Genomic DNA, 144179 nt, shown 5'->3' with positions numbered 1-144179 from the left:
TATCCTAGTTAAATTGATCATACTGGTTTTTTGGTGGATGGCTTGACTTTTGAAACTTTGGGGCTGGGAAAAGTTCAGAAGGATAACTTTTTAAACAAAAGTCAAGCTTACCTGACTGACTGGGTAGTAGAAATTTTCACCAGACCGGAAACAACTTGTATAAAACCGATTCCTTATCTTGTACTGGATGCACGAATTGCATGGCAGAAAATGTATTGCACATGTCAGAACAATGTTTAGGGAAAAGCTAGTGACTGAACATCAGATTTCCTAAGGACAGTTAGGTCAAAAGTAATCTAAGTATCACTGGATCACGGCTGAATTAACAGATATCCCTCCATAGTACTAGAATGCATAGCCTACTGTTTGCAGTGTTTAAAACAAGTTGAATTTACTCTTGGTCAAAATTATATGGAAGTCCATATAATTACAATAGAGGTGATTTCGTTCACCAGGAACACTAAATGACATAAAATGTAATTACTACACCCAGGCTACATTACATGCAGCATATGCCTTCTATTTGATATGCGTAAAAGAAAATTGGTCTCCAAAGTGCCAAATTTAAACGCGAACAAGGCATGATGATTTCACTGTAGAAGGCTCTTGTACAGGCCAGTGCAGTATGAATAATATCTCAAGAAGTTCTGCAACCAGGTATGACTCTTATGTCCTCTCTTGGGTCTAGGTTTCTACCTCTTCTCTTGTATGTCATGTCCAGATACGTTATGGATACTCTCTGGGTGATACACAAGCTCTCTTTTGCAATTCTTGGTGTTGGGACTTCTGAAAACAGACATCACTTGATTAGGGTATATTCAGGCTGGGGAAACTAGTGTGTGCCAAATGCTGACTAGGCTTTTCAGAACATTCTTAGGCCAAATGTTAACCACAGTTGTTTATCCAATAATAACATGAAAAAAGACGTGTACTCACATGCCTTGCAAAATGAAGTTGTGGGTTGAATTTGGGACCCAAGGCAACAGGTTTTTCCACCCTTGTTATATTTCAAATTTAGTTGGGATTTTTGTATCAAGCATATATTTTAGCAGATGGAAATTAGAAGTCTAAATTCCACTTTTGATGTAAGTTCAATGGTTATGTACCTTAGATGGGTACTCTCTGAATTTGCCATAGACATAGGCGATCAGATTCTAGTGTGCAAATGTAAATGAAGCTTTGTTTCCATATTTATATATTTGCTTATTTGAAGCTATAAAAATATGAAAAGGCTAAATGGAAGCTCGTTTGTTCCTAGAAGCCAGTCCTGACCAGAAAGACAGGATTTAAGTTACTGTATGGCCCTATATTCACTAGATAGTACTCATTTTAAGAGGACTTTGAGAAAACATTGTTTGTATTTGTTTTTCTTCTAACCTTGTTTTTTGTCAGTTTGATTTTCTTTTTTATTTTTATTGTCTGCAAGGCAGACTCTGTGTTGCTCAATATGCATGAAATGGCATGGAACAAAGACACCAGAAATTACAGTGAAGAACAAACCATTACATTTGCTTGCAATGCAAAAAAAATACAGCCCCTAAAAAAAAAAGTCAAAGTTTGTAAGTTGGGATTTACTTTGCATGTTACTGATCAAGAATAAGTCAGTGGGACTTGCTTGCCTGGCATATATGAAAAAAAGTAAAATAAAACAAAATAAAATCTCTAGGGCACAAAATATGTGATATAGCCACTATAGCTGAAACACACTATGGAATGAAAAGGGATTGCAGATTATGAATAATTTTAAAATTTGCTGACACCTAATTATTTGCTGCAATCAGTCTTCCATTGCATGAGTTAAGGGGATTGCACATACCAGTGTGAATGTTCTGCTGATAAGGTCATAAAGACTTGGGCTGTTTTCCTCTGGAGGGTTTGATGGGGGCTGAGCAGTTTTTAGGATTCCTCACCCCGTGCAAAGTGCTAATGGGAAACTGAAGGGTGTGAGCATCTCCCCAAAGCAAAAAAGAAAAATTCAGTCTTTCTTGGCAATGCTCCAAGATGGTCTCCTTTCAAATTAATCTGTGCCATTCTTCAGTTTCATTAGGAATTAGGGACTTGCAGATTCCTGTCGACATTAATACCTCGAAGGGATAAATAACCTCTCCATAAAAACCAGAAGAAATTACTGCAACAGAAATATTTAAGGCCAGACTCTGCACTTAGTTACTCTTTGGTAAGGTTATTACAGGTTAGTGCTGATAAATAATATGTGGAAAATGGCTCATCTTGGTTAAATAATGCTGGCCTGATTTTCAGTGCTGTGGAGTGATTTTCAGCTGTGGGCATTTAATACTGCTGCAAAGGAATGTCCCAGTTCTCCATAGTATCCTTTCATTCAGAGCTGTATTTTTTTTCATAAACTATAACATACACTTTTGCTTCCAAATTCTCTTTCCCTTTGAAGTTTGTTATATGGAAAAAAAATAAAGCTGCTTAATGAAATTTTTATTATGTCAGTGCACTTTGCATGGTGAATTTGGGACTGAAAGACAAATCTGATTTGTCACTGCAGCAATCAGGTGTAAAGGGAGTACATTGCTGTGCCTTTGATCCCAGATCGTCAGCAGTCTCAAAGTGGCATGGCTGATCTTGCCTATATAAAGACAGTTTTGATTTGAGGACTTGGATTCCAGAATTAAACACACTGCCACGCATGCAGTGAAATTACAGCAATGACAATACCTGGATGTTGAAAAAGAGGAAAGGTAATAGGTCTAAAGGATAAAGTGTGGGGGTTTGGTGGGGTTCTGATTTTTTTTTTTTTTTTTTTAAATGAGGGAACTATTTAAAGCCTGAGTTTTTGCACAGTGTTTTAAAGTGATGATTCAATAAGCCTTTAGTAATATAGATGCCAAATTGAAAAGAAAACCAGCCAGAATAGATAGAAGAAAACTGAAGCTGATGGATTTTCTTTGGATTGAAGTAGGGTTTTCTCTTTAAATCTAGAGGTGGTGTCAAGTTGTTATGAGATTTGCAGTGGAATGTGGAAACAATTTAAATTTGCAATTATTTGACATCATTCATTAAATCATAGAATCATAATTCCTAGGCTTGAAAGGGAAGGGATGAGGTCATCTAGTCTATCTCCCTCTCCTTATGGATATCTCTGTCAAGCCACCTCTAACCATGCAGGGTCCACAAACCTCCCCGTAATCAGTTCTTCACTACGGTGATGATTAGAAAAAAAAATCCTGATGGTAAACTTGAATTTTTCTTGCTGCAACTTCAGCAGGTTATTCTTGCCAAGCTCACTGTGAGCATGGAGAACAGATTCTTCCCTTCTCTGCAACAGTTTTTTGTATCTTCTCTTCTCATCCCAAGCCGTTAATCTTTTTTCATAAGGCAGTGGTTTCCAGACGTTTCATCATTCTCACTGCTTTTCTCTGGACCATCTCCAAGGAGACCATATCTCCAAGTGCAGCAGTCAAACTTTAAACACAGTATTCCAGATGGGGCCTTAATGTACGTTGAATCTTTTGGAGGCTAACCTCCTGTTCAAACTGGAGGCTTCGTCTCCTGAAATGGCAAGACACCACTATCTCAGCCTGTGAGCTGCTGAAGCCTCTGCTCTGCTTTTGCAGGACTGCTACGTAGCAACACGCTGCCTTGCCTGTATTTGTGGAGCTGGTTATTTCTGCCTCAGTTCAGGACCTGAAAGTGTCTTCAGGGTTTATACAAACACTTTCCAGGATGCGTTACAGGTCCCTGAGGTCGGATGCTCGTTTCACAGGTAGCATGATTCCCAAAGCCACAGAGATTTGGAAATTGCTTTTTGAAACATGCTCATCAAAAATGTTGGTGAGAGGCAGAAAGGAGGCAATGACAAAAAAGTGTAACAACACAGAATTGTGGTTTTGCCTTTATTCAGCTGAAATGTCAAAAATCCTCCCTGAAACATTTCTCAGGTCTAACAGTAGCTCCTTGTCCCTGGTGATTTTTCACATATACCTCAGCACAAGGTGTAGACATAGCATTGCATCTTACTCTGAGCATGCTTAAGTGGAATGTTTACTATAACGTAACATAGGAAACAATATTAGTGCTACAATAAGGCAACATGAGCAGTAGTTTGGCTTGTATGAGCAACCATTGCAAGAATCTTCTGCCAACCCAGCTTTCATTAGGTTAATGGGAAATGAGATGCCTTGGGAACTCCCTAAGAGGCACAAATGACCTGGGGCTTTCTGTGAGCACAAAGTCAGAAAACCAGGTTGATTGCTACATAGCCAAGAGATATGATTTTCCCTTCTTCGGACTGATTTACAATCATCTTATCATATCCACTTACATTATATAGACTAAGATAATTTTATATTACTGTTTAAGATAATGGAAAGGAGGCCCAATGCTGACCTTGCAGCTGTGTTCATGTGATTATCCTTATCTGTAGATATTGCAAAACCATAAAGTTACCTAAATGAAGCAAGATTTTCTGCCCTAATAGCCTATTAAAATAGTCCTTAATTTTCTGGTTTTATTTTCTTCTTACATTTATGCTCGATTTCATTAAATATCTATACAATAATTGCATACATTTTTTATTATTATATTATGTGCATTTTATATGCCATAACTATACTGCATTGTTATTTATTTTTTCATTGTAATGCATATTTAAAATATGAAATACCATTTATTTTATGTACTACCAGGAAAACTTTTGGGACAGATTTCTTGAGCTTTTTGCATCCTGAATTATGTGCAGGAGATCAACAAAACAAGATGGAATGAAAGAACAAGGTCTGAACTTGTTCAGTGCTACAAAATAAATACAATTATTTTTAGGAAGTAGAGGACTGAGGAATTCTGTGGAGGACTAGAAAGTCTCCACCCATATATTCAAGTGTCTATGACTGGCTGTTGTCAGAGAACTGGATGTGAACATACCAGACTGACAACTGCAAATACCTGGTGATCTTTTCAAACCACTCTCCAGGAGTTGGCAGTGTTCACCAGCTGGCAAGTGCATCTCAGGTTTCTCACATAATCTCATTTTTCAAACATGTATACACAAATAATTTTAGGTAACCTTCTTCATAAACATAAATGTATGCTGGAGATTTAAGAATTTCACTTCTCTGCTCTGGAGCTTTTCTTGGCCGCCCAGACTCAAAACTCAGGTCTTTTCAGATCTCCTGGGAATATATAGATGTTCAAATCAGTACAGCCCACCACATGCTCCCCTGCAAGTGCCTTCCTCCATCTTCTTCCTTAGTCATTGGGAACTCATTTTCCCTATCATTCAGGTCCATAACACCAAGTTTCTTCCATGACTTTGGACCCATGTTTATACTGAGCTTGCCCTTTGTGACTCTGCATCTGTAAGATAGATCTTTTCTGTCCATCCACCCAGAAAAGATTTTCATTCGGGTTCCTACTATATCTCAATTATTGCAACATCTCTAATACATTAGTAACATATTGGCTCTTCTATAGCTTTTCTCACTTAACCAGAAATGACAGTCTCCATCACCTGCTTTTTATATTTTTAAAGCAAACACTTTCTTTCTCCTGTGATGCCTCCATCCCACCTTACCCAGACTTCCTAGACACACTCTTAAACTTGCCCCATTGCTCATTAGATGCCTCATGAGTGTTGCCCCAGAGACAAACAGGAGGTGAGGAGTTGGACCAGTAAGGGTTGGACTAGGTGAACTTCAAGGTCTTTTCCAACCTAGATGATTCTGTGATTCTGTGATTCTGTGAGCTGTTGGTATTAACAGCAGCAGAGTGTCTGCAGTTGTGATGCTGAGATCTTGAAGACCTCAGAGTTTATTGGGTCAAACTGGCTTTTTGTCCTGTTTGTAGAGCACATAGAGCAGCTGAGTCCAGTTTTGTGGCTGGGTTCTTAGGCACTATTGCAATACAAAAAGTAACTACTATTAATAATTACAGAGATGCTTTGTGTATATTCTTGCTTTTCGCTCTTTGAGCTGTAGAGCAGAGTCATGCTTTGTGTATATTCTTGAAGTGCTAATGTTTACAGTAAATCCACACCTATGTATGTGAGTTACTTTAATTTCCTATGATTCACCCCATGCCTGGTTCTTTCCAGTCATTTGCTGTATTATTTCCATTTGATACAGACATAATACAAGAACTATATTAAATTCCTCTAATTTTGTCCACCTACACCCAGACTTGTCAGAAACAAACTAAAAGCTTTGCTCCAGCAGTGCCAGACAAGCACAAACAGAGGTAGCTGAATTACTGGTAGAGATAGGAAGAAAAGTTAAAAGAGAGCTAAACTTGCGCCATCCCAGTATGCTGAACAGAGCACTTAGCTCAGGTATGATTTAATGTACTCTACAGAAAGTTGCCAGATGTCCTGACCTTGAGAATAAATCCTCAGACTCGGGTGTTTTTCTGGCAGAGAAGGCAGTGCTGTTTGACTAAGAGAGAGCCTGTAGCAGCAACAGCAACACCTACCTGGATTTGCTGGTGGAGCATGTGTCTGGTTTACAGCCTCTCCTCTGTAAGCACAAACCCCAGGAGACTTTTTTTGTTGCATTTCTCTTTCACTTTAAAAATAATCTCTTCTCACTTTCTGTTTTAAATGAGATTTAAATGTTTTAAATCTCTTTTTCACTTGGGAGAGTCTTATTGTTTGGAGGTATTTTTTCATTTTTATAAGGAAAAAAACACTTGAGTAATACGTTTCATGCTATAAAGATCACTCATTTTTAGGTTGCTTTGGAAGTCCAAGGAAATGCGAGACATCAACATGTGTAAATGATGCCAGTGTATAGCACAGTTTACAGTATCGTAGTGTAAAGGCAGATGATCAAAAATACCACCTGTCACATCTACCTCTGAAAATCTTCCCTATAGGCCTACTGATTGTCAAAGGCGGCCTCTTAACTAAAATTCTTGGTATGAAGGGGAGTTCTCTGCAGAAAATATACAGATATAATTCCACACAGAATGTAAGTAGAAGAGGAGCACATAACATTTTTTTTAAAAACAGAAATGTTACCAGGAAAGACCAAGGAATAATTGCTAGATAAAAGAAGTGTTGATAACACACTTGAAAAAGAAACTAATAACGAACATGCATGGTTATGCATAGCCCTTACACTTCCAAGCAATGAAAAACTTTAAAAGATTAATCAGCATTTTAAATAATTCATTCCTCCCTTTATTTTATGTATTCCCTGTTTGGAGAGCACAAGGAGACAGTATTTCCACAGCTATAGGAGCAGCAGCACCAAGTCACAGTCTCACGAACAGCAGTACAGTTACCCACGCTGCTGATTTTTCAGAACAGTCTCTGATATAATTTTGGCCTGGATCAACCAGATATCTTCTAAATTATTTTCAGGAGTGCTTGGGGTGTTATCACAGGTTGGGGGGTGCTACCAAATGGCAGCTTGCATGCACTCTCTGTGCTTTGGAGAGAGCAGAAACAATGGGCATGGGGTGCTCATAGTGGTTGACTTCAATGCCAGAGGTTGGTCCCAGCATCTTTAACTGAGTTGTGTTGGGACAGGGCAGAAAACTGGATGTATCATGTAACACCTCTAACTGTAATAGTTTTCAAAGTACCTTGCTTACTGAGTTGTTTCCTATAACGGGTTGTATCCAAAGTGTTTTTTCAGAAATAACCAAGGAGGTAAAAAAAAAGGTACAGTTATAATGGTGATACTCACCAGGCAGCCATAGCATTGAAGAGATTGTGAAAAGCTCACCTGGACTGCTTTCACACAGTAAGAACTGGCCATCTCCCATGGCCACCAGCCCAGGAAACTAAGAGGAAAACCAGCATAGATATAAATCCAAACACAGCTGCTGGGAAGGGCCATGGCTGGTGGCCCCGACCGCTGCTTCCAGCTGCTCTCAGCTCTGGGGGACTCTTACGGGACCAGGCACCTCTGGGAAGGAAAAGGAGGGGCATGAGGTGTGAGCAAGCTGCAGTGGGAAAGTAATTGCATACAAGAAAAAGAAAGGGAGGGATTTTCAGAAGCACTGAAGGGAAAGGAGTTTTTCCTCTCAGTTAAGAAACTGCTTGATCAGGCCCTAAGTCACCTTCAGAAGGAGACACAAACCACCTGGCATATCTGAGAGCTCAGGAGCAAACCCAGCCGTCCCCTAACATCGGTGCTTGAGCAGCTTGTTATGCTCTAACTTTCCTAATTTAAAATATACAATTATTTCACCACTGAAATGGAAGGCTTAAATGCAAAACATTTTTTAAAAAAACGATAATTTTGCAGCTGGTAGGAATGCACTGTGTCTCTAGAGTGAAAAGTGGGTCTCGTGCAAAACGTCTTTAAACTTAAACCAGCCGTGGTATTTAGTGACATCTAGGGATTATCTTCGAGTATTACATTTTCTGGAAACCGTATATCTCCATGTGTCTCCAAACCGCAAGCAGAGGTTCGAACGCCAAGCCATTGCTTCCAGCTGCAGTGGTAAATATTGAAGTCTGTGGATAGACACTTCCATCTCTACAGTGACTGAGAAATGCAATAGGTCATGGTCCATGGAATTACTTTATATTTTAAATGAAACATTCTGAGTTGCTTAAACTTTGCAGGTTTTGACCAGAATATAGAAATTTTTTTCCATAACTCTGTTTACACCCTTTTTCTCCCATATTATATGCCATTCACCATTTGTGGTTTATTTTCAAAAAAAGTGCCAAGATAATCTTAGGACATTCTGACAAAGGCTGCACTGGAAATTTTTTCATTGGGTTGAACATAAATCACTTCTCATAAAATGTTAAAACTCTATGGCTGATTAATTTTTTTTTTTTTTTCTAAAGCTAAAACTGCTACCAGAAGAATCTAGAACTGCACAGGCATGCTGCTGGGTTAAAAATTCATATCCAAATATTTGCTTATGGTGCATCCTTATGCAGAGTTGCTATTGCCTCACCTTTCAGTTCAAAACCCAAGACTACTAAATGTAATGATCTTGAGACATTATGCTTACATTTATTCCTGTAGTAAATAATAATCGTTATGTATTTTGTTATATGAATTAGATGTTATTAACTTGGAAACTGTTGCTATGTTAGATATTGCTGGTGCAAGATTGTAAGGACTAATCAACTTTCAATCTATATTAAACCTACACAATAGTTATTTAAAAAAACACTGTATTTTTAAGAATAGCAGGCACTCAGGCAGTTTCTGTGGTCAAAATAAAGACCAGTAACCCTTAGATTTAACCCCAGTGCTACTGGTGATTTTACTACATGACTGAGAGGATGTTATCTAACCTTTTTTGCCTAATGCTGCTCTCATTGATACTGATGTCAGGAAACAGGAGCCAGCCAAGTGAAGCTCACAGGAGAGCCAGACAGCTAACTGCTCAAATCCTGCAGTTCTGCAAGATGAAGCTGAGTGTCCCCAGGTGGGCGTCACTGGTGACATCTGACCCTTGGCAGCTGTGGGTGGCCAGGCAGCCCCCGTGTGCGATGGCCCAGCCTCTGGCGGGTTTGCCCTGGGCTGTGCTCACCCCTCTGCAAGGCACTGTGGGCAGGGGGAGACTTATTTACTTAATTCATAGAACATATAGGGGCATGCTGGCAGAATGCGCTTGATCACGTTTTAGAGTATCTAAGTTATGAAATAACTCAAAGCATTTTTGGTTAGCAAACAAAATTTCTCATTTTCACGTATTCAACAACTGTGAGGGAATAAACATCACTTTCTTCTTAACCAGCATTCCTCCAATTTCAATCCCACTTTGGAGAGTTGGGAAAGCTGGTTTTAAGATAATTTACCCTTCTTGTCTGCTGCTGTTGATATTTCTAGGCATCAGCCACTCAGGAAGCAGTTGCTGAGCTGGAGGACCAGCTCCAACCACCATGTAACCTATAGCCTTGTACCGCACTGACAGCTACTCCCGACGACACGGGAGGAGTGACAATGGGCAAGAGGGAAAGGCTGGCACCATGCTGTGGGTACTGAGTGGTGGGGGGCTCCCAGGGGTCCCAGCTGTGCTTGGCATGGGAGTGCAGCAGCAGCAGGTCACGAGCAGCACAGGCGTCGGGAGCAATCAGTGTCTTCCTTAAACAGACCGCTGTGGGAACCAACATGAACAAGGCAAGGTATGTTCCAAACAAGAACAGCTCTGCTAAATATTAGTCCTTACCTCCCACCCAAACCCATTCGGGATTACAGAAATGAATGCAAAAAACAGAGACCTTTGGTCATACCGTTCTGGAGGTTTAGCTCTCATGACAGGATTCTTTCAAACTCAGGATTACTTTGCTAAGAAGCCAGTTTTGCTGTAAATGCAAATAAGACTGTGCTTGGTGGATTGAACAGCAGGATGAGCCATAATGGCATCGTGGGATCTTGCACTGTCACATTAATTGTGTTGCCAGCACCTGCGATCCCTTGTAACCACACCAGAGGTTGTTCCTGCTAGGAAGTCTACTACTTAAATACAAAGAAGGTCAAGAAGAGTCACAAAAGGACCTCGTAGTCAAAGGTCCCAGGGTAGGCTCTATGTAAGAGCACTAGTGCCCATATCTATCCCTCTTCCCAAATTTAGTGAGGGATGTCAGAGCATTTCAGTGGTTCTCACCTATCTCAGCTATGGTCTCCTCCAGAATATGATTTGGATATATGCTGGGCAGCCTTTCTTCTGGCTATTGAAGGAGTTCTGTTGAGCTGATGTGTAACTCTTGGTACCTCCATCTCCACAAAAATGGCGTGAATTATGACACACATCTCCGGTGTGGCAATCTCAACCAGCTCTGCTGACAGTTCATTTCTCAGTAAGAGGTTATGTACTGAGCAGTAGTGGAGGGCAACATGCTTACTTGTTTATTCGCTTTATTTTTAAATTTGGATGTGTTTTTTAAATGTTGTCTGTAACACTACCCTGCTGGGAGGGATCTCCATGCCTTTCATTCCTTGAGGTTTTTGGGTCCATGGTTACTCTGCTGGTCTCTGGAAAGCATTTAATGCACATACTTATGAGCAGGGAGCAATTCGTGCTATTACAAACATATTGCTGATTAAATAACCCTGTTCCATTTTGAATTTCATATTGTGCATCTTCACAGTGATACTCTGGCTTTCAGTGCAGACCACGGCGATGCTGCCTGCTCCTGGACCGCTCAGCTCTTGGACTGCTCAGCTAAGCAGCACTTGCACCATGGGTCTGGGCAGTTGTGCATCCTTTTTGTTCTCCTGCTGCTCCACTGACAGTCCCACCAAGAGAGTGGCTACAGCATGCCGGCCCCCGCTCCACACAGATGCAGCTCCTATACCTTCCTGAACGAAGCAGCTTGGTTGACCTTGGATGGAGGTGGAGAGGGCACGAGCCTGCCAGCGTCAGCCCATGTGCCCTTGCCCTGCTGTTTAGCGATCACTTGAGGTTCCAGTTCTTCTCCCTTCTGCCATCTGCTTCATATAGGCTTTTCTTATGTTAATTACTAACCTACTTATTTGCTTATGAATAGGATAAATTATGTTTCTCCCCGGAGAAATCAAGTGCTCCCAATCTGAGGTTCCTTCAGAGAGAAACCTGTGCCCAGGCTTGACAGAAATAATTGTCTTTGCCCCAGCGTAATGACAAAGAGATAAGCAATCTCTGTGGCCTGGCAGTTTAGTGAATCTACCTTCTCTTCCTAATGGCTGGATTAGAGGCTTTGTGCTCCCAGGCTCTGGAATAGTTTCCATCTCTCAGAGAATACAAATAATTGCTAAGAACAAACCATGCTATCACAGTTGTCATATATTTCTTGGTTGAGTTATCAGCAATAACTTATCTATTACCCAGGGTTTATTGTTTTGGCACCTTTGGGGAACATATATGAAGCACAATGAATATAAATCACGTTGCATTTTGACAGTATCTTAAGATTTATGGAGAAACTAAAGAGAAAACAAAACCATTTTGTACGTGGAAAGGATGGGAAAATTATTGATTCAAAAAACACTTAGAATGGTCTTGGTCTGGTAAGACAATGAGCGTAAGTTTAAATTCAGATCCATGGAATAATGCCAGTGACCTGAAAATACTAAGGGACTTTTAAGCAGCTTCGCTGAAGTGAATGGGGGGGCAGGGAGGGAAATGTTTGTGATTTCCAAAGACACAGATAATGCTTTTGAAAATCCTGCCTGCAATTCATACTGTTTATAATAAATTAACAGTCACGAGGAAGCCTTTTCTATTTGGTTTTCAAGGAAAAATGTTTGCCACCAGAACAGGGGCAACAGCCTCTTTACATCCATTAATCTGTGTTCAACCCAGAGACCCTGAAGCTATAACACCACTGCCATTTTCCCCAAAAAATCTTTGATTTTTAGCCTCTTTTGTACAATTCTTTACTTCCTCCTAGGTCCTGTAATATACCTCTAATCATTAAGGTGATTCCCAGAGCATGGAAGTGAGTGACCTAATTCCTTATAAACTCTGTTCAGCCCACCTGAGTTGTAGGCAAAGATTTGAGCTTTGAATCAGTTGAAAAATACCTTGTGGCAGAAGTACCTTCTTCTGTTGCCCCAATGCGACGAGGACAAGTGGGCTGTCAGTCCTGCCCTTGGCTGCCCGCTCAGCTAAAGCTGCTGGTCTCATGACATCCATCTCTGATGGCAGCACAAATCTGTATCCTCAAAAAGACACATCCTTACATTGTTGCTCCAGTAAGATATCACCTAGAATACCAGGTTGGTGCATTATGATAAATCAAAATTATATTCCAACTGAAAAATGCCAGAGTGATAAAAACTGGACAGTTTGAAACAAATTAATTTGCTGTGGGTTGGATTAATGCCTAGTTTGAGCAAAAGTAGTTTTTAAAAAAATATGCCAATATTTCCACCTACAAATTAGTAATTACATTAGGCTGGCCATAAACTTTCATCAACCCATATTTTAGAGGTCTGCCACTAAACCAATTTATCAATTATGCACATAGACATAATTTGTGCTTTCTATAATAGTGATAAAGTAGTTAGAATTCAGAAGAAGAAGCAAAATGAAGAGAGCTTGATTAGGAAATGCCTAGAAAAACTAAATCAGAAGAAACAAATGTCTTAACCAGGTGATTATCACAGAAAAACACAGTGAAAAATGACAAGTCCAAAAGTAAGAAAGGAAACAAATTGAGAAAAATATCTGTATTAACAGCTAACAGGCATGAAAGATTCTTGTGCTAATAAACCTTTAAACACATATACTTCTGCTTTCTGTCCTCTTCAGAACAGATACTGATGATCAACAACAGGAAAAGTGACATTGTGGATTTCCAACTGAACATGCACAGAAGCCCATGCATTACCGAGTACAGGACATCAAGTCCCAGGATGACAACTTGTCCAAAGGCTTTTGTGCTTTATGAAACCAGCAGTTCAGAAACACAAGACTAATGATCCTTTGAAAAGAAATGATGATTGGATGGTTCATTTCATGCACTATGTGACCAGATCTTTGATCATCAGTAACAGAAGGTGCAAAAGTTTTCATTGCCTATAAAGGACACTCTTAAGCATCAAACATCACTTCGCCTACTCAACAGCAGTTCTGTTTACAAGATTATTCCCATTATTTCCACTATTTTATAATCCTTAGCTATTATAGGAACTAACATCTAGGCTTATCTAGGCTCCCTTTCTCACAAAAGATTGGACCAGATGACCTTTCAAGGTCCCTTCCAGCCTGGGCTGTTCCGTGATTCTGTGAAAATATTGTTTATTCACTTTGTTCTTATACTTTAAGAGGTCCAGTTTATATGTACTGTTAAAATAATTAAATTCCTCAAAAAAATGTGAAGATCCTGGTTGTGTGGCAGTCTGCAAACCTCTACACAGGTGAAACAAACAAGCAGCACTTGGGATAAATGACCCTTCTTTGGGTCTGAGGTAGAAGAAGCAAATCTGAAGAAAGGTCAAGATCAGATTGAGAAAGACTGAGAACAGAACATCTGCTCTGAGTTTAATTTAAGTATTTTAATGAATTAGACAATATGCAAAAAAGGAGTAGAGTGGTAGAGGATCTTAGAAGAGAACAGATGATAAGGTCATTAGTCCCAGTGGAATAAAAAGAGAGAAAGACATTTGTAGAAGAGAAAGCTTAATAGGAAGAAGTTTTTCTATTGTCTATAAAACAAGTGGAATTACAAATTTTCATTTTCAAGTTCAACTTTTGAAGGGGAACAGTGCTGAGAGCTCAAAGTCGAAGTGTCTGCTTCATGAAAAATATTCTCCCAATGCTTACCTGATGTTTATGTACATTAGTGAAGGTGTGTTCACCTTGGTGTATACAGCTTGGTTAGTTTTGTCTTTGTAGAACCATTCTCTACTTGATACCTGGATGAAACATATCACATTCATAAAAGGATCAGTATCTATACATTTCTTTAGCTCCGTTGGCAAGGGATACTTACTGTGATGGCTGCAGAGTGGTGTTGACTGGTTTTAGCACTTAACAGGCATTTTGGCATGTCAAAAGACAGCTTCTCTTCCTACAGATCTTGCCTTTCCTCTGTCTTCAGATTGATAGGGCTGTAACAATACAAAAAAACAAAATGGGAATAAGATATTTAGTGTTTTATCTTAAAGAGAGCAAATCCAAATATTTTCAGATCAACCATCACCTTTTGGTCCTTCTGCCTCACACAGGCAAAATGAAATGTGATTTCACCTATGTATTAGACTTCTTTAGCTTTTAGCATAGTTACACCAAACTGTGGGAGCTTTCTGACTTGCTTTACAGCTTGAAATGCAGTTACAGGACTTTCTCCTCATGGACAATTTACATTGTTAGCAGCAGAAGCATCCCAACTTGCTCTAAGAGGCTGCCACACTTTGCTGGTGGTCACTAAAGCTCAGAAAGATGCTTCAGGGTGGTACTGCTTATTGTCCTGTGCTGACCTGAAAAATATCTGTGCTGTTTAGATCAGATTGATAACCTTGTCTGCTGGAATCCTTTCTGCACCATTTTCCACTGAAGTTATTGTATAAAGAGCTCAGGTATGTGTAGCAAGGTTGCAGTGGCTGACACCCACTGATGTTACACTACACCTTGTTTCTGTCTCCCCAGTCTGATAGGGTTTGTTGCAGGTGCCATGTAGTGCCATCTCCAGCCATTCAATCCCTTCTTTTCTTCACCCAAGCCACCATAGCCATCGGGACCTTGGGGAAAAGAAAATGGATGGCATTAAGCTGCCTTTGCCAGGTGTTATCAGCACCATCAGCATCTCAGTGTGTCATCAAGGCATTGCAAAGAGGGTACAGGAGCAGCCAGGATGTGTCCTTACACATTTGGTTTGTTCTTAGAGAATACAACAATTAATCAAAAAGGAAACCTTAATGTAAGACAACATCATATACTGTCTCATCGTTTTAGGGGAAAAACATATTTGTAACTCTTTTCATCAACAGTTTTAGCTATAATGACTGCATGGGTATTCACTAAACTCCCCTCAATCTATGCATCCCATAGAGACTGGGCACCTGTTTAAATAACCAAATCTTTCTCTTTTTCCATTAAACAGCACTAGGGATCTATGCTGATTTTAAGGTAAATGGAAACCAGGATATATAAGACAATTACAGAGTTATAATTTAAAAAGAAGAGTTCCTCAGAGGGGGAAAAACCCAAGTAAATGTCAGTAGCATTGTTTCAATGTAGGCTGCACACTTCTGACAAACACCATCCATTTGCTTGTTAATCTTACCAGAAAATTCTTCTGGTGAAGCAAACACCAAAATTTGTAGGTAGTTGAATCCTTCTGTTTACCTATGCCCACACTATGCAGTTTTTTCAGTCTTTTCCACACTTTTACTTCTGCTAAACTGTCTCAGTTAATTCTCCTTAATTTTAGACTATCAACTGAATTAAGAACCCAATGCCTTGAGATGCTGTGAGGCCACTAAAACTGCCCTCTAGACATGTCCATTTCCCTCTGAGGCCATGGAGGGAACTCTGATGCCTCAGACACAAGCCCAAGGAAAACTGGATGACTCTGGTTTAGTGTCAAAGTTACAGTGGAGGAAGGGATTTTTTCCCTCTTCTACAACAAAACATTTCCTTTGAGATTCTTTATTAACTCTGTAGTTGATAGCAGACAGAATTTCCCTTCTTTAGACAATTAAAGCAATCAATTTCATGTGGCCATAGAGGAATAACTGATACATAACTATTTGTTTTCCTTCATTACCTCTCTAAAACATGGAATCCTGATCCCTGATGGAAAGGAACAAGGAACGGGGAGAAAGGGGGGAAATTTAAGTGGACAGGGGATTTTAAAGACATTTTATGTTCATTGTAACTGACTCTCTTCAGATTAAATAAAACAGCTGCTAAGGCTACAATCTAGAGTTGAATGTGTCTGTGTACCAGCCTGAAAACTTGCAACCTTCATTCAGGCTATGAATCAGATTGTGAAAGCTGATGTTCACATAACTAAACATTCTCCAAGCCAAATACCATCTGTGGCTGCTGCCTGCCTCGGCTTGCTGTGTTGGAGGGGATATTCATAGCACTGATCCCAGGAGGAGCTTGGTGGGAAGATACTCTCTGGCAGCTGAGGAATAGCAACTAGAGAATTTCATGGCATGAAATGCAATGTTGGTGCCTTAGCCCTCTAAAAGGAAGGCACGATGGGGAATTTCTGTAATATTTGGTCTATTGACTCCTTCTTCTGTGGTCTGCATTTCCTCCCATTTATAAAAATTATCTGAGAATGGAATAGTGGCAGAGCATTACCATAGCTTGCCTTCTGGGATGGGAAGATTTGGGTCTCCTTGCCCAGAATTTCATGTTCTGGGTGTGGTGTAAGCAGTGCCTACATTGCCCTCTGCACTCAGGAGCTGTTGGCAAAGCATCACCAGAAATACGTGGGATTCAAGCATGTGTTACAAGCTCTCAAACGTGGTCCTGATGCTTTGGTGCTTCTCTGTGTCTGTTGTTCCTGCATATTCACATTCTTTGTTCTTGTTGAGGGGACAGGATGCAGGAAGTCGGAGAGCAGCTGAATGCCTGAACTGTTCTTTAAACTGAGGTAATTTGAGTTAGAGCTAGGTAAATAAACTGCCTGAGGCTGCTAATACATCCTTTAAATGTTTATTTATTTACTGCATTCCAGTGGTGTGGCTTACACACTATCAAATCTACTTTTTGTCAAATGCAGGAAGAAAAGCATTCTCCTCTGCACTGAGAGTCTGGAAGCCAAGTTTCTGTCTGGAATGATCTTGAGGGACTGATTTACAGACATCCAGAAATACAGGTTTATACAGAAGAGGAAGAGTGTCCCAATGTCGTACATACAAGTGGGGATTGTTACACTGCCTTAAAAAGCAGAAACACAACACAAACCAAAATTGCCTGGAAGATATAAATAACAAGTTTTTAATCTGTTCTCTTTGAAGTAGTTCTTTTCCTTAAATGAAAATGAGTGGGAGATCCAATATCTTTCTAGGTATCAAGCTTACCTGTCTGAAAACTATTTTCATAAAATTTGTGTTAGGATTTACATATCTTTGCAAGTATAAATATTTTTCTCCCAAAAGCACAGTCTTTGGGTAGCAATCCCACAGAGTTTCATGAGATGGTGTACGTGAACATAAATTCAGAATTTAATTTTCCTGTGTTGAGAAACTTCTACTCCTAAAATTAAGTGGCTCATCGCTTTTTAGTGGGAAGATTTGATAGAAAATGGGGAGAGATGACTTATGGATATGAACATTACTATATACAAGATAGCAGACAGTCCTAAATACTTCACCATGGTTCAGCTGGAGGGATCATATGATCCCAGAACACTGAGAGAACTGGCACATGGAGATGGAAGTCTGGTAGAAACTGTTATAAATACACCCATCACACTGACTGTGGTAGCTTTTGACTAGAGAATAATAAACTTACTAGCTATATTTAATGAAAGAAAAACACAAACCAGGCATCTACTGATCCATTTGTCAGTATTCATGATTTCAGAACAATTTTGAAGAAAAACATAAGTAAAGACGTGGAAGAAATGCAACAATACTTACCAAATATGGATTGTGCAAGGCTTATCTGGCAGCTTTTGTGATAATCTATTCCTGGGTAAAGGTGATGAACCAGAGCCAAACTATCCAGACTTGTCTAAAACATTTGCCTTTGATTGTGTCCTACATGGGAACTGAACTGAGATGGAGAAGATGAGGAAAATGGAAAGTGATCATCACAATGGAAATACTTAATAGGGAGAAAGTGAGGTGTTGCTTCGAGCAAGTACCTGTGGAGCTGGAAATGGCTTTTTTGACAGAGATTGGTCATGAGATGGGGCTGATTTAATATTTTAATTGATGGTCTTCCCACACAAAATGGGTACTTACAAACTTTGTTAAAAAAGCAGAGCACTGAGAAGCATTACAAGCACAGATGGGGGTCAAGATCTGGACAATCTTGAGACCTGAATTTATAGAAATAGGGTGAGAGTTAACAGCACAGAGTGGAAGTTAGAGCACCAGGGGACTATGAATTAGCTTCAGAAGTAACATCTTCTAAAGATTAAGCAGTGGAAGGTCCCCTGTGTTCTGATGACAAAGTATAAACTGACTTTAAAAAGGCATATTTTCTTTCTTGCCAAACTGTTCTCAAAAATGTGGTTTTGCTGAATAAGCTTGGGTGTCACAATATGTTTACCTGCTATTCTGCTTTCCTTCTTCAGCAGTGCATTTTTCTGTTTCTCAGCTTCTGAGTGTTTTGAAGCTATTGTTATAAGAATCACTGGGAAGGAAAATGAAAATCGTAAAGAAATAAGAAGAGCTTTTGTGTTTCAAGATAGCAGCAAAAATGAGTAACTTATTCACTGAATTTTCCTTTGCTTTTTGGCAGGATTATGCAAAAGGCAGAAGAGAAGGACTCTTTTAAGAGGTAAGGCAGATGTTTGCTAGAAAAGGTAGCTCCTACACAGGGTTTCAGACAGCTCGACAAGGTCATGCATTTTCAGATATACTAAAAGAAAACCTCAACATGTATCAGTAACAGAGTTGTTGAAGGATAAGGGCACCAATGAGCACTGCTGCATATATTCAACTTGCAAATGGGCTTAAGCAGCAGCTTGTGCAGGGTGAGATTGAGGCGGGGAATGATCTTGCCATATTGTCCAGCTCTCGTGTAACACAGTTCCTGGACCTCACTTGTGGGAAAACTAGTTTTTGGGGGTACCCACAGGCAGTCAGGAGGATTACGCTAATCAGTGCAGGTGCAGGGGACAAGGTCCGAGTAGCTTATTGAAGAACATGCTTGGGAAGAATCAAGGGGGTGTGTTTTCTTCTGGTGGGGATTTTTTAAGGGCAACCTGCCAAGCATTTCAGCAGCTAATTATATCGCGAGTTTATTTTTTGAAGTGTTTATAAGTGATCCAAAAAGAGGGAGGTTTGATTCTTCCACTTGACATGTGCCAAATATAATTGGAATGATCACACACTGGTCAATCTGTGAACAAATTGGATTTGCAATTTTGGCAATCACCCGGCCTTTGAAAGGGCCTCTGGAAATCAGGATGGTTTGTTTCATGCAACGCTGACAGTTTGTGCACAAAAAAAGAATAGAAAAATAAGCACTTTCTTGCTAGACAAATAAGATCTAGGGTGAAATCTTACTCCTTTGAAATTGATGGCAAAAGTCCCATTGGCCATGATTTCACCCCAAATTTTTCAGCAGTGAACCTAGTAGTTCCTAGCAGATCTGCAGAAAAAAAAATTATGAAAAGTAATCTAATAAAGTTATCTTTTCTCCTTTCAAACGTTCCCAACTGTAAACACTGTGTATGATCAAGCTGACATTGTCCTACCTGTAAAAGCCCCATCATTTATAGAAATTAGGAAGCAAGGGAAGTCATTACTTTCTTTAGGTCAATAACATACTGGCCAAGGAAATGTCTAAAAGAGCTTAAAACAAAGGCTGAGGACTTTTTCAGTCCTATCTTCAATATTCTTTTCTTATCCATCTAGTCCCTTATCAGCCTGTCATTCTGAAAGACTGGCTCAAGGTCAGTTGTTTCTAGTAATTTCTTTGCTTGTACTCCTTATGTACTCTTCCGAATTGTTTTTCTCCTTTTTGTCTTGAAAGTCTGTGAGGTTTACTTTTTAAAAACCTAGGAGGAGAAATGGGAAATAAGTAACAATTTCTTGTTCTGAATTTTGCGATTTCATCTGTTCTCATTTTGCTTTTAGTGTGTTTGGGTTTCTTTTGTTTTGTTTTTTCTTTTTTTAATTTTAGGATTTTCCCAATATTTTAATTAGAGATGAAAAATCTACAAGACTAGAAAACTCTATTTTTTTAATTTTTAAAACTACTTCATTTAGGCCCCAATTCAGCAAAGAAACTTATTTCCCTGTTACATTTAAGCATTTATTAAAGTCCAGTGTGACTTATTAGATTTATTTCTCAAGAGAAATGGAATATATCTTTCAATCATCAGACTGTCCATTTTAGATTGCCACTGCCACTATCCAGTAACCTTCACTCTATGTTCTCCTACTATCAGCTTGGCTCTTTTGACTCCAGTGGGAGCATGATAGATTTCTTTAGTTATTTCTCTCTGTGTCAGATGTTAGCTGTTAGAACTCAGGACAAATCCAAACTTCAAGAGACATCATTGACTTGTAAACCTTTCTCATTGATACATATTTGTGTTTGTGACAAAGAGCAAAAACTCAACAATTACCTAGTCTTCCTAAAAAATGTCATTTATACATGGTATGTTCAAAACCAAAGAAAAATTACAAGTGCTTGTTCAAAGAAAATAAAAGGAATCCAAGTCAAAATACGCCGTTGTAAATGCAATGTATGAACAGAGACACGAGGATGCGAGATTCCTTTCTAATTCAGACTTCTGGTTTCAGTGATCGTAAGTTTTTGTCAATGTAACAGTGGATAAAAAAACTCTTTCAAAACTGTTTATTAACCCAACTGGCTAGCAAGAAGCTCTGTCTATCAAAAGCCAAGTTAGCTATTGCTCTGCTGGCTGCCACTGATGACAAAGTTTAGACTGTCTGAGAGCAAGACTCCCACTGAAATGAACTGAGCCTTCAGAATTCTGCATTTTTGAATGGCAGCCAAACTATACTCAAAATTTACTTCTTTCATGAAGACTTTATCCCTTCTGTATATTACTTCCTTAGTAAATTTTATTGACTAACGTGAAGTACAGATACTCAGTTGACCAGGTAAACATAAAAATTTAAAATCTATGGAGCTTACAGTAATGCATTTTAACATCGCATAAATTTGCATAAAGGACTATCAGGTCATGTAAATAAATGAATTGTGTCAATTTTCTGTAGTTATAGAATTACCTGAGATGTCAAGATATTCTTTGTGCTTCTCTTTCAAAAAGAATATCTGGGTAGCTAGGTGTGGCCTCTGTAATCAGAGCAGTGAGGTGCCACAGAAGTATCTAAGAATAAAAGTAACAATAACTATCTTTTTCCCTCTCTTGCCTGTGTGCTAAGTTTTGTATTGAGCTTAAAAGTGTATTTTTCTTTGATTCTGCAAGGAACTGAGTTGATATACCAAAAGTGAAGGGGATTGGAAATCCAGGACAGTGATTTTGAAGAAATCAGTTTTTTACTTAGTTCTGATGCATTTTGGAAATCACACCCATTAGGGATAGATGCGTGAGGGCCAAAAGGGGAACTGCTTCACCGAGATTTGCATGGTCCATTGCTTTCATGCTTGCTCACAGCTGAACGCTTTCTACTTACTGCTCATTCCATTATCATGGCACACTCGCTCTGACCAGCGCTTGGGGTGGCTGTTAATAATCCACAGGAGGGAAAGGTTTGCTATCAAAAATTACAAAACCAGCTTTGCTTGAGACATCATTTTTTTTGAGACAGCTTCCAAGCTTTAACTATATTTCTGGCTTTGCAGAACATTTCACAGATTTCTGTGTAATCCTTGTAGAGGGGCATTGCTAATGTTTGTGCCGTGACAATTTTATGCTTTTGGCTTTATGGGAAGAGGATAAGGAGAAATAAAAGGATGTTTAATATCATTGGGAACTTGATAGAACAACGGACATCACTTCCATTTATCCTTAGTTTATTGGAGCAAACATTCTTCTGCTATTTTCTTCCTAAGGACTTAAAGACAACTCCCAAAATAAAATGAGACTGACACACCAACCACAAAACATTTGAATGAATTGGTGGTGCAAGTCTTCTGATACAATCCTTTTCCACTCTCTATTCTACAGCTTCTTCCCAAGTTCACGCCTTCCCTTCTTATCTTGCTCAATCTCTCATTTTCTCACAAATTCCTGCAGACTCTCTTTACAGAAGCAGACTGATAAGACCATGTTACCTGGTTAGATACTTATTTATTTTCTCTATCCACAATAATTTTTCAGGAATGTCATATCCCTTGCTCCTTTCCCTTTGTCCCACATGACTTGGGCTTTGACTCTTTCTGCTCCATGTCCATGAGGAAACTGGTATCTGGGCAGGAGTGTCTCGTATGTCTCACAAACACTTATCAAGAAGCCTTAATTTAGAACATTCGAAGTATTAGGAAAAAATCACAAAAGATAAGAGGATGGTAAGCATGGGTACTCTTGAGCTAATATAGAGCCCACTGTTGTTCTTGCTGACATTGATGGTGTCTTTTAATCTGTGATTTGCCTGGGCCTCTGACTGCCATGACTATGGATGTTGACACATTAGCCAACAGCTCTGTAAATCAAATGTCCTTTACTTTACCTCAAACTCTTCAAATATGTTCAGTGAGGCAACTCATTTCTTAAAAGAAGAATGTCCTTAGGCTTTCAATATAAAACTCTCTGAAATTAATTCCTAACGATTGCAAGAGCAATTTTTAGTTTATAAACTATTTTAATCTAGTTTCCTATGTTTTTGGTTTGGTTGGGTTTTTTTCCATTTCAGTATTTACTAAGGGACTTGTAGGACCACCATAGAAAAGCAGCAAAAATGAGCCTTTTCTTTTTTGCATTCTTTTATTTTTGCAATGAGAACCTCATGTTCTGTATTCATCATTCATTTGATACTTTTATTTCCCACAGATGTTTCAAATGAGATAGGATATGTAGCATCTGTATACTCCCATCAGCAAACAGCCAGCACCCAAACTTGCCAAACTAGAAGGTGCATTTGCTTGGCCTGGCCTCCTGTTGGCTTTGGACCTAGTAATCACAAACTATGGCCATTTTTAGCATCTCTAAGACAGACCTATTTGCTGCTTGTTGGCTTTAGGGTAAGCCAGGCAGGTGCTCAGGCAACAGCACCTTTCTAAACAAAACGGGCATGTACACAACAGAACCTTGCACAGAATTCCACTCTGCTCTGAAGGACAGCTGCTGCCTTCACTGCTCTTCCCTCACCATGTTCCCACAGTACAGATGCTTATTTTAAACATTTTTTTTTTCCTTTCCCACGTTCTTGCTTCTTTGTGATAACATAGATATAATTGTGAAAATATAAAGGGGCCAAAGGTTTGCTTTTGGAGTGATGGATATCCAGGACAGCCAGGGTTTACCCCAGATGTCAAGTCTTCTCTAGGATACAGCTTCAATTATTTTGTGGGTGCATATCAATATTACAATTAATTTGCTTTCACTTTCTTTAACACCATGGAGACCACAGGGAGCTCAGCATTTTACTGTGCTGTTCCCTAAAATAAGTGGCTAGTCCAAAATGACTTCACACAAGCAGTAAGTTGAACAGTGCTGCCAAGGTACCAACACAGAATGGATGTGAAATACACTTCCATCTTTCAAATGTGCCTGTGTTCAGTTCTTTACATGTATTAGTCCTTGAAGCTTTAAGCACAGGATGTTCCTCACATTGCACATAGGGAAGAGGAAGTGGCAAGGCTGTCTCAACCAAAAGATTGTATCCAGCAAGTGGCAGACTGGTGAGCTGGATGGACACAGATGCCCAGAAGCTGGATGGACACAGATGCCCACATTTATCTCTCTGCCTGTTACTTTGCCATTGGCCCAGCCTGGCAGCCTGGTCGTTGATTGGTCTGTTTGCAAAAAATGGTGTGACCAAAACTTCATCTGGGTTAAGGAGATGATGCTTTATCTCATGCCACTATCTCTGAAGTGAAAGCTGCATATAAGACTTGAAATCAGGAGTATAAAAGACAAGGTTAGAATCATAGAATCATAGAATGTTTTGGGTTGGAAGGGACCTTAAAGATCACCTAGTTCCAACCCCCCTGCCATGGGCAGGGACACCTTCCACTAGACCAGGTTGCTCAAAGCCCCATCCAGCCTGGCCTTGAACACTGCCAGGGAGGGGGCAGCCACAACTTCTCTGGGCAACCTGTTCCAGTGTCTCACCACCCTCACAGGAAAGAATTTCTTCCTTACACCTAATCTAAATCTACCTTCTTTCAGTTTAAAACTGTCACTCCTCGTCCTATCATAACACTCCCTGATAAAGAGTCCCTCCCCATCTTTCCTGTAGCCCCCTTTAAGTACTGGAAGGCCACTCTAAGGTCTCCCTGGAACCTTCCCTTCCCCAGGCTGAACAACCCCAACTCTCAGCCTGTCCTCAGTGGGGAGGTGCTTCAGCCCCCTGATCATCTTCATGGCCTCCTCTGGACCTGCTCAAGCAGGTCCATGTCTTTCTTTTGTTGGGGGCTCTAGAATTGTCAGACTTTGAGAACAAACTTATCTATGTTTGCCCAGAGAAGACATAATTTTAACAGGGGTTACTTACATTTCTACACTGGCTTCAGAAAATCTCTTTGTTCTTACTTAAAGAGAATTTTTATGTGCCAGTTCACTCCGTGGCCTCCTTTCTGTGTACACTAACCTGGAAGTTTATTTCAATTGTGGGGACAAAATATACTTCTTATAATAGAAAGCAACTTTATTTGGTTCAGTTCTGTTTTGGATTCATGGGGTAACATCGGTGAAGGAATTGTACCCAGGCACTCAAATTAAAATCAGGCCTACATCATATCTGTACCCTGAGTTATTTGGCAATGTACAAGTATTTTGAAAGTCATGGGAATTGAGCAGACCTTGAAAAAATATGGATACTCCAAATGTTGATATCATCGCTGTAAACTTTTTCATTGCTCTGGTATTTGGAGTACTCTACACTGTTTTAATTTGGGCTATTAACATTCCAAATGAAAGTAGCAAGAACTCCACCATAAGTTTATCTTTCTTTGACTAATCTTAACATGCATCCAAGTCTCTGTCTGGCCTTCCAAGAACCACGTGGTACAGTTATATTTCAGAAGCACGTTATCTACGCTGTCTGCTTTAGCCATTTTACTGACACTGTCTAAGTGGCCCCCCTGGAAGCACTTACCTCTCTCCAGTGACTATGTAGGGAGTGTGCTCTTCTGAGTTTTCTCTTCTGAATCAGAGCAAAATTAGATCTTACAGTAGACTAAACCAAATGATGTCAATACGTCCACCAGTGCCAAGTTAGAGTTTTGATCCTTTAAATCTTATTCATGCAACTAAATCAGTGGTGCTGCTTGTGGAGTGGGAGAGAAGTGAAGCTATGTTATTAAAGGTCACGGGACCAGGGCTTCAGAACCTCTATGGCTTATGCTCCACTCACCCTTCCCATGCTCAGTGCCCTCCCTCCGTTGCTGTATTTGATCCAATTTCTAAGTAATATTCCCAGCACAATATAATCCTGAACTTCAAAGCAGGCTCTTATTTTTTTACAAATGTAGTAAAAGCACAGTTATGAAAATAAACATCAGTTAATAATATAGTAATGATGGAAAAGGCAAGATGCAATATAATCCAATGAAAGAGGTTAGGTTCAGTCCAGCATTACTTCTTCATCAAATACTACATATAGATACACACACATGCAGAGGCACTCATAAAAACTGCTACACAGAATCTACCCTTAGATTATCCAGTCCCTCCACTTTATTACCTACTGCTGCAGTAAAGCTTTTTGGCATTAATTTAGTAAATGCAACGGATACTTATAGAAAAGATACCGAAGAATGGGATTTGAAAGAATCTTCTTTCTCCACAACCACAGTTTCAGCTGGCTTCAGTGCATTTCCCTTTAACATTCAAATCTGACATGTCAGTGCATAGGGGAAAGTTTGCATTTTCTTTACTACAGGCAATTACTAGACTGTTTTACTGATAGTGCAACAAAAATGACGCCAGGTGAAGAAAAAAGGAAGGAAAGGACTATAATTATAAAGAACACATTTATAGCTTTCTGTACCTCTGGAACACACATTCTACTGCAGGGACTTCAATCCCTTTTTATTTCAGTAGTTAAGTTTCTTTGCTCTGAAAGGCCATGAAATGCATAAACACAAATCTAAAAGCAATATGCGTGAAAATTACTGAAACACTGTAGGATGATGAAACTACTGGAAACAGCAGAAGAAAAGTCTCAGGGGGCTGGAACACCTGAAACACACTTGAAGAAAATTTAATTTTTCCTGATTTTTACTGAAATTATCCTTCAACCTTTTTTTCACATTTTTGGGGAAAAAAAATCTAAACACTCTGTATTTTAAAGAGTTTAAAACAAGGACAATTCTTGTGAAAGGGAGGATTTTGTCAAAAATTCTGTTCTGTTGAAAAAATTACTTCTGTCAAAACCAAAAACCAAAAAGTACAGCTGTGATTCAAAGAATCGGAGAGGACTACATACCAAGATGAGCACATTCCCCTTTCAGGACCCAGAAACTGGGATACCAGCCTCCATATACTTTTCAGTAATTATGCAAGGATAGTCCCTTGTTGTCATCATTTCAGTTACGTAGGTCTGCACATGGTATGCAGATAGCTGTATGTCTGGGGTGGAGCTCTGGTAAAATCTAATGCAAAAGATCTGTGGATGGTTAGCTTAAGTGCTTATAGCATGCTGAATTTATAATTCTACAGCCTTTATTCTGAGGGAACTGAAATTAATGAGCTGGAAAAAATAGATTTGAATAAACAATAATTGACACATTCACCTTTCCCACATAAATAGTGGAAATTCATACTAATATATGTTGACTTGTTTCACAAAGATACCATTGACATTCTTGTGTGTGCAGTACTTCACTTAAAGTTATCTTGTTCCAGTCCTAAATCCTGCAATAGATTCTTCACAATCATTTTATTTAAGTTTGGCCATCATTTGTGTGGTACTTGGGCAGGTTTCATCTTGCTTCAGTAAAGGCTAGTTGCTCCTCATGAAGCACGTATGGGACAAAGACACTTACAGCTTCCTTGCGCTCAAAGTATCTGCTGACCTTATCACAGAATCACAGAATCATCTAGGTTGGAAAAGACCTTGAAGATCATCCAGTCCAACCATTAACCAAACACTGACAGTTCCCAACTACACCATATCCCTAAGCGCTATTATCTGCTGAACTAAAGATCTGTTTAAAATATATTGTCATTTGGATTAATTTTGACACAAAAGAAAACCTGTACTATTTTAGGCATATCTAATTCATTGATCTTATTAGGAGTTGGCCATCAAATTCCTTTTAACAGTAGAAAGTAATGGGATACCCACAGTATTATTTTATGTAGTTATGCAAATTGAAAGGTTTTGTAGTGAGGAAAAGATAAAGACAACTATAGACAGAGAGTTAAGTGCAAGCGCTAGATTTAAAAGGGAAGATGCTGTTTCAGGATGCCAGCCAATGTTATACAGCTATTTTCCAAGACAGGAATGCAAGGGTTGAAAGGAGCATACAAAATCCCCTGGGGAAAGAAAGGTGAACTAAATAGTTGGTGGCTGCCTGAGAGGAAATGGGGAGCACACTGAAAGAGGGGTAAAGGAAAAAGAAAAAATGTAGCTAGGCAATCTGACAAGCATAAAGGCAACACTACACAGACTTTGCAGAACATACAAGCAAAGAGTAAAGATTTAGGTAAGAGAGAGGAGTAAAGATATTTTGACTTTTTAACCCTTTCCTGCAGGTTTCGCTGAATGAGTAAGAGACTGTTTGAAGAAAGTCAATTCTGCATCACTGGACATAATTTCTTAGGTGAAGGGATATTTTTTGCAGTGTCAAATACAGCCAAGTTTATCTTGTACGATCCAGAAGCAAAGAAGTGCAGTCATGGGATTCCTTTTAAGATTAAAAGAACTGTGATGATATTCCTGGCTACAAAAGGATCAGAGTGCAGAATCACCCCTGAGCCTTGACAATTTTCAAAAGCTTTCTGCCATTTTTCATTTATCACATTAAAATGTACATTGTTTCCTTAGACTTTCAGGTTTCAGGCCACACTCCAGAGGAAGAATTCCCTTTTCCTTCCTTATTCCAAAAATTACTAAGGGACATAATATATATTCAGGAGCCAAGGCACCAGGAGGGATTAACAACATTGTTAATGCTTTCAGTTGACTCTACTTACCTTTTACTGCACCATGTAAGCAAGTAAAAATACAGGTTGCAAAGGATGACTCTATCATGGAAGGTAGAATCTATATGCAGTTCCTCAGGCACAAAGAAAACACCTCCATAGGAAGAAGAGAGCTTTGTAGTTCAGCAAAGCGTGAAGTTCTCTAGTTTTCAAGCAGAGCACACGACAATTACAGAAAGAGGTCTAGATCCCTGACAACCCATTTCCAGGAGGAAATGTGAAAAAGGTCTTGAAGGTGCTTAGAGACATCAGACCAGATTTGTTAAGATGTTTTAATTGCTCAGCTGCTATTGAACTAAGTAGAGGCAGGCAGTGTAATAATACTGTTCTGTAATATCTGAATCAGATTAGAGAACTTAAATCTTAAAGCCATTGTATAAATCCCTATGATCAACTAATCCTTCAGATCACTTAAACTGATCATGTTCATATTTTTAATTCAAGCAGTAGCCTCAAACGTACAATGATTTTTTCATCCAAGGTTGTACGTTTGTTATCTATTGCTATCTATTTTCTTGGTTTAGCTTTTTCTACTTGCAGAAAACTTTGAAAAGCAAACACAGTGAACCTATGGAAAGTATGCATTTATTTAGATACGTTAGAATTTTAAGGTTTATTACTCTGCTAATTCCATTAACCTTTACTTATCTCCTAGTCTACATTGTTCAGACAACTATTCTGGTTTTCACAGCAGCTTATAAAATACTTTCATTAAAAAGCAGAAAGAAACTCTTTATCTATCATGGAGGTGCATGACTTTCTTTAAAAACAACAGTCTAGGCTTTGCCAGGGAAGAATGACTTTTTGTCTTTGTGACAGAAATCCCAGCTGACAGCCCTGTTTATGCTACAGAAAATAATGACTGCTGACGGTCTCAAGGACCACCCTGTGGGTTATTTACATTTGAAACATTTGAAATCAACTCTGTTTAGATAATGTTCCAGTTTTGCATCTGGCTTGCCTGCACATGTTGCTTGTACGCTGTATTAAAGTTAGTACATCTCATTGGAACTATAATCAATAATGTCCAAGTTTCATACTGTCAGCCAGGATCTGTTAATGTGAAACTGCTGAGTTTCATGTTAAACATTTTGTTCATTTGGATTTTGAAGCCCAGTTGAAGCCCAGAAAATTCCTGTTTAAGAAAATCGGCATTTTTAAAAGGTAAGTAAATAATGTTTAGTCTTTTTATTCTGATATCACCCTCAGGAGAGAAATATAAATACAATTTTTTAATATTATAACATGTAAAAGAAAGATATTCCAGGCTACCTGAGTTCCTTAAGACTTGATCGGTACACTGTTGTTAGCTATCATCAACAATATTGTTAAATTAAGAGCCCTAGATTAAGATAATCTATTTAGAAATGTATGATTTGAACAGTTCTAAGAAATTACTTTTCATGAGATCTGTGTTTTCTTCAGTTCAGGAAGTTCTCTTTTCAGCTCAGTACTTTCCATCTCTTTGTTTTGCCAAGAATATTTCTAAACTGATCAAAAGAAGAATAACTTGAAGGGTGTTCTATTGATCTAAACCAATTCTCTGAATATGAAGTTAGATAGATACATATTTTTATCCAGCATTTGTCTTAGTACCAAAAAAGGCAATGATGAAATAAGCAGATAGCTTGATTGTGTCAAAACTCACAACTAAGATTAATATCCCATATTAATTCCTATTACCAAAGTAGATATGAACTTATAGTGCTGTTAATTATATCTTTCCCTTTCTTAGATTTTCCATTCTTCATTCACAGTGTCAGTGATCCATAGTTTCAGTTCATGTTCCAGTTTGGAAACTTTTCTTAACAGGATTTGAAATTGTGTCTCCTTGCTTAATTTAGCAGATCTTGGAGAAAAAATCATACTTATTTCTGAAATGCAAGACTAAAGTATTTATATACAGAGATCATCCTGAAGGATTGCCAACAAAATGACATTATGATGACCGTTTCAAGGAACAAGTTAATCTTCTCTACTAGAGACTCCAGAAAGCACTCTAGAAAGCATTTCAGGCAATCTACCTCTCCTGACTGACTGCTCTGGAAAAACAGATACCTAACTTGGGAGAACTCCTACACCTACCTGAACAGGTACCTGAAAGTAGATGGCACAAATCTAGGTACACTTGCAAAAATAGAAATGCTCTTTGGATGATGTGTTGGTTGGTGATGAATATCCTTCCCCTCCACTTTTGTTTTTGTTTTTTTAACATTTATCAGCAGTGCGGCAATGAGTGCTACTCTGCAGAAAGGGATCTCTGTGTATCAGAAGAAAAAGCCTTGCTACAAGAGGAAAATTCTTGACATCATGAAATACTCCAACTTAAACTAAGGTAATGTTCCAAACCTTGAGAAGGCAAAACAAGGAAATAAGATTTTACTTTTTATATAGCAAATTCCTTTTTATGCTATCCAAAGAGCAACTGTGATTAGAAATCCTCAAAGTCTGTTTCCTTTGGCTGCCATGTTCATGACCAGACTCCAAAGGATCTACAGGAAAAGATGCTGACAATCTGCACAGGAACCTGCAAAGAAGGTCAGGGCTGCTTCAGAGCTTCAGCTGTAACTGGCTTCAAACTTGTGAGATGTATGGGATGGCTTTTTAAATGACAGGAGTAACTGACCAGAAGATCACATAGATGGTAATATAGGAAAAAAAATACTTAGCACAGACTGATGCAAAATCCGTATCCCTTCTGCTAGTGACGTGAGCTACTGGAAAGCTACATTAAGAGTATGTATTGCTTCAGAGTGTGATGGCCGTGGAGAAAATACCAATTGGATTGTTTTCAGAAGCGTATAAATACATCAATAATCCTTATCTTACACTGTAATTTGAGCAGCAGCCTGGCTCCTAGTAAAGTCAACAGAATGATGTAGATTTTAAGTCAATGTAGCACGTTTTAACATTTAAAGTCTACCTCAAAGCTACCAAAAGAATCCCACTGATGTAAAATCAGCTGGAATAGGCCCAAGTATTTTCAGCATTGCCAGAAGGAAACAAGGGGTTAGTCTGAAAAGCATGAAATGAGATATGCAAAAGAAGTGATCCAAACCACATCAAATACAATCTTCAGCTGCAAAATCTTAAAGCAGCTTGTCCCGGTTCACATATGTAAGAATCTGATGGCTGACAAGAAACCAATTAGTGTAAGAGACTGGTGTTTTGAACTTCTGGCTTAACTGTGGCCTTAATTTTGACATAAAATATGACAGAAGGAAATTGGGAACATTAAAATACAAGACACACTAAAGGGAATACCAGGCTGAGAACAAGTAATAGGCTGAGACAGGTTTTAAAAGGTAATGGGCAGATCTAGTTTCCACAAAAAATTACCACCACAGAATGTATAACTCAAATTAAAACCAGTATTTTAACAGACATCACCCATGCTTAAAAAAAATTCAGTTTGGCCCAAATTTCTGCAGTTCATAAAATCTTAATGAATGGCACCTATTTAAGTGACTTGCTACTTTAGTAATCAAAATGTCTCCCAAGCAGCTGGAACTGTCAGTCAGTGACAATACTTTTGCATCCAGGTGCTTTATTTATTTCCCTCAACAGCATTATCTAAATTTATTGTGAGGCATAATTCACATTTAATTGTGTGAAAATTAGAGTCTAAAATGATTTAAAACTCTTGGAGAAAAGGATTTGACTACCATTTGCATTTGGAAAATAAAATTAAAATGTCTGAAACCATAAAAGGCACTGTGAAAACAGGATGTTCAGAAACACAGAATTTGAATGTTTGTTGTGAGACCATGTATCTGATTTGACAGAACAACAACTTTCATTTACAGGAACGCTGTGAGAATTTAGGCTGCCAAAGCCATTTAACTAGTCTCTTCTCTCCCCTCCCCCGCAACTAACTGTTTGGTACAATGGTTAACATTACTCAAATGTTTAGAGGATGGCCACAGGAAGGTTAGGTTTAATTGCCCTGAACACTGTCAAACATAGTCCTCAAGCATTCAGCAGGTCAGATACTAAAAGGCCACGCATAGCACAGGAATAGTACAAGACTGGAGGATATGCAGGTGGAAAAGAAGAAGAGAGTAAGGGAAATTCTTTGCTTCAAAATTTTTTAAACAATAAAATTACTTTATGATTATTGCTTTTGTGAATGGAATTAATTGTATTTTAGTACTTTATGTAAACATATACTTAAAATGACCTTCAGGCTCCTATTACCACTACAGGCAACATCCTCAGGTTCAACAAACAACCAGTTCTTCAGCTAGGCAGATCTTCCATGTGGCAGACAGCCATGTTTATCTTCTCTAGGCACTACCTGGCTTGCTTTCTCCGCCTCTCATATAGAATTTTGCATAAAACAAATTCTCAAGCTGAAGGCTAGAAGCAGGAAAAAGCAGACTAGGAGTATTTGCCTTTTCCACAACATTAAATGGAACGTGACCTTTGCCAGGTAAAAGGTTCAAGAACCGTTGAAGAGAACTCCAAAGCCGGTACTTCCTATAAGCTTTGTAAAGGCAGATGCAAAGACTTATCTTAGTGATGCAGATGGCAGAATTCCTCTGCAGACCAGTTACCAGAATTTTTATTTCTACTGTTAAAAATAGATGTAGGTAAATAATTACAGGACAGGTCATAGATACAGAACACGCGGATATCAATCTAGTATTAGGGTTAGCATGCATACTGACATTTAAGGAACTATTTGCACTCAATTTTAGATGAAATTAACTAAAACCTTTTCCAAAGAATGAAGCTTGCTATTTCTTTTTATTTATTTTTCTTACATTAGTTATGGCATGGGAAAAGCCCAAAAGGTTTTCTTTGCAGTATTTCTAATTCAATTAAGAGCAAGAACCAATTAAAAACTCACAAATGGTTTCCCACGAACTTTTAGACTGAAGTGTTGGATAAATTTAGATTCTCAGTACAACCTAATTTGATTTCAAAATGTTCTGGCCAAGCGTTTTAGAAATAGATGGCTATAGGTAGGATGTGTCTGCATTAGGTAACAGAGAAGAAAGGTCTACATTTCAAAAGTTCTGTGCATCTAAGTACCCACAATAAATCAACATAAACAGCTGCAGTTCAGCTCCCTTTAGATGAAACAATTCTTTTAAAGATCTACTGCAAAGGCTACATAAACAACTATTTTTGTCTTCCTTATGATCCTATAGGCATAAGCTACATATAGAATTGGTAGAGATGTATACAATATGGATTTAAGACCGTAAAACTTTGACACAATTTGTAATCTGGTTTAAAAACTTGTGCAAGCATGAGTAGAGCTACTGTAGAAAATTACTGAGCTTTTAACGGAGAAACTCAGTCATTTTTCAAGGAGATGCCAGTACTTAATCCTGAGGAATTTCTGCCTGACATACTACTCCCAATTTATTAAGGCAAACAGAACAAACGTCACTGAAGATGTTCAGTCAGACTGAGCTGGTCCTTATCCATACATGGATCCAAAATAACCACCCAGTGCATGTATGTGCACACATATAGAAAGAGTGAAACAAAAGAATTAATCAGGAAAGACCAGCCTGAGGTTTTTTGTGGAAGGTTCAATAAATGGTGTCCTGGTTTAGCCAGGATAGGGTTAAGTTTCCCCAGCAGTGGGGGGGAAGCTCTAGCCGGGTTATTCATATATCATGCTGACGTCACATCCTGGCGCGAGTGCGGGAAGAATCGGTGATCGCGTGGGTTGGCGCAGCCGGTTCTCTCACTGCTGTATCGGTATATACTTTGCTCTGTTCATTGTTATCACTGTTATTGTTATTGTTTGTTGTGTTGCTGTTGCACTGCTGTATTAAACCTCTCCTTATCTCAGCCCCGGGGCTTTGTATTTCACTCCCTTTGTGGGGGAGGGGCAGTGGCCGCGTGGTCTCAGACCCCGGCAGGGGCTAAACCACCACAAATGGGAATGCTTGGCTTGGTATGAGAAGGGAGAGTGGGATTATGTGTTTACTTGTTGTTGAAGAACTGGAGATATTAGCCACGGTGGAAATTTATACCTACACCTAACAGAAATACTTTTTGTCAGCAATGGCCTGCAACAAAAAAAAAAGAATAGAGGAAAACGTCAAATCAAAAGTTTTGCAGTTATTATCAAAGTTATTTTTAAAATTATGAGTTAATTTACTAGTAAATTAACAGATTTTTGCAAAAGAGATATTATAAAGAACAGAATCTGAACGCACTCTAATTACGGTTTTGGTCATGTACTTAAAAGTATCACAAACAAACATAAATGGACAAAAAGATGTCCTAACATCAAGAGATGTTAGGAATAAACTGAATAAGGTTTACAAAACTTTTTCAAATTTCTGAAAGCATAGATACAATTTTAAATAGTTCATTAAAGTGGGTACATTAATTAAAATGGATGTGGAAGAAAGATCTGTTGATAACAGTTGCATACTGTTTCTGTCTTGATAACTAGCTGATGAAATGCCTGTAAGGAAGAAAAAAACCTTTTTGTTTCCCACCTGCATTTTGTATCTTTGGCTGGTACCAGGATAAAATAAGTACCTTGGTTTTTAAGCTGATCTTAATGGTTTAAAAAGTTTGAAATGCACCATTCTGTCCCATTACCAAAAGCTGAATACTTTTCTTATTTACATAATTTGTGGACAGATGGTTGCCTAAACCTCTGAATATTGAAAATTTTGGAAGCATGGAACTGTCAGATATTATTGTTTCACCATTACAAATTATGTAAAACTTGGTGTATTTAATAATTATATTTTTTTTTCTGAGTTTTTTCAATGGATTCTCCTTGCAAAACTAACAGACCCTGTAGTTGGCTAACATAAATTTTGCTAAATACCAATATAAAACAGATATCAAGTCTTTTGAAGGTATATTCTCTGGAAAGGGTGGATGTGATGAAACTGTCGTAAGACTTGAAACCACATAAAATACAGAAGGAGAGTGAGTCAATCCAAAAGCTGATGAGGAGATTCTATGCACTAGGATCTTCCTGTGAGTTGAACTCTTGCTGGATAGACTTGGTAGCTAGTCTTGTTACCATCAATATATATTCTCCGGTAAGCTTTTATTGTGGAAAAATAGAATTTACTTGATGACAGTGGATTAGGCAGTGAACAGCCTCATGTGAAAAATTTGCATGCACTGAACAAACTCAGACCAGTGGAGAAGTGACGATCATCTGAGGTCCCAGAAGTGTCTTCCTATAGGTGACAGAGGGAGCTTAGGAACTAATTCAAACTCAGGTTTGAAAACATAAGTGGGGGAGAATACAGCTTAGGGAGACAATGGAAACTGCTAAAAGAGGAACAAGACTAACTTCTTCCCTTTATCTTTCTCCAGTTGTAAGCAATGAAAGCTATCACAAATGGATATAGATGGTAAGGCTTTAATCATCTCGGATTACCTCAAAAAACCTTGTTTAGTCCTCTAAACTACTACAAGGAATATCTCTGAGTCCACTAGAAATAAAGCAAGATCCAAACTCATGTTGGGGATGAGAAAAAACTAAGTTTTCATTCTTTTTGTCCTTCAACTGTGAAATTTATGCAAGCATCTCAGTTTCTGACAGGATGAACAAACACAGGTAGCAGGGAAGACGCATTCAAATGCTTGTAGCAGACAAATCGCTTGATATTTTGTAAAAGGCCAGAGTTGCTGAAAACTTTCTTGCAAACCTGCCATCAGTATGTGTACGTGTGTTAGTGAATGCACACCAGCTAGACATGACAGAAGGAAGATTCTTTGTAGTGCATCTTGCAATATGATCTGCCAGTCCAGTGACCCATCGGTAATCATCCTGAGAAAAATGCTTAGAGGTACAACAGAATAAATTATTTCTGGGCATCATGAAATTCAAAATTTGAAGACTATAATATGGTAAGCCATAAGGTTTCCTCCAAGAATTCTACTTTGACTATTTAGGATGGTGAAATATTTAATATTAAGATGAATAATGATTAAGTTACCTGATATGTTGAACACAGACCATACAGTCCTAACTATTACCCTTCAGGAATTACCTTGCTCAAAGCCCATGAAGACTGACAGGAAACTGGGCTGCCATATATAAAATATAGTAACAAAATAAATATGGAAATTGCCTTTATTATATATGGAAAAAATACTATTTTGTGATTAACTGTGTTCCAGCAATAAAAACAGTTGTTTTAAATGCTGAAGGTAATTACTTATAAGAGCATGATGATGAACTGAACCTGCTCAACACCACAGCAGAAATAGTTTGCCTGTAATCTCTGTACCTTTTATTAAGCATCCCCTTGAGGGAACCCAATGGCTCTGTAACTCATTTCTTCTCTTCTATTGCAGTCCTACAGATATCTAGTCTCCCAACCCCCCACTAAAAACTAGGTGCTAGGCACCTCATAGCTGGTCTACAAACACATTAATACTTTGTGCTAGATGCACCATCTTCTTCAATACCTTCCCTTCTGTATCTGGGTCACATATCCTGTAGCAAAGGAACACATATCTGGACTTTCTTTCACGGAAAACCTCTCTTACCAGAACATAACCGTCTCTTGGGTGACTCTGTACATCTCTCAAGTTTTTACTTCTAGATCTCCTGCAGAGAACCTGCTATTACTACCCGTTCCTTACAGATCTCTTATGTACCAAATCATTCAGACTGCCTTTTACTGTAAAGCATTTTTACTGTAACAACTTTTCGAATTAGCCTAAGTCCACTGACGTGGGTTGATCCAGCCTCTGTCAAAGGCATGTAGAATCGGCCAGTAGAGTTCTGTAGTGCTTCAAGGTTTGTTTTTGACAATCAATGACTTTTCTTGCATTAGGTTAATCTACTGAACCTTCTCTTTCCTATATTATATTTAGATGAAGAAAGAAATGTTCAAGGTATGAGATACATGTCCCAATTTAGTATTTCCCTCTCAAAATGCAGCTTGGATTTAGTAATTAATCAGTGCTATCCTGCAGAGTCTACAGACTATCATGAACACTTAGATTAGATAATCCTCATTTTTCCCCGAACTCAGCTAAGGCAATCCAAGAAACCGAATTTACATAAACAGTAAAAAGATTTTACTGTGCAAGTTCATAAATTCTGATAGTTTCATAAAAGACACTTGAGATGAGTTAATAAGCTTTAACAACCCCACACAAAAGCAAGTACACAGGCTGAAAAAGCAGCCAGCATTCTGGAGGTGACTAATGAAGTACTACAGCACAATTGTGCTACTGGATGCTTCAGCTTGTACAGCGCAACTAAAGGACAGCAACAGGGTATAATAAACGTAGGAGTGATTCTTTGTGAATATGTGGCATATCTAGCTTCTGGGCCTACGATATTATTATTAATTCTGTTCAGTGAGTCTTGATATTGGATGATTTAGTGGTTTTTTGCTGAATAAGCAATAGATGCAGTCTGTGAAAGATAGGTAAACACAGAATTTGCTTTCTCACCTCAAACTGGCAGGTGCTACAACAGTCCTTCTAAAGGCATATATTAACATTTCCACTGCAGCTATGTAAGGTTATATAACTCTTCCCAACTGGTTGGAAAATACTTTCTAAAAAAACACCTGCAAGCAGTATGCATCTGGTGGTGGTATCTGTCTGGAGACAGATCACAAACATCTGTCTCATCTATGAGGCAAAGAATATGAAGGATTTTCATTGAAAGGTAGTAAACGCATTTGACTATGGTTTCAGTCTCTTCTGTCTCATTTTGAGTTTGTTATCAAAAACGTGTGTCCCCGTCTGAAAGAAATACAGAAACTTTTGCCAATGAGTGGAACAGAATGATCTTCTAATGATGATAAGTCTTCATCTATACTAAGCTTAACCTTGCCATTCATATAAGATAACTTAAAGCTAAACAGAACCTGATAGATTAGTAGATCATAACAGCAGATCAACTGCAGCTTGGCTGCTGGAAAGATCACACATACTAATTTTCCATCTGATACTCATGGCACTGTTAGAAGAAACAAGGACTTAACAAAATACATTTTCAAGTGGGGAAAGCTGAGACTGAAGAAGCATAATTATCATCTTGGTGTTAACTCCATATAAGAGGCAAATGCAGCATATCCAGCAATAAGAAGGAAACTAAACTGGTTCTCAAAAACTCCAAGTCTCATTCTCACCTCTGCTTTGTCACATCAACTTTCAAGTCAATATCTGCGTCTGTAAAATGAAGTTGGTTTTCAAAAATACTCAAAATTAAGTGAAAATCTGAGAATGATAGTGTTATACATTACTACTACATATATCTTACAGAAATATCTTCCCTATTTTACTGTTAATAATTTACTCTGTTTACACTGTAATTTACTCTACATTGCTCTTTTCTTAAACATTAAAAAAGTCTTAACTGGGAAGAAGCAGGAAGAGTTGTGCAAGCTCACTTGTTAAACCAGGCAGAGATTTCTCTATCTTGCTTTCCATCTGTGGAACAAGTTCCTACAGGAATCAAGGGACATCATAAGCCTATATATTTTCTGGGAGGGACTATACATGTATTTTATTAAACAAACTTTCAAAAGTGCTTAAATTCTTCAAAGATGAGGGCAATAGAAGACAAGCTCTTAAACTGAACTGTTTAACTGTTACAGAGTTGCTTAAAAAAAGGTCTTTGTATGTCTAACAAGGACAAACATTGGGGACCAGACCTAAAGTAGCTACTAAGAGAAACTGCAATGCCTCAAGTGATTTTTAAAACCACGTATAAAGATAATTTCTTCTTCCATACCTGCAAAAAATATGTGTTTAGTAAAAGTAAAGAACTCCAACTCAGAGATGCTTTGAAGCAAATTTGAGAATATTTATTATAGAAAGAGACCATAAATTATAATTTAATAGAAATCAGTATTTTTTCAGCATGTCTAGTCTTAAATTTTTTGTAATTTTTCCCTCATATAAAAAAATCCATATAGCAAGACAGAATTGAAACTAGACACAAATTGGAGTACTTTTTATATGGCAACTTGCTCAAAAATAAAACTTCATCATAAACTGACTATCACCTACTGTTTATTTGAGAAATAAGTTTAAGAGAAAGTTAAGGTCATTTTAAGGCATTTTGATTTTGTGTTAGAATAGTCTTGATCAAGAATCTCATTTTAATAAAATCTGAAAAGTTAAAATATGTTTTTCAGTGTAAATATATTACTGCTTCAACATTTTCTTCTATACAAGTTTAGCTGTTACTTATGGCAACATAATTGGCTGGAAAGATGCCAGTTTGTCCTCCTATTCTTCCTTCCCACCAATCAAACTGGGAATCTGTTTTGGTTGTGACTGTGATTTTGTCTCCAGCTTTGAAAGTCAAGTCACCTGGCTGTTGTCCTTCGAATGAATAAAGTGCTGTTACTTCTACTGGATTACTCCAAGAGTTACCTGAAGTGAAAGAAATGAAACAAAAAAGAAATTAGCAAACTGCACATACAGTAAGTCCTTCAAGATAATATTCTTAAATCACAATAGAAAACAGTGACAAAGACACCAAAATAATTTATCTGAGCATACAAACCACTGATGAAAAAACCCCTCCATTTCCACTACATTCTTAGGTAAGTCAAATTTGGATTCTAGCTTATCAGCACAGTCTACTTAATAAAGTAGTACTCTATACAAAGTGAAGATAAGCAGTTTTTTCTGTATGCCTCATACGGTCAGACACAGTGTGATCAAAGGCGGTGTGTTGAAGAACGTGTGAGTGCTTCCTGAAAGATTGCTGAACAGAACCACTTCTGGGTTTTAGTTTTGGTATGTGTTCTGTGACAGTTTCTTCATAGAAACTGCAAAACGTAAAGCAAGGATTTAACTTTTTTTATCAACACTCAGGATATAGAATGGTAAAATACAAAATATTCCCAGCACTTCCATTCTCTTCCCATAGAGTTTGCAGTGTCTAGGATTTGGTGTATCTTGCATGTTAAACAAAACTCAGAAGATGTGCTAGTGGAAAGAACTGATTATGGTTTGATGTACTGGAAGTGACTTGGCTTGCACAGTGCTATTTCAGACCGCATATACAAATGGCTTTTATTCTCTTTCCACCAGTCTCTTACATAACTCTTTCAGTCCTCAGCTGGGATTGGAATCATGAGTCTTCTGATCTAGTTTGAAATCATCTGAAGTCTTGGATACTATTATCCAGTCTCCATTCCTGTTGACACTTTTTTAGCCAATATATCTTAATGTTTATTACTGTTGAACTTTTAATCTAAGTGAGTATCTTCAATTTGCTAATAATTATATTTGTTCTCAATTCCTTTAACTGTCTGAACTATACGAGGTAGTTGCATTTGTTTAATGTTGATTTAGAAAACAGTTAAATCCCCCCCATGAACGCATCTAAACGTGAAAAACAGAAGGTGCAGTGGAAGACTAGTTAAGAGGAAACATTTACTCAGTCAGGTGGGGAGATTTCAGGGTCTATTGCTCATAAGGACATGATGGCTGCACACATGCTCAAGCATGCAGGATTAAAGGCTTTTAGCATTAGCTGCACCTGCTTGCTGCCAAAACTGTGTTGCAAAAGGGGAAACCCAGTCTCTTCTTAGTCTATGCATTGCAAGTACAGAGCCAGAAAGGATGGTGAGAGAAGGACTGACAGAACATTTTTTTGGCAGTCTGTTGTCAACAACTGATACCCACAGAACTTCTAGTTGCTTTTATCACTTCAAAAGAAAAGAGGAAAAATCATTTTCCCCCAAGCCTCCCAAACACAAACAAATACAAAATAGGACAGACAGAGAAGAATAATGGACTACAAATGTATGTATAAACAGCATAGATTTTTTTGCCAGCATCTGTCAATATTTATGTTCATTCCATAGGACAGTTCTTTCCTTTCATGATCTGCATTTGTAGCAACCACCAAAGTTTAATACAAAATTATTTGGCTATGTGCTGGGAGAGTGTTGGTTGCAGAGAAGTCAAATGCTGTCTTCCTTGATCACAGTCTCTCTCCTGATATTTATATTCATGATCTAAAGTCACACACCACTATTTCCTTTGATGTGAAAACAAAACCAGATGAGCATACCCATGTTTATCAGGTCCTTATCTTCACCAGTTACCCCTACCAAAAAAAGGCAGCAATACAGCTTTTCTAAATATCTTTTTTACTTTCATACTTGAAACCCTGACAGACTGCGTATTCAGCAATTACATGATCTTTCTCCAAGAATTCAAGCATTTGATGCAGTCAGGATGATATGATGTGTTCCCATGCAAAATGTGGTTTGAAGCTAGATATTTTGATTGAGGAAATCATATCAAAACCCACAAAAGTAAAGGACACTTTGAATTTTACTCCTAGTTTTAATTGAAGAACAGTAAGAAAATACTGTAGCTCAGGACTCTTTAGGTACTAAGGCATGAAAACAATTATGACTGAGTTGCACATAAAAAGGAAGCGGGGGTGTGTTTTACCTCGTGCCACATTCAGGCAGCACGCATGGGTAAAAGTACATTTTATAAGTTACGATGAAGGCTACAAATTATTATACTTTGAGTTCTTAACCATATGTGTTTCCATCACCTAAATGTTCAAATGGATAATCACTCAAGGAGAATTAGAGTTACTATATATTTATAACTGCCCAAACTATACTTGGAAAAAATAGGTAATTGACAGCAAAAAGGAAGAGGCTGAAAGTGCTGAAAGTGATGGTGAGAGCTTCTTTTCACTACATTCAACAGAACTGTCACCAGCACTTTAATATGCTGGACTTACAGCAATGGCAGCAAGTAAGTCACCTCCTCCGTGGCTGAACTTGCATTAAGAGTAAGACTATAATTCCTCTTACACAAACTATTGAGTATACTGAAATTCGCTCAGTAAAAGTAGGAAGAAAAATGAAGGGAAACGACACAAATTAAAGCATTAAAAGGTGGAACAAAAGAAGTGCATGTGAGATATTAAAGTGTAGCAGTGCATTTGATGCACCACAATCATGCCTCCAATAATTGTTTGCTCTGTCATAGAAACAAGATTGTTTTATTCATTTACCTTCGCACTTTTTGCCCCTGTGCATGTGTATCTTTCCAAACACAAATCTCAAAGTACTACAGCTGATATTAACAGAGTTCTGTGTCCTTGCCCATCTGCCACCTGCTACCACTTAGAAGCATTTTCCAGCTTTATTCCTGTCAGCTACTGCATAACAAGTCTTACTTAATTTTCCCTAGCAACTCTTTCCCATACTATAGTTTCATTTCTCACAAAGATTCTAATCTCTATGCTTTAATTCTGTATTTCTGTATCATAAAACAGATAAAATGCATATTTATTGCCTCCAGATTGCAGCATCCCATGGCTCATATTCATATGGATCATCCTAACAAATATTTATCTTAAATGAATACACTGTTATGAAATCTACCACATATAAGGGGGAACTATTTCATGTTATTGTTTTTTGATTTCAGTTTTACATAAAAAGTTTTAAATAAGATTGTTATAGCCAACACGAAGATTACTGAACGCATGTATTGAAGCCACATTTGCAGCTCACACAAGATGGTGCTACAGTGCTACATACAGCATATGATACTGAAATCATTGAGATTTATGAGTATGCACACTGGAATAAAAACAAATTACATTGGGGAAAATCCTTAATTAATGGTATCTGAATACACACAGCACACTTCTACAAACACAGTGGTCAAAACAGAAATACAGAAATTTTGGCTGAAGATCAGTTAGTGCAACAGCCAGCATACGTATTCAGTGCTCTAGCATACATAGTTATGGCATACGCTTGATAACAAACTGCTCTGACCACAATATCCTTTCATTTTTATTCATCTTTATATATCATAATGATTTGAACTTTTTGCTAAGGATTGCTGCTATGGATTAAGGGCTTGATGAGGTATAACTAGAGTGAATTTATGGCCTCTTGGGTGCGCTGCAGTACCAGCCCGAGTGAATGAAAGAACGTTAAACCTATCGTTAATTACAGCACATTTACCACAGAATGAAAGCAATCTCTAGAAGGTTGCTATAGAAGAGATACACTGGCTACATTTCTATTAACTGTCTGAAGGGTGCCAGAGCCTTTGCCTTTGAGGCCAACTGGCATAGACTGGCCACATACATACTAGTAAATGCTCACCATCCAGAGAGAAGAGCCACATCCAAATTACCTACTGGTTTCTATACTGTAGTAACTCCTAAAGCACATCTATGAATTATGTGGGAAAGTGCTAGCTGAGAATAATGCCAAAGAACTTTCTAACAGCACAACCACATAGGTAACTGAGTTATAGTGCTTGGTCCCATGCCTTCACACTTTAATTTACTAGTAGAGGTAGCCACTAGTTTCACATTCTAATATGAATCTGTAAAATACTAGTAAACCCACAGGCTGATTCGAAGACTGTTTTTTAGAGAAGAACTGGCATTTCACATCATTCTGGGTTCAGCTTATTACGCTCTCAAAAACTAAATCTGAGTTGGGAGACAGAATAGTACAGTCCAGCTTTGAGTCCCAAATTTAATTTTACTGTCATAGATGTATATATCCCCTAGCCACTGAATGTCTAATGCTGAAGAGCTTGCAGGAGAATTATACAAAAACTGTAAAGTGCTGGTTTTGGCCACTAACACAGCAATGAAACTGAAATAAGTTTCACATGCTTGAGGTTAGTGGTGAGATTGTTGAACATCCACTTTGCAAAATTCACTAATTGCCAGCAATTAGAGAGCTAGCATGATTTTGTGGGTCGTGTGCACCTACATCATAGAAACTGTAAGTGAACTAACACAACTATTACTGCTGGTTCTGGGTTCATCTAAACCATATTAAAGAGCTTTCAAAAAAGGAGCCCTGACTCAATTGTCACCATCAATGAGCCATCTGATCAAGGGTACTGATGACCTACAGGGTAACCCTGTTGTTGACTGTCCATATATTATGCACTTTCTGCTAAATCTCTACTTTGGTGAATGGGCTGTGAGTCTGGTTTCTTTTGAAGCTGAAACGTTATAACATTGCTTCTGTTGGGACACAACATACCATACGAAAATATGATTGCCTAGGGAGATATATTTTTCCTTGAAACTGAGTAGTCTTTCTTACTCAAATTTTTTGTGCAACCTTTAGAATGCATGGCTATAGTTTTTGTTATTTAAAAATCAATCTGAATGAGCAACACATTCAACATACTAACTTCTACTTTCTCTGTATTTTATAAAGAAGTAGAGAGGAGTGACTGGAACTGCCACACAAAATGTGAAAAGGCAGATGAGTCTCCAGCATCAGAGATGACAGAAGTTGTATAGTGCTACCATAAAAGCTGCACCAAAAAGTGTCAGCTTACAGAAGAGCTGTAATAGAATTCTCATTGGTTAAATGGAGACCTAGAAAACTAAGCAACCACATGAACCCTGTTTGTGCAGTAGAAGTAAGAGAAAACCAACAAACAGAACAAACAATGGAAAACAACTAACGGATCTAGACAGATGCAAGCATCTATGCTTTTAAAAACAAATATATCAAGTATCAGAAAGATTTACTATCACTAGTACAGTGTTCAGAGGCACTGAAAGCCTCGGATACTGCTCATAGGTTTAGGATGAGAACTGTAACTAACAGTGAGCAGACAAAAATCTTAGTTCTCTACCCATTATGGGACACTGGGCTTTTGTTTGGAAAGGATTAGTATTAAGTTTATAATTAGAATTCAGGAAAGTAGGCTGAAGAACTAGGTTAATTACTGGGTCCTGCAAATCTCTCAGTAAAAAATGATAGTTGGTGTCAGCAACAATGAAGAGTTTATAGATTTTAATGTCCACCCTTAGTGAATGGTCTGGACAACACCACCTGCTAAAATATGACTGTGAGAGTAAATACTGTGTATGTATACATCTGTTGATTATATTAAACTTCCTGAAGGATGCTTGCCCCAAATTATCATACTAAAAAGGAAGACTATTACCAGGCCCCAACAGGACATGTTAAAGAGGAGGACAACCATTAGCTTGATTCAACAGGTTTACATGAACCAACAGGTCAAGTGAGGTGATCCTTCCCCTTTACTCAGCTCTGGTGAGGCCACACCTGGCGTACTGTGTTCAGTTCCGAGTTCCTCAGTACAAGAGAGACATGGAGAGAGAGAATACAAGAGAGACATGGACAGAATCCAGCAAAGGGCCATGGGGATGATGAAAGGACTGAAGCACCTCTCCTGTGAGGAAAGGCTGAGAGAGCTGTGACTGTTCAGCCTGGAGAAGAGAGGGTTCAGGGGGATCTCATCAATGTCTATAAAAACCTGCAGGGAGGGTGGAAAGAGGATGGAGCCAGGCTCTTGTCAGGACGTGCTCTCTGGATGTCAGGAAACACTTTTTTACCTTGAGGGTGACTGAGCACTGGAATATGTTGCCCAGAGAGGTGGTGGAGTTTCCATCCTTGGAGGTGTTCAAAAGCCATCTGGACACGGTCCTGGGCAACTGGTTCTTGGTGGCCCTGATTGAGCATGGAGATTGGACCAGATGATCTCCAGAGGCCCTTTCCAACCTCCACCATTCAGTGATTCGGTAAAAAACTTCAGAGACTTTTGAAACAAAGTTATCTTGAAGTATAAAAGCAGCATAAAAATTTGTAATTGGGAGAAAGTTTGAACTGGAACAGAAGAAATCAAAACCCAATTTGATACAAATGGAAGTCACCTTGCCCAGCATCACCTCTGTCTAGGCCAGACAGAGCAGCCTCCCAGTCAGACACTGTGACTAGCCTGTCCCCAGATAAGGGAGCGCACCTAGTAGGGACTCACATCTCTTTGTGCATATGTGACCTCATGATGGGGTTTTCTTGTCAACATACGGGTCAGTGGGTTGTAGGGAGCTGCAGGAGCACACACAGAGCTGCATGCAGTACCCACATCTCCAACAAGAGATTTGTGCATGTAGGAGAATCTGCACTGCCGGAATAGATTGTGTGTGCTCATGACCCATACTACCTGCGAGGTGGGATGTGCAGGGATGCAAAGCTTTGTACACATAACACTTGACATGCACGCATGCCTGGAAGCACAATTGAAACTTTGGAGGTTGCATTTACAAACCTCTTTTTGTAGTTGTCTAATATTGTGATTTATTTGCTGTAACATTGATATTAATCCTGAATGTATACTTCACAGATTACTGCTTATTATCTATTATTAGTGAATTAATAAAGCACTTTGATCCTGACTTTGGTTTAAGCTACATAAACTGAGCAGTCTTCCCCTGTGACAGTTCTTGCAAAAGTGTCTTTTCCTACAGCAAAGATTAAGGTTAAGGCTGAACGGCTTTAAGTAATAATTATAATGAAAGAACTTACTTAACTGCTGGTCTAGTAAGGAGGGCATATATGCTTTGTGATGATAAAGCTAGGCTAAGAGCAGGAATGCAAGTATGTAATAAAAAGCTAAGCTCACTAGCAGTCCCATAAGAGGCTAAGATGGCTGTTCTTTTTTGCAAAAACAAACCAGTTTAGCCTAGGACTGACAGAGCAACTGAGCTACTGTTAGGGTTAAAACTAGGATCAGAGTTTAATAAAGTAAGAGCCTGAAGAGAAAGACTTATTGGTGGACAAGAAGTATCAGGAATGGGATGAGGCATTAAATGGCAAGAGTAAATATCTTACAGATATTTCTGGATTTTCTGTGCTCATCAACTAATGGAGCTAGATCTGGAAACTAAAAGATAACATTGGATCCTTGCAGGATGGGTGAAGAATAGAGTAAGAACAACAAATGTCTTATAGTTCATTCTGAGGTAGATACAAGTTATTGCACTACAGTCAAAGTCAGCTTTAAGGGTGGAACTAGAATTTGAGCATGGAATCCAGTCAACAACAGTTATTCTGCACTCACTGTTAACAGTGGTTTGAATGGGTTCAGTTCTTACAGTAATTACTGTCGCCCCTCCTCTTTGATATTTTCAGACTTGAATCTTACTGAGCTGTATTTTGGGTAGGATTTGGGTAGGAACTGCAAGCACCAAAGAGATACATTTTCTGCTGGATCTCGCACACTATGCATTAGAATGTGGAAGGCAAGGGGAGGTCAAAGGCATCAGAGTAACTACTAATGATAAGAATAGCTTCTGAATTAGTGCTAGGGCTCATGATAGTAGGAACTAAAGACCTAAAATTCTGACTTGAGGAATGCAGCAGCATTGGGCTAGAATGATGCCTAAAAGCAGGCAGAGAATTGGCATAAGTTTAACTTTGAAGTAGGTAGGTGTACTACTAAGTTCAATCTGTAATACAAGAATGGGATGAAAGCTGGAGCTGGCAGGGAGTGCTTTTGGTTCCGTTTGAGCTCAAAGACACACTTAACCTGAGAGTCAGCGGAGGAATGTAAAGGATGGGCAAAGTGATAGGGCAGGAAATCAACTTTGAAGTAAGACCTGAATCTATGTGAGAGTAAAGGAATATTGAATTTGTAAAGGTCAGAGAGAAGGATGTTGCAACAACTGAATCATAGCAGGACAAAAGTGGAAAGGGAAAGAAAAGGCTGCATCTTTGAAGGTATTCAGAAAACAATCTGTAGGACTCATTGCTCAGAAAGTGAGAACTTCTAAAGAAATTCAACTTGAAGATCACACTTGTTCTGCAGTAGTCAGCAACGGGCAAATTCAGATTCTGTTTGATCATTTTTAGCTTGAATTCATAATTAGTTAACAAAGGAGTACCAGAGTAAGGCAGGAAGAGGTGGATCTGAAACAAATGTAGTTATGAATTGTCCTTAGAAAATGTTATCTAGCAAATGAAAAGGGACAAAGGATAGCTAGCTGGAAAATCTTAACAGAAAAACAGAGGGCTGATAAGGATACCTTAAGGGTGACACATGCCTTCTATGACGGTTTACAGCATTAGTGGATAAGGCAAGGGCAGCTGACGTCATCTACTTGGACTTCTGGAAAGCTTTTGATGCTGTCCCACACGACATCCTTGTCTCTAAATTGGAGAGACATGGATTTGATGGATGAACCACATGGTGGATAAGGAATTGGCTGGATGGTCACGCTCAAAGAGTTGGCAGTCAAGGGTTCGATATTCAACTGGGGAGCAGTGACGAGTGGCGTTCCTCAGAGGTTGGTATTGGGACCAGCGCTGTTTAACATCTTTGTTAGTGACATGGATTGAGTGGGATTGAGTGCACCCTCAGCAAGTTCACCAATGACACCAAGCTGTGTGGTGTGGTCAACACGCTGGAGGGAAGGGATGCCATTGAGAGGGACCTTGACAGGCTTGAGAGGTGGGCCCATGCAAACCTCATGAAGTTCAGCAAGGCCGAGTGCAAGGTCCTGCACATGGGTCAGGGCAATCCCAGGCACAAATACAGGCTGGGTGATGAGTGGATTGAGAGCAGCCCTGCAGAGAAGGACATGGGAGTATTAGTGGATGAAAAACTGACTATGAGCCAGCAATGTGCGCTCACACCCCAGAAAGCCAACCATGTCCTGGGCTGCATCAAGAGAAGTGTGGCCAGCAGGTCGAGGGAGATGATTCTCCCCCTCTCATGAGGCCCCACATTCAGCTTTGGGGCCCCCAGTGTAAGGACATGGACCTGCTCAAGCAGGTCCAGAAGAGGGCAATGAAGATAATCAGGGGGCTGGAGCACCTACCTCATGAGGACAGGCTGAGAGAGTTGGGGTTGTTCAGCTGGGAAAAGAGAAGGCTCCGGGAAGACCTTATAGAGGCCTTCCAGTACTTAAAGGGGGCCTACAGGAAAGATGGGGAAGGACTTTTTATCAGGGAGGGTAGTGACAGGATGAGGGGTAATGGTTTTAAACTGGAAGAGGGTAGATTTAGATTAGCTATAAGGAAGAAATTCTTTACTGTGAGAGTGGTGAGACACTGGAATAGATTTTCCAGAGAAGCTGTGGCTGCCCCCTCCCTGGCAGTGTTCAAGGCCAGGTTGGACGGGGCTTTGAGCAACCTGGTCCAGAGGAAGGTGTCCCTGCCCATGGCAGGGGGTTGGAACTAGATGATCTTTAAGGTTCCCTTCAACCCAAACCATTCTATGATTCTATGATAATTTAAAGAAACTTCAATACAGAGAAATATAGATTTTGAATATGAATGGATGTATTCCAAATCTCAGAACTCTAAACCCAGAGCCATATTAGAATTCAACATAATACAGTGTTGAACACAGATGTTACTCATTAGTTTGACGATCATTAATCCAACAAGAAGTCATGAGTTCTATAAAGTGTTTTAATATTAGCAGGTTTTAAAAGGAGAGAAGTCTCTGTGTACAATAATGGAATCTGTTCCAAAGTTACCAAAGACAAAAAAAGAGTTAGCAAACAGAAGACTAGAGGGATGCAAAGTTAGGAGAGAAAATAAAGATGTCTTTGTGATTAGTGCCTTTATATGTTCCCTGACCATAAGAATACCAGCACATGAATTAAATAGTTCAGCTATTTCAAAGAGACTAAGAAAACAGGCCTAAAACTGACCTGTTGCTATTAATTTAAAATGCAGTTATGAAAGCATTAGTCAAGTTGAAGTCAAAGTACTAATTGTCTGCCGGACTACCAATATGGAGAGAGAAACTGGACAGAGTGTTGTCTGATATAATGCTAATTCTTCAGCAGTCTTTTCTTCAAAGAATTATGAAGCTGAAACTACTAATAGTCTCAGTGATACAGCACCTTTTTCAAGAATGAGGCAAATCGAATGTCTTGGTTAGGTATCGTCAGTCATACTGGGGAGTATCTACCTTCTACTACATCTTAACTTACTCTCCTGGTTTCCATTATATTTTACGTCTATTACTGAATTACTATGTTACATAGCAGCTATGAAAATAACTTATGAACATAAAGTTATGCCCTACAGAGATTTGATTTCTCAGGTGAATTGTGTTAGGGATAGGCAAAGAAGCATTGGAAGGGAACTGAGAAGGAGCGTGTGGAAGAAAGATGTAAGGGTTAGTGCTGGATTTTTTACAAAAGCACTAATTATTCCTACATGCCAGTTTCCTGCAAGCTGTTTGGTCCTTTAATTTTAAGGATCTCATGCCTTATGTCACTACTACATTTTGTAATTGCCTTTAAGTAAGAGTTTTAAAACAAGAAGGAATATAAGTTTTGAATTCAAGATGTGAATTAACAGTGGTTTTGATCATAATAATTCTAATGAATCACACTGATGAGTTAGAACAAAGAAACAACTGAAGATTCACTTTGTTGATATTCTAAAAGACAATCTTGGAAATAGTTCAGTTGTCTGAGAGCATGCATGGACATGACTAAACTAGTATCCTTAGAAACAAAACAATGGAAACTATTTCATTTGTTATGAAACAGTCAAAAATGCACAGAATACCTTTGAAAACACAGCAAAGGATACTCTAGGATGTAAGGAAATAAAGCTACAAAAGTACATAACTGTATGTTTATTACTAACTACATGCACACAGACAACAAAGTCTTTTGTTACAACTAATTTTTCCACTCAGAGCTTAGAAAGCAATCAAAATGATGAAAACTGCAACAGAAATCAGTATTCTGTTATTGAAATAGGAAATATATGGCTTGCAATAGGTGTGACTACCAGTTTTAACGCTTTCTCAAATTTAAAAAACCTCTTGCATATATTATATGCAATTCCTTTATTAAAAAGAACTGGCTCACTTACTTGCTAGAATGTGAACAAAGAAAAAAAAATATTTCCACAGTGATGTTATAAAATATTGAAACAACATTGCTTCAAAATATCCACTTTATGATGACATGCAATAACAAAAGCATGACAGATACAGTATCTTATTCCATGTGACTTTTGGAAAATTGGCATCTTGGAGATTAAGACCTCATTAGGTATTGTTCACTGTATACTTATACTTCGTAACATTTTATGAATGTAGAAATTTAATGCAATTAATAATCCATGCTTTGATATTTGAATTCTGAGGCTTTACTATTTGTAAGTAGTTTCTAACAAATACTGTTTAGGTAATGTGAACTTTGGCTTAAAATTGGGGGACAGACCCACAAAGGTGATGTTGAGTTCATGTTCACAGCTAGGTTGCACAAAAGTTAAGACAGATTACTGAACTACCTAGGTTACAGCATCATGATAAGCAGAAACAACATACATTATAACGTTAAGATTCACTTACTGGATACTTGTTGGGCAATGTCCATTCTCAGGTTTTATCATTCACTATGCCTGGTGATAGGCCTAAAGCAGCACCATCTTTGGAAAGTGACAACTGGTCTCTGTTTAAAGACTTAAGATGAAGTAAGGAAAGTCAGAGAAAGGATGAAAGAAGTGCCATAGGAGTTATTACACAGAGAAAAAGAGGGCCGTAAACTAAAAGATGTCATGGCTTTCTTTTCTCAAGACAAGATGAAACATCAGCCAGTGGGGGGGTGAGAAAAAAGAAGTAAAGCAGAAGCATATTGTTGTATGTTACACACTGGGACTCTCTGAAGAAGTTAACTTTTCATGTCCTGTATGGCAACAAAACATTACATGTGTTAATTCCCACTTCAAAAAAAAAGTCTCCATGCAACTCTCATTCAGGAAAAAAAAAAAGTAGCCCAACTGTATCCTAAATATTAGAAGTCATGAAAATAGTTTCAGTTCTTGAATCACAGAAGTATATAGATCAGTTCTTTTTTCAACCTCCTGTGCTTCTTTTGTCATATTCTTAGATCGCACCTCTCAGCCTTTAACCTAAGAAGAACGGGTTTTATCTCAGCTTCTAGAGCAGAACAGACATATACCTGTTTACAAATGTCATTGTAATTGTTTCTGGACAAATTACAGACCAAGTGTTTGTTCAATCTTACAAGTGAAATCTCAAATGTCCTACCCACATTCAACTACTAATTTCCTTAATGGCCTTTTTAATTTTGTTTTTCAAATGTAGACTCACCTCAAAAAACCCTCAGCATACACAAAACAACAACCTCAGATCTCACTGAACAGATGTTTGGAAAGGCCTGAATATGCACGGTAGATTTGACATTTTATATCTACAGGTACTAATCTGCTATAATCAGATATAAGCATAAATCTTTCTGTACGGATACTTGAAGTATGTCATATGCCATCATTGATCCAACTAATCTCCAATAATGCTCATCTGATCAAAGGTCAGGAGACATGATATTCAGCAAATCATGCTCAGAACAAATAATCCCTTGCCTTAGCTGTTTTTTTAACACTAACTATGGCTTGTTTTGGGTAAGTAAACAAAACCACTTGCCTTTCTCTTTTTTGGAAAAAAAGCTTCTTAAGATTCTCAAAGTATTTAAATTCAACATTGAAATCTGAAACCTATTCCTCCTTCATAAATAAGAAAATGAGGATGGACTTTGTGGGGTAACGGAGCTTCACTGACACTGCAGTAAAGTGGTACCCTTTAAATGCCCACACAAATGCCTATTTGCACAAACCTGCTCTGAAGAGGAAGGGCGGGCACCAGTTGCTTTGCTCTATTCTACAATCACTGACAGGCAAAGAAGCATCCTATATCCAGAAGACCTGATGTCTGTTTTGTTACAGCAGCTGTAGATTTAAGGCAATTTCAAAATGTTCAAAGTACCTTGGATAAAATCAAGGAAGGCCTGTATCATTCCAGGAACTACACTCTTTAATACCTCTGTGTACTAAATATACACCCCAGTCCTGGAAAGGAGTACAGACCCAAATGTTAAGCCCGCTTTCACTTCCATGGGAACTGTCTCAGCAAACCCTATTTTCTGAGTTAGTTGCAGAGCTAGACACTATGTATTACTTCGACTAGGTACTTTGTCCAGCTTTCCAGTGTTACAAAGCCCTCTAGTTGATTTCCGGAATAACTTAATAATTATGTTCTCCATTAACAAAAAAATGGTGGCTGGAAAAAACTATTCCATGTTTTATACTTGTTGTTAAAGACAGTACAAAGCAAAAAGTTAGCGCCAGATGTTCCGTACAAGATACGCTACTGTCAGTTTTGCTCCAGAGTCTCAACAGATAAGAAATTCATCATCAGCTGCAAATCTGTATGCATGGAATAGAGGTATTATACACACTTTTATAATAGACTTGCAAAACCCAGAAAAAGGCTCAAGTATTTTTGACCTCTTTCCACATAAACTGAAAATAGACCATTTCAAAGTAGCTTCCATGTCACTACTGAACAGTGTCAGATCTAGCGAACAAAACCAGTGGTTTCATTCGTGACTGAAACAGACCTGACTATATTTAAAGTTTAAGTTACTGTGCAAATTAAGCTCATTCAGTATGAAACATATTTCACTGCTTTTGAGTTTCTGGCCTACTAGGGAACATGCTGGTTCATCATCTTCATGTGCTGATGGAATGCTTTCTATCTTTGTTTCAGCACACTCAGCTTTTGCATTAAAGAAATGCCTTTTTTTGTCAAGCATCTGTGGATGTATTTGATATTTAGGATATAAAAATATCACCTCCTGCTTGCAAGAGTCAATTCCATAACAGTACTTTCGCTGATTACTTTTTAGATTTTTCTGACTTTTCAAAAAACATTTAAGTTTTCATTCAAACTGAAATGGTCAAATAAACTATATCAACGTCAAGGGCTTTATTATGTTCGAGACTACATTAATGCAAATAATGCCTGTTCTGAAATCATACTGCAAAAGTTGAGATGCAATGCTATGCATAACCTTTATATTCTGAAAAGTACAGTACAGTAATGAGAACTGTTTTATTCAGGTCAAACTGACGACTTAGGAATCTTGTGGATCTTTTGTTACGTTGACAAGATTCTCCCTGTTTCCTCTACACATACTGAGTTAACGTATCAACCTGAATACACTGCATCTTGCTTCTTAAATCTCTGTACTGTCAGATTCAAAAGTTCTGCTGATGTGTTACTGGTACACGAGCTATGTCACTTGATATAAATCTTAGCTTTCACCCCAGTCTGGGAAACAATATACAGCCTAACCAGAAAAAAAAAAAAAAAAAAAAAAAAAAAAAGTAGTAAGCCCAACTTCATTCTATACTGTTTCTGCCAGTTTCTTAGGGTAATGTTTTGTGAAATACTTATTAAAAACACTTGTTAACTTTAGTTGGGTTAAGGGGCTCAGTGGCTGTTGAAATCCATGCTAGGATCTATTCTTGCCACAATTACTTATTCTCACTGCTGTTATGTTACTCTACCACCAGTACAGTCATTATTAACTCTACCTAGAACCACGGTCTCCATCAGCTTGTAACTTCAAAACATATTTAACATATGTTGTCTTCCTCTGCCAAATGGTGACCCAAGCAATTGTACTTCCACTTACAGTATCCCATAGCACAAACCTGTATCATCTGATCACAGTGTAAACTGGTAGAAGAAAGGTAGATACCCCTATTTCATCACAGAACAACTTCAGTATGAGCTAGGAACAGCACACACCTATGAATTAGAGCCTAAACTGTTCAGTGCAAGCTCTGCAACTTGCAACATCCACCCTCATGAGGATGAGGCATCTTGGACTGCCACCATCACCCAACCTGTGTTCACATTACACTTCCCAGGTTAGCACAGCCAGCCTTCGCTGAAAACTCATTACATCAGCCTGGCCAAAAAGTACACAGTCATGATAAAGTTCATGATACGAAAAGGCAAACAGCGCTGTAATTTTCAGCTAAAGTGTAAGAAGGGTATTGACAGTATTCTTCATACTTTTATGAACATGATGTGATGCTACGTATGCTTTTAGGTCAAGTGAAATATTGGCTGTGTAGATGCTCCTTCAGAAGAAAAAGCTTATAGTAACTAAATTTGGAAAGAAAATATCCCTTAGTTCAAGTATGAGGAAATTCTGGCTTGCAGATAGTATACAGCCACTAAATCCAATTTGTCCAATGTGCAACTCTTCCTGGAAAAATATATTTAAAATTGTTGTTCCATCAGGGTAAAAACTAATGAATTCCCAAAGAAAGGAAAATATTATCAATCTTGCCTTAGCACTTAATATAAAGTAAATGTAATATAAAGTTCAGTATCCTTCCGGGAACAGACATGCAGCATTTCCTCCCATTTCCTTCCTGCCTCTCACCAGAGATAAGGGGACTATGTGAAAGACAGGATACACTCAAACATGCAGTTTTCAGATGTAGTGAAGTTTCTTGTCCCTGCTATCAAGATGGTTCTGTAAAGCATCGCCCTACCGTAACTGCAAAATGATCTCCATTTCTTAGATCACTGTCAGCTTTCATCTCAAGTCAATCAAGCACAGGCCATTTTGCCACAGTCTGGATAGAAATCCTGTATATTTATTACCTCCTTGAGGTACTTAAAAGTCCTGTTTGACTTCCTCTAGTATTAATGAAGCAGAAGCTCCCATACTGCCAAAGGCCTTTCTAGATAAACAGATAGGAAAGCAATTTAAACTTACCATTGTCCTACTATTGGAACAATATGGAAAGAAAATACTATCTAGTGCAGTACACAGCTCTGAAACAACTTTTTAAGCATAGATTTCATAAATATGCTAAAACATTAAGCTGCATGCTTTACAAGGGCCTCAGACAAAAGACTTTAACCCATATCATTTAACATTTGTATGATCGCGTGAACAATTTCACATTTTAACTGCTATGAATCAGGATTATCAGTTTAATGCTGCTTTACACTTAAAAAATAACCATAGATTGCACTGAGATATTCCTATGATTTAGCACTAATTTCCTAATTTTTATTCCACGCCATTAAAAAATGACAAGAAAAAATATTGTTCCCCATGCCAGTGTACCTGGTTCATATTTAGCATAACAGCTCTCTGCCAATGCAGGCGCACATCAGAAAGATCCCAATTTCATCCTAGCACGTCTGACCTCAATCTCTTTGTGCCTTGTATTTTGAGTTAGCTGATTATACGCAGTAAATTATTTGTTTCAGTATGACCACTGAAGTCTTGATGCATGCTACATTATTTTCCTCTCAGCTTGCCACAACATAAGCCATAAGCAGCCTGATTATGGGACTTCTTACATTCATAATAGTAATAGTACGATCCTAGTAAAAGTGAAATCAGGGATAAAAATAGTCTCAAAAATAATTTCCTGGGATTTCCTGGGTTTGGTTAGTATTAAGAAAGAGCTCATAACAGCAAGAAAATTAATACTGGGGGGGACCACCAGATGGATGTTTTATTTTTCCGGTAACTAAATAGAAACATGTCACAAGCCTTGCCATGAAAAACACAAAAATAGACCAAGCTTAGCTAAAACTCTTAGAAACAAACAACAAAAAAAGGTACTTTAGTTACTTTCCAGGGGGTTAACTTCTTCATATTTGCTAAATTAGCAGACAATATCATGAAGGATTATGACAGATACATCATATATCTCACTTTGGAAAAATTTTCTAAAACAAATATCTATTAGTCACACTGAACTGTCTTATTGATTTTTAGTTTATAATCTGCTAGAGTTCCTCTGCAAATTATAGTATAGAAGGAACAGATTACTGCACAGCTTGATGAGGGTTCTTGCTTACAATGTGAAATAGTTCTACTTGATCCTACAGCAAATCTTTGCCCTTCTTGGAAAACAAGTAACTCATGAACTGAAGAATGAAAACTGGCTCTTTTTCAGTTCCAAATACAGAACACACATCCACAGCACCTAAAGGAATATGCATATATCTGACTTTATCTGAGTTTGTTATTTTAATTATCTTATCCAGTTTTCAGTTAATTATTGAAATCAGTATCTTTTATTCACCACAAAAAATGTCTACTCCACTTCCCCATGAAGACCCACAACGGGAGAACAATTTCATTAACCAGTTAACTTCCTTATCTACATGGAGTGAGTAACAGCACAGAAGTATCACAGGAAAATATGGGAAATTCAAATGAAAGAATGGCTTCCTGTATTGGCACTCCATCAGGTGGAGCTGATTATTCTGTTTATCTCCAAGTTCTCATATCCCCACTAATAAATAGACTTTTAAAAGTGTACAGTCTAATGCCTATGAAAATGACTCAGGACCAACATTCCTGAAATATCAGCCAGTCTCAGTCACAGAAATAAATAATGTTTCCATGGATAATTTAATTTCCAGTTCAAAAGCAAAATGCATTTTTCCCCTCATTGTGAACCATGGAGTCTTCCTCCATCCTTAAAAACAACAGGTTTTGGATTCCTTCTCCCTTACAGGTCTATGCAGAGAGCATGGTACAAAAACCATTTTATAATCTTAACTACAAGCTAAAAGCTTTTGATTCATTTTACTACAATTCAAGTTGGCAAATGAATCTTCAGAATGATGACACCATTTTAAATCATCTTGATCCAGAACAGACAGAAAAAAGCAAAAATTGCAATATTGACAATATTCTAGAAGGACAGACTTTAAGCATATGCTTTCTGATAACAAAGGAAAAGCAAAAATTCAGGTATTACACTGGGAAAAAGTCAGCCTGATACCACAGAGATACCTGAATTTTACTGGCCCCAAAACTGATGAAATACTTTTACTTTACTATTGTGGTGTTTAGTCTTAATTACAATAAAAATGCTCAAGACAAAAGTCACTACTCAAGAGGAGATTTGGGCACACTTACATTTCTCTTATAGTGTTTTTGTCAGAATTTTGTCATTGGGTACTTCTAAATGTGGAACTGGATACCTGATTTAAATAGCTGTATGTCAGATTTCCAGTTAAGTTTTAAATTTTCAAAAATAGTACTAGTTTTGTTAAAAGTAAGAGAAGCATATCAGAAAAATAAAGCAATTGCTTCAATACACATTTAGCAAAGCAAGCCTGTTTTAAAGTTGCAAGGACAGAGTGATGCTCTCTTTCAGCAGCTCTAAAACCTCCATTGTTTCACTACAGTGTTTAGACAAGCTCAGAAGTACACATAATTAGAGGTACTAATTAATGCAGAGACAGCTAGAATGGTGCCCATGTTCCAGGTTATATTTTGTCTTTTCCCTGAATTTGATTAATATTATCACACAGGGTAGTAGCTCTAAAAATAACAAAGATCGTAAGTCAGATGGAAACTAAACTGCAGAACAGGCACGCAAGTCAAATAAGTGAAACATAAGGTGAAGTCACAAGTAAAAATTATGCTATTGCCCTCAGAGACCTGCAAAACAGACTTTTTTTTTTTAAAAAGCTTTTTACCTTGTAAGTAGTCTATGAATCCTTAGTCCATATAACTGTGTTAGCTTAGTTAACACGTTTTTAACTGGCCACAAAAACCCCACCATAATGTACTAACAAAAAGAAATTCACATACAGACCCTCAAGTTTCCTTGACAAAATACATTTCAGGAGACATGAAAATCTGTCTTGGAATTCTCACAGCAAACAGATTTTCATAGATCTACTGAACCATCTGGCATTCATATATTACTGAAAGAAACATTGAGATCATCTCCAAAATTACAGAGAATTGGGCCAGACCTGATTCCTGGAGAACCATAACCATGAAAAGCAGCATCTCTGAGAGGGATTTAGTTACACAAACCGAGTTTACTACAACCTCATGGTACCACCTAATCAAAAAAGGGTCAATACTGTCTCAATTGTTTTAACATAGAGTAGCAATATGTAAGAAGATTAAAATAAATAATAAAAAAGGTAAGGACTGGAGTTTAGTCCAAATTCAGTATGGCTTTTAGGAGCACAAACCTTAGACTTCAGTGAGCTCACATCTCAGAATTTGCTATTTGTAGCACTATTTAAAATTTGAGAGGAAAGAGAAAATTACTTATGACAAAGAGCTCATCAATCTGTTTAGCAATCAAAAGAAAGATCAAGGAGGATCAAAAGGTGATTTGATTACAGCACAATTGTCTCAAAGGGAAAAGAGGGGAAAAAACCAAACCTCTGGGTAGGAAAGGGCTCTAATATAGTGAAGAAAGCCACAATAAACATCATTGTCTAAAAGCTGCAGACAAATTCATATGGGAAGACATGAATTTTTAATAATGAGGTTGACAAATCACTCAAACCATCATTGAAGGAAGGAGGTTTTTTTTAGCTTCTTAAAAACAGTGACAAGTTTCTCATCTGCTTCTGTGTCTTCATCAGTAGGCCTGATATAGCACTTCTTTCAGTATGTAAGAATAAAATATATGTCTAATGGGCAGTAACAATCTGTTAATATTTTCATACTATTTTCAAAGTTACATCTCAAATTATTTTTTTTTTTTTGTTTTACTGTAATCAAGTTTGGGTGTGATGATTTTTATGCACAATAGTCTTAAGGGTTCAGTGTGTGCAGATAGATAATTTATTCAGTTCAGAAATCAAAAGAAGAGGGCATTTTCACCAAGACAAAATTAAATTTTAAAATGTTTAGTTTAAGTACTTGTGAAAAGTAAGAAAGCCACTGTTTCTGAGAGAAATCTAAACACAACCCTTGAACACTTAGGCTTTACAGGCACAAGTTCCTATGAGTTTCTTAAGCAAAGCATATGACTGCTTAAAAGATGCAAATGGCATCATTACTGTCTCCAATTATGACAAAATACATTGTTATAAAAAGAACCGCTTTTGTGTTTACAATGAGCATTTTGTCTTACAGTATTGTAGCCAGAGACCCACCCATTCCTGAAAGGGAACACATTACTGTGCAGAGGCAGAATGAAATGTGAAGTAAGTATGTATTTTTCGAGTCCAGAGAACTCAAGCCCATGATGATTTTTGATAATTGTGAATGAGTAGTGAAAGAACAGTGTTTGGAAGGAAAAAGTTTTTTGCATTTTCATCCCCATTCCTGCCTCAAGTCTGTTTCCTGATTGTTTCAGCATCTTGTCAATTTTAAGTGGTTCTTTTCCAAACATGCGAACCAGTCCTTTTCTGATTTGCTGAGCTGAAGAAAAAGTGAAAATACACCTGACTTCTGATTCTGAACAAATTGCCTGTTAATGATCCAGTTCTCACCAACATTCACTTTAATCCAGCTCCTGCTTTTACTAGCAGATCACTGGAAATCACATCACTGCAACATTTTCAGAATTGTACAATATTCAGCAACTTGTTAGGAGGACAGACAGGTAAGTCAGGTAACCATTTATCTGTTTTTGGTTACTTGCTGCTCCATAGCAGAACCCCGAGCAGAAATAACTAGAAATCATAATACTGATAAAAACCTAGTATCTTGGATTAGATATTCTAGTGTGACAAACTATCAACCTAATGTATCTAAAAAAATTGTCCTAATAAAATAAACTGCTCCTGCATCTACAATTTCCAAGTAGTCCACTAAAGAACCATGGGTAATAAAGTTTGGAAGGACCAGTCAGCCCTTTTATTAGATTGTACAACATAGAGGGAGACAAGTGAAGCTGCAAATCCCTAACTCTAGTAAGGGAGGAGGCATGAACTTTCATACTCATAAGCAAATCTAATTTCTTTATCTGAACAGTCTCCAGAAAAATCTCTACTACTGCAGAAACTTCATACTTCACTGAATCACAATAACTGTATTAGCTATTATGGTTTTCTTCTCAGAATTGTAAAAGGGCTCTGCAAATTATAGTTTTTTTAAAATAAAATTCATGGTATTTCCAAGTTTCACATTTGAAAGCATTACTGAACCTCATTTTACAACTAAATGCATTACCTTAAGTATTATTCAGTTACATGAAAACAATCTACTTGCGCCTGAGTTCAAGTATCACATTATCAATTTAGAAAAACATGTTTTTCATTTAACATTCTTCTTGCGTTTGAAATAGGTTATATTACATTACCTATCCAGATAGTTCAGGTCCACATAAAATAATTAAAAATGTTTCATCCACAAGTCTAGCTCTTCTTCCATCTAATGAGAAGAATTAATGTTTCAACCTTTCTACTACTTTTGTAACTATTGCAAAACCAAAGCCTCATAACACAATGCCAATCTCCCCCCTCACTGCCCAAAAGCAAATCCTTACTGTTGGCAACCCAGACAAGCTTGTTGCTCATCAAAACCTAGCCCTGCACTAGCCATTGTACCTAAAATGCAGCTTCCTAAAGATTAGTTTCTTGCACTCTTCTATTAGTTATCTAAAACCTTTTTTTTTTTTTGAACTAGAAAGACACAAAAAAAGTACGTTTTTTTCAGATCACTGTAGAACATCCGTTGCAGCAACTAATCCTGCAATAAAGGTTGGCTAGTACAAGCTATAGCTGCTAGGCAGCTCTGTTGAAATCATCTGGACTATAAACAGGCAGGAAGAGATTATTGACAGGAGGTATGGCCTTAAGGCTCTTTCTATTCCATCACCCCGCATTAATACACCCTTTGCTGCTGATGTGAAGAGGACTGCAACTCTTTTCCAGCCTCCCATCAACATGCATGTAAGGCTACGGTATTGAGACACTCAGGGGAACTGACTTCAGCCTTGATTTTTCCCTGTGTAACAACAATTCTTTAGCCTTTGAAAAATAGTACTTCTGTGGACTCAGATAACATTTGAACTGTTACCTATGGAAATACAATCTGCAACAGAAGGCAAAATACACCATGCCAAACTTGCAATGTAAACAGAAATTTACCATGAGACAACATTTCTTGCAGGAAGTGTCATTTACACAAGATCCTACTGCCTCCTGCACTCCTCAAAGACAAGCTTATATATTTCTAGAAACCATTAGGAGTCCTCAAGTAGTAGAATGATTGAGTCCACATTTTGATTTCAAAGAATTCTGAATGCCATCAACAGATGGCTCTGGAAGATTTTTACGCTGTCACTTGCACCTGAATGGAAGAACACTTCCTTTAATATAGCAAACCTGCGTGCAAGTTTTTCCTGCTGCTTTAGAAACCTCTTCTCAGTTGGTCAGGGGTTTAATGCTGGGAAAGCTTAGTTTTAATGGCCAGTAGACCAATTTTTCTTTCTTTTTGGATGACTGCTACTGAGTACAGATCAGTATAGTCATCATTCTTTTCATGCTAGAAGTTCTACAGCACAGTAGAAAATTTTGATTCTCAGGAAGTCTCTGATCTGCAGAAGTCACATCAACAGCCAGTTTAAGATACTCCTATGTTGGTCCCCTCAACAGACACACACATCAACAGCATGTATGGAGAGAAGATATGAAGGAGAATGCAAAGACAATGACACACAAACTGATCTTAATTCTTAGTTAAAGTATCTAATTACATGAACCAAGAAATGAAAAATACAATTATTCTGGCCTTCAGACAACAGAGTTTAAATACTGGTTTAAATCACAGTACTCTGCCTGAAATAGACTTTTTACTGTGATCTATTATCAAACTTGATTTTCAAAAGCAAAAAAGAAAATGGAGCAAAAGTTCTCAAGTGGTGCATGCAATATGTGAAAATGTGTGTACATGGTCACATACATATAAACATATATGTAATACTGAATGCCTTGGTCTTGGTTTTGATCCCGGCAGAGACTACTAAAACATTTGTTTATCAAATGGGCAATATATTTCATGGGAGAAATAATTTATTTCACTGACTTTGAAACAGCTAACAGTTTTTTACCTGTGAAAGATTAGATTCCTAGTGGGAGAGAACACTATAGCAGCCAAATGAACATAATCACTTTTATTATGAAGTTTTTTCCTAACAAATCACAAGTTTCCAGATGTTGGGCCCCACAGTTCAAGAGCTGCATTGCAAATACTACAGAATAACATTCTCCCGTTAGAGCTGAAACCACTTTAAACTTAAGAGAATCGGAACAGAACAACAAACAAGTAGTATCTTTGTAGTATAATACAGTTATCGCAACTCAATACAAAAACCTCAAGGAATATAACTGCAATGGAAATCTGTGTTTATACCAGCAAAATCAGATATTACCTGTGGCAGCACTTTTTAATTAAAACAGGAGTTATACTATCTTGCATAAGGACTTGGACACAAGCTTGTTGTATCAGCTTTCTTTTCCACTTCAATTAGGTGGCAACGTAAAACAGTTTTACTACTTTCAGTGCATTTTTCAAGCTCACTGAATAAAGCAAAAGAACTTTTGCTGTTCAGAAAGAGAACATCATTGCTGGAATGTAAAGTCAGGGAATAAGATTCACATTTATGAGATATTTTCAAGAGAGTGTACAAGACCTGAATCTCCTTTTAAGATATGAACAATAAAGAAAAATAGTTATGGACAGATATTGTTATGTATCTTCCATAGTGCTTTTAGAACTTCTCAGATTCCACACTGCATTAATAAAATATATGTAAGCTTAGTACTTACCCACAGAGGCATAATCATTTGGAAGATCAGGATAAAGTTTGTTTGTATTCTTTTTAGCTGAAAGGGAAAATAAAGTAGCAAGTTATATGATATACTAACATATATTGCTATATTTCATATACTGCTTTTCTAATACATGTTCAATAGTTATAAAATGATTGCAGTTATCTAAGGAGCAGTACAGAAGAAACAAATAAGGACTCTGTCTTATATCCTTGTCCAGAGAGATAAATCAAGTTAACAGGAGCTGCACAGTAAAGCCTCACTTTCAATGACAGCGCTTTGGCAGACAAACTGTTATAGAGCCAAAACTCTGCCTCCTCTGCTCTACTGTAAGAGCTCTACCTATTAAAAGATAATGACAACCTAAAAGAGAAACTAAGTTTTCTAGAAACCAAAGTTGCTAGAAGTAGAACTAGCAGTTTCTAGTAGATCTGTTCTTTTTACTAAAAAGTTTCATTGTACCGTGGAGCTTCTACGTATCCAATAAACATGAATGCTTCCTTTGAACTATTACATGCTTCTGTAACTACACAAATACTATTTCTATGGGAAATCTGTCAAAGAGAAAAGGTTTGTTAATATAAAACAAACAAAACCTTTATCCTTTATTGCTCATGGCACTATCCCAACATGCTTTTAGTGTTTGCCCAAGGAACAGTATTAACACAATATTTTTATAGAGTCAGCTACTGCTAGAATAATTGCATAACACTCATTAGCTTTAATGCTCTAATTTTATATAGAGAATAAATTATCAAAATGTTTTTAACCTGGTGGTGTTGGTCTAACAGTGGGTTTAGGTGGTTCTGGTCTCGATGATGGTCTAGCAGGTGGGTCATTTACCTAAAATGTACAAATTTTTATAAAAAGTTGCATCACACCTGGCAGTAGATTGTAACTTCAGAGCCTAGAGGTATGTCAAGTTACACTAAAAAAAAAAAAAAATTAAAAAAAATCACTTTCTCCACTGAAATTGTATGACTCAAAAAGCACACTAAAGAACTAGTGATGCACACATGGCTGTAAAGTAATCGCACACATGGCTGTAAAGTAATTCATCATGGATTTAACAAAGATGAAAGTAAATTATTGTCTATTAGTAACGTCAACATCTACAAGAAAACATCTTCTACAGTCTTAGTATTATATTGGAAATGTGACTGAATGGAAGACAGAAAACATAGGAAAATGAAGAGTATTCACATCAAACATGGTATGCTCATTATTTGCAGATTAATTTGATTATGAATAGTTGAACAAAATTTTCTAATCATCACCTCAGACTTGATTATGCACTATTATAAAAACAAGGATATACTTTGTTATTTTGGAGGATGCAAAGCAAAACCAGCAACATTCTTGTCCAGAAGAGCCTACCAGGGTAATACTTGAATGAATATATTACTCACATGCAGTATCTACAATGTGTTATGCCTTTAAGCATCCAACAGAGAAGTTAAGAATGCCACATGAACATCATCATTACCACTGACTAGGAACAGTTTAGGAACAGAAAAAGCCTATGTGAAAAAGAGGTGCATAAACCCTTCTTTGTTCCCTTACAGCTTTTCCTGGATTATTCTTTTGCTCTTCATTTTCATATACTTCAGTGAAGGATGCTAGAGTTTCATAAAGATCTTCTGCTTGAGCAGGAAAAGGCACATCACCAAGCAAGATGGCACTAGCACGAATATCCTGCCCATAAAACCTGATACAAAAGAAAAGATGCCAGGTATTTGATCATCGCTACATTTCAATGTCTAGATAAATCAATCCTGTGCAAACGTTCCTCCCCCATCCCTGCATTTCTCCTACTGATCATCTATTGAGAAATGACAGAACTAGTTCAACACTGTAAATCTGGAATTATAAGTAATTGTAGCAGACTTGAATGCCTACTTACCACCTTATTTCAAAATGTTCTTCGCCAGTAATATTTTGTTCCTGGTCACACAGTGTGTATCAGCTAGACCACTTGAAAGCCAATCACACAGCAAACTGAAGAAACACACAACTTTTGCAAAACACTGTAATAGATTCCTTAATGATGTAGTAAAATTCCTTAATGGAAACATTGGAACCTGAATTTTATGAATGGAGATAGCTAAAAGTTACTGAAATGCTGTCATTAAAATCAGTGTTAGTCTTTGCTGATATTAACAGAATCCAACTTTTTATAAACACAGAACGTAACAATTACAAGACACTCAGAGGTTCCTTGGATTTTAAACTTAATAGGCTGCATAAAGGAAGCAGCATTCCCTAAACTGGGTATTTTCTCAAGTTCAGTGACACTCTAAACCAGATTTTTTTTGTTTGTTTCAAGTGGCCTAAAAGAATATTTCTCATTATGTAGTAAATACCTCAATGCCTATCTTCTACAGTATTGCGCTGGGTTTAGATGGCAAGGTTTTGGTAAGGGGTAGGGATGCAGGGTGTCTTCTGTGAGAAGCTGCTAGAAGCTTCCTCTATATCTGGCAGAGCCAATGCCAGCCGGCTCCAACCCAACCAAGGGTTCGTCCCTTCCAACCCAAACCATTCTATGATTCTATGATATGCGAGAGAAACAACTTTGCAGACACCAAAGTCAGTGAAGGAGGAGGAGAAGGTGCTCCAGGCACTGGAGCAGAGATTCTTCTACAGCCCGTGGTGAGGCAGGCTGTGCCCTGCACCCATGGAGGTTAACGGTGGAGCAGATCTCCACCTGTAGCCTGTGGAGGACCCCACGCTGGAGCAGGTGGATGCATCTGAAGGCAGCTGTGACCCCATGGGAAGCCCATGCTGAAGTAGGCTCCTGGGAGGACCTGTGGACCCATGGAGAGGCACCTACACAGTGGCTGGTTTTCTGTCAGGACCTGTAAGCCTGTGGGGGAGCCACGCTGGAGCAGTCTGTTCCTGAAGGACTGCACATCATGGAAAGGACCCACAATGGAGCAGTTCATGAAGAACTGCAGCCCGTGGGAACAACCCATGCTGGAGAAGTTCATGAAGGACTGTCTCCTGAGGGAGGGACCCCATGCTGGAGCACAGAAGAGTGTGAGGAAGAAGCAGCAAGAGAGACAATGTGTGATGAACTGACCACAACCCCCATTCCCCATCCCCCTTGCACTCCTCGCAGGGAGGAGGTAGAGAAGTTGGGAGTAAAGTTGAGCCCAGGAAGATGGGGTGGGGGAAAGGTGGGTTTTGTTTTTTTTTAATTTGTCCTTATTCCTCATTATCCTACTCTCTCATTAACTGGCAATAAATTAGATTCATTTCCCCAAGCCAATTTTTTTTTGCCTGAGACAGTAATTGGTAAGCGATCTCCCTGCCTTTATCTCAACCCATGAGTTTTTTGTCGTATTTTTTCTCCTCCCATCCTGTCGAGGAGAGGGAGTGACAGAGTAGCTTGGCTGGCATCTGGTGGCTAGCCAAGGTCAACCCACCACAGATATATAATCTCTAAACATTCAGCATCATCTCAATACCCACTGCAAGATGTCTAAATTGAAGAAACCCTTGCCCCTCAAGAAAATCTAAACTCAGCAGAGTACATTCTCACAACAAACTCTTATTGCAAACTGAATGTGTCCTAGTTCATTTTGTCACTATGCCTTCACTCAATCTTCTAGATTTGAAGAGAACTTACTTGCGATTTGTTTCTTTCCTTTCAATTAAACAGGTTCCTTCCAGAGATACACCTGCAAACAGACCTCGAGATTTGCAGTATGTATAGACAGCAGCAGAGCTTCTCAGGGCAACATCCCCTTCTAAGTTTCTAGAAGGAAAAAAGTTTTGGTAGACGTTCTTCAATATGGCTTTGCACCATGAACAGCAATTTTTTTTTTTATTTTAATCCTACCAGAAGTCAGGAAGAGTTTCACTTCCCTCTCTTCTTACAAACTCTGTTGAATAAATTCAAGTGGGTCAAATCTGAAATCCATTTTCAGTTCTTATTTCAGACAGGACCCAGTACAAAGTAATTAAGTTGTTTGATAAGGTTTCCTCTGAAGCACAGACCGTTGCTTCATGTGAATGCCGCACATTAGACCTCCTCTCGCATTCAGAAGTCTGAAAATTATTAACTGATGGTTTAATCGTGTTTTAAAATGATCTGATTACGTTTGTGGTGACTTGGAACTTTATTCAATATATCCAAATCCTCGCTGATTTTATGGTACCCAAAACAGCACAAAATATTTCAAGTAAGGCCTTATCAGACCTCAATAGAATTGGAAGGTTACAATTTTTGTCCTACACAGGATCACATATTTTAGGTTTGAAGATACCTCAGGCAGTCAGCCAGTCCAATGTCCTGGGCAAAATGGGTACAACATCAAATTGATATCAAGGTGCTCTGGGCTTTGTCTAGCCAGATTTTGAAGACTTCCAAGAATATAGATTCCATAGACTTTCTGTGTCAGTGCTTACTTACACTCACGTTGAAAATTTTTTTCTCATATACAGTCAGACCCTTCCTTATTTCAATTTATGGCTACCACCTCTCACTGCCATGCACCTCAGAAAAGAATTGGGGTCTGTCTTCTTGGTGAGACTCTGCTGGGAATCTTAGAAGACCTCAAGGTCTTCGCTCCTCCAGGTTAAATAAGCTGAGCTCCCCCAGCCTCATCGTTCATGTACTCCGTGTCCCTCACCATCTTGGTAGCCATTCACTGGACACACTCAAGTTTATAAACATCTTCTACTGCAGGGCTGAAACTGGACACAATATTCTAGGCACAGTCTACAAATTGCCAAGTAAAGGGGAACAATCACTTCCCTTATCTACTGGTTACAGCTCTGTTGATGCAGCCCCCTACACTGTTTGCTGCCTCTTCTGTCAGGATGTACTGCTGGCTCAGCTTACTGTCCCCGGCACCTTCTCAACAGGGCAGCTACCCAGCCTGGCAGCCTCTGCCTACATAACTGTAGAGGAAGGGTTTATCCAACTAAGGGTGCAGAATTTAGCATTTGTCCTTGTTTAATTTCATGAGGTTTCCTGTTGGATCTTTCCTCTACACTTCTAGGTCCATCACTCTAGCCCTACCCTGAAGCATATTGGCTGCACTCCCTGATTTCGTGTCATCCACAAACCTGAGAAGGATATTTTGCATCTCCTCCTCCAAGTCACTGATAAAAATCTCAATCAGGAGAGGTCCCAGAAGAGTCTCCTGAGGAATTTCAAAGAAACCTGGCTTCCCAGTACAACATTTACCACTATTCCTTGAGCCTGATGATCTGATTTTCACCTATTTGCTAGTCTGCCCCACCCTGACACCTAGGCCACAGTGTCCCAGATTGGACACAGAGATGTTTCAGGATAGCATATTGAACGCCTTTGCAAGGCAGGTAACATTCACTGCCCTCCCCTGATCCACAGATCTCTCTCACCTGTGGAACAGGTATTATCTTTTTATTTTCTCAGAAAAGATGAAAAAACATCAGTAAAAACTTCATCATAAAAAAACAAAGGCATAAGGAGGCACATGTCCCATGAGCAGAGCCTGAGGCAACTGGGCTTGGTAAGCCTAGAGAAGAGAAGACTTAGGGGGAACCTAAAAGAAGCCTTGAAGTATTATCTATGAAGAGGCAATTAAGAGTATGAAGCCAGGCTCTTTATAGCAGTGTATGGTGGAAGGATAAAAAGCTATGGACATAAATTAAAACAAGAAATGTTTTGACTGGATGAAAGGCAAAACTTTTCACCATGAGGACAGACGAACAGTAGAGCAGGTTGCCCAGAGAGCCTAGGCAGTCTCCATCTTTGGAGGTTTTCAACACCCAACTGGAAAAAAGCCCTGAGCAACCTGATCTAAAGTCATAACAGATCTTGCTTTGAGCAGAAGGTTGGAGTAGATATATCTTAAGATCCCTTCCAAGTTAAATTATTCTGTGATTATATCATCTCATTCTTCAAAGTAAGCTAGCTTAACCACTTAAGGTTTAAAAGTAATTATTTGGTGTATTTTTTATTTACTGTCAGGCAGATCTGTGGTGACAGAAAGCACAGACCCACAGGTTAATAAAAATAATAGTTCAGTCAGGCACAGTAGCACCTGTGCTCTTTACTGAGCCTAGCCAAGCAGTCTCCTGCAAAAAGAGAATAAATCTCAGAACACTTTCCTTCTACCAACAAATGTCATTATCAGGAAAGAAAAAAAAGAAAAAAAAAAAAGCAACAAGAGATTGAAAAGGTGTAACACTACAAGAACAATATGGCCCAGTCAAGATACAGGTTTCCCAGGTTGTTTTGGCACATATCAAAAAAGCCACATCAGTGTTTATATACAGCTTTAAAAATGAACTTCTATATTTAAATCTACCCCATATTAGGAAAGTATTTTACTCACCTCCCCAGAGGTCCAATTGCCACAGTAAGATTTCCTCCAAGTGTAAGATTCCCTCCTTTGGCAAACGCTTCTACCGCTCTTTCATGATTCAATATTATCACTAAGTCTGAAACCTATAAAATATCAAATAAAAGTACTATGCTTTTTAAGAAGAAAGAACATCATGGGAGAAGCATCCTCCGTATTGCAGGAAAACAGGTGAGAGTATCGAAGATATACCCCTTCTGCAAATGAAAACTAGCTCCAGATTTATCGAGATTTTAACTGAAGTGAGAATCTCTCGTTCTCTCAAGAGAATGACTTGCTTTCTTGTAAAGGAGTCTTTTGAAACAATTTTCATAACGAATTTATTCTTTTTCTGCAAGGTATTTTGAAACTAATAATCCTTTCACCTACCTTTTTATTCAAATTTGACTGATTTTTTTCCAAGTGCTGATATGGTCAGTATGTGATAAACAACAGCAGTAACAGAAACCCTATTTTAAATCAAAATTTCTTAATTAACAAATTTTTATTTTCTATGGCTTTTGCAAACAATTATGAAGGTGTTTTAGATGCGAAGAGAGATCAGATTAAGGAAATAATTCAAACAGCAAGACAGAACCTAGTAAATAAAAATTACTGTCCAAAGAATAAACACCAAGAGATACAGGTTTTCCCGTTATTGACAAAATTGTATTTCCTTGACAGAAAATGAGGAGTTTAACATATATGTTTATATATATAAATCCATATTTAATTTTTTAAGACTTGAATATATGAGATTTAGCCAGTTTCTTCAAGAAACTATTAAACCAAATTAACTGAAGAACTAACAAGGTATTTTTGAAAGATTCAAATGAAAAACAGAATAAAAAGAAAATCACTATTTTTAAAAGACTTTATTTGCCTGGACTGTGACACAAAATGCATGTATCAAAGAACTTCTACTACTAGTTAATTTGATGCCTATTAACATCAGTACTGTAAAGCTATAACTCTCTTTGATTTAACAAATTTCCACAAAAGTCTCCTACAACTCTTTTCCCAAACTAGGAAGCATTTTAAAGAAGGAAAAAGTCTTTCAAACACAAGCATGATCCTATAAAGATCACTATCTTACCTGAAAGATCAGTAAACACACTACATGTATTAAAAATTACTGCAGCAGTACCAGCCTGTTCAACAGAGTAGATTATACCTTTGTAGTTTAGTGTGATGGATTATCAACAGATGATGAATTTTCAACAGATATCTGGACTACCCAAGGACTACTGTGCCTGATCTTTCATCTGATGGACTTGACTGAAAGCCAGGTTCAGAAAAAACTTTCAACTTACCCCAAATTCCAAATAGTGACAGCAGGGAATACAAGAGGAAATACCAGATTATTTGCAAAACAAGGCTGGCCCAGAAGTATTACACACAGCATAAGAGAGGCTTTTATTATTAGCCTCCTGGTAACCTCCACCCTATCCCAAACAAAAGATGGCTGACTAGTTTCTGAATCATCCAGGGATGGAGAGAGAATGTCATTCAGGGTGGTGCTACCTCCTCTTACCCATTAAGAGGATGAATACACAGCTAAAGCCAAATGAATCCATAGTGAGAAAACCTTCAAGGAAAGCATTTAGATGAATTTTAAAATTGATCTTTAATTTGAGGTACCACACTGTTTACTATGACTTCTGAAGTCTCTGATTTCCTTCTTGTTGTTTTAAACCACCCATAAGTACTACTACAACTGTGCCAACTATAATCTCTCCTAAAGGAATAAAATTCAACCAATTTCTAAAAGGTTTAAGTTTATATATGACTAAAAGAATGCTGAAACTGGACTCTGGGCTCCTAAACCACTTATGTATTTCTGAATAGCATCCCTTCCCTAGAAGAAATAAATAAGACTGTGTTATAATAATGCTAGTACGGAAACAGTTTTTTGTAAGCTGACTAAAATTTCAAATGAAGGACACCATATTGCTCAGATAAAAACACCCTCTCAGAAATAGCTTCTGTTGAAATTGAGTAAGTATCAATAGTAAATGGTTACATTATCTAAAATATCAGATGGAGATGATTAAAGGAAAAGTTTCATAGAATAATCAAAGCATGCAAAGAGTCTGTTTTCATCGTCATAAAAGCAAAAAAAAAAAAAAAAAAAAGAAACCCAAACTAAAGCCTGGGGCTTAAACTCAATGTTTTGTAATGTGTTCAGATCCTATAGTCATGAAAACCAAAGAAAAACCCTTACAAAAATTAATAATTTTGTATTCACAGCATCCTTTAAAACGTGCACAGCAATAATGCCTGAGATCACACAGTAAACAATAAGGATACAATAAAATATTGATCTGTTGCTCATTATGTGAGTGCTGGCTGACTGGCTGTCAGGACAGGGGTAGCTGGTTAGTTGTAGGAGATACACTGGGAGCTGGTGTGGACCACCCAGATCAGCTATGCATGGATGCTTCTGAAGAACACAATGCCCATAGCAAGACATCTTGTTGGCAGCACACTGTTACTTTGATTTTCTTTGGAAATTGGCAGAACAGAAGCTAAAGAGAAAGAAAGGGACAGGACTGGAGGCTAGGGTGGGAATGAGAAGGAAAGACGGTAACAAAAAAGGGTGAAGGAGCAGTGACGAAGAAGATACAGGAAGCAGAGGCACAGCACTGTCAGGGCTCAGATCAACAGAATTTGTCTGAAGATGTTGACAGTCCCTTACTTAACCATTTCTGCTGGCTAGAAACATTTTCTTTAGCATTCCTTCCGAGGCGGCACCATCAGTTTTGGTGCTCCCAAACTGAAGAGTGAAGTCAGTAATCACAAGTTTGAGTGGGAAATGCATGAAGTAACATTAGCCAGGCTTCATTTTACTCTACCTTCAATTCCTTTCACTGTTTCTTGCCAGATGGAGTCCTTGTGCTCTTTAAACAAAGCATTTGATACAATATTAAGTATAGGATACTTTAAACTAACTCCAGTTGACTTATATGTGAACACAGTGACAAGAAGATTTCCGTTAGGGAAAAATCGAGTCTGCTAGAAGTAAGAAACTAAGGAAATAGCTGTCACTTCCCTTCATTTAAATCTCTCCAAGCAATTAGACTGATAGGATCAAAATCCCTATTTTGCCTTGTATAAATGAATTTTATAATAGCTTTTTTTACACAGAAAAATAAGATTCTGCTATGTCAACAACATTTAGATCTTTGTCAATGCATTTTAATTTCTTGCAAAAAGAGTTACCAACAAGTATTTCAAGTGCAAAATTATACCTCGATTCCAATTTCAAATCCACCACCAAGGCCAGCAATTCCTATTGCAGAAGGAGCAGACCAGGCTGTCATGCAAAACAAGACAAATTTACAGAATTTTTACCACTTTACAAGAAATACTCAATTTATTATTACAGTTTAAAAAATCCTAACAAATTCTCTATGTAAAGCTATGTTCAAAACGACTACAATGGAATCACATAACTAGACTGGTTTATCCCACAGGAAGGAATTTAAGAAATACAAACCCTCATGATCTAAGCAAATCTTTGTTACAAATTATTTATCATACAATTGTGCATAACTGGATATAATTCATTCTTCTAATGAGTTTTAAACCATACGCTTTTATATTTCATCCTTCTCTACAAAGATAGTGAAAGCATTTACATCTGGTTAAAAGTAGGTACAAAATTTTGAAAACAGCTTTCAAATCAAATGTTGTCACCTACTGGCTGACTCCTCACACATCTCATGCTTTCATGTTATGAAAAGAAATAATGAAGAAAACAAAATTATTTTTTTTAATTTTAATTCTCCCATGAAGTCCTAAAGGAAAATACCCACTTACTTCCATTAGGAAGACGAGCTAATACAATTCCACTTCCTCCTCGAGCGGTCACCAAAAATCCAGCTTTGATAACAGACAAAACTGCAAGGCCTTTGGCTTTAGCTATTACATGAGCTGAAACAGGAAAATCATTTATTCAAGGTCTTGTAAGAGAAGTTGTAAGAGAAGTTCTAAGAGAAGGGGAGAATGAAACTCTACATATAACAATTTTGAACACATAAGAGTCATATTATCGAAGCAAAAACTTAAAGAAAACTGTAAAAAAGCTGAACCAATAATGACACCTCCACTCCACAGTCAACCACCCAGCTAGTCACAGGTCATGTTGGCCTGCACTGATCTCTACACTGCCACAACTGCTTCAGCTATCCCAGTTAGCTCATACAGAATTAATTTGCTTGTTGCCACGAATATTGTGTATAGGTACCCTTAGCAAGATAAAGAGGCAGTGAACAGTTGACATCCATGTCTTTACAGATTTTTGGAGGAGTCTGAATTTAAAACACAGTGACACACAGCAGCCTAATCAGCTTATATCATTAGACAGTTTTTGTGGCAAATAAAGTGTCATCATCCTGCAAGTCTTATACAGACCTTCTGGAACACAACAGTTATAAATTAAAAGCCACAACCAGCAACACCAGAGGAAGGAAGACACTAGGAGAAACACAGAATAAGAATTGCAAAAATAAAGAGGACAGGAGCAAGTAAGAGTGCTTGATCAGTATCAAAGGGGAAATGCACCCTGATCTCTTTCCTTCAACTTATTTCCATCTAGCTAATTCTAATAAATATAGATATTTGAGAACTAGAGCTACTATTCCAGGTTCTCCCTTAAGAACAGACATTCACAGGGCGAGCATTAGACTGTCCGTCCACCCCAGAGGGAAGGCTTCCCGTGCAGATATCCTGTAGCTATAAACATGCAAAAGATCTCTCCCAGTAAGTTATGTCTGCCTAGAATACAGCAAACCGAACCCCTTTACTTCCAAATTGTTTTCACAAAAGTTATGACACCCCAGATCTTCATTATTCTCTAAGTTAAGGTCAGTGAAAACAGGCAATTGGTAAAAAGAGCATGATTGCAACACAGTGGAGTGATGGAGATTTCAGCTAATCAAAACATTTTTTTACTCACGAGGTATGATTTTATCAGGTCCATTTCTGGAAGTTATTTCTGTAAATTCTCGTAATATTTTAGCTGCCTTTTTAGCTTCTGACTTCAGGTTCGAAGGTATAGGGTTATTCACTGTAAAACATGAAAGAAATAAGAAATTGTATCTATGGTTCAGGATAGCTCATATAAAAATAAAAGTGTAATTTGTATGGCAAAAATGATTCAAACCAGACATGGGGAAACAGCAAATTTAAGAAGTGATCTTTCTGCATCAGACCCACATTTTGTCTCTGATGGTTGTAACAGAAGACACCACTTATGAAGAGCTCACAAGTCCTGTTCTTTTCTGCAATCTCTTCCCCTTGTACTTCCTCAGAATCCAAATAGGCAACAGCAAAGATGTTGTTGTTCCTGTCACTATTTATCTGTGGGCTTGTTGCATATGAATTTGTCTAATACCTTTTCAAACCTGCTGATACTCTGCCTCCAGAACTCCTGCAGCAGCAGTTCACTACCTGCTACTTAAAGAAATACTTGATCGGTTTTAAATTAATCTACTAGTTACAGTGAATGCCTGCTAGTTCAGGTCTCATGAATTTTGGTGAACAACTACTGCATTCAACTTATCCACTGCCTTCATGCTTTTATAAATAGCCACAGCCCCCCAGCCTTCTCCACCCGTTCAAGAGTCCCAGCCTTCTTAGTTTCTCTTCACGGTAGTTACTCCATCACTCTGATCACTCTAATTGCTGTTCTCTGTACCACCATCAACTCTCTGTCCTTCAAACTGCCAGCTGTTGACCAATAAACACTAAAAGGTCAACATCTCTTCAGATGATTTCTCTTACAGAGCTAAACTTGCAGCATGCTTTGAAAGTGAACAAAATTCTATTTCAGACCAAGAAATTTTCTTTAGAAATATATTTCCTGTTGAAGGGCTTATCAATATTTTCTCTCCAATGTGATCCAACATAAGCACCTCTGTAGATTTCAACGGAGGAAAAAGCAGGGATTAGGGATAGACTATGTTTGATTTATAAAGCTGTAGACTACAGTAGCAAAGACAAAAAATCTTGAAATTTACCCCCCAAATCCATGAGATCATAAATTCTACAGAAGTGTTAATTCCATTTAGATCTACCAGATCTTTTGTCATTAATCAACTACTGAACAGAATCAAGTATTGTAAGATATTAATATTCTGCAACAGTATAAATACCACTTTATGTATGAATAGTAACATTTCACCTGTAGATGTGCAAAAAGAGGCCTTAGTGGAGATAAAAAGACATGACTTAGTCTTAAATCTTAATCTACTAAAATCCTTCAAAGCTATCACTTAAATTATTCTTGTTTTCCTGTCTGGACAGATCAACACCCACTATTATCAAGTTTATCAGCAACAAATTGCCCTAGTAATACATGAATATATTGTCAGACCAGAGATGCATCTAGCCTCATGTCTTGTTTCTGAAAAGAACTAGTGAAAGTATTTCCATAAAATTCTACTATTCTTAAATTCACAAAAGCATAGAAAGACTGTGCACAGAGAAACAACTTTCAGTCAAAGGCAGCCTAGTTTTCTAATTGGTGTTCCCTGAACATTCATTCACCTCTTCACTCTGGGCAACATTCCCACCTAAAATCATGAAGGTGAGGACTAAATACATTTTGAGATTAAATCAATGAAGCTTGGAGAGCAATTCAGCTCTGGCCAAGTGAAACGCCTAGGAGCAAGTCAGCCAAGTTTCTGTCCAGGGTCCATTGACTAGAATAGGAATTACGCCTCTACTTTTCAAAGTGAAGTACAGTCCTCTAATATGTTCTCCAAGCAAGAAGGAAGATTCCCAGAAAAAGAGATTTTGACAGCTGAGTCTCTGAACTACCTTCCCCTGTGAAAGAAAGCTTGTAGCAACATTTGGCTTTGGTGAAAATGCAGCAGGTATAACATAGGAGAGTTTGAAGTGACAGCAGACATCACAAGGTTGTACAGAAATATCAGCCTTTCTGGGAACAGAAGGAAACAGACGCATAGAATGCAACAGACTCTAAACTCCATTACAGTAACAGAGAGAAGACATACTAATTCTTCCATTTTCAGAAAGTTAAGATGATTGACAAGTCCCTGTGTGTGAAAGGGCAGGTGAAGGTGCATCTCTAAATTCTAAGACCGCAAGACCTTCTAAAAAAGCTATTAGCATATGCAATTTTCTGTGACTGTAATGGCACTAAAATTGTAAGTCAGCTTGCAGGAGTTTTGAATATGCATTTCTTCCCTGGTTCACCAGGCTGGAACCTGGCTACATGGACACAGCAAGAAGAGAGGCCAGTGTAGCACAAACAAAACATGAACACACAATCACTTTTGGTAGATTAACAAACTGGGCTAGAGCAAATGCCTCCATTGCTTCTGTTGTTTGTACTTCACATCGCATTTCCAAGGTCAGAGGGGAAACATTACCATCATGTCATAAGAGAAAAACAGGAAGATTTTTGCTTTTGTATGGAGATACATCAAGGCAATCACAAAAGGCATACTGCAACACCATTCTTCTCAAGAAGGCAAGAATAACACACTTTTTAGCATATTATAACTTGCAAACAATAATTAATATTTGTAACACACAGTGCACGTCCATTTGCATAACCAGGTGAACACTTCTGTATGTAGGTTTTCACTTAAGATATAGGTCTCGATTTTGGGGAGGGTCACCTACCCAGTCTACCCAAGATACACATTTCATGGTGCTTAATTATTCTTACAGTTCAGTAAGATTAAAGTGGAAGATAGGCTTCATTTTAACAGTGGTAAAATGGACAGTTACATGCCTGACCATGAAGGACTTCTAGTAAAGTGATCAAGACAATGAAGGTAAGACATGTGCACACTGGAGATAAAAAACATTGTGGAGACAAAAGCAAGCATCATCCAGCTTCTAGATTACAGAGAAATAAAATAAACTTGTGTGCTCTTCTCACTCTCCTCTTTCTTATCTTTGCATGCATCCCTTCTCCTCCTTTGCTTCTCTCTGACCAATCTCAGAATTTGGAGGAATATCTCCAATACATTCTTCTTACTACTAAAAATGGAAAAAAGAAACCCCCTCGTATTTCAAACAGATTAGAAGAGAAATCCCTTAGCTAAACTCACTAAGAGATGAGATGTTTTCGGACCTAAAGTCTTGCAAACAAAAACAGATGAGTTAAAAAAAAAAAAAATCACTTCACACTTTTCATGTGCATTTTCAGATTCAGAATTGTTTCAGCAAGATTTGATGGATTACCAGAAAACATTGTGTGCATGTTTATGTGCACGTAGGAGTTACTATTTAATTGAAGACAACTCAAAGCTGAACTTCATGAGCCAGCAAAAGTAATTCTGTTACTACCTCACTGTCTCTTCAACTCTCAATACACAATTGGTTTCAAAATCAGGTTTTGGTCACACCTTGGGGCAGGAGGGAGGATGTCAAAGCAACCCTTTTCAGTGTTTATTTTGAAAGTTTCACAACATACCTGCATGATATTCCTACCTGGCTTATTTTTATCCCGATGTGGCTATTTAGGAAGAAATTAGGAAGAAATTTTTTACAATGAGGATAGTGGTTCTATAAGCAGGCTGCCCAAAGAGGTGGTAGATGCCCCATCCCTGGAAACATTCAAAGTCAGGCTGGATGGGACTCTGAGCAATCTGATCTAGTTGAAGATGTCCCTGCTCATTGCAGGGGGGGGTTGGCCTAGATGACCTTTAAAGGTCCGATCCCATTCTATGATTCTATGATTTAACTGCACTATCATTCTAAACATTATATTCTCAAATGCAAACTCTGCACAGAAAAATATCATTACCCAAGCAAATCAAAAATTACATATTTCCACTCCAATCCCTCTAAAAGGGTAATTTTTGTGCCACGTGGTGCGAGGTTCCTTTATTACCAGGGAATAGGGGAGATGGAGAGAGAGTCCTCATCTAGCTGTACACCATAATAGTAAGCACAAGAATAACCTAACTTCCCATCCTCAAAATAACAGCAGAAACTTCACTTTCTCCCCATGTTATTTGTTTCCTATATCAATATTGCTTCTGCATCCCCTGGGTATCTGCAGGAATTCACACTTCCATTGCCCCTTGCTTTTTCCCTTCCTGCCACAGGCTGAAGCAATGCAGGATTATTTTTCTGGACTAAAATCCAGCAGGAGGATTTGACAATAACATTCTGCCAGTTACTTTGCATGGAGTCACATTTGTGCGCTTTCAGAAGTGGGCTAAGAAATGGGTGATATTTCTAATGCACAGCAGAGATACAAAGGGGAGGAGAGGGAAGGAAAAAAGGAAGAGGTTGAACACACTGCCGACTGAAGAGCCCAAAGCTACACCAGGTTAAGGAGTGTTACAAGTAAAATGACTTACATCCAGATTTTAATTTAGACAGCAACAAGTATGAAAATTAAAGTGACTTTAACTGTCAAGCAAGGATGGCTAAAACAGAAGGGTTTTAATAACAATGGACAGGATCAATAAGCCAACTGATTAAACACTGCTGAAAATCAACACAGTTATTTGAAGTGGCTATCATATGATTCCTTCCATAGTGGCTCATTTTGAGTTCCCTCATTTACTTCCATAATGTTATGTAGATACTAAGGAACTGGCAGGATGCCTACATGGGTCTTGAGGAACTGATGACTTGTTTAAAAAAAAAAATAAAAGTAAACCAAAACCAAACAACAAGCCCACACCCTGACCTTAATTATGTATAATATGATGCTTGATAAAGCCTGGCTGGACTCCCATTTTGCTAAGATTGCTAGAGCCATGTCAAAAGAAATCTAATATTTTTATCCCTGAAGAAAGGCGGAGGTCTGGCTCTCCCTCTTAGGCTATACCACAGTCAAGATTTTGTTGACAGAATTCAAGATTAAATAAGGACACAAACGAGAATCAACACTAGAAAGGCAAAGTTTAATGGTGAGCTATATAGCATGGGTGAGGCCTCATTCTTTCTATTAAATTTTAGATCAGTTTCGTAAAACTTTGTCCAAAGGCAAAGAACATTACGCTTTTTCAGTTAAAAAAAACAGTAAGTGGAAAATTGCACAAATACATCAAAGACAATTCAAAACTCGTTATTTTGGGTTTTTTTTAATTAAAAAAAGTAGTACATGGAGGTTTGCACTATGAAATGGTGGTGTCTGTCCCAAAATACAATAGAAATAAAATGGCTAAAGATTATAGTGAAGGTTAGAGACAAAAATCTTGTTTCTACTTCTTTTAATCACTGTATAAACAGACAAAACTGTAAGTGGGATTTCTGTGACATCAAAAATGGTTTAAACTTCTGTTCACCAATTGTCCTCCTCCTCCTCAAGCTTACCTTACGATCTGAACTGTAAAATTCTTTTTCTAAAAACTGATTTAATATTGCAAGTGTCTTGAACTGATATTACAGAAACACCTGCTTTTAAATAAAAATACTATATGAAATATTTATAAATAAGCAGAAGTTCCATGTTCAATTTACCCTTTCAATAACATAAGGAATAATCCTGTAGCACTGCCTTCACTATTAGCTTTTAAGTATGCGTATATAATTGTCTGTTTTGTATTCAAGTAATGCTCAGGAAAGAGGTAACCAGGAGCAATAAGACAATAATATCTATCAGGAGGATATACCGACTGATGGATTTGGAATGCCATGACCAGCGAATGCTCAGCTGGGAGCAAACTTCATTTGCACTCCTGCTTGTTGTTGAAAGGAGAAGATATTGAGCATATGTGAGTCAGCAACACAAACCCCATGGGGGAATATCACACCAAAATTGATTAACTGCTTAATTTGTAGGCTGATGAGGCAAGTGCGTCAGCCTCTAATTTACATTCTGACTAACAGTAATAATGTGTTGGCTGAACATTTGGTGAAATTATCAGAGCAAGGTGTAATAAAGAATAAATAAAGCCTTTTTACTTAAAAGCTATAGCTAATTCTGATATAGTCAAAATTCTGCTGAATATGAGCAGATGAAATAAAGTACGGTGACATGATGAGAACCTGAAAATCCAAAGTACAGTTTCAAAGAAGATTGATGATAAAGTGGAGACAACGCCTCACATGCAGATTTCATACATATGTTGCCCATGCAGGTATGAGCTTTGATGTAATTGGTGGAAGGTGGTTTTGGGTTTTTTGGTTACAAAAACAAGAAGAAACAATGGCAAATACCTTCTATGAGCCTCTGACAGTAATTCAGTTCTTCACTTTCACTTCACTAAAAAGCTCAGAAACAGCACAATAATACATTAAATAATACATTAAAGCATAGCTGATTTGCAAATACCTGTGGTTATAGCAGCAAAATCAATGCTAAGAAGCCTGTATGAATGGAGAACATTCAAAATTATGATTAAGAACACTCATAAACATGAGAACTAGCATAAACAAGAAAGGTTAAAGGAGAATATCTAATGGGAAAGTGAAACCTGAAAAGCAAGACAGTGCAGTTGTTGGAATAGAGCCTGAACAAGAGTTTTCAATGCATCATTACAATTAAATAGATGAATGTAATTTTGGTTTCACAGATGTGTAACATGGTGGTACTGTGGTAGACAGCTCCAGCCTTGGGATTCATCTGGTACTTGGAATTCCGAGAACAGCGTGCAAGACGTGCATTGTAAGCATTTTGCCTAACCCAAGAAAAAGTGAAGCAATACGGAACAGTGGATGATGAGCAGCAGACTATGTTAAACATGTCTCCACCAGCCTCCCTCCATTTACTGCTTCCAACACTTGATGCCAATGGTAGACAGCAAAGCAGCCAGCTCAATGAAATGTCAAGAAAACATCTGTGGAGTCCAAGGAAATAGACGCAGAAGTTAAAAAGGAACCTGAAAGAAAAGGATGGAATAAAATAAAGGCAGTAACCACTCCCTTTGGTTGAAACCCAACAGGCTTCTGTTGTCAGAGCCTTAGCTCCTTACTCCTGGTTTTGGAACCAACAGCGACAAGCAGATATTGTTTCCTTGAGACTCCAAGAAGCATGAAAGAAGAAAGCCTCAGAATGCATACTTTGATCATCCTGCTGGAAAGCACTAATGGTAGGGCAAAAAGGAGTCTAGGAAGGCAGTAGCAGGTAATGAGAAAGTAGCAAATAGAGGTTCATGCCAATTGTCTGTTGTACAACTCTGCCATAGGCACCTGGAGAACAGCAAGGGAGACAAAAGACAACAGAAAATATATCGGTGTCAGGCAATGGAAGCAAAGTTGAAAAGGATAAAACAGTGAAGCCTTACACTAATCTCATGTATTTCTACCATGCTCCTTATCACTTGGATTCCTGAAATTTTACCAACTTTCTTGCAGTAGTGTTCTTCAACAAGCTTGGTGTGAGTAGTTAGTCTGTCAGAGACAGCAAGAGTTATGGTAGGGTACAAGTACTACAGCAGGAACTCCATGGCCTTGCAGATGGCAGCCGAGCTGCACTGGAAGACTTCAATGTGTGCTTTCAAAACCCTAAAGGTTTTTGTACTGTAAATTAACATAACTACTCTTTCCTCCTTCCCCAACCTGGATAACAAGAAGTTTACTGGATGGTACTGCATTAAACTGGTAGCGGTGGGAGAACAGAGCAGAAAGGTCCACAGAACCTGCAGCCTACAGAAAACAAGGAGTTGGAAGTATTTCAAGGTTTACCAAAGACAGATGGAAATATAAGAACAATCAGATTTTTCTTCCCAAACATTGAAAGGAAGCGAAATGGTGCTTAAAAATAAAGCTGAAAATTAAAAAAAACCCAACCCACTCTTATCCATGTTAAAACCAGCCTGTTTTTCCTTGTTTCACCTGCTATAACCTGCTAAGGTTAGCTGTTGGCAACAGCCTGTGCACAGGAAAAACCTCATGAGCATACTAAAGTTACAACAAAATTCAGCCTTCAAGAACTCAAATATGAAAAAGGTATGTCACTTAACAGAAGAGAGCACCTTCTCTAAAGGGAAAATAGCCCAACAATTATATTTCTCTAAGAGGAGAATTTCACAGACATTTCTATCACTACATAAAGCTATTTACAGTGTTTTGAAGATTTTTTTTTTTACAGAACTGGGGAGAGAGCTATAATAAGAAATTCTTGAATTTATCAAGCTTACAATTTCTGAATTTACATATATATATTTAAATCATAGTAATTTGAGGGAGAAAAAATGCCAAATGCCATTTTAAAGATTAGTACTGTTGACAGTACTGTATGGAATCTTGCATTGCATCTGTATGCTTATTCCAAGACAACTAAGAAGTCAGACAACAACGACAAGAAACCCAGTCATTTACATTTGGATTTTGGTATGCAAATACACAGTATGAAGTCAAACTAAAACCTACAGAATCACAAGTCTTTATTCAAAAAAGAACCACTTCAAACACAGAAGTAATGGAGATAGAGCAGATTTCTCACTTTGTTCTCATCTCTGTAAACCTGTGGTTCTTGTTGGGTTTTTTCCTAATGTATCACTATGAGTTATGGAAATCAAACTACCTCTGAAGGTAACTTGAAGGAATCCAGTATTATTGGAAGCATGTGGTAGCTCTGAAGCTGGAGAAGGAAACTGTCTCAAGCCCAACCTGCACTTGTGCTTCTTCCACTATTAGCCCATATGCAAAGGCAAACTGCTCTTCAAAGCCTTCAAAAGCACCTAACTTTGGTTTAGGGCTTTCTGCTATGATTTTTTTAAAGTAGAAAACTTTTCCTTCCTGGTCAAGTTTTTAGCCTGTTGTCCTCTAAGCACAGGGATTTTGTAAACTCAAGCTTATAGAGATACAAACTGAAGATGTTAGCTGATGACCTTTCTGAAAGCAAAGCAAAATTTATTTGAAATGTAGCAATTATATAAAATAATACATCCAAAAATAAGCTTAGCCTCTATGCACGCTATCTGAATAAATTAAATTGTATGAAATGTGATAAAAGTATTTATGCATGTTAGCTAAGTCACTGTGAATATTGTCATGCCCAAAAGCATACAACTTTTTTAGTGAGCTGCTGGTGTTGACAGGCTGCCTTTTTGGATTTTGCTACCAATTACATATGTACTCCCAGACCATGGGAGCTCAATATTTTTCCTATGGAATATCCTTTTGTTAATGCTAAAAAAATCCCACAACATGCAAACACCCCCCCCCCCATGTCCACAGTTTTATTGTGTGCACATTTTTTATTAGTTTTCTCAACATAGAAGCAAGGATTTACCTAATTCAAACATAAAGTATATCATTTGGTAACTTATTGGGAAATCAGTCCTCAATCCCATTTTGAATTAACTATTTCCCTAAGAAAAGTCAAGGAATTTGAAAAAAACCCTGTAACACATAGAGCCACCCACATTATCAAAAGCATTTGAGGTAGGTTCCCAGCAGTTTCTGTACTGAAGTCAGCTTGAAGGAAATTCTAATTAGTGATGCTGAATTTCCTCTCATCCCCTACAAGGATGAACTTCCTGATGAGCTGGAATACAGGAGGCTAAAATGATACTGACATAACTGAACAATGCACTTCAAAGAAAAATGTGTTCCCTTTGTATATGCAAGATGTTTCAACTAGGTGATGACTCCTTATTTCTAAGGACCTGTGGCGTGTGAAGACAGTCGCTGAAGCACAGCTGAATCAGAGGATTTGTTCCAAAAAGCTCATCAGACATCTGTTCAACTGCATGGGAGGCAAAGCAGTGGAACACCTGTAGCTAAAAGTCTTCAAAAATCCTTGTAACTTTCAGCAATTACAAGAATGCTAAAATACTGAGTCCACAGTTCTACAACTGAGTTGCAGCCTTTGTGCTAGGAGAAGATAAATACAAGGTGCATGGGGAACAAATCACTCAATTTGTACAAAGATAGTCAGAAAACAGCATTTTCAAGAATATAGACAGTGGTACTCTCCACAACAAGCAGGCAAAGTTACCCTGGGGGTTGTCTGAGACTAACAAGTAAACTCTTCCAAGAATTTGTACTACGAGAACTGCAGGTTTTTGCTCAAAACACACCACCACACCTCTCCACCCTGCCACCCAAGCCCTGGGAAACTGTCTACCTGAAACCCTTTTAGCAAGGCTTTCATATACACTTATTGTAATATGTTTGATGTGTAAACCAAAGGGTGCTGCCCACCAAGCAAGATAAGTAGCATGACTGAAGCTAAGTCAGAGCTAGGAATTCAGTTCTGCCTGTCTCTCCTCATGTTAACACAGGAGTTGGTATGGTATGTGAAATTTATACATGGGGGTAAGGAGAAAATCCCAAAGGGAATCCCAACATTGGCTTGCTAACTCTATTTTAATCGCCGAGAATACATTTCAAGGCAATCCAAGCAGGTAAACAAGTACATTAACCTTTGCACAAGAAAGCTTTAACTAAAACAAAGCCATGCTTTTCAGAAAAAAAATCCTAAACCCTATCTTGTTTATCTTCTCACCAGGGACAGAAGCATAGAGAGAACAAAAATGTAACACAACCACCCCAATGTGCACTATGCAATAGCCCTGTATGCTACAATGACCTACATGAAAAAATATTTGGGTACCTTAACAAAATACAGACTCCAGTTATTTCCTGCAGAAAATAGTCAAACTTCTATTAGTAAAACTGTCACTATCATTCTGACCCTCTCATTTCCCCATTTCATAGATACCCCAATTCCCTATGTGCATGTGTCAAATCTAAGAAGTTACTAATTCCCACAATGAATTCATTTCAACAATTAATCACACAAGAAACATTTCTTCGAACTAAAGGGAATAAACATAAAAAAAGTGTCAGTGCTTGATGTTTATTAATAAAGAGTTTGAAGAGCCCCAGTTCTACTAAGGTTTTAGATTGTCTTGCTCACAATAGCATTTCTCTCCCACTAAGTCATACAGCCTCTTCTCCATAGCAGCCTTGAATTACAGGCTCTTTTACAACAATGTAATGGATGTTTAAAAAACACCCAAAATATAGAGAGCTTATCACATCAGAAATAGTAATTCTTAGTGGTGAGAAACCATGATACCAAACAAAGAACAACGGTGAATTCTGTCACAGCTCATTTCAAACATATGAAGTTGACATTAACTGGAGAGGTACAGACTGTAACTCTTCCACTACCGAGGGCTGGGACTGCAGAACAATGTTTAAGATAATGATCCTCCCCATTCTTCCCAAGTCATGGAAACATGAAATACTTCGTCTCAAAGTTAGAGCTTGGCATGTACCTACATGTAACATATACACATACATAGTAGGTGCTATATGAGCTCCAGACAGCCCTCACTTCTATATCAGCCTCACCTTCCCCTGACCCACAAATGCATAGAAAGGTGGTGGTGGGAATCTACTTCCTATATTGACACCTCAAGGCACTCCACTTGACAGAAAGCAGGAATAAAGGCACTGAACGCTGCTCAGGTTACACAACATGGCAGAGGTACATGTGCTAATTACACAACTGACTCATCTCCCTCTTCTCTCCTTTGCTGAGGCCACATCTGGTAACTGAGCAGTGTCATGGGTCCCTTCTGGCACTACCACCCTGCACTCCTGACACCTGCAAGGAGACCTGTGAGACAGCAGAGTGCTGCAGTGTATAAGGAGGGGAATGCTGGACAGAGAATCAGTGTTTCTGATTACCAATCATTTCCACTGCCAAGTAAGATACATAAACATTAAAAAATGAAGTTGTACAACTGCATTTACCAAAAAAAAAAAAAAAAATGACATACACAGGCCAGCATATGAAATTGCATAAAAGGAAATGTGCTATGTGTTCCCTTCCACAGAAAAGATGATATATAAGCTTTTCAGGTTATAATGGTTGATTACTCACTTTGATTTGAAAGTTACAGATTTGGCACAAAATTTTGAATCCGACTTTTTTTTTTAACCTCCGAAATGCTGCATTTTGACTGAATAAACAAGGCAAACAAGTCTTAAAAGCAGCAGAGGAATCCAGCCCTGGCCACACCCTACCATCACAGGCCGGCTGCCAGCGTTCCAAAACCCAGTCAGGTACCCGGGATATCCCAACAGGTGAAGCCAGACACAAAACCAAAGTAATACTGAAGCTCTTCTGGAAAACGAAGAGTGCATGTGTTCAACTTCACCAGCACCCTGATGAGGCCAACACCGTATTTGACACTTCTTAAATTTCCACCTGGAGGACGCACCACATGCTGCAGCACTGGGCGAGAAGGGAAATTAATGGAAAAACTAAGCGTTGCTCGCGGTGTAAACGCACGTTTCCTTGGTCTGCGGCGAGAGTCCGACCGCGGCAGAGACCCACGGGGCAGCAGCTCGAACGGCCCGCCAGGGGCTGACGGGCCTCATAGCGCCCTGCGCCCTTCTGCGTGGCTCCTCCAGCGCCCGGGAAGGCGGGTGGCTTTCCCCCCCCCCCTCCATGCCCGCCCCCGCGGCTCGCCGGCCAGACAGACGGCCGCCCACCCGGGAGGAGGCGGCTGGCAGGACGGAGCGGGCGGCCACCTCAGTGGGGGAAGCCTCGGAGGCAACCGAGGAGAGCGGGAGCCCTCCGCCGCGGTTCCCCCGCTGAGAAGACCACCTGTCCCCCCGGGGATACTCACTCCTGCCCGGGCCGGGACACCCCCGCTCCGCTCCGCCTCGCTTCTCCTCGCTGCTGCTACCGCCGCCGCCGCACTGGGCCGCGCCGGGGCGGCCCCGCCGAGCCGCGCACCTGCCGCAGGTGAGGCGGGCGGGGCCGAGGCGGCCGCCAACCGCCTGCGTGCCTGCGTGCCGCCCACGCGTGCGGCGCCGTCCTGCCCGTGCCCGTGTCCCCCCCACCCCCCAGGGCATGCACTTGTGCTTGGGAAAGTTTCACAGTTCGCCGTTTTTTCTCTAATCTGGCAAAAAATGAGCCAGCTGTAACGGCCGGTGCCGTAAAGTGAGGCGCAGGCGGCGCGACAGCTGGGAAGGTCCCCTCCCCGCGTGGCTGGCTGGCCTCGAGCGAAGATGGCGGCGGGGGAGGTGAAGTCGGTGCTCTTCGTGTGCCTGGGTGAGCCGGGCGGGGGGAGAGGCGGGTCTTCTCCCGTCTTCCTCCCGCCGCTCTTCGGTCAGGGGCACCGGGCGGGCGTGAGGGAGCGCGGTGGGGCGAGGGCCGCTGCTGGGGGAGCGGTCCCGCCCGGTGAGGTCGCGGGTAGCCCGAGGGTGGCTCTGGGCATGTCTGCCTTCTCGGGGAGGGCCGGAGGAGTAGCCAAGAAGGGAGGCAGAAAGCCGTATCCATCTGCTTCCCGTTTGTCTTTGTGATAGGTCGGAGTAATCAGTGGGAAATAACACGTGAAATCCGGCATTGATAAACGTAAGGTTATCCGTGGGGAAGAGCGGCACCTAAATACGCATGAACCAACGTGAGCTCAGAATTAAATACCGCTGCTCAAGAGCAGCGCTGAGTGGTGGTTAGGAACAGCTTTCTGGCAGGGGTTGCTCGGTGCTTAGCTTCTAGAACAGCGAGGAGGGAATGAGGGACCCACCTGCAAGTGTCCCGGTGCTGCCTGTCTGCAGCCGTATCTCCCGGGCGCGGTTTGCGGTCCTGACCACCAGACATTAAAAACGGAGAGAAAACGGTGGCAAGAATGGCTGAAGTTAATGGAACAATCTCGGAGAAGACGGAAAACATGTTAGGCCTTTAAGTAAGAAAAAGAACTTAGGGGAGTTGGAGACGATTTTGATCTATGAAATTATGGCCGTCACGAAAAGGGGTGAAAAGAGTAAGACTTTTTTGAAGCTAAATAAAGAACTAGGAAACTTTTTTTGACTTTTAAAAAATACATTCTATATGTTTAAGTTGTGAATCTCATGTCATGAGAAGTCACAGATAATGGAAGTGTAAATGGGATCTGAAAGGGTTTGGATGCTTTCCTGAAGCTTAAGACAATTGATTACTGATAAGCAAGATGATCTTCTGCATCTTCACAACAAACAGATTGCAAACCTCACTACATGGATTACAGAGCCATGCCCCATTTTGTACACGCTTTCTCTAAACATCTGCTTCTGCTTCCTTTTGAGGAAGATGGCTCTTTGCTCTGATCTAGGAGGGCTTTTCTGCTCTTATCTGCTTCCTAACCCTTATAATCTTACCTATGTGCTGAGAGTTGATCCCTGTGAATCTCTGGCATTTTGCCAGTTTTCTTACAAAACCATTGGTTATGTTGGTTTTTTTTGCTATCTGCCTTTCTGTTGTAATAGGAGAAATGCAGATTAATTGAATAGCAAAACAAGAGTTTGGTTTTGTGAAATATGTTCTGATGTTTACCTTAGAGTAAAATCAGCCCCTAACAATAATTTAGGGAAAACATTCTTTAGTAAGGGATTATCAGTTGATGTATCTTTGGGAGCCAGTGGTCTAGACAAGCATTTCTGTGTAAGAACTTCTAATTAATACGCATTCTTTCCAAACACTATGTTCTAAAGGCAGTAGTAATCTTCACGAAACAATTCATACATACGGGTCTGTAAGCCCACAATAGTGATTGTGGAATAGTGGAAGATACTACAAAAATTTAGGTATGGAGTGAAATTATTAATATTAAGCTTGAGGAAAGGGTGAACAAGTCAGGACTGATGTAATAGGATTGATTTTTCTACACAAGTGTAAATATCTTAAATTTCCTCTTCTGAGTTACTGGGTAATAAAAAATAACCATAATGGTATGTGACATAAAATTTAATTGACATGACAAGCACTTCTTTTTTCCAGTCAAATATATACTCTATTAATTTAAGTTTTGAAGGCAACTCGCTGCTTCTTCCTGCTTTGTTTGCTTAAATTTTTTTTGTTAGTCTTGAAGAGCAATACTTAATGCCTTAATAGATTTTTTCCTCCTAAATTTTATTAGAAATAATATCTGTGATTATTGCTGACAAGAGTCCTAAACAGATTTCTAGAACTGCATTTATCTGTAGTATTCTGTGCTGGTTAATGAAACACATTAAATTTCTCAGTGATTGAGAGCTGATCCCTGGAAGTTCAAGTCTTCATGAAAAATTACATTTTCTCTCTACATTATTTTGAAAGAAACCTATTACTGAAATATCTATTGACTGTGTTCTTTATTTGTAATGAGATAAGCAGATATTAATTACACAACAAAATACAATCTAGTTAATGTGCGTAACTACGTTAATGATAAGGGTTCCTCATCACTGAGAAATAAATGAAACACCCAGCAACATATGTAATTACAGTATATGAAAAGGCACCTGGAAAGAATTTTTTTTCATTTAAGGCAAAGAAATAATTAAAATTGGAGGTGAACCAAAATGAGTTTGCTCTTTTTACATTACGTAGCTCATCTAATTAATAGTTGAGCTCCAGAAATGAACTTAATATGATGCTGTGTTACATAAGCTGGCCTCTTTCTCTCTGATGACTTGTCCACTATAACATAGCAAGCTGCATGGGCAACTTAGGCTAAGCACTGGCTTACTGATCTCCTCCATGTGTGGAGGAACAGTTGTAAGACAGGTGAACAGTAAACAAAGTGGTTTTGGCTGGGTCCTCAGAACATCGATGCTTGTTGGGAACGACTGAGTGTGAGTACTGCCATCAGAGTTCTAGACTGCATAAAATAATTTCTAAAATGACATGGGTATGCGGAAATTAGGTTACATTTACAGCGAGATTTGAGTTTCCTGTTTCAACTGTCACAGTCCACTATATGCATTTAGATATAGCCAAATACTGACATCATCCACCTGGATTTGTGCAAAGCATCTGACGCTGTCCCACATGACATCCTTGTCTCTAAATTAGAGAGACATGAATTTGGTGGATGGACTACTCAGTGGATAAGGAATTGGCTGGATGGTTGCACTCAAAGAGTTGTGGTCAAGGGCTCAATGTCCAAGTGGAGAGCAGTGACGAGTGGTATTCCTCAGGGGTCGGTGTTGGGACCAGCACAGTTTAACATCTTTGTTGGTGACATGGACAGTGGGATTGAGTGCACCCTCAGCAAGTTCACCAACGACACCAAGCTGCTTGGTGTCGTTGGAGGGAAGGGATGTCATCGAGAGGGACCTTGACAGGCTTGAGAGGTGGGCCCATGAAAACCTCATGAAGTTCAGCAAGGCCGAGTGCAAGGTCTTGCACATGGGTCAAGGCAATCCCAGGCACAAATACAGGCTGGGCAATGAGTGGATTGAGAGCAGCCCTGCGGAGAAGGATCTGGGGATATTGGTGGATGGAAAAGTGACTATGAGCCAGCAATGTGCACTCACAGCCCAGAAAGCCAACCATGTCCTGGGCTGCATCAAGATAACTATGACCAGTATTTTGAGGAATGTGATTCTCCCCCTCTAGTCTACTGTTGTGAGACCCCACCTGCAGTACTGTGTCCAGCTCTGGGGCCCCCAACATAAGAAGGACATGGACCTGCTTGAGTGGGTCCAGAGGAGGCCACAAAGATGATCAGGGGGCTGGAGCACCTCCCCTATGAGGACAGGCTGAGAGAGTTGGGGTTGTTCAGCCTGGAGAAGAGAAGGGTCTGGGGAGACCTTATAGCGGCCTTCCAGTATTAAAGGGGGCAACAGGAAAGATGGGGAGGTACTCTATGAGGGAGTGTAGTGGTAGGATGAGGGCTGATGGTTTTAAACAGAAAGGGTAGATTTAGATTAGCTATAAGGAAGAAATTCTTCCCTGTGAGAGTGGTGAGACACTGGAACAGGTTTCCCAGAGAAGCTGTGGCTGCCCCCTCCCTGGCAGTGTTCAAGGCCAGGTTGGACGGGGCTTTGAGCAACCTGATCTAGTGGGAGGTGTCTCTGCCCATGGCAGGGGGGTTGGAACTAGATGATCTTTAAGGTCCTTTCCAACCCAAACTATTCTGTGATTCTCTAATCTTGCTGCAGGGAAATATTTTAAAAATGTGAACATTCAGCTAATTAGCTGATGGTTTGACTACTATGAAGCCTGACAAGTCATATTGCTATTGACATTGATTACATAGAGTAAGCCTTGATTGGCTAGGGACTTGGAAGCCTAATGCTCCTGCAGACATCCCCATTTAGATATCTTGACGAAAATTGAATTCTGCTTAGGTATATATATATATACACAGACATATAGCTGGAGAGAAATCCCACTGTGTGTTGGTAGTGGGGGAATATATGGAAGTTAGATGATGTCATTTAGGTAGCTCTATACTTGGGTGTTTCAGAGAAAGAGTGTAAGTATTCAGTAAAGTTGACTGCGAATGGAAAGGCCAGGGGATACGGACTAAAATCAGAGCCTTGAATGACTCCTTACAAAGCTAACTGAATGCTGAGTGTGTCAGGATAGACTTAACTGGAGAGAACTAGGACTCAAGATGAAATTCAGATTGGAATTTGAGTATAGAATGGAATAGAGTGAGTAGTAAGCTTTAAACACTTGTCTGCGAGGGGGACCTTATGGATGATGCAGGTGATACTGGGAAGAATTACTACAGTCACTCACATGAACTGACCATGCAGGGAAAGATAAGCAGAATTAAAAGCAGTTTTTTAAATGTGAGAGGATGAAAGCTGGTAAAACTTCTGTTACAAACAGCAGACAGAAAAATGAAGAAAAGCATTTTTTTTGCATTTGGGGAAGGTCTGAAAGAGTTAAGAGAGCTGAATAAGGAACAATGAAGATACTAAAACAATTAAGAGATGATTAGATCAACAGTACCTAGAGATTAGCTACAGACCTGAGCATGAAATGGATTCAAGTTGTCTTTCCTGTCAGTGGAAACAATGCTTCAATTTCTGTATGGGAACGGGTCAAAGATTAATGCAGAGACTGGAGTAAGAACTCAAAAAAATAAGCATTGTCTTGGATAAGTCAGTGGAGTCCTTGTTCCTAGAAAATGAGTGAGAAAGCATGATTTCATAAAAGTGATGATTCCAGTACTGATTCTGTGTTTGAAATTTAAGTCTCTTATCCTTGAATCATCGTATTTGGAGATGTTTGTAGGGTTTATTTCAGTGGGCAGACTCTGGGTACCTTGGGTGCTAGTTTTCTATGATTGAAAATGTGACTTAAAGAGCATGAAATTTAAAACATGAAGGGAGAAGATGGAAATTTAGAGAATTTTGATACTGTTATAGTCCACATAAAAAGAACATGATCAGGTCAATCAGAAGTACAACACAGGAGAAAGGAACACCAGAGCGGGATAGGTAGCAAAGATAAGGTGTAGATACCATTTAAGGAAAATATTGTTCAAGTCCAAGGAGGAAGGTAATCTCCCTATGAACCTTTTTGTGAGATTTCCCCCATAATTTCCCAATTATGGCTGTCAATCCATAACTTAGGAAATACTGTGCCTTTGTGAGGAACCTCAACAAAGCCTGGAAAGACAGATGTGGGATGTAAAACTGGATATGAAATTGATAGAAATTATAGTGGGAAAGGGATGATGACTGGAAAACAGGGATTGAAGTTTCCATATGTCAGTGAGATAAGCTAGGGCTTTACATTAATGATGAGATGAATGATAAGTCGCAAGGAATAGCATGGATAAACAATGTTGGTTAGGATGAAAATAATATTGCAGGGTATGTGGAGAAAAGAGCTTGTATTAAATCAGTTCTGGGATTCTGTCCATAGTCTCTAACAATAGATGGGGATGGTGACTGCAGTTCCGTAGTACTGTTAATACCTCCGGTAATATCTGGAATGTGTCATCATGGAAGACATTAATTTTTAAATCACAAACTACGTTATGTGTTTGTTTCAGAAAATAATAGAACTGCAGTTTCTAGTTATTGCTAGCAGTGGTAGTTAAAGTATTTAATCGGTCAGTGATCATGGTGCCGTTCATGATGATATTTGATAAGATATCATCAAAGATGATATAACAATTATTTTAAGGAGTGAGCAGGTTATAGAAGAGTGAAAATTTGGATCAAGTCATTCAGTCCAGGTAAAGCAGAAGGTTAATCAGATAGAAAAAGCCATGAAGGATTTATTTCAAAAGTACCATTTTGAAATTCTAGGGGCTAGTTAATGAATTAATAGCACCAATAGTATTAATAATTGTTTATTACTGAAATTTTGAATGTAGTAATGAAATTTACAGTTCATGCATAGTTGTGTGGGATCATGTGTGGGAGAAATATTGTATAAGAAGTGGATGGTCTCAACAGCTGGTGTAATGGAAACAGAATTTAGTAGTTTAGAAAGAAGACTTAAAGGTCACCTGTTTGAAGCAAGAGAGAAGGAAAGGGAATGGACAAATTAGAAGTAGGGGATTATGAGCGCAAATCTGATACTCATGGAGTCAAATGTGATTGTAGAAGTTACCTCAGGTTGTTTTCAAAAGAGCTAAGTAAATATTTCAGAGGTGTTTTTTTTCTTTTATAAAACAAATTGGTAAAAACTTTTCCTGCAGCGTAGTCTGTGGTTTTATTTGTACGTATTCAAGAAAAATAAATTCAAATTAGAACAAGTGCAAAGTTGGCTTAACTGGAGTGATTAGATCATGGTCAGTTAATTTCATGAGGAGACTGAGAGCTTGGTTTGTTTGGGTTAGCACAGCTATGCTTGACAAGGGTTCTGTGGCTGTTGAAGGAAAGAAAGGTTTTTAAAATAGTGATGTTAACTATGATCAGATGAGCATAGACTTCCAAGAATAACTATTAAGTGGGAATTGGGAGGTTTCAGGCTACCACAGGAAATGAGTATCTGGAATAGCCGTTTCAGATGATCCTTAAATGAGATCTTGATGCGTTTTTAAGAGAAGTGATGCTGTATCTGTCTGCAATATCAAAGGATTAGGCTCACTGATTATGAAGGTTATTTTCTCTCTTATGCTGTATGTTACCATGTTCCCTCTGTTTCCTATTAAAATTAAGTTGATAATACTTAACTTGCTTACTGAATTAAAGAACTGAGATTGACTTTTTATTACTAAATTCTTTAACATTTTTATAATTAGTAAGTACTAATCTGTTTTCTCACTTACTTTATAAATAAAACCAACTTTTTCCTGCTTTAGTTTTCTTTCAAGGCTGATGTAGTTTCTCTGCTTGGAATAAACTAGTTCAAAGGAAATAGTATGCTTTCTCCTGGAAGAGTGACTGCCATCAAAACTCACTTAATGTTTCAGCAAGATCAGTTTCTCGATGGTTAGCCAGTTCCTTTTGCCCATTTAGTGATTTGATGTTCTCTAAAACTTTTGACAGCAAATTTGTATTATGTCAGGGGTTCACTTCCCACTTTTTTTTTTTAATAGTTGGCATGATTGACAGCAAGTTATTAAATGCCAGATCATAGCAGCTTCTTTAGCAGTGAAGTATCTACCTTGATATTTTCTATAGGCATGAAAATTAGGCTAAGTGCCTGACCTGGAAATTTCTTTTTGCTGCTGGAAATTTAACTTTGTTCATGGGCATTTCATTTTTTTTACTGTCTGAGATTTGGGAATAATTTAATTGGTACTAGAAGAGTGATTTATTTAAAGGTATAGAAATTAGTGTTGCCATTTGTATTTTATACTTACTCAAAAGTCAGGGATGAGCAAAGTCATTCATTCTCTTCGATGGAAAGTGAAGATTTGTTTGTATGATTTATTGTGCATCTGGGTGACATATCAAATATTATGAATATTCATCGTAGCTGAATAGACCTTTTATTGTTGTTGAGTCATTTCGTTCTTTTTCAAAGAATATATATTTTTGCATGCATGTTTGAGAGGTCTGCCTTAGATGGTTAACTTAGTTACAGTTTCAGCAGTGGAGCAAAAATGCTGTAAAACCATTATTTCTAGTTTTTAACAGGACACTATTTCATTGTTGAAATATGTTCTTATTGACAATAAGGTCAGCTCAAGCAGCTAGTGCAATTGGAGGCCATTGGAAGAGAGGACAGATTACATATTTATATAAATAAGTATCTTAGCTGTTTGTTGGCTGATTGATAGCGCTTCAGCTTTGCCATCAGTTATGTTTTGTTCCTAATCCTTCATATTTTTGACCAAAAAAAAAATGGGAAGATTTATTTTCCTGAGGTGTTTTTAGTGCTTGTGTAATTGATTTCTTTTGGGGGGTTTTGGAATTGGTATCTGGAAGCTGCTCTTGGTGAGGGTTCAGTTTGACCTGCAGTGACTTCCCTTCAGTGGTCAGGACCATTTGTACTACAGGTTGTTCAGCAGTTTCACTGTGTTGGTTCCACAGTGATGGTGGCTGTGTTTTGGAATTGTCCAAAAGTTTTTATTAACAGGTAGGTAGTACTGTAAATACTTCAGGCAAATATTTATGATTCTCTAGTAAAGCATTACTTGAAATTTGCAAGTGTGTAGGAAGATTTGAAGATAAAGATGATTTGCTGCCACTTGAATTTCTTAATTTTGCCAGGTTCTCTATGATCACAGATTCTTTGTAGAGGAGAAGAAAAGAGCAGTGTGCTTACACAATATTCCTCCTATTTATTTTAATAAGTTGTATCTTTTCATACAATAACATGCATTTCAAGAGACTGATGGATAGTATAGAATCATAGAATGATTTGGCTGGGAAGGGACCTTCAAAGATCATCTAGTTCCAACCCCCTCCCATGGGCAGGGACACCTTCCACTAGACCAGGCTGCTCAAAGCCCCGTCCAGCCTGGCCTTGAACACTTCCAGGGAGGGGGCATCCACAACTTCTCTGGGCAACCTGTTCCAGTGCCTCACCACCTACATTGTTAAAAAATTTTTTCTTTATGTCCAATATAAATCTACCCTCTTTCAGTTTAAACCATTGCCCCTTGTCCTGTCACTACAGCCTCCTTTATATATAGAAAGGCCGCAGTAAGATCTTCTCAGTTCTTCTCCAGGATGTACAACACCAGTTCTCATTCAGAGGTGTTTCAGCTCTGTGACCATTTTTGTGGCCCTCCTCTGGACCTGCTTCCCCAGGTCCATGTCTTTCCTGTGTTGAGGACTCCAGAGCTGGATGCAGTACTCCATGTGGGGTCTCACCAGAGCAGAGTAGAGGGGGAGAATCCCCTCCCTCAACCTGCTGGCCACACTTCTTTTGATGCAGCCCAGGATACGATTTGCTCTTTTGACTGCAGATGCACATTGATGGCTCATATCCAGTTTTTCACCCACCGGTGTCCCCAGGTCCTTCTCATCCTGCAGTCTGTATTGATACTGGAGACTGCCCTAACCCAGATGCAGGACTTTGGGTTTCCACCCTTGCAGAATCTCTTGGGTTATAATGACATGAGCAATCTCCATTCTACCTAAGTAAATGGAAATCTTTAATCTGGCAGATCCACACAACTATTGATTGTTTTTAGTCATGTGAAATTTCACTTTAATCTCTTGTTTCTATAGGAAACATTTGTCGCTCTCCAATAGCTGAAGCAGTTTTTAGAAAACTTGTAACTGATGAAAAAGTTGAAAATAAGGTAAGCTATTTCTGTTCCTGTGTAAGAAATAACTGTCTCTTAGTCAGTTAGTAGAAATACAAGCAGTGAGAAAGGAAACATAAAAATATGAATTTGTTTTTCTGTAGTGGAGGATAGACAGTGCAGCGACATCTACCTATGAAATAGGAAGCTCTCCTGACTATCGAGGACAGGCTTGCATGAAGAAGCATGGCATTACCATGAATCATATTGCCAGGCAGGTACTGTATTTTAATTTTCTTTAAATATGTGTATGTATTTGTTTTGTTGTTACAGTGGATGACAGACAGTGCTGCTGTTTCAGACTGGAACGTGGGGCGCTCCCCAGATGCAAGGGCTTTAAGCTGTCTAAGAAATCATGGCATTGAGACAGCACATAAAGCACGGCAGGTAGAAGAGAGTATATTTTCTTATTTATATCCGTACTTTGTTTAGCCCTAACCGTTACAATCACAAAAGTCATTTGACCAATGCATGATTAAGCATCAAGTAATAAATACTACATGCAGTTTTTCAAAGGACTCCAAAGTGGCCTAACTCTTCCAGTCGAGATTAGTGAGTTTCTTGTTATTAAGCTTCACTGAAAGTACAACTAGGAGGCATTGAGGCAGTTTCTGCATTACAGAAAAATCCTGCCTTCAAATGTTTATTATTTTGGGCATTTTTCTGAAACATTTTTTTAAATAGTTTTAACAAATGGGCTTACTGTAGTAGTCTGTGATGCTTCTTTCAGCAAGGAATTGCGTTTTTATTTAGCAGGTCCAAAAAGAAGTAGAATACCTGTTCACCCATCACAAAAAGCTTCTGTTCTTGCATGAAGATCTTTTAAATAAAAGTTTAGAATGCTAAATTAGAACGAAGGCACTCAAACCCAAGATTAGTAGCACGGCTGGTGGTAACTTCAGAGGAGTTATTGAAGCATTTTTAAGTCAAAGGCAGGTTTGTCACTTAGTGAAGTGCTCGAAGTTGTACCAAAACGCATCTCAGTTTTCATTAACAAAAGAACATGTATTTCCATGCTGCATTCTAGAGCGATCGGAGATAAATATGTCTGCATCTATTTAAATCACTCAGACGCTCAAATAAATGCATATAACTTACTTCAGTTAACTATTCTCTGGATATAAGATATTCCTTTAGGGCTTGACCTTTACTTAGTTTGAGTTTATGACACTAGTTCTTGTACTGACAAAAAGATCAAGTAAACTTATTATCATCTTCCATTTTTGTTCCCTTCAGAATTTTACTAGACCTTACTGAGGTCATATTTACTTTCTTTGCTTCCAAAGAGTACATGTTTAGTTTTTTAACTTTTTAAAATAAATTCCCACAATTAGTCAATTGCCCTCTCCAGACCTCTCCTGATGTTAATCTCCATTATATAATAAAACAAACAGGATTGAGCAGAACATTGTTTCAGATTTTTAATGTTTTACTATTAGAATAATTACTAGAAAAAGTCTGTTGTGATCTTTTTGTGTTACAAGTTCTGGATTTACTGTTTATCAGTGCTTACAAACAGCATTATTTATCATTATACAAGCTAAATGGTACTGAAACTAATTAGTCAGTGTTTCAGTCACAGTAGTATAACATGTTTGTATACTTTAAAGATAAGCCTTGGAAACTTGAGACTGTTCTTGGGTATTACTGAAGTGGTTTATGAGCAGTTAAACTAAAGCAAAGCATCCAAAACCAGTTGATCCTTTGCTTTGAAACAAATATATATATCCTCCTTTGGCAGAGACGGAATGAAAATGCTTTAATGAAGACATTTGCTTATACATTCTGGAAAATGAAGAGATTTTTAAGGCAGAAGAGCCTGCAATGTTACATATATACAGAGAGAGAAAATTAACAAGAATGAGACAATAAAATGAAAAACTAACAGGATGAAAATTTGTCTAAAACATCCCAGTACAAGCAGGTTTTTCTGTAAAGAAAATTTTCAAATCCCTGAACTACAGGTAACTGTTCACTTTGCACTGATGTTAACTATGTAACTCCATTTTTTTTTTTTTTTTCCCCCAAACTTCTGTTAAATGGTCTCTGCTGATTCTCTAAACTGTGGACCTGATATGGTCTCGTAGTACTTCTGGAAATAGAGGGACTTGAACAGTGTAGAGTAGGACTTTTCAGAGTGGTCAGGTTCGTACAAGTGGAAGTGTATTTGTTTCACTATTAGAGACAAACTCAAGGATAGAATTTTGTATGTGATTTGTTTCAGAATAGATTAAGAAAGATTTAATACAAAAGCTGTAGAAACAGAGAGGAGGGATTTATCTTCTGTTGCCTTCAAAATACTGCCATAAGATGACTACCTCATGCAATTATCCTCTTCACTCCTGTAGAAGACTCTTACCCACCCAGTGAAAGGCATTTTTTCATGTAATTTTGTGCATAATTATGATAATCATGGATTGTATCTTTTTTTATTCCAAACTGACATAAATGCTGCAAGAATGATTTATGTAAGGGAGAATGTTAAATTGGTTACATCCTGCCATCGTGTACAGTGATTGTTTAAGTGAATTTTAAGTGAAAAGTGAAGTAAAAATAAATGCATATGTTTATATATAAAATAAAGAGTTTGTTAACATTTTAATTGATGGTAGGTTGCTGTATTTTTATGCACCCATTGAAATTCTCTGAGCTCTTAGTGTTCATGCACAAAACAGGTATTAATCAGTTTCACTTTTATTCATGCTGAGGTTAAAATTGATTCCTGCATGACTCACACTGTGCATTTGCCTTAAATATGAAATTGAGATTAGAGGAAGGTTGTATTAAGCACTGTTTCACAACTGGATAAATTTGAGGACTGCTGCCTCTTTTCTTTTTAAACAGAGAAAAGGAGATTTCCCTTCTGTAAACAAAGGGAAATGTTTAACAAATAAATTGAAATGATGATGTGTTTCTACATTAATGGTCTTTAATAATGGTTATATGCTTTTTTAAAATGTAAAGTTATCGTTCTCCATGTAGTTCCATCCAAAGTTGACTACTTGAGCTCTCTACTACTCTTCTGAAAATGTACATAAATTTTTATGTCCTGAATTTCTTCCCCCAAAATACTAGTTTTCATTGTTTTGATGAGTATCTTCAGTTCACTGGAGTTTGCTCAATTAAGCATTTTGTATCTGGTATTACTGTAGGGCTTAAGAGCATGAGCCAACCAGTAATCTTGTTTTTAGGGCTGCATTTCCAACTGTGTTAGTGCTGGTTCATAGGGTAATAACTGTCAAGTTGTTAAGTATACAGAGAGTGTGGGAAGTGTGGCAAGTGTTTTTTTTTCTTTTCACTGTTTTACTTTATTCTTACATGTGTCTGTACTACAAAGAAATCTATGCCCACGTATTTTCATAGGGGCCAGTGTTTAGCTGTGTAGAGCAATCAGAAGCAGCTTGTAGAGGTACTGCTTAAAGTTGCCAGGAAAACAGAGCTATTTCCACTGCAAAAATATTTTTGTAGGTCAGAGGCACTGCATGAATACAGCAAATATTTTTACAGTGAAAATAAACAAGTCTGCATTAGTTTTCACCATTAACCCTTTCTTTTCAAATGCTCCCTCCCCCCTCCCCCCCCCCCCCCCTTAATTCTCCTTGTGTGGAATGTTTCATTTATGGATTTAGTCTGGTGATCATTTCTGTAGGTCTTTTCTTACTCCTTGTTATGGGAGCTTAATCAGTATCTATTTGCAATTTGCAAAAAAATTTCTTTTTTTTTCATCTAAAACTTTTTTTTAAATATGTAAATTTTTACAAGTTAAAACTCTGACTTAGAGGATAGTTTGTTTTGCCTTTTTGTCTGTTTACTTGCTTACTCACTTCTCTAGCCCATCCTTCCCAGAGACATCTGCCAGAAAAACCTCTACTGAACAAACTTCCCAAGTTTCTTGGTTATGATACTAAACATAGCACTATGCATGTAATGCAGTCGTAATGTGAACTCATTGTAGATTTTATTCCATATATTCATCCTCATTACGGACACTTGGTTCAGGTATCTGATACTAGCATACTGTGCATTGTGAGCATGGTCTGAGAAGATTTTACCCTAAACTAAGGCTTAAATGTAAACTAAAATATAATTACACTGGTGAAAATCTGCAGCTATCCTTATTCCAATAGAGATAACATTAGTACTTAAGTTAGTGGTTTTATCTGCAATGCTTGCCTACCTGACTCTGAACTCGGATCTCTGAATTTAGTTAATATTCATGTTTAGGAGCCAGTAAGCTACGGAAAAGAAAAAGAACAGATGGTATGATGGTAGGAAGATACATAATAATCCCAGATTTTTTCACGTCAGACCACAAATTTTATGAATTTATATGGCCTAAAATACTGTGAATACGTTTGTTTTTAGGAGATTATAACTCATGTCATCGTACTTCAGCTTTGAATTTCACCTGGTATTTTTCTCCGGTAGTGACAAATTTCTAGATTGGAAGTATCGCAACTGATTCCAGGTTACCTACCTTTTTGTTTTCCTATCAATAAATTAACTTGTCTACATTTTTATTGCATGGTTTCCACACCTGGAAACCTGCTTTAGTTTTAGTAATTGGAAAGCGTTAGAAATATCACTTGTTCTAAGTTGATGCGTGAGATATTTAAAAAAAAAAAAGTATTGGTAAAATAGCTAACTTGCTTTTTTTGTGGAAAACTTGCAGAAATGGATAAATCATGGCAGAGTATATTTAAAATGCCGTAACTTCTTGTAAAAGTTGATGAAGGTACACAGTTTTATTATTTCCCCCTGTGTCTCTTTTAATAAATCAGAACAAGGAAATTTGGAAATACTTTCTTCCTCCTTTTTATAAATCAAACACAGTTTGTAGACTAAAGCACATATTTTTAATTCTAGGTTACTAAAGATGATTTCCAGACCTTTGATTATATACTTTGTATGGATGAGAGCAATCTAAGGTAATGTATGAAGAAATAGAACAAATTCACATGGATTACTTGCAGTGATGTCTCATAGGTCATGTTGAGGACAGATATCATGTTTTACTGCTTATCTTGTCTTGGTGTTTTTTTGGTTTTGGGTTTTTTTTTGTATCTTTGTGAATGGTATCCCAGTAGATGGATTCTTCACTTCTAATAAGTTCAATGAGATAGAAGTCAGTGGTTTATTAGTGTGTTACATGCTGCTCAAGGATTAAGGACATGTAAATTTTGTATACTTTGTTCTATAGATGTGCAGCTGATGCCTGTATAGTTAAGAATGAGGGCGCACTGTCTTCATCGAAGTTTTTCTAATTGCATGGGATCTGAAAGATGCTGTGTGGAAACTTGGAAGGGATTAAATATGGTGTGGGTTTTTTCTTTTTTTTTAATAGTAATAGAGTGAGCTCTGAAATAAGTAAGGTTGTTAGCTGGGGGAAATCTTGTTTATTGTTGTTTAGCTACGTTCTAATTAAGTGTGTATTTTGAGATAATTTATGCTTTAGAAAGATTTGGTGAAGTAGCTGCCTAGTGTGAAAATTTGGATATCATTAGCAACAATTTTACTTATTTACATACATATTGATGATTGGGGTTAAAGGGCTGAGCTTTAGTAAACTACAAGTGTTAAAGTGCTTGTAAGGACTATCACTTGTAAAGTTAGTTTAAAAAAAAAACAAAAACAAAAAACAAACCTCCAAAACACCACAACTGACAACAAAACAAATCCCCCCAAAAACCCTATTAGTAGCACGTAAAGACTTTTAGAATCAGCACCACATAGCTGAAATAGGTATAATTTTGTTGAATTTTCTAGAATGTGTTGAATGACCTCTCTTAAACAGCCTGCGTGAATGAAGGATATATAACACTTAGCTCTATTGCAATGTGTCAGGCAAAGACGTGGCTAGGCTTCTATTTTCACCTGAGTTCTTAAATGGAAACTTCCTTCTGTATTAACAATTTATATGATATGAGCTGTAGAGCAAAAGAAACATCACAACTATAATAGGGATATTGCTACTGCTACATTTAAGTTTCACCTTAAACTTGCACCCAGTTCAACCATTTTGCCTGGGAATGCCTATTCATAGCACTAGGAGGGCAAGCTGATTCCAGGTGTTGATGGAGTGCCTGTCATATCAGAAAAGGAAGATTTGGGACATCCCTTTTCTGTAGTAGCAGAGCCACCTGGCCCTCTCCTGTTCATTAAGTGGTATGCCAAAAGCCTTGAAGGAAATGTTTAGACATTTTTTTAATAATAAAAGGCTGGAGAATTTATTGAAAATCTGTAAATTCAAGCAATAACTTCTCAGATGATAGAGGAATCCTGATTTTTCTTCAAGGAAAAACGGCATTGTGGTCTCACTGCTATTTTTAAACTCTCTGAAATTAATTTCTTAATCAGTATTAATTAATAATTAGAATTTAATTTCTTAAAACTGATTATGCTTATGTAAGGATTTACAGGGGTTTTTGCCTTTTAATGTTGGGTAAGTAAAATGATGAACTGGTATAGAGGTGTGTAATATTAAAAGAATTTAATATGTTCTGGGTGTTCAGCATTGTGAAAAATAGTAACAAGCTGCTTTTAATGTGAAGATGATGAGAGGTACATTTTCACTGCATTTGGTATAATGGATGGGGACAATACTATCTCAAAACTAGTATGTTTTATTAATGGGAGGCAATATAGAAGAAAGAGGATGTGACAACTGATGAAATGTCATAGTATGTCAAAGGGAAGGCAGGTGTTGCTCACCAATCTACCATTTTCTGTTAACTGAATGTGGTAGGAGTTCACATAAGTTAGAAGTAGTATTGAGAGAACTTGCAGCATACCAATTTAAAACACTGATTTTGAACAGATGGGAGAAGCTCACTCAAACTTCTGGAAAAATATAGATAATTTCTGTTATTTTTGTTCAATACAAGCTAAAGGTAGATATTGAAGGTACTAATGATTGATTTGAGGAAGGAGTTGATGAACTTACTGTTACAAAGTTCTATTAAGCCTTAGATTGAGTGCCTGACTGCTTGTTTATGCTCTGAATTAAGTTCATGTATATGCCCTCCATACTTAGTTAAAAAACCCCCACACAACAAGAAACAAAAAAACCCAAGCAGTAGTATAGAGTCCACAGAATTAACTGAGTCCAGATGCATATTACTTTCCTGTGTTCTCTAGAAACAGTCATGAGCATCTCATGCTGATATCAAAAAAGTTCTGAGGAAAAATTAATGAGAACATTTTATTTTTTCTGTTACAGAGATCTGAAGAGGAAGAGTAACCAAGTTAAAGACTGCAAGGCCAAAATTGAACTACTTGGAAGTTACGATCCACAGAAACAACTTATCATTGAAGATCCATACTATGTATGTGTAAGAAATTCTTTGGGTAGCTTGATTAAAAATTGTGTATGTATATGTATATAATCTTTCCAGGTCCCACAGTTGACATGTGACATATAATCTGATGTTATACAAAGCCAAGTGTAAACATATTTTTTTTAAATGACTTAACAAAACAATATAAATTATTGGGATAGGAAAGGAAAACATGTTTTTATGCTTATAACAATCATTTAAATTTAAATAATGGAATGCATGTGTATTTTCAATATTGGGTGAAGCCGTGGTTGGTCAGCCTCCTTGCAAAGAGGATACAATCAAGAAAGATAGAGACAAAAATGTGGACACAGATGAACAAAGAAGTTGAATAGTATCAGCCAAGAGCAACCAGTTAGGCTAAGATTCATCAGTTTAGGAAAGAGCAGTGGATGAAGATGCAGTAGGGTTCCATAAAATTTTGATATCATGGGAAAAGCTGAATAATTACCCAAGAAGCACAGAATATCAAATCACATTAGTGGGAAGTGGGTTCAAAACAAAAAGAGGGTTTTGGTTTTGTGTTTTTTTTTTTTCCACATTGTGCTTCTTTAAACTGAAACTCAACGGGTTACTGCGAATATAAAGAAAAAATGAAAAGGCTTATAAGGGTTCAAAAAGTGAATGGAAGAAATTATGTGAAGGAAAGTTCATCCGGGACTGTTGAGTACAAAGTCACAGTGTTTGGCTGTGGAAATTCTTGAGCTGCAGGTAGTTCAAATTAGGGAGAAATATGCAAAAACTATCACCAAGTATTTATACTGTTCTTATTCTTCCCTAATATCGGTTATTTGCCATTACTGACAGCAGGAAACTAGTTTGGAAAAATTCTTTGTTTGAGCTAGTATTGCTAGTCTTACATTCTTTTTCTCTTGTTCTTTTCTAGGGGAATGAAAAGGACTTTGAAACTGTTTATGAGCAGTGTGTTAGATGCTGTAAAGCTTTTTTGGAGAAGTCTCGTTAATGCTTCATCATCTTATTTTTAAATGAAAATAATTAGCTGTTCCTGAAATACGTAAGGTTTACTTGATTGATGTATTTAAATTGTAAAATTATGCCTCAGTAAGTTCAGAACCGTTTCAGTTTAATTTTGCATTTTAGCTTTTTTGTCATCTAATTAAAAATATAGCAAAGGTTTAATTGGATTAGATGATCAACCATTTTGTCACATATCAATGTAATAATAAAGTATATCATTCAGAATAAATTTATCTGTAAACTCTTGCAGTGCTTTCTCACAAGCATTGCAAAATTAACATCTTGCTTCTTTATGTGCTATATTAACTAAACTGAGGTTTTCTCATTGTGCCCTTAGTGAGTTAATTTCAATCAACTCTCAATGGGAGTCTGTGAGATAATAGTTCATATATGATAACTTAGCAGAGTCATCCTAGTATCATTAGACAGCCTTTGGCCTGGAGCTGTTTCATATTGAGCCTGCTAGACTAAAAGAACTAACTGCCTACCCCCAGACAGACATTGCTCTTAGCACTATTTCAAAGCTTAGGCAAGCAAAACCTGTGTGTGTCATCAGGATCCTGTGAAAATGGGTTTCTGTATCAGTTTAAATGCTCAGTCAAAGAAGAAGTAATTTTTGTTCTAGTACTTTTTTATACTAGTTAAGATTAACTCAGTTCAGAAATAGTGATTGATGTTAATAGGACTTCTCTGCCTAGTCTTCCTTTGGTCCTGTGGTCAATTTCTAGCACACTGATAAAAGCACATGTAACATGGCGTTTAGTTTGAGGACAAAACAGGTCAGCTTAAAAGCCTAAATGTGAAATTTGCATTTTGTATCTCATAGTAGTAAAATACTCAAATCCATGCAATATAATCAGTGAGAAATTTGCTATAATCCATGTTCCTATGTGCTGCCAGACAATATTTTCAGATTTACTTAGGAGAATGGATAGCCTGTCAAAAGTGTTCTCTGAAAGTATAGTTCAACCTGAAGACAGTCCATCTGTAATACAAAGTTAACAGGCAGACAGTAAATAGAAAGTTCTGCTCTAGGACAAAAAATTGGATGTTTTGCAAAAATCCATGCCTGTCTGTCTGGACATGGCCCTTCATTTCTGCCTTAGATGTAATGAATTAATGTAAAAGTACTGAGATAAGTAATGTAACTTGATACCATGATAATTTTCCTATTTTGAATAATACCAACATTGGTATGAACAAGCATTACTACATTATGTGTAAAACTGGATCGATAAAATTTGCTTTCTTATTATTTAGCCTTGTTTTTGCCTCTGCCTTCCAAACTAGTAGAGTAGCCTCTGTATGTCACCCACTCTGCCTTCTGGGAGAGGAATGCATTTTGACACGAGGACCCTGGTATTCCTGGGGAGGGAGGAATCCTGGTGTCACTCTGCGTGTGCTGCAGCCTGCACGATGGGGATTAAGTTTCCTGGGACTCTTGCTGTAGAACAGCTGTGTTTGTGTTAGGGAGGTTTCCGTTTTGTGCTAGAATTTCAATCAGATAGAAAGCTTAAGAACCTGCTTACAAAAAGGCAAGTGGTAGATGGAACACTTAAATGCAGAAGTCACGATCTTTGTGCGTTATTGCAGTACCGATAGTTTTGACTTTTAAAGAACAAGCTAGGAATTTGCAAGTTAATAGCTGTTTCACTTCAGGGACAAAGAGTAGTGTAGACAATATTTCAGGTCAGATCAAGCACTGACTTTGGAAAAAATTATTTTCCATTTCTTTTATGGATGCTTTGACAAAATAAATAAGGGAAAATGATGGGCAGTTAGGGACAAACCATCTTAAATGTGCTTTTATGCACTAACCTCAGAAGTGGAAGTATTTAGGCATAATCTAATGTTATTCTATGCCAGAATGACCATTTAAAATATTACAGTGAAAGTAAAAGTAACTCAGAAGACTGACAACATATTGGTTTGTGCTTTCCCATTCATGGCTGAATAGGAATTGAACCTATAGTTTCCTACATATTAAAGTTAAGATTTAAAAGTCTTAAATCTTTATCTTTGAGCTGCTGGGGTAACAGAAGGGAGATGAAAGGGTATGGTTGTTTACCTTCACTAGGCTTAGGAGTCTTCCTGTATAGTGATACTAAGTCAAAACTATTTGTGTTAAATTCAGTCCAGATTTTAAAAGTTTCAGCCTTGAGGTATATTTTTAGCAAGTAATCTATTGGCTGAATAATTTGTTAGCTCTCCTAGGAGGAAAAAGCTGATTGATTGGTTCTATCCTTAGTCGGTTTCTTTTGGAGGACGGGAAGGAGAGCACCATTGTATTTTAAAAAAATTTGTAGAATGCAAGAATACAGAAAGGAATTGCCTTCAGGAAGGACAGTTGCACGGTACTGTTAGTTGGGTTCCAAGAGAAACAGTGAATATAGGATCAATACACAGATTGTGTGTCATACGTACGACTAAGCTCTTACAGGTTTAAAGTACCACTCATGAAAAATGTACTGTTGAATGAAAAAAACACAGAACTGACTCCTCCTTCACCCTCTCCCCCACCACAGTTTGTTTTAGTTTAGGTAGTAAGCTTATACCTAAGACTAAATAAAAAAAATCTGCTATAGTATAATTGTATCTTCTGTCAAAGTATGCTGACTTCTGCTAAAACTAGAGAAAACTTCCATGTAATTAATTTTTATATATATATACATTTATTAAGTCATTAAATAAATTACTATTTTCCTTTTACAAGGAAGTTTTCTAGAAAGTTTTTATTTAACCAGATTTCAGGTGTCCTACTACAGAAAGAAAGATTTATACTAATTTAAGCTCCTCTGTCAAGTAATATGCTGTGATCTGATTTCAGTCAGTGGAACCAGGGAGAAGCACCCAAGTTCCAGCCATGTGCTTACTGCAGATGAGCAGCTAAGTGTATCCTATAGCAGTAGATTCCTTTTTTTTGATATGCATGTATTACTTCCATTGAGAAATGAAACTTTAGCATCTAGTGATCACAGAAAGCAAATACAAAATATGTACTTCTCCCTTACTAAATACAGCCATGTTCTAGGATGGGATTTTGTGCTTCTGCCATTTTTTTTTTTTTCTTCTAAAGAGCTAGATGCTGAAGGCTCCTAAGTGTGAATTTCAAGAATCCCAGCTCCTAGCTATTTCTCAGGGTCGGGAGGGGTGTGTTTGGTTTTGTTTTTACATTTTGTGGTTTGAATTGAGGATAAAATGGAAGGTAAAGGTCAGTATTAAGATAAAAGTACCTGAGGTTCATCTATAGGCCACACATAAAAATTTTCTTCCTATTTGAGACATTTTATTATGACAACTAGATTTAATATCTGATTTAAGGAAGAAATGCAAATGTGTATCAAGTCTTCTTGAGTAAGCGTTCACTGACTCCTTAAAAATTTTACGATACTAAAATGATTTATTGGATGCTTACTGATAATATTACCTTGCACTATCATGAATAGACTGCAGATTTTTTCTGAAAAAAACCCAAACAAAACCTAAACAAACAAAAAACCCCAAAAGAACTATTTGTCATAAAAAAAGATCCAAATTTATAATGCTGTAGAGAATTGGAGCAGCCTTGTGGTCTGGGCATTTTGTGGGATTGGATCACACTGATCTGTGTATCCTCACAAATCCATAGAGATTGTCCAAATTACTGGACTTCTCTGAGGTGGGTGTACCTTTCTTACTCTAGTGAACTGTTACTGGAAAGAGGTTTAAGCGTGGCTAAATGATAGTAGCTCCTGTAAGATAGCTTGTTTATCTGGATTCAGTGAACAGAAGGGAAACTGAAAACAACTTAATACCAAACACTTTATTACTTACGCTTGTTATTTACAGTATTTACATATTGCACGTTCGCTGGAATGTTTTATACATTATATAAAGTAAATTAATGGCAGCTTGTGTTTGTGTACAAAATTCATGCTCCACTGTCCAAAAAAATATGTCTACTTGGAATTACGTTCCTGTTTGTCATGCAATTTTTACTCCTAGGGTACAATGTGACCCCGGTGCAAGTCTGTTTTAACCAAACTTTTAAAAAATTGCATGAGCATGAAGGATATCAAGTGACCACAACTACTGTGGAGCAGATCTTTAGTAGTTCTAGATATACAAACAAACGTTCCTTAAAATTGTAGAATTAAGCAATAGAACATCAATTTTCTTGGTGAAATATTTGTGTTTACATAATTTTTGGCAGCATTACACATCAGTTGTAAAGTGTGTTTTTAAGTATGGAGCATTAAGTACTACTGGCAGTTATACTACTGTAAAGAATGTCAATCTGCAAACTGTTGACGACATACAAAACGCATGTTAAAAGAACTATGGGAAGTAGTCTGTCAATCTGCAAAAATAAATCTCTTGTTCACAATGGAGTATGTTATAAAGGTAATAAGTTCTATTTCCCTGTTGGTTTCCAAGGCACTTCTCTTGGTTCTTGGTGTTTCTTTTCATGGTAATAACATCTGGTGGATTAAAAGAAAGAAGAAAATTGCCTTTCATTATTTTTATACTCACATGTGTTTAAGAATGTATTTATCATATTAAAAACAGTAAATAAAACTGGAGAATTCAGTAATAACTTTGGAAAGCTCCAATAGTGCATTTCTGATTTAGCTCAGTTTAGTTCATATCAGGCTGACTGCTAAATTACAGTTTTGTTTGTTAATCAAGACTGAAATTTTGGAATAGGGTGCCTTTTTGTGCTGGTTCATTTTAGGTAGACAGATTCGGAAAATACAGTTCCACCTATTCAAAATGTGCTCATAGTTATGTTTACCCTGTTTCTGAGAGCATCTGTGAAGTCAAAAAGTTAATAAACCTCAAGGATAGTATTAACAGATTGCAAGTTTCTGTCTTAATATCTTGGAGTCAGGAAGCTGTTGATACGATGTCCGATAATACAAATCTGTCAAGGTTAGGTTTGAAGGATCTAGGAAGGATTTATGTTTCATTGGGCCTATTACTGAAGAAATTTGCACTCATATAAACAAGAAACAAACAGAAGTAACTTTCTGAGATTCAGTCATATAAACATAGCCCCTGGGATGTGCAAACACTGAGGCAACACAAACCAGGTAGGAGCTGCAGTAGTTCAATTTGCTGCCTGTTCTATTAACTCTTCCCAGGATAGTTTCCTGGAATGAAAGCAAAATCACTGATATGAAGTTGTGGGTTTCCACACTGCTTATGTATGTATGTTGTGCTCTAGAAATGTTAATTCAAACGTTGAGCAGTGAAGGTTTCCACAGCCCTTTTCCCCCACACCTTTAAGCCTTCTGAGAAAATGTAATGTAACCATCTTTGTGTATACATATCTAGGGATCCATTCTCTCTCCAGTAACTTCTGAGTTTTTCTACAACATTTTCTAGACAGGTGACCATTGAATGCTGTAAGTCTACCTAGATCCATGTGTTTCTAAAATAACCTGTTAATGCCCTTATTTGAAGTGAAAAATGCACTATGCCTTATTAGTCAACAGGAACTGCAGGGGTAAAAGACAGTGCTCTTACATGTGAATAGATTCAGCTGAAGCTTGTGTGTCTCAACCACCAGAAGACCATGTGGGAGAGAAAAACCAGTGGTTCTCTGATACTAGAGTTCTGCTGATGTAATTTTTCACAGGTAAAACTTTCATGTTGCCTGTCTGAACATATGACACTGTCTTTCCCATGGTCAGTGTGAATTCTTTGATATTTCGAGCTTCTCTACATTTTTCTACTGCTTAAGTATAATTTGTAATAGAATCATCTGAATGCAAAGTCAGTCGGAGTTGACATAATCCACTGGAAATCAAGCTATTGGTGCATACAGAAATACTTGTTAGTAGCATTTAAACATATTTAGTTTTGCAATTTTTTTAAGCTATTAGGAAATGTACTAATGTTACAGAAAAGCTTAATGTAATTTATGTTTTTCTGGCTTTGCAGATAGGACAAATACATTTTTTAAAAAAATATCCTTCCTTAGAGGGAAAACTTACATAAATTTTCCTTGTCTTGGATTTTCATCTAGCTTATTTTCTGTATGTATGCCCCTACTGTACCCTATTTAAACAGTGTTGTTTAAAAGTCATGTTTAAAAACAAAATAACATGCTTTTGGTTTGACCAGTGTGTGGTACAACTGATGAGTTAAACTGAGAGTTTAATAGTTTTTTTCAGGACTAATGGGAATATGCAGCTCACTGAGGGTGAAAAACTGGAAGTGGATAGGATGCTCATCTGTCATCTCACCTATACCTGCCTTTGTATGGATATCTCATGAAAAGCTCTGGGTCATAGATTCCCAGTGCTCAGCTAAACAGTTTTGTAAATCCCTGGCCTTTTCAGAAACCCTTGAAAAGGCCCCAGATTTTTAGTACTGATCGATCTGTTGTTCTTTTTTTTCCATTTCACATAGTCTATGTTATATGTATCCGTCTAGGAAAATTAGACTGGAATTTAGCTGAAGGATGGTGGTTAGGCTTAGTGAAGATCCTGAATACTATTTGACTACAATCTCTGTTGAGAACATAGGTAGCTATACAGCTCCTTTCTCCTCTTTTGATTCTTATTGATTTGATTCTATTTGATTCTTACTGATTTGATTATATTTGATTCTTGCTAATGCAAATTAAAAACAAAGAAAAAACCAAAACGCAAACCCAACCAGCAATATTAGCTGAAACCAACCAAACCACAGAATTGTTCCAATTTTAAAAAGCACAAATGAAAGCTATTGTAAAGGCATATTACAGCTTTCCAAGTTTGGTTCTAGGCATTATCTGTGCATGATGATAAACTCGGTAAGAGAAAGCTAATCTATGTAAGAGAATAATTTAGTGCTTTAAATATCAATATAAACTTTAAAATATTGTGCCAGTAGGATTTTGTACCAGAACTTCCATGTGGTTAACATCAAAAAATTCCTTCCCCAAGTATGAACACCCAGGTGGAAGTCTGCTCTAATGTGAGCGTCAGTCAGCTCACGGAGATCCCTGCATTGAAGGTGATAAAGATCTTAGTGTTACATCTGGTGCTAGCCACAGAGATCCCATAGTAAGGAAAGCTCAGAATTGCCTCTTAAGAAAGTTGGACTATCCACGCTAGTAAGCATGAACCCTGGCTGCCTATTTAATTCAAAGCAATAGTTCTGATAAAAGTCTTACATTGGTTATCCCGGGAGCTACCTGTCACCAAGCAGAGGTGATTGGACATGTCATGGGAAGTTGTAGATGATGGATCAAGCTGTACTTTCTAGAAAAAAAGGGTCTGCCTTCACTGAATAATAGGCAAAATCTAGATCTTAATTAAACCTTCACTTCTTTTATGAAATGAAAGTGTCTGACATTTCTTGAGTGCACTTGATGTCTGGATAACAAATTTTGTAAGAGAAAGCAATTAAAGGGCTGTTGTTTCTATTGTTATAAAACACTTGAAGCTAAATTTAAGAGCCCAAATATTCTGGTTTAAGAATAGTTTGAAATACTGAGTATATAGTATGGATATGGGATATTTAGTGTGGTTTCAGTTTTTTCTTTATGCATTTAAAGTGTCCCAAGTTTATCTTGTATTTTCAGGTTTTTTTAACGTATATTACTAGTATGGTCAATACATCTTGAGGAGTTTACACAGATTTTTCAGAGTTCCAAAGGACATTTCAGTTATCAGTGTGCTTTTTAGGAATTTTATTAGCTTATTAGGAATTTTATAAAGAATCTTTAACCTTCATATGTATATATATTTATTCTTGCCCTATCATGTACTTTAAGCAAGAAATACTGTATCTATTGCTTTTCCTTTATAGTTAATTATATCTGCTTCTCTAGGAAACAAGCAGCTGTTAGATTTTTTTCATATACTTTTTATAGTATATAAAGCTCATTTTCTCTGCTTACCCCAAGATTCCTATGACTTGCACCACTAGTATTTATTAGTGTAAAACTGTTTGTGTCACTAGTTTTACTTTGTTCATTTGAAAGAACTGTAGAAAGTTAAAAAAAAGTTAAAAGTACATAAATACTTGTCAGTGTAATAATTAGAAGAAATCTTCAGAACGGAAGTATGTAATCATACGTGATAATGCAGTCCTTAGTCCTTGAACTACACCTTATGGTACAAGGAGGTTTTAAGCATATGTTACGAGATCGCAAACACTTAAAGAGCAGGTAGTGGAAAAGGGAGGGCCCCAACAGTAGCAATTGCCATTTTCAAACAAAAGCAGTAAAATCTGTATGACTGTAGCCAAAGTAATTGTGACAAATGCTGTCAAAGAGGCCAGATTTTCTTTTTCAGATTCATCACCATCTGTCACAGGAAATCCACAAGATGTGAATAGGGAACTTTAGGTGAAGACTTCAGGAATCTTGTTCCTGACATTTCTTATCTGCTGCAGATATGGACAACGTAATGGTTGTTGGATGTATCTGCATGGGGTGGAGCAAAGCAAGCATGGAGTATAGGAACTATTAGGAAACTGGGAGAAAAATGAGGCTGAAGAACAGAACAAAAAAAGAGAATCAAGGGCAGGACTCCAGCATAGCTGTGTTGAACACGAGAAGGTGTTGCAGAATAAAAGTAGTCTGAGACGATGCTGGTAGCAACCCAGGGAATGGGCCTGGGTTGCTGATTGGAAAAAAAGAAGAGGACTACTGAGTGATGCGGTAATACAAATATGCTGCTATGGCTTTACTCCTGCAACCTCAAGAAGTAAAAGTGCTGCTACTGGGCCCCCTGCGTTGCTAGTATCTGTGGGACAGACAAAGTGTGAACATATGCTCTAGAAAAAGAGACAGAAGATGGAGCCCAGTTACATATGTGTAGGATAAATGAGAAAAAGTGGAGGGTCCCTAATACACTTGTATCGCAGATGCCCACCCACCTTAGGTATGTATTGTGATGTAATGGATGCTTAATTCCTTTTTTCACATCTTACTTTCTTGTTTGAGCTTATCACTGAGTTTCAATGTCTTGTGTGCTTTAAAGCTACAATAGTCCAAAATGCATTTTAAGTACAAATAAAAACCAAATCTATCCTTTGTTTTTTCTTCCCTCCCAGTTGGTCTCTAAACATGGACAGATATCTGTGGATCTGAAAAATGCACCAAAACTACTAGTTTGCCAAAGTATCAAAAAACAATAGTTGATCTATAGCCCAACCTACTCATAAGCCTCCAAGAAAATGAAAATCAGCTACTGACCAACACAGGAAATCTAATTTGTTGGGAAAAAAACAGTAGTTGTGGATAATTAAGAATGTGCTATTTCACTAGTTTATGATATAAGAGTTTAAAAAGATTATTTTAATTGTATTAGTGATCACAATTAATATAAATGGTCAAATTCTACCTGTGAATTTAGACCTTTGCGGAGAAGTATCACATCATAAAATTTTGTTACCTAATATTCAGGAGTTCGTCCGAGCTTGAGAACTGATACTAACTAGTAGCCTTATGGCAGAAACCAGAAGTGTTTACCTATTGCCAGACTGTAAATAAACTCTTACACTAGAAAGCCATCTTAAGAAATGGCTTTGAAATCTTGTCTTGCTATGTATAAGTGGCACTATGTTCAGAACTTTGAAACTTCTTGAAAACACCTTGGACTAATGATAACTATATACTTTGTGGAGAAAAAGGATGGTTTGGTAAGTGGAAAAATACATAACCCATTTCTCTATAGCTCAGTCTGTGAAATGATGAAAACAAATAAAGCCTGCATTATACTTTTCTGTGAGAGGGTATGTCTAGCCCACACAAATTTAACTGATGCAGTGGAAAAGCTTTGAGGAGGAAGGATGATTAATTTTATGGAGACACCTGTAGATCTCAAGGCCTATGTGGTAGAGAAAGCCTTCCTTTCCACTAATAGAGATTGCTTAAGAGTGCTGACAGTACTAATGATTTGCGTCTGTGAGGAGAATAACAGAAGTGGAGGCTTGTTACATTGAAACATGCCTACTAGTTGAGTAAAGGAGTTGGCTGGCAAAAAGAGATGGACTTTTTTTAAATAGACTCCCAGCTTGAGATGGGAGCAAATTTACTGTTCCTTCATATTATGAGTTTGTGTTTACATGATAGGATGTAAAGATACAGATCAAACTTTCTAAGGAAAGGGAGAATTCCCTACTCTGATGCATCTGTTTATTAGTATTGGTAACAATATTATTCACTTACTGTTCACAAATAAGTATCATTATATAATAGCTAATTTGTTCCTTGCTTTCTGGATTTTATAATTGAAAGGTTGAATCCCTGTCATCTTTCCTAGTTAGATCAAAGGATTTACCAAGTTGCTAACTTTTATTTGTCCTTACACTATTGTATTAATTGTACTATTAATTCATTGTTTCCACGATTCCATCCCTGAACACACGATGTATGGATAAGAGATTCATCTTTATGGCTCCATGTTTCAAATTAAGACAACAAGTAATGTAACAGTTACTGGACATTAGAAACATTCTGCATTGAAGCTGGGCTAGTTTAGGTATATTTTAGGAATTCAGGCAGAAAATATTTAAAGTGTTGAGTTTAGCGTAAAGTCAGGATGCTGAGTTACATCTAATGATTTAATGTATTACCTCTGCCCTGGCCATTAGAAAAGTCTTTTCTAATGTCTAGATGGAATCCTTTCTTGATGCAAAGTTAAACAAATTATGTCTTATTTATGCACACTGGATAGAGAGAATGGCTTGTAGCCACTTTTTATGAAATTGAACAGCTCCATCATGTTCCCCTGCAGTCTTTTCTTTAGGTTAAATAATCCCAATTCCTTTTAGCTGTGCTTGTAAATTGAGTTTTCTAGGTCTTTGATCATCCATGTTGCTCTTCAGGCTCTTACAAGAAGCACCCATATGTCTTCATGGTGTCCTTAATTAAATACAGTATTCCAGCAACACCTGATGATTTCAGGTGTTTATAAACAGTGTTTCTATTCATAAATTCCTGTATGTTGTTTGTCTTTTTTTAAGTGTGACATGGTTGACATGCTTACTTTGTGATCCACTGCAACCCCTACATTTTTTACAGAACTATGTCTAGCTATTCATAACTTACCTTTTATTTCTGCAGTTGATTACTCTTGTATGACTTCATAATTCTGCTCTTTCCTTTAAATTTTATCCTGTTTTTAGACTATCCACCTAATTTTCCAAGAATATTTTCAATTTCAAGATTGTACTCTATCATGGTTGCTTCTACACTACTGCCATCCATAAATATGCTGTCTTCTATCACCAAAGTTATTAATGAAATTATTAAACAATACCATACCCATAATGAAGCTGTGTGACTCTGCTCAATACTTTTTTCCAGTTTGACAGTGAAGCACTAATAACTTACTTGTATTTCTTTTCCAGACATTTGTACATTTATCTTGATCACATTTCCATAGCTTATGAGAATGCCATGCAAAATGGTGTCAATGCTTTAAAAAAATAAACTAAGATGCTTAACATCTATTGCTTTTTCTCACTGACTCTCTCCACAAGATGTGTATTTTGTCAGAGTGTGAAAATATCTTGGTTTGACAGCATTTGTTACTGACAAATCCATATGGGTTATTACATATCCCTTTGTCAGAGTTCACATTTTTGTCTCAGGTAAAGGTTGAGGACAGAATGTAAATTAGTCCTTTTGTATTACTGCGTGTCAGTTTTCTAGAAATAGATAGTTTGAAGTACTTTTTTGGTTGGTTGGCTTTTGTTTTTATTTTGGCACATGGTGAAATTCTCCAAGTATTTGTAGGAATTAGAGTTACGTCTAGGCAGAAAGGGAGGGAATAAACCCATAGACATGAGAGGTGAACACAATGAAAATCCCAAGAAATCAGAGTAGCTTACAGTTAGTTTATCAATGCTACTAATAATACATTTTAATTAAATTACTATAAAAGCACCTGCAACCTATCTGCATTTATAAAGCTTTCATGTATAGCTATGTATATATTAACTCATACTAAAATGTACACCATGGACCTACAGCTGCACATATAAAAGGGCTGCTGCTGCCAGTACAGGCAATTGTGCACTAAGTCAACTCTTCACAAATAAGCTACAGCTGTTGTGTTTTGTTCTGTAACAAATTCACTATCTGCTAACTGTATGCTGCTGTGAATAATTCACAGCTGATGCATGTGGACTTCTATATAATGACTTCCAGTAGGGGGTACCCTTTATTTATTGCCAATATTAGCCAGATTAAGCCAGTTACTTCAAGTACTCTGAGAGGGGAATGGGGAATACCTTAGCCAAAGGACAATTGTTATTATACTCCTATGAATTTTCATGTATGAAACAAAATCCACTGCTTTGCTGTGCAGCAGAATGTCATTACTGTTATGAAAAAACTTACCTTTATCCTTCCATGCACATTGGGCTTACTGCCAACCGAGTAAGAAGCCTGGCACATCTTTTATAGTCTGTCATGAAAAAAGACCATAAATAGATTACTAAAGTAACCAGTTTTGCCTTTAAAAATCAAAATTGGTAACGGTGTGCTTATTATTGTCATAATAAAGTTCAATGAACACCTTCATTTGCAAGAGTATAGAAATCAGCTCATTAGACTTGGAAATGGAGTGTGTAAAAATTGTGTAACTGAAAGCTATATCTAATGGCACATATAACTATGCAACTGACTTCTGCCTATGTACTACCTATAAACAAATAGCATGAATGTGCTTGGAGGCTCTCCAAGTGTACGCATGTATGAAAATTTATACATCTGTGTCCGTGCTTCAATGTGGAATCTAAACATGTGACTAGTATTTCCATACTAGAGGAAGAATAAGTAGTGCTCACTCGTCTTTGAAACTTAGCCCTCAGTCAGCAAGTCTATCAACTTAAGTACTGCAACTCTCCAATAAATTTTCTTCCTGGAAAAACTGTTAAATTAGACAAATAACATCTCCTAGTCATAGAAGTTTTAAGTCCAGCCTGAGTAGGTGACCACATCTTACAAATCCATTCATAACTGTATCAATTTTCATCTTAAAACTAGTAAAATTGTTTTTTCCACTCTATTCCTACTGTTAGTAGTTCTTCTTTTAGGTACCTTCTGCTTTTTGATGCATTCATAATAAGGGGTAGAACCAATACAAAACTACAAAATCAACATTTTTTTTTTCTCTAATATGGCAAACAAAGCAATTATTTTGAAAGTTGGTTATGGACAGACAGCAGAGTAAATTACTTTTTAGGTGCTGATGATACTACGCTGTACAAAGTACTAGAAGTTATTCTGACAAAATGCTTTTGTACTGGCTGCCACCATGTTGCAGCATCACAGATGCTTTTAATTTCTCTGTTGTTTGGCCTTTGAATTTCTACATAGAATGAACAGTAAGTATTACCTGACATCAGGATATTATCAAAAAGTAATATGCATGTCCATGAAGAATTAAAGCAGGTTGTTTACCTCATTTTTCTAGAAGAATGTTATTAAGGAGACGCTAGTCAGTCCAGTCCGGTGACTGATGTTGATTTTCGTTAGGCATTACTTCATTAATGAGTAACTACATCTAATGTTTCCTAGAGATGCAATGTTAACAATCCCTAACTCACAGCATAGATATGCTATAACTGCCATTCATACAAATTATCCTCCATTACCCAGACATTATGTTGGTGGGTATGTCACCTGTCAGGAGTAAAAGGCTAATTCAGACTTTAAGACCCAACTAGTTTTTAGCTTCACAGCTCGGAGTACTCATTAGTGCCGAGTCAAATGATGTTTGTGTTGTGAACCTTACAAAAAAGGTAATATGACTGTTTTGCTTGTTCAAAACAGACTAGTTATGAACAACTTCCATCTCCATCCATGTAAACAGAATGTGATCTGGTTAGCCATTATCTATAAATCCTTATCTTTCCAAGGTATTCCTAATCTGAAGCCTTACAAATAGGGAAAAAGTCTGCAATTCTTACCAAATATGCCTTTAAAATATATTGGACTGAAATATTTATTAATACTTAAAACTTGGAATCTGTAACTCTTGTTTCTATTCCCAGCTCTGCTACTGACCCAACTGGTTGACCTCAGACAAGTAAAATAAAGTGTGCTTCCATTCTGAAAAGGCTGTACTAAAATAGCGTCTGCTTAGTCAACAGGTCCACCTCAGTATGAATCTGGAGTAACATCTACTGACTGATAAATGTCAGTGTTTGATTTTCTTTTTTTTTAAATTCTCTGTGCCATTAACACTGATGAGATATCATAAGCTGTGTTTTCTTATTTGTGTCCATCAGCACTTTTTTTAAAAGATTTTTTGTTTACTAAGCGTTAGGCAGTTACACTTTTGTAATTCACTGAAGACAAGCATTGCAAAGATCCACTGCCAACATCACTGGTAGATTGGTAGCTGAACAGTCAAAATATAAAATGTTCTACATAAATAATGAAATAGTCCCACCTGCATTTCTGATCCTATCTTGAAATTGAAGCACTAGCAATTAAATATCAGAGGTTTGCAAAAGGAGTCGTGTTCCTATGAAAAACAAACACCTCTGGTTTGGAACCGAAGAGGCATGCACATCAGTACCTAAGGAAGCAGTGTTTACAGCCATTCTATGCAGTGTGTTTGCCATGAAAAAGTTGTGTTTTCCTCACTGTAATGCTGATGCTGTTCTAGCAATGCTGTAAAGCGTACTTAGTATGTTAGAGCACTCCAAATTCTTCATTGCAAAGAATGTATTGTAACATTGTATCACTACTGGTACATTCTAGAGCTATTTTAGAGTTTTCCGTTTTTTTATGAAAGTCTCTGGTTTTGGCACTTACATGCTGGGATGGTGCAGTCCCTTGTATTGTGATAAAGCCGATGAAAGTGTTTACTACATTTTGGGCTAAAGTAGAGTGGACCTGAAATAGAAAGAAAAAATCAGTTATGAATCAGCACAGCTCACAGGAAGAAGAGTACAGTTTATGGTATGTATGTGAAATGATGGATATCAATGCAAAATTAAAACATACCTGTTAAATGCTTTAAAAATTTGTCTTTCATCCTCAGATCTCTGGGAACTATTTCTGTTGGACAGAAAAAAAAAGAGTAGTCACTCTGCTGCACTGGAACTATGCTTGCCAAGCATAGTATGAGGACAGGGAATAAACTCTGTCCAGCGAACATTATCACTAAGTCCTGAGGGGGGCACAGAGGTCGGAAGTCATTTGCATACAGTAGGCCAAACTGAAAGCATTGTTTCACATAAGAAACCACTGTAAAATGCACTGTGAAACACACTGTGATGATGAAACAAGCAATGTCTGTTAGGTGTGCAGTCATTAACGCAGATGACGATTAACTGTAAGTCAGATTTTAGCTCTCTATGAATTGCATTACCAAGTTTAACTATAAATTCTTCCAGAAATTTTAGTTTGGAAATGACATATTCCACTAGCAGTAGAGACCCAAAGATATATTCAAGTTTGGTTTAGTGTCTTCTAATTCTCATGCAAATGTATCCACTCTTTTGTCACAGGTATGTTTGTACAAGCACTGTCCTGTGGTAATCATGAAACTGGATTGATCTACTTACAGGAATCTTTTTTTTTTTTCTCCCTCTAGCAGTAAATAAAATTCACAGGAAATTATCCCAAGCAAATTGCTCTCTCCTGGCTCCCTCCGTTTGTGGTTTACCGCCTTGCGTTTTGTGTTCAGCAGATGGCAAAATGAAACTGGTTTACTGAAATCCATTTTAGCCCTAACCCTTGCTTGTGTCTTCCTGATTTACAGCTATCTTTGATTGCTTTCTGTTACGAACTCTATGCTGATAGCTTAGTGCTGATTGTGTGTGGTACACTACATGGTGCTTTATTTATTTGACCATAAATGCCTGAGCAGCCTTTTTCATTCCCCTGACACCTCTTATCAGATATAAAGCAGAGAGCATTTCCATCCAGATCTGATTCACTTGTGAGGTTAGACACTTCTCGAAAGTCATTCTTCATTTACTTCTAACTTTAGTCAGTGTAAGTAAAATTGACCTTATCGTATTTGACCTAATTATGTCATGAAGAGCATTAAAAACACACATGCTTCACTCAGAAATTTCCCATGGGACAGGTTCACTGGGAAAGTGATGCCAAAACTGAAATGAAAGACTCTAAGCAGTAGTTCCTTTTCAGGGTTACTGGGAATAACTCCCATTTTAATAACAGAATGAAAAATCCTGCTTAGGAGTCAATGACACCACTAACTAATCTGCTCTGAAGTAGGTTTATTATTTACGTAGATAACTGTTCAACACACACCAATAGTTTTGCACCAATATGCTGATGCAGGGTGGCCAAAAAACATTCCCACGTTCCATGTTGAGATCGAGTTGTGCAGATCAGGATTCCCTGCTTAGCCTGGCCTCTTTAACTTTTCAATATTTATAAAACGAAATGTTCTCACTATGCTGATCTTAAGTGGAACAAAATTGTCTTCCTTTGTATATTCATTAATGATCCAGATGGAGAAGTAACATTTTCATGACAACCACCAACAAATGCAAATCGTGAGGATGTTTGAATATGGATAACAATGAAGAAAAGGTACAATGAAGCTTTATGAGATCAATAAAGCAAAAATAAATATCATACTAGCAAAATGAAAGCCAGTTTGGAAGAAGGTGAGTAGACATCTGCTGGAAAATATTCAGGAAGTCACTTTCAGTAGGAGGGGTAAGATAAGCAGCAGTAATGCTGTAGGGGTTTGGGAATGACTGAAGAGTAAATTAGACATGGCAGCAGCAGAAGCCAAATCAACTTTCAACTGGATGCACAGAAGTACATCACGAAACTGAGCGGTAACTATCCATCACTACGTGGTGTGGTACGACTGCTTCCGGATGCTCCGTACAACCCTGGACGTCTTACAAACAACCCTGGGCTTTCACCGGAGGTTAGAGAAGAGCCACTCAAACGAGTGGAGGGATAACTGCAGGAGTGTCCCAGGGTGGCCATAGCTGGTACAGTGACTGAGCAGTACTCTGTTCCAGTTCCCTAGTATTTCAAAGGTGCTACCTCTGGAGTACAAAAGGGACTAACAAGCAGGGTGAAAAGTTTAATGAAGCTGAACTGCAGGAAAAACTTCTAGATGTGAGATCTATAAGGACATGCTACAGTCCTGCAGGGGAATCCTTGCTAGGGTCATTTCCAAGAAAGACTTAAACCACGCATATTTTAAAAAGTGGTAAACTTCCAGGAAAAAGAGTGTTTTCATCCCTTATTTCTTTGATTTCAGCCCATTTCAGTCTTTTCCTTTATTAATAGGTTTCGTTCAAAGCTGGAAGTCGGACTTTCAGTTGAGTACATTATCCAGAGAGTAAGAGACTCTGAGATGCGAATGGAGTTTTTCCATTCCACATTTGCCGTCTGTGTCTGTTTCTGATACCAAAGGAAATGGGCAGGTATTTTGAGCGGTGAATTCTTGATATAAAATTAGTAACCTGATGTGATGTCTCATTCACCAAGGCACCCTAGAGAAAAAAAAAGGTCTCCTAAGTCATGGACTGTGACTTACCAACTCTCTGCTCGTCCTGGTATCCTCCGTAGTCAGCCACTTCCCTTCGATCTAAGTTATAGTCGTGCTTGGAGAAGTACTGCACCCCACTGTCCTTCTCCAGGTGGTACCTTTTCAGTTCCTGAATGATCTCCATGATCAGATTTAAGAGACTTTGCCGGTCCTTCAAATCTGCGGAGTCAGTTTTCTCTTTGCAATATCCTGCTGAGAGCATTAAGAGCACCAGCCCCAGCAGCCCAGGAGACCTCAGTCCGCTCATTGCAGTCTGACTTGAAGGGTGCCGGAGCAGACGGAAAGGAAGGATCCGCCGCTGTGGGAGGCCTCCTATTTCACTGGAGGAGAAAAACGGGGGTGGGTCGGAGGTGGGGAGACTCGGGGGGGTGAAATCTGACACATTCCGAGAGGAGAGCGCGTAGACAGCCCCGCAGGGTGCCCGGGCCGGAGCGCAGCCCGCTCGCAGCCCCCACCGGCCTGCGGGGGGCCGGCAGCGCGGGGTGGGTGCGCCCGGGCCGGCAGCGCCCGCCCCGCCCCAGCGCCGCGGGCAGCGCCCGCCAGGCAGCGCGCGCCCCCGGGGCCCCGCGGGCGGCGCAACCGCGGAGCGGGGCGAGGCGAGGGGTGCCGCGGCCGGACCCCGCTCTCTCTCCCTGCGCCCCGGCGGAGCAGATCCCCGGGCGCGACGGGCTAGCGGCGCGTACCGCCCCGCCCCGGCCGCGGCCGCGGAGCGGAGGAGCGCGGGCGAAGGGCGACAACTTTCCCCGAAGTTTTTTTTTGCCGGAGAGCCGCGGCAGCTGCGCACCGAGCGAGCTCCCCCCCGGCCCCCCCCTCCTCGCTGCGGGGCTCCGCGCCGCGGCTGCGGGCAGGAGCGGCGGGGCGGCCGGTGCGCAGCCGTCCAGGGGCAGCCGCCCGGCACAGGGCGCGGCAACGCCAGCTTCGCTCTCTCGGTCCGTTCGCCCTCCCAGCTCGGGGAAGGGGCTCCAGCGGCCACGGCCACCCCCACGGGGAGTAGCAGGGAGCGGCAGCCGGCGGCGGCGGGGGACGTTGCCTCGGCCCCGGAGCCGCTGGCCTTCGGACGGCTCACTGCCCCCCGTGCCGGGGCCCGCGGCGGCGGCCCCCGCACACGGCAACCCCGCGCTGCGTGCGGCAGCTCTCCCGTGCCTCCTTCGCCGGCGGCCCCCGCCGCCCGCCGGCTGTCACCGGCGTGGCCCGTCACCGGCGTGGCCCCGCAGTGCCGCCGGCCCCGCCGCCCGCAGCGCTCCGGCTCGGCGGGGCGGGAGGGGTGGGGGCGTGGGGAGAGCGAGAGAGAGACGGGGAGGAAGGAGGGTTGCCGGCCCTTCCCGGCCGCTTTACCTGTCTCTCCGTCCCAGAAGCCGAGGTGTCTTCCCCTCGGGAGCCGCTCCCCCGGGTCTCCCCGGACGGCAGCAGCCCACGAGCGGCGGGGAGTCCAAGTTTTGCGCGGCTGGCCCGCCCACCCCCCTCCCGTCCCTGCGCTCCCGCCGTATCCACCAACTACTCCATCGCCGCCAGTCCCAGCGCAGCCGCTTATATAGGCTATAGGATGGACATGAGACGGCAGATAGTATCGACTTGGAAGTGGGTGGAAAACAATAAAAGTCCACTTGGCAACCTCGGGAGCGTCGCTGCTTGCACAAGCCCCCCCTTCTTGCCCTCCCTTCCCTCCCGCCCCGGTCCCCCCCGTCCCTCCCCCTCGCTCGGCTCTCCCGGGCAGGGCTCAGTCACTCCTTCGCCTCTCTCCGACGTAAGGAGACGGTCCCAAGCGTGTGTGTGGGGAGCGGGAGGGGGCGGCGGCAGGAAGATGGGGGACGGGTCTGGGGCGGGGGGGGGCGCGCCGCGCCCGAGCCTTTAATTAGAAACGCGCTGAGGAGCCTCTGAAATATTCATGGCCTTGGCGCGGCTCCCCGTCAGGCGGGTCCCCGGCCCCGCGGCCGCAGCCGCCGCACTCCCCGCCGTGCCCCGCGGGGGGCCGGGCGGCGGGGGCGGGCGGGGAAGCCGCCTGTGTACCGGGAACTCCGGGCCGGGCTGCGGCGGGGAAGGGGAGATGTTGGGGCGGGGGCGAGCTGCCGGGGAAGAGGAGAGTTATTTTCTGCTCCCGCTGACCGGGAAGGCCGCGGAGAGGTGGCTGGAGCGGGGTCCGCGTGGAAGAGGCGGGCGTGTCGCCGTTCTCGCCGATTCTTGGCAAAGGCAGTCCCGGGGGGCGAGGCGGCTTCCTGGGCGCTCGGCGCGGCGCTGCCTGGAAGCGCTCCCAGCGGGGCCGGGTGGGGTGAGGAGGAGGAGGGCGAAGGCAGAGCCACCGGCAGCAGAGCCCCGCCGGCTGCCTCAGCCGCCGGCTCCCTCAGCAGAGGGTGACAGCCCGAGCGAAGCGGAGCCGGCGGCGGAGGCGCGGGGGGGGGGGGGGGGCACAGCCTGCCGGCAGCGCTGTGCTCCCCTGCAGAAGCCGGACCCCTCCTGCGACAGCCCCCGCCCCACCATAAGTGTGCTCGGCCCCAGTCCGCCGCCGCGCTCCCCGCGGAGCCCCTCGGGACGTGTGGCGCGGCGCGGGGTGAAACCCGATCCGGCTGAACTTTCCTGTTTACTTTGATTGTGTGGACAAACCTCTCCCTTGGCAGCCGAAAACGGGCAAACACGGGCCCGGACCGCGTGGCGGGCGTACTTCCCAAGCCCCGAAAGGCGGCGGGGCGGGAGCGGGCGGCGCTCGGGACCCGCCTCCCGAGGAGGCGGCGGCGGCCGAGCCGCGGGGCGCACTCGGTAACGGCGGCCACGGCCGCCCCCCGCCGCCGCCCGCGCGGCCCCTCACGGCCACCGCGGACAGGTAGCGCGGGCGCCGCGGGCAGCGGCAACGGCGACCCCCAGCGGCCGCTGCCGAGCTTGGGACTTGGAGCCGCCGCCGCCCGCCGCCAGGCGGCGCTGAGGGGCGCCGCCGCCGCGAGGGGCCCGGCACGCGCGCGCGAGGGGCCGTCGGCGGCCGTTCGCGGTGGCGGAGCCGCCGCCTCCCGCCGGGCAGAGGCGGGCGGGGGGAGCGGTGCGGGCCGGCGTCCGCCAGCGGCCGGACAGAGCGCGGCGAAAACGGCCATTGCCGCTTCACGGCACTGCCGCCACGGCGCTCACTTTGTGCCGTTGTATTCCCCAGCTACTGCTTGATTATTTTTACCTGTATTAGCCGATTTGGCTTTCCTTTAAAAACAGCATAGAAATGGCATGTATGGCTGTTGCTACAAAAACCTTAGCCCATGCAGTCCCCCTGAAGTTAACTAAAAAAAAGAAAAAAAAAAGGAAAAATGCGGCGCATGATGAAGAAAGACACCCAGAGGCAAGACTGAGCAAGAAGGCTTTGTCAGGAGTCCAGAATCCTTCCTCTTCTTTGGCTTCGTGGGTTGTTTCTAGTGACCTTAAGACTCGGGGGAAAAAAAGAAATTGCACGAGCAGTTCCAACAGTGAGAAAGAACGGCCCTTTGCATGGCATGACTTGGAATGGCTGTATTTACAAGTTAGTCATGCCAAATATTGACACATTAGGATCACCTAATGGAGATAGGGAAGGTGGAAAACAAGCCAGGTAGTATACAGCCTGGTGTGCTGTTTCTACAATTACATTCACCCAAAGTGATTTCTTCGGAAAAAGGTAGATACAGCTGCAGAACTGAAAGAGGTGTTTGGGAAGTCAACTAAACACCTGGTGGGTGGGTTCTCCCCTAGCTTACAACTACAATTTCTGTGTCATTTTTGGTCACCTTCCCGTAAGGAAGGAGCAGCCTGTGTTCTCAGTGCACACCAACTCAGGAACGTCAGGCTGCGTCTTTCCTAGTAAGTTAGATGTACCCAGGCATGTCTGTCACGTCTGGCACGGAGAGCAGCTGGCATGTGAGCTGTTGAATAATATGGCTAATGTAGCTTTCTTCCTTTTGAAGAGACAGTGGACATTATCAGAAACTGCGTTAATCCCTCTTATGAGGTAACTCCACCATGAGTCTGGGAATGGGATAGCTGGCATGGGCCAAAGACCCACCAAGGACAAAGTAGCATCATAGATAATTTTCATTCCAATGCTCAGGAATATTCCCTTTAAATTTACTAATATATGCATAGACTCAAAGTACCATGGAGATATTAACTGAGAAACCAGGTAGATAAATCAACAGTCTGTTGCCTTTTTATGCGTGCAGAAGCTGAGGCAAGGGTCTCTTCTGAACTGTTTACACTGAATTATACAAAGATGTGTAACAGCTCCCGTGACTAGTGGAGTTAATTGAAATTCACACTGATAGATTTAGGATGATAATTTAATGTTCCGACAGGTTACTTTTTCTTAAGTACGTCTTCTTAGGGCTCCATCTAAGCTAACCACCTAGACGTTAGCTGCCTAAATGCTACCAAGCTCCTACTCTGCATATGTATTGTCAAAACTGCGATGCCCGAGACTTCCACCCACCTTCAGTCTGAGTCCTGAGGCTTCTGAAGTGAGTAGGTGTGCTGTTTGTCATGACTGCTCACACGTTCTTGGACTTCTTCCCTGGATACCGGGAAGCACCTGACTCTTTTCAACACTAAGCATCCAGGATGGTGAAGAAAGCATTCTTCTGGGATTTACAAGATGTAAGTTTTAATCCCTTCAGGCAAAGATGAAAGATGAACACACCTTCCCAGCCAGGACAAAAACCTGCTTGCTTTCCTTGAAAGAAGGTGGAGAGGGAGATATGAAACCCTGTCTCAAAAGCAATGTGAACCTAGGAGAGCTGATCATAGAGGAAGTGCTATACAATGAGTATTTTGGCTTGTCTTGGAGGGGTAGCTTTCATTTAAAAACACCTGGTGCAATTTTTTGGGCTTATTTTTACAGGATGTCAAGTTAGTGAACTCTTCTGCAATCAAAATCTATGAATAGATAAATCTACAGTGTTATGAAAAATGCCCTGTCCTTAAAGTAAACATTGTGATCCTCAGAATAGGGACCTTGTGAAGTAAGTACACGTGAAAGAGAAGACCAAATGGAGTATTTGATGGATAGTTTTAACCGGTGTACTGTTCCATGTTCCCTTGGTGGTTATGAAACAGAGGCAATACATTTGGGATTCGGAGCAAATGCCAGGCAGAATTTCTGGTTTTGTTAAATAACACACATAAGTCACTTTTTTTCACCGATTCCATTCTATTATGCCATGCTAAGGCAGTAAAGGAAAGATACCTTGACTTCTTTTATTTACCTGGTGTATGTGAAAATGAGAAAATATGTTCTCTTAGCTTCTGTCATCTAAGACTGGTGAAATTTTCATGCTAAGAGCCCTACAGTTTCAAGCATGCTCTTGTTTTAGCTGATTATAACAGACATAAGGATTCCTATCTATATTTAATAAAAGCAAGTGCAACATTTTCTGAAGTGATTGCAGAGCAGAGCTGATTGTCTAAATCAGGCTCATAACCAATACATGAACTGAGTGTACACTTAGGAGAAAATTCCAATGGACATCCTTAAGACTAGACTATAAAAAAGCTTCTTGTGTTGCTCTTTATTGACCCCAGAACCTCAAAACAATATTCTGAAATACATTTTTTCCTTAAACATCAGATCAACTTACAAAAATCTTAAAAAGTCAAGTTGCACTGTTGGTTTAAAAATCAGACTTCTCCTCACAAAAGAAAAGAGGCATTTAATCTTCAGGTTACATGTCAATCCTGCTAGAGATAAATATGATGGAATGAGATTGGACTGCTAGTTCTGTTGGGTTGAGTGGGTATCAGTTGACATGGCAGCTGGACTTCCAAAATATTGACCACACACATGGAATCTACATGTGTGATAGTTACTTTTTGAATCTATATAGAAAAATACTTACATTGCATTCAACAGATGATACTTTCCAAAATCTCTGCTCCAAGTTATGAAAATGCAGAGTATGTTTTCAATATAATGTATTGTACATAAGTATAAAATAATATTTATGCACCTGGCCCAGTCATCTCTGTGAGCCTCCAACTCTCAGAGGCAATGCCCAATGACAGCTGCTGGGGAGAGTAAAGATGAGGCATTAAGAATTCCTTTAGCACTCAAATCAGCCAGAGAACATATGTAACTAGAACAAAAACTTCAACAGATGTTAGAGGTATTAAAGCCAATTGAGCATTTTAAGGGCTTTCCCCACTTCCTACCTGATGCAAATGCCAACAGGATTAAAATCCCATCAATCATCACTCCAACCAAAACTGAAGAACTTTGATACAGTTCCCAAATGTTTTATCAGTATTACACACAGGGCCAGCTTGATGTTTGGTAGAAAGTTTTAAAAAAACCCACAACAAAAAACCAAAACCAGATTTCTGGCTATAACTTTTCTCTGCATGTAAATTCAAGGCTAAAGACAGTTCTGAATTGGCCAGTGCACCACTTACTGAGCCAGTTTCAAAATTATCTTCAGTCAGCTTTGCAGTGCTGCACCAATGCAACAGTGCTGCACCAATGCAAAGCTACTGTGGAAATGCTACTGAACCAGCAGGAGGAAATTTAGGTCTTATGAGAATAGGCACACATTTTATAGTTGCTTTTCATGGTCTTCAAAGTATTCCCTGAAATCTCCAGAGACCACCCCTCTAAATTATTCTGTATTTAGGTTTTCAGAGATACTTTATTTTGCACAGTAAAGATAAATGCCCCAGAGAAGCAGGTCTTGACTGTAGACTATTGCCTAGAGGAGGACACTAACGGAGGGTGGGGGGTTAGTCCCATTCTCAGAAACTATTTTATTCAGGCCATAAGCAGTTCTATAGCTACTGTGCAGCAGTGAGCCTACTATATATGTGTTCACTGTTGAATCGTATCTGTTCACTTAGAGTTACATAGCTGCAGCTGCAGAAACTGCCTTTCCACATCAAATTAAGACATGAGTAAAAACCCTAGCTGATGTCTCATTAGCTGACAGAGTGCATTACATTTTCCGACCTGTGCCAAAGTGAGGAAGATGGCTTCAATGTACATAAGAACTCAGTAGTTTTAGAGGCAGAGTAGCTTCCTCTTTCCTTGCCAGCCACGGTTCTTAGCTTGAGGAGACAAGTGAATCACGTGGTTTTTAGAGCCATTGCTGATAAATGATAACATGTTTTGATAGTATAGCCTAACTTTGAGAATGTCATCTCACACGGTGTTTGCCCTGCTTCTTAAAAAATTTGTGCTGAAAAACAAATGCCATCTCAGGCAACATAAGGCTATCCCATATGACTCGCTATCAGTGAACACTAAGCACAAGCATCGAGACTTTAAAAAGCAGAGGTACTTTTTTCCTTCTGTGGGTCATCAGTAGGCATGCATGCTGCTTACTTAGTGAGCAGGCCCTGTGACTATCTGGTGGACAGCTGGATGGCTTTTTACAGATCAGACGGTAGAGCAGGCCTATCGGCAAAATCATGGTCTGCTCATAGGCAAGCACACTCTTTGGAAGATCATGTGCCTACCAAAGCAGCTAAGGGAGGGTGGGAGGTTAATCCCATTCTAAGAAACTATCTTTCAGGCCATAAGCAGTTCTATAGCTACTGTGCAGCAGTGAGCCTACTATATGTGTGTTCACTGTTGACCAGTGATTCTCTTCTTCCAGGAACCAGCACTGCAGTCTCAATTGTACTCAAGCAGCCTTCTCATGATGAACTTCGTAATGAAATAAGCTACCTTCCAGGGTAAAGGCAGGAAGTTTATTCAACAGCTGCAGAAGAGCAGTCCGTAGATTTAAGATTTGACTCCTAGCCTTTCTTGATTCTGCACTTGAAGTAATATAAAGATGAAAATGCAGAAAACGTATTCAATATAATGTCTTGTACAGCTACTAGCCCAGGGTTGTGAATGTTGTCTCTTCTTGTATGGAAGTCTGCTGTCATTTAGAAGAGAGAAAACATCCCGAATCAGCCAAACAGTGGGAAGTCCAGGACCTGGCATACACAGGCTACAACCGCAGGAGTAAATATAATGTGCTCAAGAGCATTGATAAAGTCTGTGGCACTTAAGCCAGCTGGCACAGGATAAGCCGCATCCATTCTGTCCACTCTTCTTACTGACTGTGAGGGGACAGCCTTACGCAAACTACCCATTAGGAACACTTGCTGGGCTGCCTAGCTTCCCAGCAGTACCCGGGATTGATCAGGAGAGTTGTCACAGGCTAATCATGTGCTAGGGACTGCACTGAGACTTTAACAGTATCGATGGCTGGGTTCCAGTGCCAGGAACCCTTCCTGGCAGCATTCAGTTTTGTCTTCTGGTTATAGGCACAACCTGTGGGTCCCACTCATGTTGCAAGGGATAGAGGCAGCTGCAAATCGGCCATCCCTTTGGGGACTCCTACCAGTTGGTAGAAGTGACAGGAGCTTTTTTGCATCATGGCCTAAATTGGAATAAAATAAGTATCGGAATCTGGGAACTGCAGCAGCTTCAAAAAGCAGCTTCAAAACTTGAAATCAGCTTAAAAAAATAGTTCCATGTCTTTATGGTCAGGCAGCTGTACACAACTTCCACTGGAGGCAGCAAAGAATCAATGTAAATTGGACAGAATCACAGCGATATCAACTTAGTTACAGAACAGAATAAAAAGATTTTTTTTTTCTTTTTTTCCCTTCATGCATTGTCTGTATAAATACACGATCTTTTAGATCTATAATGGACCAAAATTGCCAATAGCTTTACTTTTAGCCTGAAAGGAAAAGAAAATGTTAAAAATATAATTTTATATGACCTTTACAAGCTGGTCTTTCTCCTAAGACAGAAAATGACTTTGCCTCATATTACATTATTTTTAACAAGCTATAACACACTTACCGAATATTTTGCTGCTGTGATTGTTCTCTTCTGCCTCTTTCCTGACCTGATTTTTCCCCCAAAATTACTAGTCTATTTTTTAATGGAGAAATTTTCACACAGAACAGAATAATACCATTTTGAGACCAGTGAAAAAGTTTATTAATTTGAGGTTTTAAAAAAATTATTATTATTGTTATTGTTGTTATTATTTTATTAACTTTTTTTGTCTTATTCTAAGATAAATTGCCAGGTTTTTCCAGGTTTGTCTCACAGAACGTTAATGCCAAATGGTTCTGAAACTGAAAACTGACTTGGATTTGGCATTCATCACAAAGTGGGACCAATCTTCAATTTTTATGGGTTGTTTTACTATTGGTGTTGAAGTGTCATGTTCAAAAAATCACACTGTTTTTCACTCTAACTTGTTTCTATTTAGGAAACACAGCTAAATGACAAAAACCCACAACAGGTATAGCTATGAGAAGACCTTACGTTGCTGAATTAGTACCTATTTGTTATCATAAAAGATAAAAATCTAATTGATGATTTACTATTTATGTTATTCATTTAGATTTTACATTGAGCTCAGGCTGAATAGCGGAAGCAGTGCAATTGTTTTCACCTTTACCAATTGGCATAGTCATCTGGGGAAGTGTTCATACATTTTTATAATGATTTAATGACAAATACCACAAGGGAAAGGTTTCTGTCTTAAAATGTTAATTTTCAATTAAAATATTGAACTGGGAGGTTACTTCTCTTGTATGAAGATTTTGTAAGTTCTTGTTTTCATATACCAAATAATTTGTCTCTGTAATTAAAGGAATGCAAATGGGCTTCTATCACTGCCATCATATACTGCACATAGATATGGCTGTTTATACCCATCTTCTTACTTATTCTGCAATGCTAGTTTAGTGGAACTATCACTTTGATAGTTTCAGTTAAGTCAGGAATTGCAGCCAGATATTTCCATTAGAGGTTGTCACAGAGTGAGAATGTTCCCTGGTCAGTGTTGCCCAATGAAGCTGTGACCTCTGCAGTTATTCTATTTGAAAACAGAATTCGGAATAAAAACCCCCCTTGTGTCAGATGGAGTTATCTGTCTCCTTTTCTTTGCCATTCCTCACTTGTTAGAGGAGCAAGAGGACAATAGTCAAAGGAAAAGGATTTTGACCATAGTAATAGTGATTAGGAGCTAGGTGAAATCTGAAACTTACATTCTCTGAAAAAGTCCAACATTTCAAAATATCTTTCTTTTGATTTGAGACAATCTCACAAACAAATAAAGAACCTCCAAGGATATTGACAGTGGAAAATATTAAAAGAAATTCAGGAAATCAGAATATCCTATGATTTTTCCAAAATTAAATGGTGCACCCAGCTAATTCAGAAGTGGGAGCACTCTTGGGAGTTCCCCAGAATTAGGACTAGCACAGGGAATGTGTGGAACAGGATGGCTAACAAATCAAGTCTTGAAGGGCTGTCCAGGGTCTTTAAAACTTGGATCTGACTACATTTCCCAAGGCTACTATGTTCTTGGCTCCGTGATGTCCTGTAACTTCTGACTGTGCCAATAAACTTGATTTTGAGATTGGCAGTTCAATCTGTTAAATCCCCAGCTGCCTGACTCTGAAGCAATCTGTTTGGTGCAACCTACTGAGCTGCATTTGTGGTTTGTCAGAGGTTGAGAGAAAGTAAAATATTACTACAGAACTTTGTTTTTAACAAAGGAGTGCTCCTCTAATGAAATACTGCCATGTTTGAAAACATCTTACTAGCTCTCTTCATGTAGTAGGAGGTTCTCAATCTGAGAAACTGGCTGAAGGAATAGAAAATAAAGCAGCATGATCCATTTAGGGTATTTTTAGTAGCAAAACGCTAAATATTACTGCTTTTTATTCCCCTGCAGACAAAGTAAAACTCTGTGTTCAACAAGTCCTTGTATAGGCAAGCAGTTACCTACTGAATGGTGAGGTGTGAACAAACATCAGAAAAATGTACAGTTTTTATGTTCATGGTAAAAATATGTATTTTAATGTTATTGATTTTAAGCTATATTCAAGTGAGATGGCCCTGAAAGCATAACAGGTATCTGTCAACAGTGTATCCCAGGAGAATGCCAAATGGATCTGGCAGTTTTCTGTAGCATACTTTGGAAAAGAAATGTTATTCCAATATTGATCATATATGTGTCTGGAGTAAATGGATGCTCTGATTAGTTGCTCCAGATAATGTGGAAAACAGGTACATTTTTGTTGCCATGAAAGGGAAATTGCATGGTTCTTTCTTATCTTACCTAAATTAATAGATACAGAAGATCAAACTCAGGTGATATTTAACTCAGTAGAACCACATTAACCTTGGTCCTGGTTTTCTCAGTTGATGAAATATCTGTATACTTTATGTCTCTAGAAAAGGTCCTAATGAAGCCATCCCCAATTAACTATTCAGACATCAGTGGATTAATCAAAGGTTAATGGAAAATAACAGAGATAAGTAACTGTGTTTACTTGCCCATTTTAACAGATTTTCCTGTTCAAGGCAAGAACAATTGACTTTTCTTCCAGTTTATATTGGAATGTTTCTTTTGACACTTTCTACAGCCCTTTTTATGTGTTTTTTTTGTGATCCTTCCACTTTTTTCCCCAACATCCTTTTGTAAAAGGAAACATCAGGAGAACATGTCAGTAACAGTTTCACCACTGCTGTATCTGGATTTACAGTCGTATATGTCTTGTTAGTAAACTCAAGTTCCAATTCATTCCTTTCATTTTGCTACAGGATGGCACTGGGTTATTACATTAGTAGCATTTATTTAACTCCTTAACAATATGATATCTTTGCGGTTACTTTTGTCAACAAAAATCTATTGTAAAAAAAAAAAATCCATCCCATCTTGTTTGACCAAGCTTACTTTTTTGTAAAATCTATGTTGACTGAGATTAACTAGAATACCATCGTTTAATTCTTTATTTACTGATTTTCAAATAATTTTCTATTAATCTACCTCTGACTGGAATCAGACTAATCAATTGTCATCCATATCACTCCATTTCCTCACCCTGAAAGGTGACAAAAAAAAATAATCAGTGTTTTCAGTCTTTTACAGTTTCATTGTCACTGTAATAAATAAATAAAATTAAAATCAGGAGGCCAGATATTTCCTCAGCAAACAATTAAGTGTTACTGGAAACATCTTATGTGCCTGTAAAATGCTTATCTGTTCTTGATGTTGTCTAATATCTTTCTCAGTTACCAGTGAATTAAGAATCTTTCCTTTATTCCTATGTGATCCATGTATCTTATCTGGCTTTCTTCTAAAGACAGAACAAAAGTATTAATTGAATAAATGTTCCTTTTCTTCACTATTAATAATTTAACAATTCATGTCTAGTTAAAAGGCTCGTTTCATTGCTATGATTCATTTCTTTTTCAGTGCATTAGAATTCCTCACTCATTGCCATGCCGCAAATGGATTTTTTTCCATTGTTGTTAGCTTTCCTATAGTTCAGGTGGTTTTAGCTACCTATCATTGTGTTTCAATATTATTAACATGAGTTTTGTAAAGGAAAGTCATGCTTTACAAATCTATTGTGCTTTTTTGGAGGAAACAGCATGCATTAGGGAAATCTGACTGATACTGCCAACAGACTCTCTTGATAGGTGCCTACATAAATAAAGCATCCACCAAATAAGAAGCAAAGTCATTATATAGGTAATTAGTTGCCTAGAATACAGAAAATGGAGATCGGAGTAAGGAGTAAAGTTTCACCATGCAAGAAGATTATCAGTAGAGCCCTTCAGGGATCTGTGCCAAGATTGATAATTTCCAGCATATTCATAAATGAGGCATTCCTTGGAAAATGTAATAGAGTGTATTGATATTAAGTTATTCAGGAAAGCCTGACCATGAAAAATCAGAAAAGAGCCTTATAAGACTGAATGATCACTGTAATGACACATAAAACTCAGCATAGATACATCCAATGTTAAGCAAAATATATGAGGAAAATAATCTAAATTTTACACAGAAAGTAGATTGATCTCTGAGCTGATTACTATTCTTCTGGAATGATGTCTTGGAATTAGAATAGATAGTTCTGTTAAAAATGTCATCCTGGTGCTTCAAGTCAATATTAAGAACTATTTTAAAAGAACAGAGAACACAGTGGAAACCACTCCTTCCCTCCTCATGGAGCAGGGTGATCTGTCTGCAGCTGTGTCCCTCCTCCCTCCCCACTGCAGAGATGATATATACTAGTACTGGAGGAGGTTCTGAAAAGTTTAACAAAGGTGATCAGGTATGTGAAATAGCTAAGTGTATTAGGGCTTTTAACATGGACATTATGTGAGTGAAGGTGTACGTAGAGGTCTATGAAATCAAGAGTGCCATGGGTAGAGTAGTAAATAGGGAATGATTGTGCCTTCCAATACAAGGTTTGGAGGCCTTAAATTCAAAACACATGATAGGAAGTGGTTCTTAACACGTGTGGTTTATCTGCAAAACACTCTTGACAGAAGATGCTCCAAATGGTGAGAGTTTAAATGTATTCAGAGGTGGCTGGAAAAATGTATGGAAGAAAAAACTAAAATAAAAGGCTACTAAGTTTAAAAAACTGATACCGCTGTCCTCTGAAGTTTGTGAATGAACTCCTAGAGATTCCAAGAGTAATGTTTTCTGATAGATGTAACATTAAATGCATGCACTTCTATGCTATTTCCTATGTGTCCTCTTGTCAGAATCTGGATACTGGTCTATGTGGTGTCATGGTTTGAGCCCAGAGGGAAACTGAGCACTACACAGCTGCTCACTCACTCCTTCCCCCTCAGAAATGGGAACAAGAAAATAAAACAAAAGACTCAAAGGTTGAGATAAGGAGGGGAGGGATGAGTCACCCCATTATGGTCACAGGCGAAAGACAGCTTGTTAGGGGAAGAAAAATATCAATTTAATTCAAACACCACCACTACCATTTAGTTTTCCAGTCAAACAGGGTAGGACAGTGAGAAATAGAACCACATCTTAAAAAACGCCTTCCCCCCCCTCTTCCTTCTTCCAGGGCTCAGCTTTGCTCCCAATTTCTCTGCCACCTCTCCCACAACAGCGCAGGGGGGCAGGGGATGGGGGTTGCAGTCAGTTCATCACCCGTTGTTTCTGCCACTCCTTCCACCTCAGGGGGAGGACTCCTCACACTCTTCCCCTGCGTGGGGTCCCTCTCACAAGAGACATGAACTTTCTCTGACATGAGTCACAGAATCACAGAATCATCTAGGTTGGAAAAGACCTTGAAGATCATCCAGTCCAACCATAAACCTAACACTGACCGTTCTCAACTACACCATATCTCTAAGCGCTATGTCAACCCTACTCTTAAACACCTCCAGGGATGAGGACTCCACCACTGCCCTGGGCAGCCCATTCCAACACCTAACAACCTGTTCTGTAAAGAAATGCTTCCTAATATCCAGTCTAAACCTTCCCTGGTGCAACTTGAGGCCATTACCTCCTTCCCACAGACTGCAGCTTTTCATGAACTGCTCCAGCGTGGGCTTCCCTCAGAGTCCCGGCCTTCTTCAGGCACAGCCACCTGCTCTGGCGTGGGGCCCTCCACGGGCTGCAGGTGGGCATCTGCTCCACCGGTGACCTCCATGGGCTGCAGGGGAGTCTCTGCTCCGGTGCACCTCCCCCTCCTCCTTCTTTCTTCCACTGACCTCGGTGCTTGCATAGGTATTTCCCTCACAACTCCTCCTCCTCTCAGGTTCCCGTTCTTAAATACGTTATCACAGAGGCGCAGCCATCATTGCTAATTGGCTTGGTCTTGGCCAGAGGGGGGTCTGACTTGGAGCTGGGGGAGCTTTGAGAAGTTTCTCTCAGGGGTCACCTCTGTAGGCCCCTCCCCCGCTACCAAACCCCTGCCATACACAAACCCAGTACAATGGAATCTTGGTTTCAATAGGTATGGCCACTCTTCAGGAATGTTATGCCCAAGAGCAAATAATTCAGCATAGGGCATTCAGAAATTTAAAAGGACTGCAGTCCAGATCTGTCAAAAATGTGCAGTTGTGATTATAGTTTGGTGCTACATTTTAAGCCTATTTAGAGCCTGTTTGCCTTCAATTAACTCAAAATCAGTGACAAACTGCGTCACTGGCTCTAACTTTTCTCTTAGCTCTGAGGACATCGTAAAACATAGCAATTAATGAGCATATTCAGTCCCTATTTTTATAACAATAATCTTATTTCAAACCTAACCATAAATTTTAACCAGTTTGGTTTATATCAACTGCAGAATTTAGTCAGTTCACCCTTGCTGGTGTCCAACATCTTTGCTCTGCAATTTTCATAGAATTTAATAATAAATCTGCTTTCCATCACCATTTGTAAGATGACCTTAATCATAATATCATGCCCAGTGTTAGATTTAATAAAAGTAAGTGACCAGTTGTTCCCTATAGTTTTTGATAAATCAGTTGCCCATATTGGATCCAGTCCTCATTTTAACCCTGCAGGTTTTGAGGGGTCCTGACATAACCTGAAATCTCTGTGCAACCAAGCACCGGCATGGGAACCTGCAGTCATAAACATTTTGGTCCTACCAACACCAGCCCACTTCCTGTCTCTTGGGTTCTCACTAGTGCTGCCCTAACCTGTAATCCTAATCCCACCTCTCACCTGAATCTTAGTTACAAGCCTACGAAGCAATAGATCTGCCAAAGTGATAGACCTTAATAGAGGACATCTGAGCAGTCAGCAATGGAAGTTAGTTTGTCTTCCAACACATGAGCCTCAATGTATGTATTTGCTGTAAAATTGCAGGCAGTACTATGTAGCCTCCATTAGTAAGATTTGTTTGTGATCTATGGGACAGATGTTTTGGGAAACTTTCTGGTTTCCCAAAAGAAAGAGATACTTCTGAATAGTAGGTCTGTGCATATTCAGTTCCTTTAAGTTCAAAGTGTTCACCAGTTCAAAGCATTCACCTATTTCTTGTTCTTTCACCTTTTTAAAAATTTTTCCATTCCTTTGACTGAGGTTGGTAATGTCTCCACTCTCAGTGGTTGCTGTTGCTGCACTGACTGTAATATTCTTTTATTTCTCTTTCCAAGGACACTTCCTCAGACTTTCCCTATTTTACTCTGTGTCAGGAGTATTAAACTACATAATGGCAGCTACTCTACTCATTTATGGAGGGAAGGGGAGAAATGTAGTTATTTATGCTGTTACTCTTGACAGCAACTTTATATTTAGAAGTCAATTTAGAAAATATTAACCGTAAACCACATTTGTTAACTACAGCCTTTATCCTAATCAACCAAAGATTTGAATTGAACAGCACTTGCCCCAGTTCTTTGCAGTCCTGAACACTAGCCCATCTCCAGACCAAACTGTTTACTTAATAGTAGCCCAAGATCCCATCACATGCACTATAACCTATTTTGAGTTGCTGAAAACCAACTACATTTCTGATATGAGATATGATATGATATGATATGATATGATATGATATGATATGATATGATGATCATGCTTGCTTCAGAAATAAACATCAGTTTGTTGGCTCCAGATCTCCAGCTATTTCTGAAGATCTTGTAAAATCTATGTTAAAAAAAAAAAAAGAAAAAGGTTTTATCAGTTTCTGTTGTGAAACCTTAATTGGAAGCAGAATTAACTCTACTGTGGACCAAAGATCCATGATAGTTATGATCTCTGACCCTTGTTATAATCCTGTAGATGTCTATGCTTTGCTCTTCAGGTCCGTTACCCTTGTAAACCACCTATCAATACTTGCTAGAAAATAAAATAAAAATCATTATATGCCTGCTGGCTCCTGGTTTCATCCTAGCTGTGTGAGCTTTGCAGGGTTCAAGATTAAAGCTAATTAATCTATTCTTCCTGTTCTGAATGCTTTCACTTTACCAGCAATGCAGTGATGACTCACAAGAACTAATTTTGTTATCTCCTTCAAATAGAGTTCATGTGTCTTTTTTTGAATCTAGCAAATCGACTGTTTGTGTTCCGTAATAAAATGATACACACATGCTTACAGTAAGCCCAGGAGGTTAATTCCTACCTCAGTGAATTAAGGTCCAGGCTAGAAGGAGTAGGAGAACTTGCATACAATTTTTCAAGTATTTGTGGATTTTAAAAGAGCGGTGTGGTCTTTGTGTGTGTCCTGATTCTTCTATAATAACTTAAAAAACTTCTTGTTTACTTGAGGAAAAAGGGCTTTGTTGTTGTTGTTGCCTACGTAGAATTGCTACATCCGCTTTGTGTTGAAACGGTGATCAAGAGTTGTTCAGTGGAGTGATACCAGCAGTACTCCTGCGACGACCATAGGCAAAGCCAGTCCACCCAAGAGGGAGAAATGTGTGCAGCAAGGCTGTTGCCGGTAGGAGACGTAGATTCCAAGTTGCTTGGAAAGAACCAAGGAGCTAGAAGCACACCACCAGCAACAGTTGCAGCAAATCTACAATAGACACAAAGGCAGCAGCAGGAATCCCAATAGAAGCTTCAAGAAGAACCTGTGAGCAATTGCAAGAACTTATGGCACAATAAGAACTGCAGCTACAGGAGCAACATTGAAAACAAGAGGCTTCAGCACTAAGGAAAAGGATTAAAAACTGTTGCTGTGATCTGTAGGCCACGATAAAAAGAAAACCACACATAGGGCAAGTACAATGATGTTGAAACTCACAGGGAATGATTGACTCCCAATAAAATCAGCCTGAGGGTAACCTAAAGTGTTGCTAGGGCTTTCAAGTGGCTTACTGAGATCCAGACACCTTTGGGTTGCCAAACCATCCAATTTGTGGAAGGCAGGTTAGGAAATCCCAGATCTGCTGCAGAAATTCTTGCAAGGAATGGAAGATCACAAGTCAAGTGTGGTCTAGCATTCACTAAAACTGAAGGCTAGATCTTACCAGTTACTTCATATGAACATGATATGAAAAGCATTCTCAGGAGCTATTAGAGTATCCATGAACCAATACTGTATTTTACTTCATTAAGAGAGAGCAAGTTGTTGATCTTCATGGGATTCTGTGGCATGTTGCGAAGGATGACTGTAAAATACAGGGCCTCGATCTATTATGTTGAGCAATTCCTTGATGGTTTCAACTGGCTCGTGATTTCAGGACTGAGGCACAGTAACAGATGTGGAGTTTCTGTCCTCAGGATAATAGATAGGGAAAGATAAGCAGCTGCCTGGAAATTTTTCAGAGATGTTTGTTTTCATATTAAGCACGTGCATTTATTTGGACACTGCTATACAGGTTGTTGCACAACTTCTGAATATAGAAAGACTGCAGCATACATAAAAGAATAGCAGAAGATGGGTGTTAACAACACTGAAGAGTTAGATAGGGAATAGGATAGCTCAACCATATTAGTTTCAAAATGTGACAGACATCTGACTCTGTATTGACTGTGATACGTCTGGTGACACAATTATCTTTTGTGGATGTTGGAACATTTTGATGTCTTTATCTCAGCTGGAGTATCAGTGGGCTAACCCCGGGTTGTAGGTGTCTTGCAAGCCATACAGAGTTAAGATGGGGGTTGAAACCACCAGGGCAAACACTTTATTTTTGTTTCTGGATTGATAACAGGTTCAGGTTAAGGAAGAAAAGGATACAGGCATCTCCAATTTCTGCATGTTTAGCAAGATCCAGCAATAACCTTAAAAAATCAATGACTCCTATTCTTAAATTTAATCTCAAAATTGGGGGTGGGGTGGGGGGGAACACACAAGGGGTGAGAGGGGGGGAGGTAAAAGCACCATGCATAATATGGCTATATCCCCAAATTTCTATAATCGCCTATCCTCAATAGTTCTACCAACACCAAACTTAAATCTTATTTTCAGACTTATAATCAGCCTAAAATAACCTAGGAATTAACTGTAAGATACTAGACCTTGCCAGGTCCAGCCCAAGTCCCATTTTGCCAAGTAGCATGCCTTGACAATATAATGCAGTAAGCTTTCCATTCTGCCATAACTCCAACATTTTTCTTTGTCTTAACCATGCACTAGCATGCTGGAATAGCCACAGAGGTATGTCCTAGATGATACTCATTAGAGACTCTTTCCATGGATCAGACTACTGTTAACAAGTTTAAAAATAAGAAGAGGGATTATGATAACAGGGACTACAGAATTAGGATAATGGTTTTATCTTTTCTGTGAGGTCTGTAGAACCAGAATTATAGCTGAGTTTGGTCTGAATAAAAAGTTAAGGTTAGTTCTGCAAGGAAAGGGATCATAGTTCTACGGAAAAGGTAAAGTCTCGGGCTAATTTTATGGTATGGAGTAGTATTAAAACCAGCAGGGACTGAAGTCTTTTAAGATGTATTTTGCAGAATCAGAATGAGAATGAATGCTGTTAGAAAAAATTACTTCTTTTAGTCTTTAGGTATGATGGTTGTGTTGGAGGATTTACTGTTTTAATGAGGTTTAGGAATAGAAATAAGTGTAAGGTGAGAGAATCAGATAAAGAAATTAAACTTATTGCTAGACTGAGCAGAGCATACAGGGCCAAGAAGTTCTGTTAAGGAGTTTATGGGCTCTTAAAGCATAGCTGAGGGAAGGGCTAAAATTGAGGCTAGGGAAGGGTTAATTGTGGGTTCTGTACAAGAGGTGCTGAAAAGTTTTCAGAATTTTGTGTTTTCTAATGCCTGCAGAATTAGGATGATCCCACAGCTGGCCTGGGTAAATGGTTTTATTTCTGGTTCGAATATGCTTCACATAAATCTAGGACATGTGCTGTCATGATTGTAAGGGAGTATAACAGTTCATCAGTGACTGAAGAAAGTTAATTGTTGCAGCCTGTGTAGACTAAAACAAAGACTGGTGTTTAAAGGAAAGTGTGGTTAAGACTGGAGTAAGGGCTGATGCCTCGGTTAGGGACTAGTACAGAAGACACCCAAAATCTATGTTTATACTGGAACTGGAACTACAAGTCTCACAGAGCTGGGATAAGAGTTTAGCAATAGAGGTGTGTTTTCCATAGATCTGAGGCACATTTAGGTTGTATATGTTATTTAAAGCTATATTTATGCTTGTTTTAAAAATTAAGTGCTGTAAAGAGGCCTCTAGAGCTAAGTTGGTTACAATATAGTTGAGGATCTTCTGAGCCAAGATGAGGGATGGTCTTGGAAAGCCTAATGTCTACTATTGATGTGGACATCGATTGTTGGTAAAAGGAAACTATTTATTACAGTTAAGTTTTTTTAAGGACAGGAGATCAGCTATAAGAGATTTGTTTCTACAGTTTCCAGATCTTGTTTTCTGCCTTTTTCGCAGCTTCCAAAAATAGTCTTAGCCCTTTAACGCTTTCTGTCCCTGACTCTGTGAGTCTTATGTAGCCCACATCTTCAGTACTTCTTAATCTTAATCTTCAAACTGAAATGAAACATAGACCAAACTCTAACAATAGACTTGCTGGCAAGGTCCATCTCATTTTGACCCATTTGACCCTGCTAATCGTACCATTTTAGGCCTGCAAATCACACATAATGAACTGAAAAACTCAGTTCCTGCTTTGCAATGTAAAACTGCCATAAATATATAAATATAAATAAATATATATAAATAAATATAAAAATAAATAAAAATAGAAATTTTATTTGTACTTTACAGTTGTGGACTATACCATGCTATGTATGTGACCCACTTCAAGCCCCTGGTACTGTGCATTCTAGAGTTCTGCAGGAACCCGAAAAGAAATCATGTTCATCACTTCTTCATATTCTCAAAGTTAAATCAAAGCTTTCTTCAGGTATACGTTAGTCCATACTACTTATAGGTAACATTGCTAGTAAACCCTTCAGATGCTGGAGAATTCTGTTTATATTCTCAGGACCGAACTTTATCCCTATTGATAACTATACCCAGAACCCTGTAACATCTAGAAAACTAACCAGAACTAATTTGCTCCTCTAGCACCAGGTCTTTCACAGCCCTTTGTGCTTTGCAAGTGCTGAAATAACACTATGCTCCTTCATCTCTCCACGTTCTGATCTTACATCTTTTCTTAAATGAGCAGTTCACATCTGCTTTCAAATGAAGCAGAAGCCGTTGTCACTGCCACTTATAAGCCCCTGTATTAACTCTTTAGGCACTGAAGGATCCAGAAATTAACCTAGATCTTCAGTCTTCTTGTCTCAGACACTAAATCTGTTTCTAATCCAGCCTTACCCTTACCAATAGGCTGAATTCACTTCCCTAACTCATTTGATGCCTTTTTCTCATGTTCTCATGTACCTAAGTGTGGTCAGAATCCAAAAATAAAACTAGATCTTCAGTCCAACTATAATTTTAGCCCTAAATTTAGGCAAATATCTCAAAAAGATAAGGAACTAGCTAGAATTATTGTTGGCTTCTGCTGTTGTACCAAGACTACAGGCCTTGCAAATGCTAATAAATTAACTTCTCAGATTCTCTATCTAGGAGTTTGAAATGTGTGGTAGTTAAGGTTTTTCATGTAT

The 144179-nt window shown here is 38.8% G+C and overlaps 3 protein-coding genes and 1 long non-coding RNA gene across 5 annotated transcripts; 2 read left to right on the top strand and 2 right to left on the bottom strand.

Moving 5' to 3' along the window:
- The first annotated feature begins 10646 nt into the window (after positions 1-10646).
- On the top strand, positions 10647-13743 carry LOC141941734 (uncharacterized). The gene is made up of 2 exons (XR_012628402.1): positions 10647-11343; positions 13174-13743. It is a non-coding gene; the product is annotated as an uncharacterized LOC141941734 (long non-coding RNA).
- Positions 13744-39062: 25319 nt separating this feature from the next.
- SH3YL1 (SH3 and SYLF domain containing 1) lies at positions 39063-87608 on the bottom strand. The gene is made up of 10 exons (XM_074861652.1): positions 87318-87608; positions 74741-74851; positions 73603-73716; positions 73032-73096; positions 69775-69887; positions 67074-67202; positions 65009-65153; positions 64216-64288; positions 63443-63499; positions 39063-39661 (listed from the first exon to the last, which is right to left on the bottom strand). The coding sequence occupies exons 1-10, from the start codon at positions 87544-87546 to the stop codon at positions 39462-39464; spliced, it is 1236 nt and encodes a 411-aa protein (XP_074717753.1). The 5' UTR covers positions 87547-87608; the 3' UTR covers positions 39063-39461.
- A 38-nt stretch (positions 87609-87646) lies between these two features.
- ACP1 (acid phosphatase 1) lies at positions 87647-109794 on the top strand. Of its 2 annotated transcripts, none has more exons than XM_074861654.1 (6): positions 87647-87745; positions 97033-97106; positions 97383-97496; positions 101976-102037; positions 104329-104434; positions 105333-109794. In XM_074861654.1, the coding sequence occupies exons 1-6, from the start codon at positions 87703-87705 to the stop codon at positions 105408-105410; spliced, it is 477 nt and encodes a 158-aa protein (XP_074717755.1). In that variant the 5' UTR covers positions 87647-87702; the 3' UTR covers positions 105411-109794. The 2 variants fall into 2 exon arrangements, with proteins under 2 accessions (XP_074717755.1, XP_074717754.1); XM_074861653.1 differs by lacking the exon at positions 97383-97496 and adding an exon at positions 97214-97327 and having other exon boundaries at positions 87650-87745.
- ALKAL2 (ALK and LTK ligand 2) lies at positions 109753-123163 on the bottom strand. The gene is made up of 5 exons (XM_074861655.1): positions 122905-123163; positions 120372-120425; positions 120180-120260; positions 117753-117819; positions 109753-109884 (listed from the first exon to the last, which is right to left on the bottom strand). Exons 1-4 carry the CDS (start codon positions 123161-123163, stop codon positions 117755-117757), a joined length of 459 nt encoding a protein of 152 aa, XP_074717756.1. The 3' UTR covers positions 109753-109884; positions 117753-117754.
- Positions 123164-144179: the final 21016 nt, after the last annotated feature.

Source organism: Strix uralensis, chromosome 3 (assembly GCF_047716275.1).
Source record: "Strix uralensis isolate ZFMK-TIS-50842 chromosome 3, bStrUra1, whole genome shotgun sequence".
Taxonomy (NCBI): Eukaryota; Metazoa; Chordata; class Aves; order Strigiformes; family Strigidae; genus Strix; species Strix uralensis.
This window is presented reverse-complemented; position numbering and strand designations above follow the sequence as displayed.

Coding starts and splice junctions, on each gene's coding strand:
- ALKAL2 (XM_074861655.1), bottom strand. CDS start 123,163: ATGAGCGGACTGAGGTCTCCTGGGCTGCTGGGGCTGGTGCTCTTAATG. Junction 120,261..120,371: donor ATTTTTAAAGCATTTAACAG/GTATGTTTTAAT, acceptor TTTCTATTTCAG/GTCCACTCTACTTTAGCCCA. Junction 117,820..120,179: donor GGACTGCACCATCCCAGCAT/GTAAGTGCCAAA, acceptor TTTTCATGACAG/ACTATAAAAGATGTGCCAGG.
- ACP1 (XM_074861654.1), top strand. CDS start 87,703: ATGGCGGCGGGGGAGGTGAAGTCGGTGCTCTTCGTGTGCCTGG. Junction 97,497..101,975: donor CAGCACATAAAGCACGGCAG/GTAGAAGAGAGT, acceptor TTTTAATTCTAG/GTTACTAAAGATGATTTCCA. Junction 104,435..105,332: donor TCATTGAAGATCCATACTAT/GTATGTGTAAGA, acceptor GTTCTTTTCTAG/GGGAATGAAAAGGACTTTGA.
- SH3YL1 (XM_074861652.1), bottom strand. CDS start 87,546: ATGCCCTGGGGGGTGGGGGGGACACGGGCACGGGCAGGACGGCGCCGC. Junction 74,852..87,317: donor GTGTCCCGGCCCGGGCAGGA/GTGAGTATCCCC, acceptor CATGTTTTACAG/TGAATAACCCTATACCTTCG. Junction 67,203..69,774: donor GCAATTGGACCTCTGGGGAG/GTGAGTAAAATA, acceptor TTTTCCTTCTAG/AAACTTAGAAGGGGATGTTG.